General features: G+C 38.9%; 2 protein-coding genes across 6 annotated transcripts; both read right to left on the minus strand.

Moving 5' to 3' along the window:
• Nucleotides 1-42,549: 42,549 nt before the first annotated feature.
• LOC113008657 (BMP/retinoic acid-inducible neural-specific protein 3-like) lies at nt 42,550-118,440 on the minus strand. Of its 2 annotated transcripts, XM_026146233.1 has the most exons (9): nt 118,031-118,440; nt 117,822-117,918; nt 117,194-117,504; nt 92,308-92,498; nt 90,593-90,777; nt 59,367-59,472; nt 58,673-58,909; nt 52,023-52,245; nt 42,550-45,343 (listed from the first exon to the last, which is right to left on the minus strand). In XM_026146233.1, the coding sequence occupies exons 3-9, from the start codon at nt 117,445-117,447 to the stop codon at nt 44,227-44,229; spliced, it is 2,313 nt and encodes a 770-aa protein (XP_026002018.1). In that variant the 5' UTR covers nt 117,448-117,504; nt 117,822-117,918; nt 118,031-118,440; the 3' UTR covers nt 42,550-44,226. The 2 variants fall into 2 exon arrangements, with proteins under 2 accessions (XP_026002018.1, XP_026002017.1); XM_026146232.1 differs by having other exon boundaries at nt 117,822-118,440.
• LOC113008656 (sterile alpha motif domain-containing protein 3-like) lies at nt 68,534-80,131 on the minus strand. Of its 4 annotated transcripts, none has more exons than XM_026146231.1 (6): nt 79,800-80,105; nt 78,121-78,309; nt 74,194-75,233; nt 73,841-73,996; nt 72,736-72,828; nt 68,534-69,408 (listed from the first exon to the last, which is right to left on the minus strand). In XM_026146231.1, the coding sequence occupies exons 3-6, from the start codon at nt 75,223-75,225 to the stop codon at nt 69,130-69,132; spliced, it is 1,560 nt and encodes a 519-aa protein (XP_026002016.1). In that variant the 5' UTR covers nt 75,226-75,233; nt 78,121-78,309; nt 79,800-80,105; the 3' UTR covers nt 68,534-69,129. The 4 variants fall into 4 exon arrangements, with proteins under 4 accessions (XP_026002016.1, XP_026002015.1, XP_026002013.1 ...); XM_026146230.1 differs by having other exon boundaries at nt 78,107-78,309; XM_026146228.1 differs by lacking the exons at nt 68,534-69,408; nt 72,736-72,828; nt 73,841-73,996; nt 74,194-75,233 and having other exon boundaries at nt 75,240-78,309; nt 79,238-80,131.
• Nucleotides 118,441-144,179: the final 25,739 nt, after the last annotated feature.

The raw sequence follows: 144,179 nt of genomic DNA on the forward strand, positions 1-144,179 counted from the left end.
CTGTCAAACAGGGTATCAGACAAGTAAAATACCATTAGCAATACCATTTTTACAATTTGCTCTCTTGTGTCTTTTTTTCTTCTTCAAACCTATTCCCGTATTTGGTACTCTGAGTTAAACATGTACAGCACTTGAAAGTGGAAGATAAAACACAGTGTTGTGTGAAGGGGTCTCCTCTGCACCAGTTAAACATAACAGATCTATTGCTCCGGATTGTAAATAAAAGAAATACTCAGATGGGAATTTGCTCAGATACTGCAATTAGAGCAGTGTGAACTTCAAATCAGAAAATAAATGGAAAAGTGAGAGGTTTAAAACTACACATTTCAAAACACTACACTCTGTACAATAATTAGACCCCGGAGGACCAATTCTGAGGTTACACAAAGGCCTTGTTAATCTTTTTGTGCAAGGTAATCATAATAAAAATGATAAACTATTCTTACACATCACCTAATTAAAAATGTTGTACACTTTGCTTCATATGTATGTACTCTTGGTGATCAATAGCAGTATATCCATCAAGGTACAGTAGACCAGTACATCTTCTATATTACTGCTCATGCAGCACATATCCATCCATCCATCCATCCATCCATGTCAATCACCTACTCCACTCAAACCTCAGTTGTTAACAAGACCTCAAGATATTTGATCTAATCCCCATCTCCGTTCTCAGGGTGGCTACCTGGGCCTGGCCACAGTCTTTGTCCTATTCCTCCTCTTCCTTCATCTACATCCTCGCCTTTACACACAGCTGCAGACAACTCTGGTGAATGATGGAGGTCAAAAATTCACCACCCTTTGCCCCTTGGCTGCACCTAGAGAATCTGCCAATAAAAGTTGAAAACAGAATAGTGAGGGTTAGGCAAGTCACGTGTTCACCAGGAAAGAGTTATTTCTAAGTAAGCTCTCAGTATGACCTATGAACAGTGGACCTGATGCGCCATACTGCAACCCAGAAGGACAGAAGGATGTACACCCTTGAGATGATAAAGGTGGTCCAATGCTTCACAGCTAGGTGAAACACAAGACTGTTTTCTGGTCCTGCTGTTTTTAAAAAAGCAGACCAGAACCTCGGCCCCAGGGAACCTCGGCCCCAGTTTGCCAAGTCAGAAGCACTGGACGGCTGGTTGACATATCTCTGTCAATCCGGATGCTAGTTGACAGATGCACATCAACCAAAATAGCTTCACAGAGCCCTGAGGAACTCTGAGAGAATCTCATAAATTTCCTGGACCCAGTAACACAACACAAATTAGAATGAAGGGTAAATTTAACTGGGAAAGAATAAGATAAAATATATAAATTAAAGTTGAAAATAAAATAACTGTACAACAAAATACACAATATAGAACTAAATAAGAATGTATGAAGAAATATAAATAAATATATACGCAATAACAGCAGCTGTACAAGTATTAACTGGAAATGAAGAATGTAGTGACCAGTGTTGTGTAATCCACATTATGTCTTGTGCAGTGCAAATATGCTTAAAGTGATTTAAGTGATGAAGTGAAAACAATGTCCAGAATGTCCAGTGTGTGTGTAAGAACTATATGTGTGGGTCAGTACTGTGTGGTGGTGTGATTGAGAGACCGTATCGCCTGCAGGAAGAAGCTCCTCCTCAGTCTCTCTGTGTTGGTCTTCAGGGAGCGGAATCGCTTTCCTGACCTCAACAGAGAGAACAGTCTGTTGTTGGGATGGCTGAGGTCCTTCACGATCTTCCTGGCCTTGGTCCAGCACCGCCTGTTGTAGATTGAGTGCAGGTCAGGGAGCTCGGAGCGGATGGTGCGCTCAACTGACCGCACAACCCTCTGTAGAGTTCCTGAGCACCTTGGAGGGCAGTTGGAAGTCTCTCAAGCGTCTGAGGTGGTAGAGACGCTGACGGGCCTTTTTCACCACGGTGTTGATGTGACAGGACCATGACAGGTCCTGCGTGATGTGAACTCCGAGGTATTTGAAGCTGTCCACTCTCTCCACTGGGCACTCGTTGATGACAGGGGTCTGGTAGTTCCTCTCCTGCTTAGTGCTGAAGTCCACTATCAGCTCCTTTGTCTTACTGACGTTTAGAAGAAGGTTGTTCCTCTGGCACCAGTTCTCCAGATTCCTAATCTCCTTCAGGTAGGCCGTCTCGTTGTTATCAGAGATCAGGCCCACCACGACGGTGTCGTCAGCAAACTTGATGATGGTGGTGGAGCTGGTAGTGGCCACACAGTCATATGTGTACAAAGAGTACAGCAGGGGGCTCAGAACACACCCCTGGGGGGCTCCAGTGCTGAGAGTGGTGGAGGCTGAGACATGTCCGCCCATCCTTACTGCCTGTGGTCTGCCAGTTAGGAAGTTGGAGATCCACTGACACATAGATGAGCTGAGTCCCAGATGCTCCAGCTTGGTGGTGAGTGTGGAGGGAATTTTGGTATTAAATGCAGAGCTGTAGTCTATGAAGAGCATTTTAACATAATTCCCCCTTCTAGTGTCCAAGTGAGTGAGTGATGTGTGGAGGAGATGAGAGATGGCATCGTCTGTAGAACGATTTGGACGGTAAGCGAACTGTAGTGGGTCCAGTGTGTCTGGTAGTGAAGAAATGATGAAGTCTCTGACCAGGCGTTCAAAACACTTCATCACTACTGAGGTGAGGGCTACAGGGCGATAGTCATTGAGAGAAGCAGGGTGGGGTTTCTTCGGGACAGGAACAATGATGGACTCTTTGAAGCATGTGGGGCTCACCGACTGAGATAAAGAGATGTTGAATATCTCAGTGAACACAGGAGCTAGCTGGTATGCGCAGTCTCTGAGGATATGACCTGGGATGCCGTCTGGTCCTGCTGCTTTCCTGGTGTTCACTCTCTTGAAGGCTCTCCTTACTTCATGCTCGGAGATGACGAGGACGTTTCCGGTGCTGGCAGTATCTTCCTGTCTGCAGCCGTTAGCGCCGCTAGCACTAGCATTGTTGGAGTCCTTAGCTGCAGCCTCGAAGTGAGCATAGAAAGTATTCAGCTCATCTGCCAGAGTCACGGCCGCGTTTGTCATACCGGTTGTTGGTGCTTTATAGTCCGTTATTGTCCTTAGTCCCCGCCACAGGCTCCTAGAGTCACTCTGTTGGAGTTGTGACTCTAGTTTCCTCCCGTAGCGCTGCTTTGCCTCTTTCACCGCCCTCCGCACGTTATATGACGCGGCTTTGTACATGCCATGTCCCCCGTCGTGAGTCCCGTGTTGTAGGCAGCGGTGCGGGATCTCAGAGCGTCGCGGATGGTTTTATCCACCCAAGTTAAAATAAAAATAAACAAGTATGGGTATCCGAGTAAATGGAACTGTATGGGAGAATAACATTTTAAAGGCAGATTAAAAAGAGGTGTACCCATTTTAGTTATTCGACTGTGCTGCACCGTGCCCTAAGATAGCTGGGATAGGCTCCAGCAGGGGGCAGTTGTCCAAGCATTTCACTACATATCGTACTGTGTATGACTGTGTACGTGACAAATAAAAATTTGAATTTGAATTTGAATTTGAATTTTAGCCCATTTTTGGGTTTGTTCCAGCTCGCCTCTCCCCTACTCTGGCTCTAGCGCCGTTGCTGCCAGAGCGCTGGTGGCTGAGACCCAGCGGAGCGGAGGTGTTAGTGCGTGGCTTAAAACAGGACATATTAACTGCATTTAACCTTCAGTTACTCTTTATATAGTTAGGTAGGAGTCAGACCATGTTTCTTTTTAGCTGATAAACATTACACCAGGTAACCTGCAGTATTGGAAACGTGTTTTCCAACGTTTGCTACCCTACAATCCGTCCTACTCTGTAGTAAAATCAGTGACATTTGACCGTCCAGTTGCTCCCATTGAAATTTATATAGCCTATTTAAAATCTAAAACTTAAAATTGTCCGTAGCCTAAAGTTGTTACCACTGTCCTGTTTGAAATGGAATGAGAGAAGCTGGTTATTTTGTCATATGTGCCGGAGCCAGGAGCCACATTCAGGCAAAAGTGTAAGAACAAATGATCCGTCAATAAAGGATAATGTTGGATCAGTGTTTCAATATTTATATCTTTTATTAGATGTACATGTGGTTTGGTTATTTACCTTTTGGTTGAAAATAGACTGAGAGAGGATTTCTTTTTATTAGTGATCTTAATAATATTTTTCTTCATATTAATGTAATTTTTTCATCTAATTGAATACAATCTATTTGTGTATGATTGTCAGTCCAAAGAGGGAGAGAAGAAAGAAGGGAACGTAAGGAGAAAGTGTAAGGTCAGGAAGAAACAGGTAAGAAAACAGACAGGGAACAGTGACAGGCAAAACGAACTGTTAAACTGCTTGAGAGAGTTGACCACCAAAAAGTGATAGACAGATTTGCCAACTTCAAGGTGAGGCCACATAGGTTAAAATAAAAGAAATAAATCTGCAGAGCCATAGTAGTATCTGCAGTAAAGATAGTTTCATACATTGTACCACAGGCAAAGTTGCCTCCATTTTTATAATTTTATTATCAATATTTTGTACATTTCAATGACTCTCTTTTTAGAGTGTATGTTGTGTATTTTTTGTGTATTGAGTGTATTGTATTATACATACCCATTAAAAGTGAATCTCTGTCCAAAAAATGCACTCAGTTTACTTTTTACTCACTATGATCATCATTAATCATTTTCCCCCAGTAATTAAGGTTAGGATATGAATTTTTTTTTTTATTCCAATCCATTCTTCTTTTGCAGCATTTAAATAACCTTTATCTGATTTGATGGTTTTGTCAAAGACTTTTAAAAAAAGTGTTTTGCTTTTCTTTCACAAATGTGGGGATTAAATTGTGTTAAAATGTACAAAACAATGATGTCATGTTTTGTGACGAGGACCCAGGCACAGAGAGACTTGATGAATTTAAGAATCTTTTGATTTAAAATAGAAATTTGCTGACCTGCATAGAGATGGTGAAATTTTGATGACTGATAATGGAGATGAAGACTACAGACGATGAGGACAGGGAGGAACAGGGGTTTAAATGCACCAAGGAGACAGTCAGAGGGAACTTGGGACAACTGGAGACATTTAAGGATGCAGGGACTGACAGAGACAGGGAAGAAGTCTCATCGTGACGATTAAAGTTTATCTTGCCTGGCTGGGCAACTCTCTGGGTGCTCAGCACCCCCAAAGATCTGATCGCCCCTGGACTCCAGCACCCCCCGTGACTCTGAAAAGGATAAACGGAAGTGGATAGATGAATATTTAGAGAAAGTAGCAGCACACCAAGGACATGAGAAAAAAAAACCCTGAAATAAATGTTTTTAAACAGCTAAGATGTTTTTCCCACTAACTTCTTAAGATGTCACTGATCAATTGATATTATCCATCAGTTTCCATGACAACTAACAGAACATCTGCTTAAAAGAAACAACACATACAAGGTCACTCCAATTACAAATAGTTTGATCTGGCTAAGACAAATACAAATCATGTTAGATTATTATTATTATTATCAAAGTGATTTTTAGTTTTTGGTAGATGACCAGGCCCATCTGGTAAGAACTATATCTTTTGGTAAATGTTTAACAGACCCACGTTTTAACTATGCTGAAAATTATTCAAAGACAATAGCAGACAGTGTTGAAAACTTTATTTATACCTAACTCACCTCCCTCTGTCTCTTTCCGGCTCTTCTTTTATCACAGTCTAGTTTCTCTGTAACGCCGCTGGCTGTAATGTGAACTGTCAGTGAAAAATAGAAAATTGTTGAAGGCCATTACTTCCAAGTCATTAGTTAAAGGTGGGTGGGCTGTGCAGTCTTATGAAATAATATGCGCAGCTCTTCAAGTCATTCTCCTTGCCATGGAATGGGTCACTGCAGCACAATTGTGAGTGATGGCCTTACAAGACAACTGTACTCTAATCTGAATCAGTATGAATGGGAAAGAGAGAGTGCACTTGTAGTGGGTCCAAAATATTATAGTAAATTTTCATTTGTTGCATATAAAAAAAAATGAGTTTAAGTGCCTGTTATTCTTATTTTACAATAAGTTAGACCTCAGCGTGTGCCACAAAAAAAAAAGTATATGAATCTGTGCTGCTGTATTGCTAAAAAATTCCAATCTTTTTCCATTTGTTCTTACTTTACTGGAACGTGGATTGTTAGCAGTGAAACATTTAGAAATTACTGACTGTGGCGGGGCGTGGCCTGCGGTGCCGTGCAGAGGAGGCGGACGCACCTGCACGGCATCCGCAATCACGCCCCGCCGAATTAAATATTGTACTGGGTCCTGTGGTTGGGTTGTTGGTGTTATGTTGAGCTGGAAGCGGGAGAGCTGCAGCTCTGAGTGCGAATGTACAGCAACCGTGTAGGGATTAATAAAAGCATCAAAATGCCACTGGGTCTGCCGTGGTCGTTTACACTGACCAAATTATGATTATTTTTATTATTTTTTAACCAGAGCAGAAGAGCTGATTGCATCAAAAAATCTTTAGCATGCAAATTTTGCAGGTTTTTTTATTTTAAATCAAAGACCTGCATGTCGAGTTATTGTAATCTTATTGTGCTCTTGAAATGTTTATTCTCGTGGTGACTTGGCTCATTGTCCACAAGGTTGCATGCATTAGCATCAAGTTCACAGGTTTGATAACCACCAAATTAGTGTCACCTGAACTCTATTAACCCCATTCAGTGTGATAGCCTTGCTGGGTGACAGTTGGTATAGGAGTGCTGTTGATGGACCACAGTAAAACACTAAAATCTTAAATGTTTAATGTAAGCTGACCATGAAACTGTGAGGCTAAATAATATTCCTTCTGACTGTGTGCTCCTTTTCAGTTGTAGTTATTCATGCTGGAGGGCCAAGAGGTCCCATGATTGTATGAAATTATGAACCCTGAGGGTCAATTAAACTGTCATTTTGTTGATACTGTACTATAGCAGGAAACTGAACTGCAGTTTCATTTGTATAACACATCTTAATTAGTGGATAATAATAGTGGCTTTAGTTGAAGCCAGCTATAACATCTTAATGAATGGCTAATAATAATTGAAAGAAAGAACAGCATTATAACAAAAAAGCAGCATCTGGATTTATTTTGAGATTTTCTTTTTTCTTTTGTGATAAATAATTAAATAATTTTTTGTCCAATAGCTTCATGGGGCCCACTTTGCTCTAACTACCCCAAAATGTACCAAGAAAATATATTTTCAGCTAAGAGCAGGAAACTGCTCTTAGCTGCTCTGTGTGGTACCCAGCGCCTTCTGGTCTCTTTGTTGCTGTAGCCCGTTTACAAGGTTTTATATGCTGTTGACAGTGGTTACATGAGTTACTGTTTCATTCAGGTGCACATTGGTTAATTGCCCTCAGCTCGAGAAAGTTTTCTCTTTTTCGGGCCATTTTAAGGATACGCTCATTCATTTTATCCAAGTTTAATTTAATCCATTCAGAGTTTCATTTTATATATTTATGCTTTCTTTTTATGTGTTCATGTTTTACTTTATATTATACAACCTCTGCTTAAAGAAGTGTCTGCATGTTCAAGGATAGAAAAAAGCTGTGGTTATCAAATCATACAATGAGCTATTTATTAGTTAATATAGCTCTGTTGACTGTGTGAAAGTGCATGTTCATATGACCTCACAGATCAGTATGAGGTCTCTTATCAGTGCTGTTACCAGATATGTTGTCTTTTCTTTCGTTTTTTTTTTTGGTTTTTTTTTAAAGAAATCCTCTGACAGAATCCATTGGACACCACATACCAACAGCCATCAAGGTCAGCAACAGTCTTGTGAACACAGTGGGGCATTTAGTAGGGAGAAAAAGAAATATCTCCCCTAAGAGTTGAAGTAGAGCAGGGTGAACATTGGGTTATAACATTCAGGTGGAGACAAACAGGGTTTCCAGTGACTGGTAATGTTGTCCCACATCTGCTAAATGTAACAAAAGAGCGCTACCCAACGCAAGTTTTAGGTGTGATGTCTACTAGATAATAGAAACAGATGGTTAGGGGATAGGAAAAGATAATGGTTACAATGATAGATGTAGTGTTACTCTAACTGAGAAGGAGAACTTTCACACATTGTATCCCATTTATATATGTAAATTTTAAGAATGTGCTAATAGAGCCAGTCGTCATTAAAGCATAAAACATTAAACTTTTTAGCTGCAGCACAGCCAAGCTTCAGGCCAAGTCCACCAGTAGTAACATCCCACCTCAGTGTCTCCAGAAATGACATAGTCTAGTTGTTTATGAAATAGCTTAAATGTAAAATTGACTTAAAAAGCGTAAATGGTCCCAGTTCTGTAATTTCAATCATTCCTGCATTGCATTAATCTGTTTGCTATGCAAATGAAAAGCCACAGCATTTCAATAGAACAAACCTTGTCAAATTTCTTGACAAGGTTTTATTGTGAAACATTTTCAGGAACTTGAAAACCTTTGAGTTTTTTTAAAAATGATTTATCATTTTTATATTTTGTGTACTACCTGGCACATAGAATTGTTTCCATATCTATGAAGGTTAGGTTCCCTCCCTCTCTTTGTACAGTAGTTAGTTTTTTTCCCTCCATAACTCACCGGGTAGATGCTGTTAGAGGCGTATGGCACTTTCATAGACACGCAGCTGTAGTTGATTGATGTCTAATCCACTAATGAGTTGTTTAACGTGACCTGTCAAGCGTGCTTCTGCTGTTGGTGTCTTTCACAATATTTTTGGTAGAGTTCTCTGATAAATATTATCATCACCTGTGTGATACAGAGTATCCAGGAAGTTTGTGCTGCAGTTTTAGTGGGTGACGTGACATATATGTGTGTTTGTGCACTGTGCACATGCAGTTTATAGATACAACTTGTTGACCAAGCCAAGCTTGCTAGTGTCCTAAGCCCCCCCCCCCCCCCAAAACAAAAGAAAAATCTCACACCCATATGGGGACCAATCCCGTGGAGGGGAAAGCCAGGTGATCTAAAATCAGAGATGGAGATAAGGCTGGAGAAACAGATTACATTATGAGGTCCTTCTAAAATCATTCTAGTAGTTGATCACATGATCAGCTGCTGTGGTTACATAATCTCAAAGAACAAGAAGTAGCTCAGCCATGCTTACACATATGCATGCCATTTATGCACTCTGGTACTTAAAAAAAAATGCCCTCCACTCCGGTTTTCAGTATTGGGTATAACACAGCGGAATACTGCAATTATTTATTTTTTGTGGCAGGTACCATAACCTGTTTTTTTGTGAAATTCAGGTTGTTTACTAATCTTTTATTATTAAAACGTTGCAGCATTTCCTTGTTCCTGTCAGAAATTGTGATGTTTCTGTTAAGACGGAGAGTTTTTCAGAGTTCATCCGATGCTAGTGCTCCAAAACTTTAATTGCTAGCTTTTTGTGTTATCAGTCCAAGGAAATATGAAAAAAAAGAAAGTGCAACAGTATGAGACTGGACAAAATGGGAGAGTTCTAAGGTGAAAACCACTACTGACCAAAAACAACACAAAGAGTCATTTCATATTTGCCAAGACTTATTGGGGGTTACAGAAAACATGATCCCCCTAATAAATTTGAAAATACAAACAAATGTTTTGAAAGGTCCTGTTACATCTGACATAAAACTAACATGAAAAGAACATCATACCAACAGTCAAACAGAGTGATTGTCAGTGGAAGCTTTGCTCCGTCAGGATCTGGATGATTTGCTGGAATTGATGGAACCTTGAATTCTACTGTCTATCAGAAAATCCTGAAGGAGAATATCCAACTAATTTGTACCCTGAAGCTCTAACCTTCTTGTGTTATTCAGCACAACAATACCAAAAATAAATACCAACAAGTCCTCCCTGAATGCTTTAAAAAGAACCATTCAGAGTGGAGTGGTAGAGTGGAAGTACAAAGAAGAGTGGGCCAAAATTCTTCCACAGCGATGTGAAAGACTCATGGCCAGTTATCACAAATGCTTGATTGCAGTTCTGGCTGCCAAAGGTGTCACAACCAGTTATTAGGTTTCAGAGCCAGGTAGGTTTTGTCAAGCATAAAAAAAAAATTTGATGATTTGAAAATTGTATTTGTGAAAAAAATTCTAAGAAATCAAGAAGGGAGCATTTACCGTTTCACAATGGTGTGCGTGTACAGCAAGCTATACAAACTCTGGAGAAGCAGTTTCCATCCAAACTCCTGGGTGCAGATAACCAACATGCACATGCTCAATATAATGTTTTAATTTCTGGTAACACAAAACTATTTGAATGTTGTATCTCTCCAGATAACATTTAAAATGTTTTAGATAAAGTAAAACTGTATGTAATAGGTTATGTTTAAAAGTGTGTTTCCACTGTGGCACTAACTATAGTTTAATAGATAAACATTTACACATCTTCTCACAACCCCCACCTTAACAACACCATGTTACATAAAGAGAAACTTAATATGAGTGCTCATCTAATGTGAATATGATTACATAATACAGACTGCAGTCAGAAACCCTCTGAGACAGCCAAAATGCACAACTACAATCAAAGGCTACGTAGAAGTTGTATACCACATTGAGCAACAAGAGACTGAATTGTTTGGACAATCTGAAGGAATATTGCTGCCTTTTGTAGAGTTATACATTGTGTGTTCCATAAAGTTTACACGACTCAACAAATTAAGAGAAATCATAAATATTCAGTGTCATCTTGTCTGAACAAATGCTAAACAAAAACACTTTAAGTCACCACAGCAGGATGCAAATCCTCCCCTCCCCAAAGTATTCATTTAAAGATCATAAATTCAGCATTTAGTCAGACGAAAGCAGCCAGCCAGTGGCTCACGCTGTGCATTGTGGTAGGGGGGTGAAGACTGCACAGCGACAGCTTGTCGTTGTTTTTTCCTGCCTAATTGTGGTTTACTAACTGATATGTAGAACAGACATCTCTTGCTCAGCCCTGCTCTTGTTTTTCGAGGAGATAAAGCAGAGCTGTAAATGCAGCTCTATAAATCAATTGATGGTGGCAAAAAGCTGCTCAGTGTCTCTTAATGGGAAAAAGAAATAAGTGATTTTGAGGTAACGTAATATTAAGAGCCGTATGAAGAAACATGTTCACTTAAAGCAACCATTCTGTTCTCTATACAGTCATTTATAGTTTGGACAGCAGGCTGTGTGATCTGAAGACATGGCACCCAACCTCATGTGCTGTCAATATATTTCACTTGGGATTTCTGTGAAGGTTTTTATTATTATTAACAGCTAACAAGAATGCTATAAAATGTGGAAGGCTATAGAGCTCCAAGGCTTCAGATCTTCCTGGGTCCCCCTCAGGCAAAACAGAATGAAAGTCTGCATAGGCAAGCCAGTGTATGATCGCGGCAGTTTAAGGAACTGTCATCTATGTGATGATTAATCAGACAGGTTTAGCAGGTCTTTGAATATGATCGAGAAGGAGCAAAACACGGCGGTAACAAATGCCAGCCTGCCTTTCCCCATCAGGCAGTGTGTTAAACTGTTTACAGTGAAAAATGCTAAAGGTTTATTTGAGGATGTTTATCTGAGTATGAATTCAACGCTTTAATGAGGTTTATACCGAACCGTCATGTGACAGAGGAACAGAGAAGGATGCAGGCTTGGGCCCTGGGGTTTTACTTCCTTTTGTCATCTCTGTTCCTCTGATCTCTGAAGTCTGTGCCTGCAGAGCTTCCACCTTGTGTTTCGTCTTTGTGGCATTTTCAGCAAGAGGACTGATGGGTGAAGGATTGAATGTAATAATTGGAGCTTTTAGCTTATTTGCAGTAAAAACCTTCATACATGGCCCAATTCAAGACTGATTAGAATAAGTTGTTTCTAAGGCTCACACTTGAAGAAACAATTTCGTGCCTATTGTGAGGAGGTGAGGGGGGTGGGAGTGTGGGTGTGTGCGTGTGTGTGGGGGGCGGGGGTATTCTTCAAACGCTGTTGCTGAATATGTCAGTATTTGAAAGTTAGCACAGCAGTATTCACTTGGAGAGGGAAATAATTGGCTGCACTGTGCAAAAGCGTACATGTCAGTCTTCCTTGGTGCAGCCGTGGATTTGAAAATGCCTGTGAACTGTGCCTATTTCAACACGGACTTTGTTTAGATGCAGGTGTACTCAATATACAATGAATCTCTTAATGAAAATCTACAACCAGAGAGCAACTTTTCCATCGTTTTTCCTCAGTGGAACTTTCCTTTTAATCGTTACTTGATTTTGTTTATGCGTGCAACTGCTAATACTTGCCCAGCGCTGAGACTTCCATTAGTGCCATTTACATTTCTATGATGATAATTTGCCATGATTTAATGCCCATATGAGGACATTAAAGGATAATGTCAAAAGAGATGCTGATATGGGGAATGACAGGTTGCAGTATTTTGATCCCAGATGGTAAATCACCCTTTGCTGACTTGTCTCACTCACTTCCTCTGATATTTTTTCACGCTTCCTTGGTGCTTCTCACTGTAGGGGAGAAAAGAAGGGGAATAGCTGATAACATTTTTTATTTATTTTTTTTGCTTTATGCAAAAGCAGAACGAAAACTGTATGAGAGTGAATGTGGACATTCTGTGTGAGCCGCTGGCTCCTGTTTTCCTTTAGAAGAGACAAAAGACAAATGCTTTTGAAGCATACATTAGTTTTGAAAAATGAAACTTTTCTCATTCTTATTATATCAACCTGAAATATGAATTCAACCAGCCTTTTCCTTCTCAGTGGCAAACTGTCAGCGGATACCGTTTTTAATATCCACCTACACATTAATAATACAAATTACAATCACCGCGGGTATTGAAGCATAAATGAAGATATGGCCCCCATAGGTTTCACTGAAAGCAGAATTTATTATTTTTCAACATAGTTCCAATTGCTCCTCAATGGCACTTTCTCACCTAAAAGTGCACGGTGACTTTCCACAGCTTGTCATACTGTCATATAGGGAAAGTACTCACAGCAGCAGCAGCAGGACAGGAAGACACTAATAAGGTGACAAAATACAGAGCCAAGCATTTTCTAGTGTGAAAATGCTGCCACCATGATTTCTTGTGGAAAAGAAAATTAATGTGCCGCACTACTCCAATCCTGAATCTTATCTGTCCCCTCAGAATTTTTCAATAGTTATTGCAAACTAAATTGTTGGATTTCTCCGGGCTTTTTAGCGACAACAACAACAAAAAAAAGTCAATGTGATATGCTCTCTATTTGCAGCTAATGCATAATGATTGGGAAAAAATGCAAGCGCAGTAATATTCATCTTGTTTTGACCAATGGCTTTTTCAGTGGTTTATTTCTGAGAAGCGAATGCTCAGCCGTACGGAAAACTGTGTGCTCATTGTGCTAATGAACCTGTTTTCAGTGGCACCCATAACTGTCACTTTGATTCACAGCTGTCTCTAGCTTGGCACAGAAAATAAACATTCTATACAAAGAAAGGCATAAGAGAGAACTTCTCTAAAGGGCTATATGAAACACCTGTGCAGCCCACTTCACCATCCATTAGATATAAACTACTCTCAGATGGCCTATTCTCAATTGGACAAGATCATTAGTTTTGCTTGAGCCCCTATCACTACATAGACTTAACCGTTACCTCACAAGGGACTCCCACCTGCAGTCGCGTACATTGCTTCTTGTTTCCCGTAGCCTCCTTCGCTTTTTACATTTCTTCCCCCTTTCATCAAACTTTCATCCTTTACCTCTCTTTTTAAAGCATTCTCTTCATTTCCACTATATATCCTGTCATCTCTTACCAAAAACCGACTAATTTGTCTTTCAGTTTCCTCATCCTCATCTTTGTTGTCCTATTTTTTTTCTATGTACAGCTTTCTGCTCTACTCAATCCCCTTTCTCCTCCCCTCATCCTGAATTCACTCTATTTGTTCCCCGCTCCATCATCTCTGCCTCACTGTTTCCTACCTCCCCCCTGTTCCCTTTTCAACCCATCCACTATTTTCTCCTGTCCTCTCCGCCTTGCTAAACAGAGTCCCACATTATCCCCCTCCTGCTTCTATCAGGGGTAGCTAGCCTGTCAGCCCCAAGCCTTAGTTAATCACTCAGGCAGTCGGGCAGCACGCTGCTAGCTCCCTGGACACTAATAGCAAGACAAGCAGAGAGCAAAAGAAGGGAGGGGGGTTGGGCAGACTCATTAGGAATACAGGTATTTAAGGAAATGGTCCATTTCGAATCAAAAGATAATTTGTCTTTTGCTCAAGCAAAGGCTTTTTTTTTGTCATACAGACTGGAGTTATATTAGGTTAGATACAAATGTGTTGTGCTGCTGGCTATGCTGAGTCTGGCTGTTGACATTATCAATTTTAGGCTTGATAAATACTTCCTGTGTTTAGATGGCATATTTTATTCCCAAAAGAGAGGCTGGGTTTGCTACCCGAAAGCGTTTTTTTTGTGCTGACTCCATGTTGCTGCCGGACCGACGGGGCAGGACTCGATAAAGTTGAAATATGACCTCCATTTGCACAATGACATTGCTTCAAATAGAAAAAGGTTGCTGTCAGGTCTCTGAGCTGATCAATGCCTTTCAACAAATCCCTCATCGCCCATTTTGTGTTTGCATGGCCAAATCAATATGAGTACAAATAAAAAATTCATACCCACCAGGCAAATGAAACTAAGAGGTGGATGATAATACTTTAAATGAAATAAGACGAGGTCTACACGATGATATCTCGTCTCACCTTTGATAGATATGTTCCTCAGTTTCAAAGTTTGAAGCCATAACAAAGGATGCATTAAATAAAATCTCGAAGTAAAACACAGCTAGAGTCTTTCTATCAAATTTGCAAGGCCATTTATTGGTCATCTTGCATAAATCTTATTCATTTAAAACTGTAATGTGTGCATGAGCTTTATTTCCATTAACTTTTAGCCATAAATTGATGCAAAGTACTCTGTGTTGCACCATTTGCATTTTAAATCACTGTTTGCAACACATGTCAATTAAGACAAGCAAAACACAGTAAAAATGAAGAGCCCAGCATGTGATGCGGAGCAGTGGAGGAAAAGCAATGTGTCATTTGGTGGTCTTAGTTCTAAAATCATGAAAAGAATTTATTCTGTACCAAAAAAGTAACTGCTAAATTGAAAAATAACAACGCCAATCTATTCGGTAAGGCCAAAGAAAAAGCCCTTGCTGAGATTAAGAATGAGAAAAAATGAAATTGTCAAACTACAAAAGACAAGTAAAAGGAAAACTAGTTCATACAAATAAAAGCCAACCATTATTCTCAATCCCACCTATGGCAATGCCACTAACAATAACACACACACACACACTCATACACACACACACAGAAATATATATTAAAAGGTGTGCTATGAGGGAGGGAGAGGAGGAGTGGAGAGTGAAGGACAAAACTGCTGCTCTACTGCCACCCCAAATGCATAAAAAGTGAAGACGAAGGCTGTGAACTGTTCATTTCCACAGCTTTTTTATATATATACACTTGCCATACACGCTACACCTGTTCAGCTGCTCATTAACACAAATATCTAAACATCCAAGGCAACAACCTAATGTATTTAGAGATGTAGACATGGTCAAAAAGACCTGTGGAAGATAAGATAAGACAACCTTTATTAGTCCCATATGTGGAAAATTTGTGGGAAGTTCAAACTAAGCATCAGAATGGCCAGCAAAAAAAAATTGAGTGACTTTGAACCTGACGTGGTTGTTGGTGGCAGACGGTGAGGTCGGAGTATTTCAGAAACTGCTGATCTGTTGGCGTTTTCCCACACAACCATCTCTAGGGTCTATAGCAAATGGTCTGAAAAAGAGAAAATATCGAGTGAGCAGCAGTTTTGTGGGTGAAACTGCAGTGTTGATGTCAGAAGTCAGAGGAGAATGACGAGACAGCACTGAGCCCCATAGCAAGGCAACAGTAACTCAAATCACCACCTGTTACAGCCAAGATATACAGAAGAGCATCCGTGAATGTGCAACACATCAAACTCTGAAGCAGCTAAGCTGCAGTAGTAGAAGAGCAGTACTGGGTGCACCTTCTGACAGCCAAGAACAGGAAACCGAGGCTATAATTTTCACAGACTCACCAAAATTGGACAATAAAAGATTGAATAAAATATTGCCTGGTCTGATGAGTCTTAATTTCTGCTGTGACATTCAGATTGCAGTGTCAGAATTTGGTGTAAACAACATGAAAGCATGAATCCATTTCCTGCCATTTATTATCAATTCAGGCTGCTGCTGGTGGTGATGGTGCAGTAGTGTGGGGGATGTTTTCTTGGCATAATTAAGGTTTCTTATTACTGACTGACTATCACTTAAATGCCACAGCCTACCTGGATATTGCTGCTGATCATATCCATCCTTCTTCTGACGACTAATTGCGGCAGGACGACCCATCATGTCACAAAACTCTAATCATGTCACATGTGTTTATTGAATATGATAGCGAGTTCACTGTACTCGCATGACATCCACAGTCACCACATCTCAATTGATGCAAACTACTCTACATTTCACTATTTGCATTTTAAATCGCTGTTTGCAACACAAGTTATTATACATACAGCAATTAAAAGAAGCAAAAACAGCAGGAGTGAAGAACACAACATGTGATGCAGTGGAGGAAAGAAAGTCTGAGATCATGAACAGAAAGTGTATATAAATATAATGTATGCAATGCATAATTAGTGTAGTGTATATAGTATGATGTACATAACATATATAATGTTAATGTGAACCAAGCCAGTTTTGACCTCCAATTTCCTCATGACCCAAGAAAGTCAGGGTTTGTTACAATATACGCATTGTAGTAGGCCACTGGTAAGTTACTCAAAGTAAGTTTTTATATCATGACTTAATATTAAACTTTTATTTATTTTTTTAAAACTGCCATAAAAATGAAAAACACCATGCAGAGCCATACCACAATATTATGTGTGCAATGTGGAGATCAGCAAGCTCACCCAGAAAAGGACTCTTCATATGCTAGAGCCCTGAAAGCATTGATGCCTGAAGAACTTTTTAAACACAAGGGTCCAGTGCATACCTGTCAGCAGATAGAAAGCAGAGTGTTATATTGGGACATGATGTCCTGTTGTGGTCCCCACTCCACACATGCATTGGTGACCTAATGATGACATCTTTACAGTAACTGACTCAATAAAATCATTGGAGACAAAGAGAATGTTTTGGCAGTATTCTGGTGGGCGCTGTCAGGCTGTATAGTCCCGCTCTCAGCGTGTATAAATTCACACACTGAATAAAAACACTTCTCAAAAATTAAAACTATACTTGTTGCTTTGCTCAGGTGTTCTTGTTATTATGTCCAGCCTATTTACTCTTAAATAGATTAGTCCATTGCAAATTAACAAACAAAGACTTGCTTTAAAAAAAACAAACAAACAAAAAAAACCCCACTGGTACAGTGAGTGCAGAGGAAGTGGACCTGTCACTGTGCTGACATCCTTGCTATTAGAGGAACATTCTCAGGTGCAGTGGCTGGCAGTCTCAAGTGTTTACTGGGGAGCATCATTAGCCTGGCATCTCACAGCCTTAAAATGTCATATATCCACAGTAATGAACTGTGAGAGCACGCACTATTCCCAAACTTCCCCCTCTACAGCACCCACATTAATCCAAATGCTCAAACTCTGTAACTTGAGTCCCTCCACTCATTAACAGTGGCAGATATCAAGATAGGAATAATGAGGAAGTGCCCGCAAGTCAGGACATATATTAAAGAAATAGAAAGTGCAGGAGAGAGAGACAGACAGAGAGAGGGAGAGAAAGAGAAGGAGAGAAAATCCTGTCACAAATGGGAAAATACCCTGGAGAAATGGCCCAGGCTTGGATGACAAACAGCATGTATTCATATTGTTTGGTGATGGTGACAGCGTCTTCTTCCAATACCAGAAACATAATCATAAGAATGTATACAACCCATGTGTACGTCTAGCAAAATGCACAGTTTTAACAATGTTCATAACATTCAGCTGTGGATACAGCAGCATTTCTCGCCCTGGTATTATAGAGAAAAACACATTTATTAAAAACAAATCTAGAAAAAAAGCATTTCCCATTTCCCAGTATGGTGTGTTAGAATAATACTGCTTATGCTATATGTGAGAATTAAGGAGAACAGATACACACATACAATAAATAGAATTTCACCACTGCAGTACTTCTACATTTGAGCTCATTTTTATTTATTTGTATTTATTTTATAAGTGCAGTTCTATTAAGAATGTAACTGTAGTTGCCAAGGACACAAAGCCAGTGCAGCAATGTGTGCACATGAATATAATTTCTAACGTCAAGACGAGAAACTGCAAATAGGTTTTGGGTCTATACCAGAGAATGAAATGTAATGTACATTTTAGCTATTTTCTTTAAGAGCTAATTGTGCTATTATGTGTATAGTTTAAACCTAAGATTCAGTAATTACAGAAATTTTACAGAAATGCAGTTTTATGTTCCTGATCATGAACTGTTGCTATTTTTGACCATTCACGTTTAGTTTAATGGAAGTAATATGATAATTTATTTCTCTTATCTTCTATCTAATTAAGAATTTCCTGTTTTATTTCACATCACTTCTGTTTTTTTGTTTCTGTAGGGGTTTTTTGCCACTCCTGCGTTGAGCCAATTAACCTTCCAGCACTGTGCAAACCTTGCTTACATTGTCTTCACATATCCAGTTGAGCAATCCAGTTCAACTCCACTCCAGCACTCTTTTGTCAGTGACACCTGCATTAAAACAAGGATTACAGACTTTTATCCCGATTTCTGTCTGATTTCTATATGTTACGTGTTGTACAATTTCTAAATATGTATTCTGCATGTCATCATTGAAGAACGAGATTCTGAAATCAAATTTTTATTTTAGAAAATTCTGCAAATTAACAAAGAAGCTTAAACTTCTTCATGCGTAGACACCAAGTCATACAGCTATTTGTTGTAGTGTAATTTTAGCCATATTTTTCATCTATTGTATAAACATATTTTTTGTTGTCCAAGAACATCAGGACTAAGGTAAACAAAGCATGTTTTAAAATATTTATTTTTAGGATTTTAGCATAGTTCATCACCTTGTTTTACCAAAAAGTAAAAAAAAAAAACCAAAAAAGAAAAACAATTTGTCCTTTTTCATGTTCTAGATATTCCCTTTTGATAATCCGGTCTTTAAGACTGACGTCATTAGCCAAATGCCAGGCCTAAACTGCGCTGCAGGTCCTTACATCAAACGAACACTGCAGCATCACTGAGAGTTAAAAACTGTCTAAATTCTTTCATCTGTAATAAAATGATCAGCGTTGCTGCTTTACCAGGTGTAACTATTAAGTTTAACATCCAGGCATCCATGAAAAGAGAATTTATGAAATTTAACAGAGTTAGAAGTTAGCAGCAGTTAGCTCGCTAGTTCCCACGTGTTCTGACAACAAATTAACATGTACAGCTCTGCTATCACTTCTGACATAAATGAAGACAGAAAATTAAACAGTAGTGACGTTTGTAGGGTTACTGAAGTTTGGCTAGCTGTTATATAATGATGTGCTACATGATCACTAGCAACACAGCTATGTTAGCATGACATAAACAGTGAAGCTGAAGGACGAACGCTTTTTCCATTCGATAAAAGTTAGCGTGAGGGTTCCCAGTGGTTAGGGACAAATGCAATCGCATGGCAGGATGCTTTAAATGGACCAAACTTCAGTCAGGAGAACAACTGAGATAATCCATCCTCAATACAAGATTAGTCATTAATATACTGCTGCATGGGCTGGGCTGTAGTTATGGTGTAAGGTTTTGAAAACTGAGCTTTAAAATGATTAGCAGTAATAAAAACCAAGAGAGGCCGGCAGTGATCACTGACTGTTTTTAGGGGCTTGTTGAGATTAAATAGAACAAGATACAAAGCATTAAAACGTGTTAAAAACACAACAGTCTTATTAACAGTAGCACCCCCAGGCTTCTACCTTTCTACCTTTAAAACCCGGAGAGCAGCCAAATGGCTGGTAGGCTTTTAGCTAAGCTTTAGCTTCAGCCAAGTGGAAGCTAAATTGGCTAGTCATTCATATGTATATTAGGTTGTTACCTGGGAATTCTGGAGGGAGGGGAGTGGGGGTTTGAGTGGATTGAGGAATTTCCCTGCGAATCTTGCCCAAAATAGTTTGGGCCCGGAGCGGGGTTCATTACGTCGTCACTTAAAGACCAGATACTGAAAAAATATGGTACTATGGTTGGTTGGTTGTTACCTGGAAGCATTTGTTTCTGTGTAGTGTACATGTAGTTTACAGGTGTGTAAACTACAGACCTCTGCTATATTCAATAGAGATTTTTTGGTAAACCCAAGAACTAAAGAAATATATATACGATATATATTTAATAACTGTGTTGTGTGAGTGTTGTGGCTCTTTTATTAACACTGACACCACTGGAATGTTTTAGATGGTTATATTTAATGGCTCCATACGCACTATGGACACATTCAAAAACTGTATAGCGAAGCAAAAGCAAAGTGTTACCATAGTCTAACATCTTTAACTGTAGCTTAGTTTCTTCTCTCTAATTCACATGTTTTGGATCTTATATTATAAGTCTTTCTAAATAAGGTCATTACTTATACTCTAGTAGTAAACTTCTAATGTGTTCACTCTAATACTAAAATAACTGTTTGCAAAATCATTTGTGGAATGCAGCTTTCAGTCAGTTAATATATGTAGGCTGTAGTTTATACACTTCAGAGCAAGAAAACTCCCAAAACAACTTGTGAATCCTTTTCATAGCATGAATTTCAAAGAACAGGGAATATTTCAATCTTACCCAAAACACACCTTTTTGGTAGCATGATATGGTACCAATTTGAATTTTTAGGAACTTTCATGTGAAATATGAAACTCATAAATATGACTGTATTTTCTTAATCACAATCAATGTTTAATAATTTCATCATCAGCACTTTATCATAATGTTACTTAAATTATTTTTGCCAAGTTCATATTATTATTTTATTTATTACTTTGTTACATGCACTAATATTTAATTAATATTAATCAAATGAACATTACTCTGGCAGACCACTAGGGGACTCAAGTCACACCCAGAGGGAAGGGAAGTGGGAGGAGTAATGTTTTATGGGTTCTAGGAGATGTTTTGGCCTTGTGAAACCAGTTGAGTGAAGCTGAGATTAAAGTTGGAGTAAAATGTGATAAGCTCTCGTGTCGCCCTTACATACCTCCACAATACTGACTTTTTGCATTTGTTATTAATTCTTTTTTTTTTAAATCTCTTTAACCAGTTTTTGATGATTGCTGTGTTATTTTTCCAAACTGTGATGTACAGTAAACAGCTTCCAGTTTCTCATTATTCAAAAGTGACATTTCCTACTTTCCCATCTTGTAATATAAAAGACATTGATGGAAAATTAATGATAATAAAAATACATTAGAATACAAAAAGTAGTAGAAAACAAAAATATGTTGCTTTATCTACAACATTTTTTTTCTCCAAGAGTCTAAATTTGTCTAAATGTAAAGAGTCCAAAAGAATCTAGGCAGCCAGTTCGACCACACATCAATGCCGATGTATTTAATGCCTTCATGAATAATTGTCTCTGAATTTCAAAGTGTCATCAGTTCCACGGGCTAGTTCTTATTACACATCCATCCATCACCGGAGGAGATTATATCAATATGAAAACTTATGAAACCAATTAATATGCAGGTATTGACTGAATATTGTTTTTAGTTTTGCAGCTTCACAGTATATTGCAGCTCACTACAGTTATCCAGATCACATTTCGTGCTGCTCATTGTTTGACAGACATGAACGTCAAATTGCAAATTGACTCAAACAATAATAATGTATACTTCATTGATCCCCGTGGGGAAATTCCTCTCTGCATTTAACCCATTCACTTAGTGAAGCAGTGGGCAGCCATTGGGCACCAGAGGAGCAGTGTGTAGGGACGGTACTTTGAACAGGGGCACTTCAGGGTAGACGTTCAGTGGATTCGAACCTCCGACCTTCCGATCATGGAGCCACCACTCTACCTGCTGAGCTACCCCCAAATAGTCTTCCATGTGAAATAAATGTAACAATACTGAGTTAAACTTCACTTGTTTCATTGTTACCTATTACAGAACTTTCAATCCTTTTTTGACTAATAACTGTACTCTAAGTTTGCCCTGTCTAGGTGTATCAGAATCATGAGAAGAAAAAGTAGCCTTTTTGAACAATCAGTTGAAGACTCTGAATAGTTTAAAAAAAAAAAAAGATTCATTAATTTTATGCATTAAGCCATTAATTGCATGTATCTAAATGATGGGAATTTGAGAACAGATGGCAAAACTAACAACAGACTACTGATTACATGTTAAGGAAAAAAGTACTAATTGGTACATATAATTATACTGTCCAATTTTGAGTGACTGGAGGGAATAAATACAATGTATCGAGCATTACCCTGCCATCCTTACTATTACTTGCTGAAAATCATTCTCTGTTTCTGTTTAATCATCTACATTTAGAAAACTCAAAAGAACATGGCAATTTTGCTCAACTTGGAAACTTCTCTGCGCAGGTATATAAAACTATTGGGCCAGCAATATCTCATTGTGTCTTTCCATTGAATTGTTTTGCTTTTTTCCATTCAAAACATTACTTTTCTCTACTCAGTCACAAAGGGTCTCCTCCCTTATTCATTTAGTTGTTATGTGCAGAGATGTGTGCTCTGACATTTGTTTTTTTTTTAATTTTCAGTACTAAATCACAGACTTGTGTGAAACTTTGATGGTGAAACACTGTTTTGTTTATAGGAAGTGAAGTGCAAGTTATCCATGATTCAGCAGGAAATGAATGAGCTCTATTCAGGTATTACCAATGCATGAGAGAGCCCATTGTTCAGTAGAGTAACGATAAATGTAATTATACCTGTGAAATCAGTAAGTGCAACTTAGTTTGAATAGGAACAGTGGGACAAAGCAATTTGCATTATTTGGTTCATTTTGTGGGAGGTGCGTGTGTTGGGGGTGAGGGGCTAGGTCTAGTAAGTCAGGCTGGGTTTAGATCAAATAGAGGTCTGATCGTTCAGCATTTAAGTTAGAGCAGTCTTTAAATATGTGGGTTTGAGAATTGAGCTGGTACGAATCCAGGTAACTGGCACAATCCTACCCTGGGGCAAGATATTCATCCAACTGTTTCAGTGGTGATGTACTTCCAGGTTCCTGGAAATCAAGCTGGGAGGCTTGCCATCTGCTGGAAGAGTCGATGGTTGAACCTTCTTCACTGGATCTTCTCCCGTTAAAATAAAAGACCTGACCTGCATTTAAAGATATAGCCCCCATTCTGCTTTGTCTTCTATTTGATCTAATCTTTCTCTTTTGTTGTGCTGTATTATATTCAATTGTAACATTAAAATCAGTTACTGCTCAGTGTAAATACAAATGCGGTACTTTTTAACTTAGCTACTAATTCCTCAAATTCCTTTATTGCATATTACATACTTGGCATATTGACAAAATAGACATGAGACATTAAAAACGATTTTTAATGAAGCACTTAAGGACATGCAAGATCTTCATATCCATCTCTTTTTGTTAGTAAATGCAAATGTGCTTCTTTAGCTGTTTCATCAGATAAACACAATAATTTTAAAATGATTAATTTGACATTACTTGACTATATTATACAATTTTATTAAATACTGCTTCAGAAAAAAAGAATCCCATCTTTAAAATAGAAAAAGAAAACACTCCAATGCAATCTCTTTTAAATAACAAATAAAATGCCCATATTTTCTTGGCATAGTTATGAGGCAGATCAAACAAACAGATTAAACAACTGCACCGTAATTTATAAAAGCGCTTCTCTCTTTGTCTTTCACCTTTTCATATGAAAAGTAGCACGTTGTCAGTACATACACTCAACAAAAATATAAACGCAACACTTTTGTTTTTGCTCCCATTCCCCATGGGATGGACGTAGAGACCTAAAATTCATTCCAGATACACAATATAACCATCCCTCCCAAACAGTGGTCACAAATCAGTCCAAATGTGTGGTAGTGGGCACATCTGCTATATTGAGATAATCCATCCCACCTCACAGGTGTGCCACATCAGGATGCTGATCTGACATCATGAGTAGTGCACAGGTGTACCTCAGACTGCCCACAACAAAAGGCCACCCTGGAATGTGCAGTTTTGTCTCACAGCAAAATGCCACAGATGCCACAAGCAATGAGGACGCGTGCAATTGGCATGCTGACAGCAGGAATGTCAACCAGATCTGTCGCCCGTGCATTGAATGTTCATTTCTCAACCATAAGCCGTCTCCACAGGCGTTTCAGAGAATATGGCAGCACATCCAACCGGGCTCACAACCGCAGACCTCGTGTAACCACACCAGCCCAGGACCTCCACATCCAGAAGGTTCACCTCCAAGATCGTCTGAGACCAGCCACCCAGACAGCTACTGGAACAATTGGTTTGCACAACCAAACAATTTCTGCACAAACTGTCAGAAACTGTCTCAGGGACGCTCAACTGCATGCCCGTCGTCCTCATCGGGGTCTTGACCTGACTCCAGCTCGTCGCCGTAACAGACTTGTGTGGGCAAATGCTCACATTCGATGGCGTCTGGCACGTTGGAGAGGTGTGCGCTTCACGCATGAATCATGGTTCACATTGTTCAGGGCAGATGGCAGCTGAGAATGTCCCAGTTCTTGCATGGCCAGCATACTCACCGGACATGTCACCCATTGAGCATGTTCGGGATGTGCTTGACCGGCGTATACGACAGCGTGTACCAGTTCCCACGAATATCCAACAACCTCGCACAGCCATTGAAGTGGAGTGGACCAACATTCCACAGGCCACAATTGACAATCTGATAGACTCCATGCGACGATGTGTTGCACTGCATGAGGCGAATGGTGGTCACACCAGATACTGACCGGTTCTGGGTCCCCAGACCCCCAATAGCGCAAAAAACTGCACATTCCAGGGTGGCCTTTTGTTGTGGGCAGTCTGAGGTACACCTGTGCACTACTCATGATGTCAGATCAGCATCCTGATGTGGCACACCTGTGAGGTGGGATGGATTATCTCAATATAGCAGATGTGCCCACTACCACACATTTGGACTGATTTGTGACCACTGTTTGGGAGGGATGGTTATATTGTGTATCTGGAATGAATTTTAGGTCTCTACGTCCATCCCATGGGGAATGGGAGCAGTAACAAAGGTGTTGCGTTTATATTTTTGTTGAGTGTACAATGTGTATGTTGATTTTTATGGGCATTAATCTGTGAAAGGGCATCTATTCATAGTCTGGACAGACCACACAGCCTTTGCCATCAATTAGTCAGGCAAATAGTTCAATAGCTCATTTTTGAGAAGATCCGGGTTCACAATTACTTGCCCAGAAATAAGAAAACCCAAAACCTGCTCTTTTTCCCAACAATTCTCTTCCACAGAGCACCAGACCCACACTCCCACCTACTTTCCTTACTTAGCAGACTTACATAGAAACTGAATGCCCTTCATCGTGCCCAGCTGGATGAGATACTTTTTTAACCACTGTTCTCTGCTGTAATTATGTTTCTGCATTTTTAGGTTACATTCTATCCCATTTGATATAGTTTCAGACAAAGGCCCACAGTTCATCTCACAGGTATGGGAGGCTTTCACTTGGCCTTAGGGGCACAAGCAAGCTTGACATCTGATTTTCACCCTCAGCCCATTTGGGCAAACAGAATGTAACCATAAGGAGCTCTCCATCCCTGGACACGTAATGCACTGATTCATTTATCTGCCTTTGAGCCTTCTCTAGGCGATCAGCCTCCTCTTTTCCCTGAGGTGAAATAGCTGGTCCCTCCATGCAGCTACAGCACTGTAACATCTGGAGAACCACTAATGCTGTCCTCCTGAGAAAGACTGAGCAAAGTAAATGTTTGGCTGACTGTCACTGAATCCCAGCCAACCAGTTTACCTATTCTCTAAGGATGCTGCAGTAAAATCTAATCCTAAACAAATGTCCCCAAAATTATTGAGACTTTTGAGGTGGATAGTGCTGTTAACCCTATTTATGTTAATGTGAAGATCCTTAGAACTATGCAGATTCATGATACCGTCCACATGTCTCACTTCAAGCCAGTAACAAGCTTCTGCAAAAAATGTTTACATTTTTGACAGGATGACAGGATGTTTGCAGGGCACAAATATGCCATACACAGAGGCACATATTGTTAATGTAATACATCAGTAAACATAGGATAAGAATGTGGAGAACAGTATCTGCAAGACCACTGCTGTAGTTGACGACAATGGAAAATATAGGGTGTATTTCACCAACTTTCTGAGCCACTGTGGGAAGTGGGTAAATGTCAGAAGTGCATGAGGGCAAGCTTAAAAAAATGCCTTGTTTTATGCCCCCATGCTTATGCCAAGATCTTTGTCGTACACTATTGTCTGAGACAGAATTAATTTGTGGAGTGTTTTTCAAAACACCATAACTCCCATTTGTAACGAAAAAATGTGTCAGCGTGTGCAGCAGCGTGCCATGGTGATGTTTTCTTAATGATTTTTGGATAACAGTGGAGCAGAGAAATAGCTTTAATTAGACTTTAGACACAGCCAAAAGATAAATTCATTATTATCCTTTGTCTTTTCATGGGTTTTGTTGACAAATGTGAAAAAATATCCATGTTTTTTTAAAAGTGTGTGTGTATGTGTTTGTGAGGGAGATTTATCCCAGATTCATTAAAGTCAGTTTCTGATCATCATTATTGAATATGAACTAACTGCCAGTCTTAGAATATCTGTCCTTTGTGAAATCAGGATTAAAGATATTTAGAGGATAACAGATATTATTAAAATACAAAGTCAGTGGGATTTATGGAAGTTAAATCTGAAATGAACAAAATTTTAATTTGCTCGCCCAAGATAATGGTAATTATATTATTCATGCTTTAGTTAGCAAGACCTCTGGTCTGAAATGTGGCTGTCACAATTACATGTCATGCTAAAGGCCACAAGGCTTTCGTGTGTGTGTGTGTGTGTGTGTGTGTGTGTGTGTGTGTGTGTGTGTGTGTGTGTTGGGGGGGGGGGGATGGGGGACTTTTGGATCTCTGTTCATGAAGTTGAACTGATTGTAAATGACATGAGCTACTTATGCAGACCATTTTTACACCCTATCTAGACTACAATCAGTTTATCTCCCAGCCGCTCCTCACACTGACAACTTGTTCTCTTATCTCTCCAATACTCAATCTCCTGTGTCTCATGTGGCTGGAGCAAAAAAGACTAACATTAATTTACACCCAGGACATCATTCATCAGTTAACTTACTTCGATCACCAAGCGGCATTATTGTAATGAGCAACAAAACAAAATTAACAATAAGAAAAAAATCTGTGAAAGTGATTTTTTTTTTTTTTTAGAATTGCTGGCACGTGTCTTTGATGATGGAAAAGGTACATTTTGATTGTGACACATTGCTTTTTTTTCCTCATCAAAGTATTTACATTCACCATACAGTGATTAACCAGCTGATTAAACCACATGTCATAAAAACATAAATATGTTAGAAATCTGCCAAAAACTTGCTTGTTGGTCAAATAATAAACAGAATTAATATTTTTTTATATCCAAATTTGAACTGGCTCACCTTACTTCTCTGAGTAATCTAAAATTAATTATCTGTAACATTTAACCACTAAAACTAATTTTCTGTTCAGATATATAGATAAGGGTAACTTAAATTTTTAATTAAAAAAATATATGCTTTACTATTTTTCTGCTTTGGTCTTTGGTCTAATAAATTTGTACTGTATGTTGTCAGTGTAAGTTCCTCATCATCCAGCTAATGACATTCTCAAGTGCTTGAAAAGAAGACAAAAAGCATGTCCTGTGGTCTTGCATTACATCCAAGTGGCTTCATCAATTCTAAACCAACTGATAGAGAGTCAAAGGTTTTTACCCCTAATGGTGGCTGTCCCTTATGTGTTAGCGGCAGGTTTGCTGTCATCTTAAGTTTGTGTTCCATTGTTGGTGGGAGTCAAAGTGGAAGGACTCGTGTCTGGGTTTTTGGTGAAATTTAGTGCTGAGGCTTCTGTCTAGCATCACACAAATCTGATCAAGGATGAAGCCGGTGCAGCTCTATCCGCAGCTTCATGCTGTAGTCATTTTCTGACAGTCTCCACTGCAACAGTTATTCAACTCTTAATCAGTTGAGCAGAGAAGAATGGTGCACTTTTCTTTACCAGCTGGTAATAAGATGATCCTTTGGTCAATACTAAGGGACGGATTAGCGTCCTTTTCCTGAATGGTGAGGTTGGAAGTAGGTATTTTTGCACCAGAGAAGAGCATTGATACTTTCATCCTACTTTGTTATACTTCAGACTGTGCCAATTTATTCATTCTTATTGCTGTCTCTGTGCCTGTGATGAGGTACACAATGGGTTGATGATACAAAGATATAGCATAGTTGGATCATTTGGCTAGAATATCCCTATTTGATAAGTTGATAAGTACACGTATTTATCCTGGTGGTCTGTAGTGATGTGTCTGTAATGTCCTTTTGCAGTGATCCAGATGGTATGGTTATTACGCTGAATAGAAAATCCTTGCTTGTGGCATGTTGAACTTGAAGTTTCTTTGCCTTATATATGATGTGCAAACTTTGCACTCTCCATGAAGACAGAAACTTCTTGTAATGGAAGAAGGTTGTCTGTTCGAGCAGGGTTTGGTTGATCTAGTCCTGGAGTACATCTGTAGTAAAAGAGACCTGTCTTCTCCTTTTACTTTTAGAGCTGATTTTGTGCTCATCATAAGATCTGCACAGCTCTATGTCTCTTGACTGTGGACTCAAGGCACAAGCTCTTGGAAACCGGTGTGGACTGTCTGTACCTTAGTTTAAACAGAGCTGTTCCTATAGCCAGCTTTCCTGATACCTTTTCATACTTCTATGTGTTTCTCCCAAAGTACAACAGAATATGTCTGAGTAGGTTCTCAGTAATCCAGGGCGAGGTAGTCTTGAGAGCTTGAAAAATGGGCAAATTGACTTCATTTTGGTTCACAATTACATTTCATCTCTTTAAGCTGACATTATGGGATGCTCTGAGTGCACTACATACGGTACAGTAATGGTCCATTTAGAACATTCTAAATGGCAAATAAATAAATAAGATGACAAAGTGTTGAAGAATAAATAATTGAACAATTTTACTGTTGAAGTTTAAATTCATGTAACAATTTATATCTTACCTGTTCTCAATGTGACATTCAACCACATGATTTCATCATCAAACTCTGAGAATCTGAAGGAATGTGTGTACACAAGGTGCAAGGCATAAAATCTCAGATAAGTAGCAGGGTGAAGCAGCAGGTATCACAACAGTGCACGGCTTCCTTTTGTGTTGTTGCCTAGCCACATCAGGGGCGGCAATATTAGAAGCCGAGAGCTAACGGTGGGTTTCCAAGTAACAGAGTCCTCATTAGAAAGCTAGAGGAGTGACTGTGTCTTAAGTCAGTTTCTGATCTCAGGGGCTGAGTGGTTCATGTTTTTGAGTGCTTCATTTTTTCTCCCTCCTTGCTGATTAGTTTTGTTTTCACACTCTTTTTGCGTTCACTTTCACACTATGATTAGTTAGGTTTAGGCACTTAGACTACTTGCTTAGGTTGTTGCAGAAAACAGAGCTGACTTCTCAAGGACTGAGCTCATTTAAGTTGGTCTGAGGCAAAGTGGAAAACTGTCCAGTGGTCTGAGAAATCAAAGAAGCAAGCGTACATTTCAACTTCAAAAGTGCACTGCTTGGTCTCCTCAGCTCCCAAACACTTCCAGCGAGTTATTAAAAGAATAAGCGATGAAAGAAGAAAACAAAACAAAAATAATTTCATATTGGTGTCATCAAATGAAAAATTAGCATGTTTCTGAAAATGATACAATTTCTACATTTTATCGCTGAATCATTTTGGTTTTGACTTTGGAAAAGGGTTCATTTACTCAACAAGAGCTAAAAAGTTTCACCCTAGGTATGCTTTGAGTTTTACAATGTATCAAAATGATTTCCAGCTCATTGTCATTTTTTTTCTCCTAATCTTTCATCCAAGACAGTGGATGAACTGAAATTGTGTTTTTCTTTGAGCAGTTTTGAGTTTCTCAGAGTTAAGCAGTAGTAGGGCATCAGCTTTGATTGCTTCTCAGCCTGGAGTGGAGCTGCAGATCCATACTCGAGCCTGCAGTGGGCAGGTGCAGGAAAAGGCCCTGATAATTGGCTGGCTAGTGTGGCTAGGCCTCCGGTGGGGCTGGGCTGTGACTCCTGAGGAAGACACACAAAATGAGCTACTGCATCAAAAATTGAGGTTGGCAACCTCCATGCACGTCCGGGCGATTTTTCAAATGAACATTTCTCAGCCCCAGAGGAAACCATGGCGCTCCTGCTATCATAAGCAATTTGAATAAAAATGGACACAAAATACTTTTTTTCCTGACATGCATTAGTAGGTTGGGCAAGAGGGCAAGCTGTGATATTCAAAGAGTTGTGGATAAGAGAGCAGGAACAAAAAGAGACGTGTTTTATTTTCTAAAGAAATGAGGTTAGCATATTTTGGTGACTGTAGTATCTCTTTTAAGCCTCACGTTTCCTTTTCCTCTTCTTTAAAGAATGAAAAGAGATCAGAGAAATGGGCTTTGAGTCCTAATAAGAACTATAAGGGCTGCGAGGAGCATTTTGCTGGCATTGACAAGGAGCTTTGAAAGCCCAGAGCAGAAATAGCTCAGTTTTCACATCAGAGGTTCTAAACCTCTTATTAAAGTTTGATAAATGTTGCGCTAGACATGTGTGTTATCAGCTTTCTTTAATCCAAAGCAGCTATAATAACACAAAGGTCTGCATTGTTTTTCTACAGTTGCATATTTAAAAACAGAGTGAAATGGTAATTTAAGATATGAATATATTTCAGGTGGGAATTCATCACATTCTTCAGAGATTTGATTTAATACCTCAATAGGGCGTGAGTTTTAGCTGACACGGAGTCTATGGAGAAGCACACTTTCACCAACACAACAGTGACACTAAAAAAAGCAGGCCAAACAACAAATACTGTGTCTTAGAAATGATGTTTCTGTAGAACTAAATAGCAAAAGCAAAAAGGGAGAAAAAAAATAATTGTGGTCCATTTACAGTAGGGCAACTCAGAAATATATCGATGCATGAGTTATATAATCACTGTTATATGTTTGTATTCCACCAAAAAATATCTGAACTTTTAATACACTTGTATTTTGTATTGAATTGTACTGCTACTTTATTGTACTGTAGTAATGAAAGGATTATTATTCAAAATGTTGTGGCCAGCTTGTGACCTACGTTCATACAACCTGAACCTAAACCATAGATAAAAAGTCTAAATGTGAGCGCTAGCCTCTAGAACGAGAGCTTTCTGTGTCTGCAGTCTGAGTTACCCCTTGCCCACTTTGAATGTGATGCTTGTTGAGTAAACCAATATTTTGCCCACTGATGTGGCCTAACAAGTAATTCATATATTTAGACTCGGCAAGCTAGTATAGCAACCCCTCAGTGGAGTTAGCTGGATGCCACACATCCGCTTGACTTGATTGGCTTGTGTATTTCTTAAAATTTCATCTGAAATTACTGTATTACACATAGACTTCTTAGTAGACTTCTTTGCTCCATCAACTTTTATATGTCAGCTAGAAAATATTTTCCAAGCAAGCAACCCTGAGCAACCTAACAGACATTGGTGGGTGTAATGCATTCTAATGTATTGCATTGCTGTAATTACATTACATTTCTTTTCTTTCTGGAATGGAGTAATCTAAGACACAAGGGTACTTAATTCAGCAACCATACCAATTAAATTATGTATCCTTTAACCCTTGCATGGTGTTCGGGTCTGTGAGACCCGTTTTCAGTTTTTTTCAAAAGAAAAATTAAACAATTAATTCTTTTTTCAACCTGAAATTCATTGGCTTTGGCTTATTTTCTGTGAAGAACATAAATCCGGACTAATTTTCAATGACCTCATACTGTACCTCCCCCCACGCATTTACATTACATACACGGTGTTCGGGTCCACTGGACCCAGGTCTAATAAAAGTGTTGAAAGTGTAGGTCCTGTGTTCCCATACTCTGTCTTCCTCCTTTCTGGTGCTGCTGATGGTGTTTTCTTCCCCTCCTGCTGGCGCACAAAGTTGCAACATTGTTGAAAATTCAACTATCAACACCATCTGCTCTTACATTCCCACACATTTTACCCTCTTTCTTGAGGGATCCAAATTTTATTTTCTCATTCCCTGTCCCTCCTGCTAATTAGGGGCATAATACTATAAATAAGACTTTGCCAGTGTGGTTCTTTATCACAACTGATCAAGATGGCAAAAGATTATCTGCTGCGAGGGCCATGCAATTGATTTTGGAAGAGAGAGGGGCTTCGGATGATGATATTGACAAAGAAGTTTCAGAATATTTCACATTTCTGAAAATTCAGAGTCTGACAGTGACTTTGAAGAAGAGGATGAGGTTGAGCACCATTTAGTAACAAAACGAAGACGAGTACCCCATCTGCAGCCAGCTCTAGGACCAGAACAAGCCCACCAGACAGCAAGTGAAGAAATATGGATGTCAATAACTGGTGAAATTGAATGGTCTTCTTGCCCAAGAAATGAGCCACCCTGCAGAGCTGTTACTGTGATAAGCCAGGGCCAACACGGCTGACAGTTACTCATGTGCTGGACATCAAGTCTTCATTTGAGCTTTTCATCCCAGATTCCATCCAGAAAATTATTCTAGATTGCAGTAATCTAGAAGGAAGGTGTTTTTTTGGAGAGAGGTGGAAGGAGATGGACCAAATTCATCTAAGAACCCCAAAGGCCTACTTTGGGGTTCTTATCCTTGCAGGAGTTTTCAGGTCCAAAGGGGAATCGACAGAATCCCTGTGGGATTGCAGAAACCGGCAAGAACCTTTCCGTGCATCAGTGTCTCTGGAAAACTTCCACAAAATTTCCAGGATTATCTGTTTTGATAACCGAGACGACAGACCAGCTCGACGGCAGAGAGACAAGCTAGCTGGGCTAGTAACAGCTCGACGGCAGAGAGACAAGCTAGCTGCCATCAGGACAGTGTGGGATAAGTGTGTGCACCACCTCCCCCTGTTTTACAACCCTGGGCCTAATGTCACCATTGATGAGCAGCTGATCCCATTTAGTTGTGAAACATATTGCTTCACGTGTAAATGTGTTGTCTTTCCACTCACTCCACTTGATTATAACTGATTTATTTTTTTATAACATTTTATAAAAAAAAAACAAAAAAACGAGAAGCACATTAATTCATAAATGTGATCTAACAAAGGTAAAGGGAAAAAATTAACCATGTTTGCTGTTCATATGGCTTGTAATTGGGATGACGTAAACATCTGTTGAGTAATTTAACATAAAATTGTTTGATAGTGTTAATTTGGAAAGCCAAAACTCTAGCGGGTCCACCAGACCCATGAACACTGGCTGAGCAACAAAAATATGAACACCACACAAGGGTTAAAAAAATGTGCATGCTAGGTGGACAGAATAAAAAAAAAAAAACACCTAAGAAATCAAACATGAAAAAAAAGTGATGGTCAGTGGCAGGAGGTGATAAATAGTAAAATGATCTACACCTTTTGTAAAGTGGAGTTCTGAACGTTAATTTTTATTGGAAAAAAAGCACAAAAATGTGGTGGTACAGTAGAAACTGCACCTCATTCAGAAACACCTGATTTCTCCTGCTAACTCATAGCATGTGCAAACAATCAACCCAAGGTTGATTTTCATATAAACATTTCTATCTACACCCATTTTTAAAAAAGAATTTTTTTGACTACAACATTTTCTCTGTGAAGTGTTCTTTGAGCTGGTTTTCAACTGTTCTGTCGGCCTTGTGTTGACACTTAATTCAATTCAATTTCATTTCATTTATACAGCGCCAAATCACAACAACAGCCGCCTCAAGGCGCTTTATATTTTAAGGTAGACCTGACAATAATACATACAGAGAAAAATCCAACAAACATATGACCCACTATGAACAAGCACATTGGCGACAGTGGGAAGGAAAAACTCCCTTTTAACAGGAAGAAACCTCCGGCAGAACCAGGCTCAGGAAGGGGCGGGGCCATCTGCCGGGACCGGTTGGGGTGAGAGAAGGAAGACAGGATAGAAGACATGCTGTGGAAGAGAACCAGAGACTTAAACACTAAAAGAAAGATATTGTGTGTTTCCTCAAAATGACTGAGATTTATGTCAGTGAGTGGGACTGTAGCCTAAAGTTTATATTGATAAATGATAAAAGACTGATTTCAACTGGATGATTTTTTTAAAATTGGAAGACAGTGGAAACAATGCAAATGAGAGGATCCTGGCAATAAACCAAACCGAAATAGTGACTTCACCTTTTAGCTAATTTGTTGCTGGATTTATTAAGACTTGTTAGCTCTAAAACCACTAGATTGCTGATATGAAAGCTTGTGAGACAAAACACAAACAGCATCAACAATATAAAGCAATGAGCCAAAAGGGCCAAACTTTTACATAGAAGAGGTGATTAACAATGCTCCGTGTGTCCATACAAGCAAACACTTGTACACATCACATTGATGCAGCTTCTGTGAGGCAGAACAAATACAACTACAGTTTCTCAAAGCTGAAAGTTGAATTTTTCTACCTCATTATCCAAAATATTCTATTCTCCTCCAGGCTACCCTCAAATCTGATGATTTGGGGGAAAAAGTTTGCCTCAGATCGAGTTTGCATGTCACGCCTGGACAGAACTTGGCAGAGCTGATTGAGGAACACATTTGCATTTGGCCGACCAAATCAGTATTTTTATAGACCTCTTTCACAATTACATATTCTCAGTGTTAATGTTACTTTCAGATGGAATTAGTTCTTTATGTGCTCTGATGCTTGTAGTCCATTAATTTAGTTTTATTGCCGCTAAATTAGATTCACTTACTCCCTCTGGCAAGGAAGTGGAATGTGCATAAAAATAACTTATACCCCTAAACATTTGTTCTCAAAATATTCAGCTCAAGTGCAGTGTAGGTAGGCCACCTGCATGTCAATAACCTTCAAAACTCCTTCGTGTTTTTGACGTTTATTATATGAACCGCATTGCCCGCGTTCTCTTTTTTCTTCTTTTTTTCCATTTGCATCTTTAAAGCAGTCACAAGCTGTCTCTTGCCAAGCTAGGACATCATGTCTCACCACCCACTCAACTTTCCGAGGGAATGTTTCCTCTAAGGATCTGGCATCCAGATAATGATAATATTGTCACCTTCACCCACCACAGTCGGTGCAGCTGGTGCTCTTTCCTTTTCATCCTTTAACATTATGCTTTAGTGCCACTATTAAGGCATTATGAGTTTGCAGTAGTGTTTTCTTTCTGCTGGAGAAAGGTCTGTGACTCTCAGGGTCACTTTGGGAATTGTTACTGATTGCAGCTTGTGTGGTGAACTATGAAGTACATTTTCAAAGAGCAATGCAGATTGTTCTGGAGCCAGAAGTATGCCGAGGAGAAACTACATGACAGCAAGCAACAAGCAAAGGAGAACAAGCTGCTGAGAATATTTTGAGTCTCAAAATCACAGAACACCTGCCTTTGGAGAAGAGAAATGCTGCTGTTTGAAAGTTGAAAGGGCATCATGTAAAGAATTTAATGTAAACCTTTGAGTTTGAATATGCAACAAACTTCATTTGATATGACAAAGAAGCTGTGGACCACAGTTTTGGGAAACAAAGGATGATTTGAATCTTGAAAGTATAATAATGAGTAATAATGTCAGTAATAATATGTAGATACTAGGCTACACTAACGCCAGATAACATCATCTTTGCATAGTCTAAAAGGATGAAAAAATTATAAATAAAATGCATTTTCTTTGTAAACCCCAAACTAAGTGCACTAAACGATGGTAGTGCACAATATGTAATTCTGTTAATTAGACTATAAATATTAATGTTCAGGGTTTTTGCCAGAAGAGTTGTTAAGCCAGACGGCTACCCATCCACCTACTGTAACACAAACAGTGTTATGTATGTGCAACTCTTGCTACATTTGTAAAAATAAAAAGAAACTAGAGACTTCATTTTCTACTCCTGGTTTGAAAACAATGTAGTGTAGTGTATTCCAGCAAAAGCACAGTCAATCCCAATTAACCTCCTTCACATACAGCAATTAATAATCTAATTAGTGGATATGCAGTAAATGAACAGCTATCATTAGTTACCATCACTGTTATATCTATGTATAGAAAAATAAGGATAATTAGGAAGGTTCCATAACCTTATTGGCCATACAATAAAAACCTTGATCTTTACCGTCAATCCTTTTCAAACTATACCACTGAATCGGTGGCTGTTTTTCATGCCAAATCCCTGGCTATTACAGTCTGTGTGTCAAAGTATATACTGAGCCCCAAGTTGGTCCTGATGCATCTGACTGAGTGTGTGTCAAAAAGATGTTGTATGAAAGTCCCAATCCATTTACCACATACTTGGAGGTATTGTAAAGTTGCTATAAGTGGTCAGACATTTGTGTCTAAAAGGCATATCATTAATGGTCTAGCAACGTTAAATAAGTACAAGACAGACAAGACATTGAGCGTGTTTTTCACTAACAAGCATAAACTTAATTTTATATGAAAAAAAGAAAAATGAAAGTGAGTCTTACTGTATTTCGCTAAACTGTTACTCAAGAAAAAACCCCAAGTCTATTTACATGGCATTTTAAACATTCCCCACATGCAGTTGCTTTTCATGAAAAGAATGCTCAGCTCATTTTTTTTTTCCAACCTTCATTTAAGAAGGCTGGAAAGCTATTTTCTTTGAGGATCTTTACAATATAGCTTTCAGGGCTCTTAAGCTGTGAGTTCATTCAAATGGACAAATTCTGAAGAGCCTTGGAACACCATTGAGCTTCTATACTGGAACTTTTACAATTTTTTATAAAATATCACTGCAGCTCTGTTAGCCCCTCAGAGTTGAGCTGTGGTGGAGCATCAAGTTATTGCTCTCTGAGCCTAGAGGGGAGCACACCTTAATACTTCATACAGTCTGAACAGTTTTGTTCTGAAACAGTTGATTGTCTTATTTGATTATTCATTTCTTCTTTTTTTTAAGTTACAGTTTTTAAAATGATTATTCATTGTAATTGCAAGTTTTGTCATGTCAGTGCTTCCTTAAATATCTGTGGATATCCGTGATAATTGTGTTTGTTCGTGGTCCAAAACACATCACAGCAAAATCTTAATGATCATAATAAAAACATCTAAGTTTAATATAAGATACCAGAACACACTTGTTTACTGACCATCTGCCCTCAGCTCTCATGAACACTTGAAGTTCCTTAAAACTATTTTTTTCAACTGGTTTTACATTTCTCACACTTACACTGATGTGACTTTGTTTCTCTCATTTTTGATAGATTTGGAGATGTTCTGACACAGTCGTCTATCCGTCACAGTTAGGCTCTTTCAAACAAAATCCCTATACTTGCCAGTTTTTCCTGCTGCTAACACATCAACTTGAAGACAAAATCTTCTTAATACATCCCCTACTAGCAGGTGCCATGATGAAGAGATAATCAGTGTTATTCAGTTAACCTCTCAGTAGCCATTATGCCTAATCAGTGTAACTGCTTGAATTAGGTTAATTTACCAATAAAGAAGTTCAGCAAAAGTAATAATGAGTCTGGTGTGACTTATGGGTGTTCAAAGCCTGAGTTAAGGGTTTTATCCGCCTAGATTTGGATGCAGCCATAAATAAACAATAGGTTGGTTTCAGGAAGTAAGCATAACTAAATTTTAAACTGTTTACCAACAAATTAAACTTACATCAATGGTTTCTGTTATTCAAATCAAAAACTCAGTTTACAGCTTGTAAACTGTAAACCATATTTGTGAACAATTTATTTAAATGTATATCTCATTTTGGACTGATTCAATGGCCACTCATGCTACTTTAGAAAAGAAGTTAGATCTAATCATACATTCATGCAATGGTTGATTTTGAACACGTCAAACATTTTATCCGGGTCACATCTAGAGTACAGCCAGTTTAGAATCACCAGTTCATCTAAAATGCATATTTTTGAAATGCGGGAGCAAAACACATTACATTTATAATAAATGCTAAAGGCATTAAACTGTGGGCATGCAAAAGCTTTCCCTTTATTCTTTCTTAGAGATACAGTACAACATTTCCATTTCTTTTCTTTGTTTTTCTTGATAGAAGCATTATAATGATAGTCAGACGCATGAAAAAATTAGATTCATGCTTGGTTCCCTATTGTCTCTTGGAGCTGCTGTTTGTGGAAAACATCACTTTTATGTTAAATGAAATAGAAGTGGCTACATGGCGTAAGAGAACATTACACACAGGGGTTACTTTGATTACTGTAATGCATGGATAATTTCAAGCCAAATAACTATGCAGAAAAATAATGACAAAAGCAAAATACCAGACAGTCTGGTGCATGTTGTGGCTTACGCTATGTTCTATTAAATGTTGGAAAGCATAAATTCCCTGCTGCTATCGTATAATTACAGTATTAGTATGTTACAGGAGTTTAGCTCAGATATGAGAAAACAAATGAGTGAAGCATTTTCTGCTTGTGAGATTTTATCTAACTAGCAAATATGTATTCTTTCCATACAGTGTTACCTTGTGTCAGAGTGTTTTTGCAAGGTCCAATCATCTACTGATCTACTCTTTCTACCAGTGCAATCCATTATATAAGTAAAGCAATGCTAAGATTCATATATTGAGTAATTTATCACACATTATCGTTCGGTTGCATAGCTAAAAGTACTCCATTGTTAATTTTTTAAGCTGCCTTAAGCTTAAAAAGCTTTAAGTGGTGCAAAACATGTGGTTGAATAAAAGTATTTAGTTTTTATCCTTCTGCTGTTCTAGCAGAAAGAAGTAGCTGAGACTTCTAGCATAAAAGCATCACTGCCATCTAAACGTGGGGAAAACTCGTGCTTTCATCATGTGAAACACACAGAGGCATACTACAACGTGTTTGTGTGTTGGGGTCAGAGCTGCAAACTACACTAAGTACAAAGCACCTAAAGGATCTGGAGTTTGAGGCTTATATTTCAGGTTGGAGTAAGACATAAACCCTGCAAATTACAACAGACTACAAACCACGGGGAGAAACACCTGAGATATCAGGCTTTGATGCTGTGTCTTCCCCACTGCATCAAACATCAATGCATGAGAACAAATCTAAAGTCTAGAAGAGATCTTAAATCCAGAAACTTTCTTCTTATCACTACTGACTATTGCACATATTGCTGCATTTCTAAAATAAGTCAAACAATGGCTCATCCTCACAGGAAAAACAATGCTGGACACTGGTTGCTTTTTCACTTATTTTCAAACTAGTCAGTCAGTATCTGACCATTTTATTTGTTAAGCCACTTAACACTGACCTATCAATCATTTCAGCACAATAAAAGACACCTAACTCAAGGTCTTAACCAGTGTGATGTTTACACGTAACAGAAAACCCTCATATTGGCTAAATGAATATTCTGAATTCAGACTCAATACACTGAAGGAATTTTTTAAAAGGTTTAATGGGAAACAACAAGTTATTTACCGAGGACGGGAGCAGAGCTTGAGTTATGGTTAACTCAGTGATGGACTGCTGGAAGCCTCGTGGAAGGAAAGAGAGGGTAATATACAGGGAGTGCAGAATTATTAGGCAAATGAGTATTTTGTCCTCTTCATGCATGTTGTCTTACTCCAAGCTGTATAGGCTCGAAAGCCTACTACCAATTAAGCATATTAGGTGATGTGCATCTCTGTAATGAGAAGGGGTGTGGTCTAATGACATCAACACCCTATATCAGGTGTGCATAATTATTAGGCAACGTCCTTTCCTTTGGCAAAATGGGTCAAAAGAAGGACTTGACAGGCTCAGAAAAGTCAAAAGTAGTGAGATATCTTGCAGAGGGATGCAGCCGTCTCAAAATTGCAAAGCTTCTGAAGCGTGATCATCGAACAATCAAGCGTTTCATTCAAAATAGTCAACAGGGTCGCAAGAAGCGTGTGGAAAAACCAAGGAGCAAAATAACTGCCCATGAACTGAGAAAAGTCAAGCGTGCAGCTGCCAAGATGCCACTTGCCACCAGTTTGGCCATATTTCAGAGCTGCAACATCACTGGAGTGCCCGAAAGCACAAGGTGTGCAATACTCAGAGACATGGCCAAGGTAAGAAAGGCTGAAAGACGACCACCACTGAACAAGACACACAAGCTGAAACGTCAAGACTGGGCCAAGAAATATCTCAAGACTGATTTTTCTAAGGTTTTATGGACTGATGAAATGAGAGTGAGTCTTGATGGGCCAGATGGATGGGCCCGTGGCTGGATTGGTAAAGGGCAGAGAGCTCCAGTCCCACTCAGACGCCAGCAAGGTGGAGGTGGAGTACTGGTTTGGGCTGGTATCATCAAAGATGAGCTTGTGGGGCCTTTTCGGGTTGAGGATGGAGTCAAGCTCAACTCCCAGTCCTACTGCCAGTTTCTGGAAGACACCTTCTTCAAGCAGTGGTACAGGAAGAAGTCTGCATCCTTCAAGAAAAACATGATTTTCATGCAGGACAATGCTCCATCACACGCGTCCAAGTACTCCACAGCGTGGCTGGCAAGAAAGGGTATAAAAGAAGAAAAACTAATGACATGGCCACCTTGTTCACCTGATCTGAACCCCATTGAGAACCTGTGGTCCATCATCAAATGTGAGATTTACAAGGAGGGAAAACAGTACACCTCTCTGAACAGTGTCTGGGAGGCTGTGGTTGCTGCTGCACACAAGGTTGATGGGGAACAGATCAAAACACTGACAGAATCCATGGATGGCAGGCTTTTGAGTGTCCTTGCAAAGAAAGGTGGCTATATTGGTCGCTGATTTGTTTTTGTTTTGTTTTTGAATGTCAGAAATGTATATTTGTGAATGTGGAGATGTTATATTGGTTTCACTGGTAAAAATAAATAATTGAAATGGGTATATATTTGATTTTTGTTAAGTTGCCTAATAATTATGCACAGTAATAGTCACCTGCACACACAGATATCCCCCTAAAATAGCTAAAACTAAAAACAAACTAAAAACTACTTCCAAAAACATTCAGCTTTGATATTAATGAGTTTTTTGGGTTCATTGAGAACATGGTTGTTGTTCAATAATAAAATTATTCCTCAAAAATACAACTTGCCTAATAATTCTGCAATCCCTGTAAGGATGACATTAATGAGAACAATCTTACTTGTGAATGGGACTGGTTGGATCCAGGAAGGGGTTTACTGAAGGCAGGTGGAGTCCAGAGGCTAAGAGTGCCTGTGGTGAGTGTGTAGGTGGGTGAGTGTTCCAGGTGAGTCCTTCTCTTTCAGGTACCAACAGAATTGAAGCTGAAGGCAGTGCAGAAGTCCTCAGAGCAGCAAACAGAGGAGTGGAGTAGGAATCCAAATGAGGGAAGAAAACACTAAAACAGATGGAGCAACAATATTAATTCTCAGGGAATTCAAATTTTTGGTGCAGAGAACCTGATTGCTGCTGCTGAGGTGAAGACGATGTGGTGGAGATCTGCTGTCCATCCAACCTTAAAATACTGCATGGTTGATTGCATAACATAAATGTAAAAGAATGACTCAAGACTTTTGCATAGGATTGTATGTCATTATAAATCTCACAATATTGAAGTTCAGGGATGCAGTAGGTGTAAAAATGTATTTCTTACTCCTCTGATATGGAACTATTCCTGCAATGAGTGTTTCTCATCATGCAGTCATGTTAAAAATGTTGTTGTAATTTTGTTATTATATATTTGTATATATATTCATACAATAGAAATATTCCTAACTGGTAAATTGCAAACAATTTGTGTGTTTTTATTGATTATTTTTTCAATTGATTGAATATTATTATTATTACACGCCATCAAACTGTTTAACTCCTCTCTGGAGGGGAGAGGGAGGGGAAACAGGAGGACAAAGGAGGGGGGAACAACTAAGCTGTAGTGCCTCTTCACCTCACTGTACAATACCTTGTGCAATACTTTTTGTAAATAGTCAACAGTGCAATAGACTCAATACTTGAAATGTGCAATTCACTTGTATTTTTATTTTTTATTCCTATTTATTCTATTTATCCCCTTTGTATATTTTATTTATATTTGTCTCTGTATTTATATGTGTGTGTGTGTGTGTGTGTGTGTATATATATATATATATATATATATATATATATATATATATATATAACAATTCTGTAACTGTAACTTCGGTCGTTGCTGTGCTTTTGGAAGTCGAATTTCCCAGAGGAACCCACCCGAGGGATTAATAAAGTTCTATCTTATCTTATATATATATATATATATATATATATATATATATATATATATATATATATATATATATATATATATAATATTTCATATTTGATTAATTCTATGCTAAATGTTTTTCAATCCTGCGCTCACGAAGTTGTGAGGGCTTGAAAATACTGGAAAAATAACCCAATTTAATAGACTCAAAATTAATCAGAATTGTTATTAAATAAAAGTATTTGTGGGTGATTGCAGATCATTGTGAGCAGCTCAGGTGGGAGGCGTGGACTGATTTATTTCATGCAATGAAACTGTGGTTTTTGAAATTGGCAGTCAGTTCAATGGCAATAGTTTCTTCAAGTGTTCTCGCGTTATCACTATAGCTGTGTGAATTTAGTTCATTTGCCAGTAAAGAAGTGCTGCAAAAGTAGGAAGGAGACTGGTGTTGATTGTGGGTGTACCGAGTAAGGGTTTTGTCATAGGACAGATTTGGATTTAGACAAATAGATAAATTATTTAAAAAACTTCATAAAGTTAATACTGAGCAATAACTAAACAACTTACCAACAAATGAAACTAGTAATATTATGATTCTACTATTCAAATCAAAAATGTTTTCTTGATAGCAGCACCAAGAGTAGCTGTCAGCATCTTTAATGATATCACTGTCCTGTTTAGGTGACCTTTAAAATGAGTGATCATACATAAAATGAAGTAGTCATAGTGTAACAATATCTAGCTTTGTTTTGGAATGATTCTTTTAAAAAATGAATTGGAAATGTCGCATTTAAGCCCCTTTTCAACTCACCATGGTTTTCCATTAGGTCCTGATACTACCTGGTATCAGGTACTTCTTTTAGCACCTGCTTGGCTGGGATTCGGAGCAATCTGAGCAGGTAATAAAATGTGACATCGTCACACTGCATGCCACTGACTGGCTGTTCAGTCGCGTCTCTTGAGAGCATCAAAATCAAAAGTGACATTTTTGAAACGTGACAACAGAATAAATAATGTTAGTAATCCCTATCATAAATCTGATAAACTCATTATAAATTTAGAAAAGCATCTATGTACACAAGAACACCATGTACAGACCACACATAAAAATGTATTTTATTTAGTGTATTAACAAATCGTATTATACATTTTATAGACAGTGTTTTTGTAACTTTTGCTTCACAAACAACAGCATTATAAAAATAAGAGCACATGTAACATATATTGTGAACATGATACATTGTTTGTCAGCAAATCCGGAGTAATACAGCATTTATTTATTCACTTTGTTTATGGCAATGACTATTTTCTTACAAAAATGTGAAGTAGAGCTTAAAAAAATGAGTGATTTTATCATGATATGAAAAGCAAAAAGAACACAGTGCCCATAATTTTCCAGCCAAAGAAGGAGGACTGTGATATTAAAACAATTACTTATGGTGGGCTTTTTTTTAGAAAGCAAATGTAGCGAGGAACATGCTGGTGTTGAAATGAAATGAGTGAGGTGACTACATTGCTTGGGTAATATTTTATCAGCAAAAGCCTTTTCTTTACGTATGTGAGCAATTCAGATTTGTGCAATCTACAAACATCAGCACGCTGGCAAAATATCAGTGATGGCAAATATTGAAATTCATATTAATAACTATTAAAGTTATTGTTTTCATCAGGAGAGAAAAAAAAAATCAAACAATGAGGCAAGTATGGTGAAATCCTCCTTATTTCTAAGACGTAATACAAATTTATACCAAAAGCTGACATAAGAATCTCAAATGCACTCTTGAGACCCATGACAACAAATAACATGTCCCCCAAATGTCCCTTGCACTGCTCCAGAATTGCTCTTAACTATCGTCAGAGTTGTGTGGTGACTGCTCTTCCATCTGTGCGCCTGGCCACCTGCCCACTTCTTAGCTACATAATTTGGTTGTTTCGTATTCCATCGAGTTTGGCTGCTTGGCACTGAAAGTCTGCAACGCTGCCTGGATCCTGGCAACATCTGTAGTGGACAGTTTGAGCCGGTGCCGCAGCAGACAGGAGAACAGGTCCAGTGGCTGAGCTCCTGGTGGGGAAAGCCTGTTGACCCGATCCCGGATCTCCAGCAGCTGCAGCAGGGCTGAGTCCTGCGATCCCTGAGTATATGGGTAGTCCAGCTGTAAAATCAAGTCCTGGATCGCTTCCGGGTCAAAGTGCATACTATAGCCGTACACCTGGATGCTGTTGATCTTCATGTAGCCTAGATTTCGTCCCGATTCCAGGTACTCCAAGGGTTCATAATATACAGTTCCATTCCCGTTACTTGAGGTGCCCCTGATCCGGCTCCGTAGATAAAAATGCACTGTCTCAAAAAATGTTTTCCACTTGTTGCCTAAAGTCAGAGTCCAATTATAACAGTCATAAGGAAGGTCTAATTTAGTCCTCTCCCAGTCTGGATAGTTCTTCTGCTCAATGGGCATGATCCAGCTCTCTGAGTGGCTCCCGCCAAACGGATTGATATAAACAGACAGCATGGGGTCCAGAGTAATGTTCTTGGTAAGGCAGATCTGTAGAGACATCCCCAGGAGCATGTGGACATGGTTTGACTTGTATTTGTTACTTTTCAGTGTCAGCAGCATTCTCTTCCTCCACGATGGGTCAAACCAATTATTCAGCCTGACGTCATTGCTTACAAAGATGCCGTGAATGCTGATGCGGTTGTCACGTTTCTGGAGAAGATAGCGCAGCTCCATGTCCTGCAGGTCAGTCTCAAAGCCTATGTAGTGGTCAGTGGAGTCTGGCACTTCGTTGCGGCACACACCCTGGCTCAGCATGTAACCCTGGTTGCAGGTGGCGCAGCGGGAGCGATTCTCATAGGAGCATGACGCACAGGAGGTGCCCTCCCCCACTGTGCATGGAATCAAGCCCTGGCAGGGAGGATGCTCATAAGGGCAGGAGCAGCTCCGGGTTTCCTCCAGGTAAGAGCCGATGTGATTGTTTTCACTGCAGTACATGATGGAGAGGATGTAGTTCAGCCAGTAGCTAAAGGGCCTGCGACAGAGATGGAGCAGTGGGTAAGATTCATTGTTGATGCAGAGTACATAACACAAGAATCACATGGCTTCAAACATTAATCTCATTGTTTCTAAACCAAACAACAAAAAAATCTATATTTTGATGACAAACTCAATGCTCCTCTGTATGGAGAAAACCTGTGAGCCACTTAGTTTGATAGTGATCATCACGTATGCTTTTCATCAATGTGAAGTCTCACAATCCCATTTACTGTCTTCGCTCACATCTCTTTTCCCTTTCGGGTCATTATGCTTACATCAGGTGCTTTCTCTTTTGTTGGGTGTTGAGTTTCTACTTTATTGTCAAATATAATATTTATAAAATGCTCCTGATTGTTCACATTAGGTAAGCTGAGTAATTATTAGATGGTCATATAACTTTGAGTAATTTCAAATTTCATTAAGAATAAACACTGTATTTTAATTTTTAAGAATTATAGTGCATACTTTCTTTCTTTGTGGAAGCTGTTACATTGTAAAATCTATAAACAAAAACAGAGATGACTCAGCATAGAAAAAGCGTTTTTCCTCACACATACTTAAAAAATATAAACAATAAAAAAACACTTGCATGTATTTCTTTTCAGATTTTTGCCTATAAATAAGAGATGCAGTGGATATAGATGGGAAGTTGAACAATAAATATGTGGGCATGAAATGAAAATATGGCTATGGATATAGCAGTTATGCGGCACTTCACAATTATGAAGCCATGAAATGTAAATGTCAAAGTCCCTCTGTCTTCTCCTGCTCTATATGATTCGTTAATGACACATGAAAATATGTTAAATGTAATTTAGAGCAACCAACTCTTGCACTGTAAGGAGTAAAACTGAGTCATTACTTTAACTAACAGATTGAAACTATGAGTTTCATATGCATGGTTAAGTGCTTTCTGAAGAAACACAGCTAAGTTAAATTTTGCCTGCTTCCTGACTAGACCCTGTAGGGGAGGGAAGGTGCATTATGGGGGAGATCAACAGTCATTGCTTGTTCTGTATCACATCATAATCTCAAGAGACCAATGCCTGCTACGCAAGTCCCACATTTAAGCGATTCATTCAAATCCTTCAATGTTTTCATGAAATCCCTGTAGAAAAGATTTCCTGTCCACTTATCCAGTCTAAAACGCATCCTACTATAGATGGATCACTTGTCGTTTCACTACAAATATGCAAGGTCAAAAAAGATGATGAGTTAGAAATACACCCATTTTATATTTAGTGCTAAGAAAACGAGCTAATTGGGTAATTGGAAAGTCTCCCTCTGTAAAATAAGCTAATGCTAATTACGTTACAATTTTTATGTTGTTTACTTTGGGCAGAGCTGAAAATACTAAAAAGATACACTCTTGTTAAAAGCATAAACAACCAAAGCAACCACAAATGGTAATCAAAACATAGCTTCGGCTTTGGCATCACACAAAATTTCCTATAAAACAATATTAGGTTTAATAAGAGGCTGATAAAGATCACATTAGGAAAATACATCATTTATTTAAGTTGGAAACGTGCAGAGTCTAGTCTAGCCCTATGTACATGTAGAACCATACATATAGTATATGATTAGCAAAATGCTCTATTTATTCCAAGCCACAAACTATATCGGTGAAGCAATATACCGAAATTGTTTCTGAATGAAAGAGCAGATGGAATGCATGACAGGAACATAATGTGGTAAATTAGTCTGTCGCTTGCTATGTTCCACATCTGTCAGATTTTTTAATCCACTTTTGTTCTTTAGCAGAGTGGCTGTTCTGTTGCTGTAGCCGTGTGCAGCTGGTAAATTAATTTAAGGGAAACAAAAGTGCATGTATAAGTAATTTACATCTAAAAAACATAATTTTGAAGGGAAAAGTACCATTTGTTCAAACAGTTGTTAGACTAAAGAAATTAAACTGCACTGTGTGTGTGCTGGTGAGTGTGTGTATCACTGGGAATTTGATCCCATGATAAACAGTAGCGTTAGCCCTGCATCAGACTGGCCAGGGTGTAGCCCGCCTCTCGCCCTGGGATAGCTGGGATAGGCTCTAGACCCCTGCGACAATGATAAGGATAAGCAGAAGAGGATGGACAGATAGATGAATAAATGTTAGATGTAATTCTTAAATCAGGCTTTTTTACCCTTTTCCACAAATTATTTTAGCTTCTCAATGTTTAATACATTGACTGGAAAAGCATTTGATATATTCCTATATCGACACAAATACTATGAAAGTATAGTATTTGTGTCATATATTTACTGCAACAAATAAATGCAGTAAATATATGCAAAACATTTTTGAAGAACATTTTGATATTTTGGATATGAAGCAATTGATTATAAAGAAGATGCTATAATACATGTAATATTCTACTGAGTCAATTTTTAAACCAGCTATCAAACTGGATACGATCGAGTTGTGTTTGAACTTACACAACATATTTAAATGGATTTCGTCTACACAGTCCTGCGTCTCTAGATTCTAGTTGGGCTGGAAAAATACACACAAATGGTGAAGCTAAGCAAAGTGATGATAAGGGTGAAACTGTGTACTAAACAGCTGGATAAACTAACATACTGCTGCTGCAGACTTCACAGTTACAGGAAAAAAATGGAAATAAATGATTGTGAGTTCACTTGTATTGTCAGGTCTGTGCAAAAAGCAATATATTCAAATGTGTTTTTTCCACTTTAATTGAGAAAACAATTATTTAAAAAGAAACATGGCTTAGAACACCTTCCAGTGGTAAAAATAACTAAATATATAAACTTGTGATTGCGTTTTCTTTTCTTTTCCTTTCTTTTTGTTTTCCAGCTCTATAATTTGTTCCCTCCAGTGTACTGTACTTTTACTCACTAATGATGCATATCTTAGGAAAAAATAATTATCATGCAGAGCTAAAGTCTATAGAAGGCTTCTGGTGTTTCTTAGTTTCGAGACCATTTTTTTGTTCTTCTTTTATAAGTGCTTTGAACCGGCAAGCCCCCTCTAGTATTCCAGCATCACAGTGAGCGCAGTCAGTGTGATGTGGAGAAAAACAGAAAGGAGCAAAAGACTTTTTCTTTTTCCTCAAATCAAATTTTAAATCTGGTGACATTTTGTCAAAAGATAGTCGATGTAATGCGTTAACAGTGTTAACGGCACCCAGCTTGTCTGAAACTCATCAGCGAGAGTCAGTTGTGCATATCTCACCTCCAGAGTGGAGACTGTGCACAGCAAGAGAGAGGAAGCTGTCTCGCCATCATAAGCACATTTTGTCAGCAGGACATGTAAACTGTCATGGAGACGCAGTGTGCAGTATGGGCAAAAGAGAAGCCGGGTGTTCACTCTGCAATCTGTTCATTGTCTGTCAGTTCATTTCACACAGATCAATGCCACAAACGAACTTTCTCCTTCTGCCACAGCGTACATTTTGACTAGTGAAGAAAACTTCTCCTCTGCACTAGATACACTTCATTTTTTCCATTACAAGCCACATTTATTTACTTTGGAAGCACATAAAAAGCCGCCTATCAGTTGTTTTTGTGCAGCTCCATCACGGCTGCCCTGACACCTCTTGTATTCATGGAAAAAAATAAAAGGAAAAAAAATACTGTACATAGTTCCAAAGACTGCACTAGAAAGTTACAAAAGAAACTCCAAATGGATTTACAATGTAACAGCCTACATTTTTTTTTTTATGTTTGCGTTGTCTTCATCTCACAAAGACTGTGAAGCTTTGGAACATGAATAATGGCTACAGAGATGTACAAATATTCCATATGAAAAACAAATCCTCTGTGAGCTGGGCCATTATGTACAGGGCGGTATGATATGTAAGGTAAATGAGGATAAAATCTTTGTATATTCTTGCTATATATATATATATATATATATGTAACTATTCACTATTACATTGACAAAGGGCAGTACATTCTTCTGCTGTCTGAAGATTCATCTCAGCTCAAAACACTGCAAGTCGCCTATTTCATCATTGTAATTTAGCTGTTTGCAAGCTTTTATACACAGATGGGAACATTTACTAAACCTGTCACCATTTTCCATCAGGGATGAACATTTTGCATCTTTTTAATTTTTTTGCACAGCACAGATATTACTAAGAATATAGCTGTAAATGACCTCGGTCGCACCTAATTTGCATAAATTGCTACTAAGGAACATCTGATTCTGCAGCATTATGATGCTATATGAGGAAACGGTGCTTAGGACTGGAGCTGAAAGCCATTAAGAATCAAGTTAATATGATATGAGGGACCATCTGGAAACAGAAATGCAAAATCATGCGAAAAAATAACCATTTGTCGTTGTATTGAATCTTTTGTAGTATGACTAGTGCAGGACTGAGAGCTCAGCCACAATGATTTTGACCAATCTTTTAATCTGCCTTTATCGCTCTTATACATTTCCCCTTAAATATCAGAAATACACTTTTCCCTATAGCGATGGTCAATCTATAATGGTAATAACCTGAATACATTTCTATTCCCTTATAAGATCTTTGCAAATAAGTGTCAGTATAGCTCATTTGGTTGTATAGAAAACCCATATACTAAAGTGGTGCAGTACCTTGAGTTTGAGTCTGCAAATAAAAATTTGGATTCCCTAAATATACTACTTCAGGTGAACTAAACAATTTTTGTGTTCTATTTTTAGGAAATAAAACCTTTTCTTTACCTTGCTTAAAAATGTAAGCAAACACAACTGTGCTTGCAGCAACTCCGAATTTAACACTGCATATATGTACAGTGCTGTGAAAAGGTATTTGCCCTCTTCTTGATCTCTTAGTTTTTTGCATATTTGTTACACTTCAATGTAAAATAGTAATTGCCCCCTAAACCTAATAGCTGCTTGCGTCACCCTTTGTAGCAAGAACTATATCCAAGCTTTTGCAATAACTGGCAATGAGTCTTTCACATCACCACTTTGCTTTGTAGAATTGCTTTAATTCAGGCTCATTGGAGAGCTGAATTAAACAGCCTGTCTAAGGTGATGCTAAAGCAGCTCAATCTGATTTAAGCACAGACCTTAACAGGCCACTGCAAAATATTCATTTGGGGTTTTTTTAACCATCTAGGTGGAGTTGCTGGAGTCTTTCGGCTCATTGTCCATAACCCAAGTGTCCCTGAGCTTAAGGTCATGAACTGACAGACGGGCATTCTTTTTTTAGATTTTTCTAGTAGAATTCATGGTTGCATCCATTTCAGCCATCAAGCCATCCATTTCAAGTTGTCCAGCTGCTGAAACCGCAAAGCAGCCCAGACCATCATACTACCACAACCATGTTTGACTGATGGTGTGATCTTTCTATGATGCTATGTTTGTTTTGCCAGATGTAACAGGACTCAAACCTTGCAAAGTTTCACTCTTGCCTTGTCACTCCATAGAATATTGTCCTAAAACTCTTGGGGATCATTGATATGGTTTTTGACAAATGTGAGATGAGCCTTTGTGTCCTTTAAGGTCAGCAGTGGTCTTTGGAAATCTCCCATGGTTGCACTCCTGGAGTAATTTTAGTAGCCACTCCTGGGAATGTTCACCAATTTTCAGTTTTCTCCATTTTCTCAATGGCTCTCCATTGTGGTTCACTGGAATCTCAAAACCTTAGAAATGGTTTTGTAACCCTATTCGTAGATGTCAATGACTTTGTTTTTCATCTGTTCTTGAGCTTCTTCAGACGCCAGTATAACGTATTTCTACAGGTTGATTTTTTAGGGATTTCTTGATTTAGTGTGTCTGGCAGTAATCAGGTCTGCATGTGGCTAATAAAATAGAACCCAGCTTTCCAAAAAATGTGATTAATTCAGGTGGGTTTGGAACGCATTTTCTCCTTAATAAATGAAATCTCCATTTAAAAAAACTGCAAGTAAGAAATCAGGTATGAGCCAAATACATGACTTACAACACTGTATGTTCCCATAGATTTTATAGGTAAATATGTACAGTTTGAATGAACAGAGATATATTCCCTCATTATAGAGGAAATGAAGGTGGGGGCAATTGGAGATTCGAGCTCTATATTTATTTAAAAAAAAATCACATTGCAGAGGATGAATATTTGGTTTCTCACCTGAAATAGCTCCTAAAATAAACCTGGATACTTCAGCTGCACTGACATAATTACATTTCTTTTTCATAAGCTTTTGTTGCAGACTATAGCTAAACTTTGTGGAGAAAAACACAAAAATAGATGGAATGATCAACAGAAGATCCACGGCAGATTTTCTTTAGTATATGATTTCATTGCAGTCAAGTTAACCAACAGGAAAAATGGCCCAAACTTTGCATATTCCTTTGAAACACTGCAAACTTTAATTTCACAGGAGGATAACTTTGATTTCCTGAATGTAAAGGAGACCCGGACTGGGAGTGCAGCCAAGTCATCAGGTGTGACACTATAGCTCACTTCAGTGAGACCTCGGTTGAATATCAAAGTGCTAATGTATTGTGTGTATTATTAGCATAATGCCTAGTTCAGGGGATAACAAAGCACTGCGCACAGAGCGGGCTGAGGAAAATAAATGAGCACTGCCGTTTGCAACGTGCTTGAAAGGACTTGCAATGTGGCTGCAGGCTTTGGAATTTTTGCTTATTTTTTCACACTCATGCGCGCAAACACACGGCCTAACACATCTGTATCCACAGAAAGGTCAGCAGGAATACTTATATTTCTCACCTCTCTCTCAGCATAATAATTTTGGGCTGAGTTTGACACCTTTTGCTGAGGGTGAAGAGCTTGTTGATAATGCGTCGTGCTTTGCTCAGGAGCTGCTGGGTGCTGAGCTCCAGCTGTTTGTAGCGCTGGAGAATGGTCGGCTCCGTTTTCCAGAAATATTGAATGGCCGATGCGTTCATAGCATAGAATGTAGGAAGCCTTCGAACAAAGTTCTGGAACTCATCTGAAAGACAGAGGACAGGCAAGATAGTTTAGTCTGTGTTGGAAAGAAGTGGATTGTTCCTGTCTGACTTTGCCTAACTGACCTGAATGCTTTCTCACTATATTTGGCTAATTTAGTCAAGCCAAAATGAGAAAATCAGTTTGCAGAGTCCATGTAGACTGAAGAGCTGTGGGGCAAACTGGAAGTGATATTGTTTGAAGCATAGGCTAATAGAAAAAGGCAGAGTTAAATACGGTGATGGGGTAAGATTCATTAATGAATAGCATACAGATTTTCTGCAGCAAGTCTGTCAGGGGGAAATCAGGATGGGCCTGGAGCACAGAGGATAACATCTGTCAGCCCTTCAGAAATGCTGTTTGCCTCGTGTGCTAACAGATTACATTTCAATAACAATATCATCACAATCATGATTGGATGTATGGAAAATCGAAAACATGCTCACTTCTGATTAGAAAAAGACCGTGCTGTTTGTCTGGATAATAAAGCATCAATTTGGGAAACCAATTAAGCCCCAACGCCTTCCCTGCTGATTATGCAAAAAGCTTTACATGTTCCTGTGAAATTCATAAGCTGAGTGTTTTCTATGACCTGTATTTTGAAAACTAAAGAAAAATCACATGGTGCTGCCGCCACCACTATTTTTTTTCTTTCTTCTAATCACAGATTTAGCAGATTGTGTGATATATTAATTTGTCTTAACTAAAATTAGTTTAAAAGATAAGACTATTACTGGCGTCCAATGAGATGGCATAATCCAAGAACGAGTCTGTCTTTTAAAACATCCCATCCGTGTCTTCATCGTAATAACCATCACTGTGATTTACATTTTGAATAACAACAGGATTCTGCGTCAAAGAAGAATAAGAATATATCTCAGCTTATATAAATATTTTAGCATTGCGCTTAACTTATTGAAACATTAAAACATCAGTCATGCAAACCTGCAATAAAAACAAGCTTAGTAGCAAAATGCAAATCTGACAAGACAAAGCAAGTTTAAGTGACACTGGCTGTTAAAGGATATTGTCAGATCATTGTCCAGTTATAGAAAAAAAGGAGAAAAAAAACCATAATCCATAAAAGTAGCATAAGAAAATAATTTTTCATTCAGGAGAATATTGTTTGTTACATGTTTCAGTATGTGTGAAATATATACAACAGTGCTGTCAGCGTTAACGCGGCAAATCTCCGTTAGCGAGTTAACACGGATCGCCCCGTGCATGGGGCTGCACGGCACTAACGCTTTAACGAGCTAACCGCGCTAACACATTGACACATTGTGCAGCCCCACGCACAGGTCGATCCGCGTTAATTCTCTAACAGAGATTTGCTGCGTTATTGCGGTTATGGTGTTAACATCATTTTAACTAGATTAACGCTGACAGCGCTAATATATAATATTAATGTAGACTGGCTATGCACACACTGTGTAGAAGGATTACTATAAATATTATATTTCCCAATAAATTTAAATTTCCCAACTATTTTAACTAGTACGATTTATTATTCTGGAAGACAAAAGGGGTTTAAGTGGTTGACTATGAAAATTAAAAACCAGGGTAATATAAATGTGTTCAGTCTGAAAAAAATAACTGTGGGAGTGGCTCAATAGCCACGTGTTTAGCATTGATACAAATGCCTCTAGCATTGAGTGGCTGGTTCTTTAGTGCATCTGATTCCCCCTCCTCACATTTCCTGCCTCCTTCCACTGTCTAATAAAATGCCCAAAAGTGATTTTAAAAAAAGGAGCAGTAAATTTCTGATCCTTCAGCCACATTATCAAGATTACACATCGTGCAGCTGGAATCTTTTTTGTCTCTAGCATCCAACTAAAGTCTAACCTTTCCAATAAAGCGTTAATATTACTCACTTTTATTAAGGCCTACAAGTACCTGTGTTATAGATATATTGTGAGGATACAATAAGTAATCAATACTCAGACTATCATTCTTGCTTTTATTTTCTCTTCGTTACAATATTGCAATGGCATTTTATGGGAACGGAGAAAAGTGAACCTATTACTCCATTTTATAGAGTCCATGACCCTATACAGGTTGCCCATTGCCCATAGAGCTGATTTTAACATTTTACTTATTAGTTTTTAAGTCCTTCATGCCCTGGCCCCATAATAAACAGTACTATAAGTATTGAGCCATTCCTCCTTTCTCTATTTCTTGCTAGAAATGTAGTGAAATGTGCAACCATACATGAAGATACAATATATCCGGTAAAAAAATATTATTTCTTTAAGTAGTCCTCAGAGATAGCTGTAGAGGATTCTTGAAGAACATTCCAAAGCTCTTCTCTGAATGTTGGCTTCCTCCTGCTCACATGATAACAACAGTTTGAACCAAAGACTTCAAACTTGGATTCAAGTTTGAAATCTTTTTCAAGATACTCTGCAAGACTTGGCCACTGATTCTCAGTCCATGTTCTTGTGTAATCTGGGATACCTCAGACCCCTTTTCCCCATTTCCCTTCCTTCAAAATGGCTTCTTGTGAAATCATCTAAGTTGCCCAACAAGAAAACTGAAGGGGAGGCTGGAATGGCACCAAAACCTCTGAACAGGTGGATGTAATTGTCAGGTATATTGCCCTGACAGTGTGAGCAGCTGTTAGACAGCACAAAACCCAACGTGAACATCCGTTGACCCATTTGGTGCACTCTATGCAGGATTGTATTAATTGTAGATTGGGGTTTCTAGTCATTTTAACAGAGAGTTTTCCTGCATATTTTAGTTTGCAGTATTCAGTAATTTGGGGGGTTTGAGATTGAGGAATTGTACCACACTTAATGGTGTTTGTAATTTGATTTGATAAGGCTTGAATTTCTTTTTTTATTATAGATTTAATTTGTTGATATTCTAAAAATCTATTCTCGTTAATCCCATGTTGTAAAACTAATCTGTCAAATAGAATAGTCTAGTCTTTCAAATAGATGTACCAAGTATTTAATTCCTTTGAAGTTTATCATATTGTTGTTTTGTAGGATATTAGGGTTGTTCCAGATGGGTGTACATTTACATGGGATTAGTGAAGACTCATTTTTAGAAATTCTTGACAGCCATCCTTCCATTGATGGAAACAATTTATGGTACCTAATGTACCTGATGATGTAGTTTTAAAATTTGTTCTCTATCTTGTATCTATCTGTTGGCACAACATTGGTTTATCCCTTGAGTTAAATTTTTAAATGATTAATCGGTCTGTGTCATGTGAGTTAATAATTTAAAAAAACAAAATGGTCAGGTACAAGGACTAGTCTTGAAAATGAGTGAAAAAGCAGCAAATATCCAAAGAAAAACTTTGAAAGACCTTCAGAAAGCTTGAAGAACTATGTCTCACTATGTCAAAATTAAAAGAAGTCTGGCTCCTTGGAAGCAAATGATAGGCCGTGAGCTCACAGTACTACACACTGTACTACTTGCACAGTAATAGCTCAGCCTCAAATCCTCAGGCAGAAACCTGTTAAAAATTTCTATGTCAGTCTTAAACACAAAATGCAATCGAGCATTTGCTCTAAGGACTCCTTGTTAGTGGAATGGTCTGGCTCGCTTTGTCAGTGTCTTCTTTTAAATCACAGATCAAGACTCACTTCTGTTGCAGTGCTTTTTGTATTTTTTTTTTATTTTTGACATTACTAGCATACTTCCATCTTATTTCTATTCATGTTCATTCCTTACAATGGATTCACATTGTATCTTGTTCTTATTTTGACATTGAACGTTGAGTTTTGACCTGTTTCAGTGGATATGTAAATTGTTTTTGTATTTTCTTTCCAGTAAGTTTGCTGACCCTGTGTTTCTGGGAGGAGTAGCAGATTTGACTTCAAAAATGGGCAAAACAATAGGTACATTCACTTCTTCTTCTTATTATTGATTATTTTATACTGTCATTTGGCTCATTAAGTAGGAAACATATAGAATATAGGTGTACTTTCAGGCTAAAAAACAATACTGATTAATTTAATATAGTTAACATCATGGCAAAATCATAATGTTGAATAACCATGAGAAGGTGGGAATGGCAAGTAACTTCTTAACTAAACTATTATTTTATCACCTAGACAACAATACCTCATCCCTGGAAACTTGCGCTCTAATGACCATTATTATCTTGTCAGCTGCTGAACCCAGGAAGGTAACGGCATTTTCCTTTTGTACAATTTTAAAAATAGAAAACACTGTCAGATTTTCAGGAACACAAGTACAGACACAGCGTGGGTCTTATCAAAAATAACACAAGGAGGCTGAAGGGTAACGACGCGTGTAAGGAGGCTTATTTGGCAGGGTTTTCTTAAATTACTTAATTATGAGGTTATAATTAATAACTTATGCGTCTTAGTAGTCCGGCAACTTTAAGCATGTATTTGACTTAGTGCAACATATTGCAGTTTATTTAGACTAAAGCCTCTTGGATCTCTCTTGGATATGAAGTGCACTCTCTTATTTATGCTCCCCTGAGTCTAGTTTTTCACACTGTTTCAATGCTCTGTTATGACTATGGTTTGTCTTAGCCAAACACTGAGATAGGATACTGATCCAGGTATAAAAAATATGATGTCTTAATTATTAAACAGTTACCACTCAGTGGGTGGTGGGACTTAAAACAAATCATGTCCACCATCCTCTGATGGTAGGAAGCTCATTTAACAATAAGAGTTATGATTATTAATCTCTCTGCTGCTGGTGCGAGTTGTCCTCTATTAGATTGACTATACAAGTAGATCCTCAGGGGTTTCAAGGAAACTTATTTTTCATTATTTAATACAGCAGTGTAACTGCAGTTCTCTGGGCACCTTGCTGCTTAAGTCATTGCCAACTGCGCACTAATCAAGTTGCCCTTAGTACAGAAGCATGTAGCCGGTAATAACACACAGCCAGCTAGGTGCACTGAAAACAGCTTAAGGCAGAGCTGGAAATGAGTGAAACAGCAAGATGCCCTTAGAGCCTGTGGATGCAGCACAGTTTTAATAATGACAGGGGAACATGGATGCAGAGCTATGCTGCAAGATACAGTAAAATTCAAGACTGAGGAAGAAGAGTTTGACATAACGGTCAACGGGTACATTAGTGGAAAAAAATGCAAAAGCTAATGAGACATTGGTTAAAACAACTGCAACATCATTGCTAGTGCTATTACAAAGCTATTAAATTGTGTTCTGCAAACAGATTAGAGCAACTGTATTGTGTTTCAAAAGGCATGACAGCTCCTACCGCAGTGAAGAGCTTACTTCTGACTGAATCACTGTTGACCCAGTAATATTGCTGTAATTGCTCCTCTTTCATGTACTGGACTTTGTAAATCATCCATGCATTTTTTTCCTAAAGACGGGTTCAAAGGTCACAAAAGTGTTATTAATCTGAATGCTCGAAAAGTGGTTCGATTTTCACCAGAGAAATTTTATTAATTTCATTATTATTTACTTAATACCTCTTGCTGTATTAGGCCACTAAGACAAGTGTTACTGATCAATAATCAGTGCTGCTTTACGGCAGGATTGGATTTATAAGATTTTTACATCAACACAATGAAGTAAGGTACCTTCATTTCATTCATTTGTTAAGAGCCTTAACGTAGCTGATATTTAATTGTTTTAGAATACCTCCTCAAAACATCCTTTGTTTTACAGAAATCACACATCTTTTAATATTAATGATCCTCATACTTTGTAAGTCACAGAAAATTGAACATATCATTAAATCATCGAGGCCATGAAGTCAAGCTCAACCGCAATCCAGGAAGATCAGCTGCTCTAATAGAAGTCCACATCAGCTGATGAATGGATAGCTTTTACTCTTTTACACATCCATCTCGCAAATCTTATACAGTGATTGCCATTTGTGTACCCATGTTCATCCATAGAAAGGCAGGGAGGTTCCACCCATGCTGCTAGATAGATATTACTGCAGACAATAGTTATCTGCAGATAATGCAAATAATCTTCTTACTGAATGTAAATCAAAGACAATTAATGTAAGCTGTTGCATGCAAGAATTCCAAATAATACTAAATAAAAGGTGTGTGCTGATATGTACAACTGACAATTTGTTATGATCAGGAAATGGTGTAATAGTTTATTTCCCTCAAAAACCCTGAAAACAGATAAAAACAATAAAATTAAAAAATGTGCAGAACAGGGAAAAAATCTGTTGTGTCTAAGTAAGTTAAATGAACAGGGCTTCTTAGTTGTTTTCATAACCATGTGTGTTTGCAAGAAGCTGCAAACACATGGGTCCAAAAAGTATTACACTGTGTAATGTTGAATTGCTATTGCATAGATTGGATGTAATAGTCCCTTTTTCAAAGATCGTCAGTTTGATTTTTCCATCAGTGCCTCCAACAACAGGGTGCTATTTGCAGTCAGTGAGAGGGTCATTTAAAATGGCATAAATAAATAAATAAATACAAATAATAAAACACTGACCTGACTCTTCAAATTCTTGGTTAGCCATGTTCCAGGAATCTCGGATTTGCAGCAAACTAGCTTCCATAGCCCTCAGATCCACCTCGGGGCAATTACACTGTGGATAGTCGACGGCACACTGGCACCAGCAGTCGTTGTTTCGGCACACAAACTGGCCCTCCTCATTACAGCCAATGTAGCTAAGAGCTGCTTGCACAAACCTGGCCCTCAGATACTCTGGCAGAATGGCCTGGAGGCCTAAGGCAAGGACAAAAACAGGGTGCAAACATGGAAATGTCACATGGATGAATGAAGTGGGAGCTGTAAGCACTTTAGCTACTGCAAAAATTGTGTTTAGATAGCTTTTCTATGGTAGATCTGTAAATCACCGAAGACCAGCTCTCATTTTCTTTCTTTTTTTTGTCTCCCATGCTTGACATACACTTGGCGTCAGATGCAATATGCTGAGATTCACTTTAAGTTTTAGTTTTACTGTGTAGTTCTGCTACTTTTGTTCTGAATCATTACTGCCCAGGATTCACTTCAGAAGTCTGCAAGCAATGCATGGCTAAAAAAGAAAAAAAAAAAAAAGCAAAAGAGTGATTGAAGCTAAATTCATTCTGACACTCTCGTGTTGCAGTTATAGGCCTGCCAGAGAACAGACACTGTGACAATTCCATCAGAAATTGGGGGAGTTCAATTATGGATGGCCAACCTTGCAAATGAATCTTGTTTTCAGGGCTCTGAACCAAAACGGAGCTGACAGAGTCGAGGTTGTCATAGTTACTGCATCCAAGAGGACCCGTCCTTGTTTCGGTCACCTAAAGGGAGGAAAACAGAGGGGCATAACAGCAATTCATACTGTGAAAGTAACTCTCTAATGGCATTAAATATACAAACACATACAGAGAGTGAGCTATGACAAAGGAGGATGGAAGCGAACGCAGATCATGCAGAATAAGATTAACAGTCATTCCCTCTACATCTCCTCTTCTGAGAAACACTAAATATATTACAGATTATTTAGACTTCTCCATTGAGCAAATCATATTTAGGATAATGACTCTGTGAGCCAGTGAGCTGGAAATTGAGTTGTGATCGGGTCCGCAGCGTAAGGCGTAATGAGTAAGTTGGGGTGTCATCTGTCAAATTCATCTCTACATTATGTTTACCCAGTATAATACCCACTGACACCAATAACATGCTAAAATGCATTGTAAGCCCGTGTAAGCATGTCATCTTCAATTATACACCTGAGGGTTTGTGTAATTGCTTTGTTCAAACTTTTACAGGAGGCATGCAATATTGTTCCAAGACTACGTAGGTTGAAATATGATGAGAGGATTGGCAGCATACTCATCGCGGTAAACAGTGAAGCCATTTTTCAGACTCGATGATGACAGATTCATTTTTACATGTTAATGTTTTACTGCAAAATGACGGATACAAATACACATTAGATCAGATGCAGTCGGAGGAATGATTTGGTAATCCCATAAATCCTCACAACAGTTCTATTTCTGACGAAACTAAGCAGCACACCAGAGGCTCTGTGCGACTGCAGGAACACAGGAGCACTTTGAAGTGAATCAGCTTCCTCGCATGTTCGTGCTAACACGCTTGCCAGGTATAATGTTCAACCGTTTCATTTTTGCATGCTAACAGTTGCTAATTAGCGCTAAAAACAAAAGATCATTAGCTTTCCAGATATATGATTCATGGTGTAGTCACATAATAACATCCTGTGGTGTACCTCACCATAGAACAGACAGTATTTAACATAGACAAACACACAATAAATAAATATAAGCAACAGAGCATTTTTTTATACAATAAGATATGTAACAGGCAAACAATTTTAAAAAAATGTTGTAAAGTGCAGTTGTCTGCGGCATGTCCGCAGCTCTTTTAAGGCATGACTGGTGGTTTTTGTTTTTAAACTCCTTTACCTTCTTCCAGATGGCAGAGAGACAAACGGAGCCCCGCAAGAGACATGGGAGAAAAAAAAATTACAATGAACTTTTGCGACATCCCGAGTTTGTTTTGCGAGATCTCGCAAAACAAACTCGAGATCTCGCAAAACAAACTCCAGATCTCGCAAAACTAACTCGGGATCTCGCAAAACTTTTGCGAGGTCTCACAAAAGTTGAATTCCAACAATGGCGGCAGCTACTTAGTTGTAATATTACTCTTTCTGGGTCACAAAATAAACTTGTAAGATATTTTGAGGCGTGAATGTAGTGGTGTAAATGTCAAATATCTGCTCGGTTTACAAGACATCACATATTTGCAAAAGTGCTGCGACGTTTTTGGAGATCTGACACCCACCATCTCGAAGCTAACAGGAGGTCGAGACCTACTACAGGAGGAGGAACACCGCTCTCCCGGCACATCGTGCCTCGACCCCCTGGTCGGCTTCGAGCTGGCGGCCTCCGAAGAATGCGGCTAAAAGTTTTGCGAGATCCCAAGTTTGTTTTGCGAGATCTCGCAAAAGTCCGTCTTAATTTTTTTTCCTCCCATGTCCCTTCCGGGGCTCCGTAACAAACAGTTAATTTACTGGAAGGGTTAAGTCTGCAGCAATGCAGCTGGCCTTCTCCTGAACACGGTCAGCATACACCGAGTCTAGGTTTAAGAGAGAACTACCCACAATCCCATGTGCTGTTTTTCACTCCCTGGTCCAAGTCCTTCTTGTCCTATTTTGTGTAGCTGTCATTTGCTTAGTGTCATAATGGTGGTAAATTAATACATATCTGGGATCAAAATATATTTACTTTGTATGTGTATTTCATCATCAACATGAACATTAAAATGGCGTGACAAAATGATGAGGCAATTAGAACTAAGAGCAAGTGTGACTGACTGAATATAAACGCATAGTATAAAGCCATATTGGACTGGCTTCATTTTACACTGGCTCTTATGGTAGGCTCTTAGTCTAAATGATGTTCTATATGACTGTTTGTCATTATGTCCCAGAAGGTGATGGAATTATAGTTCTAAAGAAATCTCATTTGTGACAGGCACATCTGTGACATACATTTTAAAGATACAGTTAAGGAACTGACTAACTACCGTACAACCTGGGAAAAAGCACTGAATTTGTACAAAATCTGCACAATTTTGGAAAACTAACCAGGGTGAGAGCCATAATCTTTTCCAAAGATATTGCTGCTTGCTTGTTTGGCTGAACCATCTAGATTTTCCACTAATTTAGCATTTGCCTATATCTAAAATCATTAATTATTTTAGTCATTAGTGCTCAAAACCCAGTGGCATGTCACGGCAAATCCCTTGTTTTCGATGTTTTCTGTGGTGACAAACAGCTTTCGAGCTGTGTGGTGTTTCTAAATTTTCTGTCTTTGAGGCAAACAGATAACACAAAGAAGAAACAGAAACATGGAAACCGTAAACCACTGAAACGTTAATCAAACTAGTTATTCTTATTTAGGTTTCTTTTAAAATCAGTGACACACAAGACAATACTTGGTCATAGGTATATAATGTGAGATTAACACAGTGTAACAAGCTTATTTTTGGCAACTTTTAGTCCACCTGTGGAGGCGCAGAAAACATAACTATACTTCTGGCAGTGGGTGTGTTTGCTTCAATCATGAGCAATCAAGCACCCCATTTTTCAGTCGCTCGAAACAAGCGCAGTTGGCTGTGATGGTAGTCTGACAATTTGGTGACTGAGAGAAGAGAGTGGGGCAGGCTTCACAACGAAAAACTTTACCCAGAGGAAATTGATGTGGCTGTGTGGGAGGTGTAAAGTCTTGATGAAAGAATAAATTACAACTCGAGCAGGCTACTGACAGTTTGAGGAGATTACATTACTGCAGCTTGAGGGAAGTAACAGACTCGGTTTGCACAAGTTTCTCTTTCCCTGAGAGAACTCTTAGATAAGTCATGGAAACAGTTCAGTGACATGAAGCGAGACGCCAAACAAGTTGGCAGAAGTTGTTGATTTGGCACGGACAGCAGGTCATTTACCAGCTCGTTTATAGAGGAAACGGCAGCCTTACCCACATGCCATGCTTCATTATGCGATTATTATTTCTGTACATCTGACAATCTGTTATGTTATTTTCGCATATCTGACAATGTCCCACAGTTATAAAGATTACAAAAAGCTAGTGCAAGAAATTCAAGTGAAGTTAATATTAAAAAGCTACGGCAGACAAACATCACTGGAAACAAGATATGTTCATGAATTGTGAGCGTGGGAAGCGCCAGCTGGAGGAGTTTGTTTTACACACCTGCTCCAAGTCAGGTTAATTGACTCAACAGAAAAGGTCCAAGCAAGTGGGAGTAGGAAAGGAAAAAGCTATGAAAATTCACTAACATATAGACAAGTATGTGCAGGCTTTTCCTCGAAAATCGAGCGTCTATTGGAGAAGAGATGTGTGCATGACAAATGTGCTGCATGCAGTCACTATTGGTTTTCACACAATGTTAAACAGTGAGTCCTGTGTGTAAGTATTGTCCAGATTTTCTGAAATCTCCTGTTTGTTTGAATAAACAGTATGTGTTGTAATCATCACCGCATGCTTTTGTCCGAGCTGCAGACCCAACTCAAGTGATCTTACAGTTTCCTTGGTAAATTCACAAAAACAGCACCTGTTATTTGTACTCGAAGCTTTTCGCTTATCGCATCAAATCGGCGGTATAGGGGGAAAAAAAAGAAAAAGCAAAGCTGATTCTATAACAGATGTGAAACTGATGAATGTGCGATGCTAATGCAGCATTTAGGAAAACTAGAACCAAGAAATAAATGACAACAAATCTAACAGAGTGTAGAAGATTAGATAATGTTTCTTGCGCTGCATCTGTTGCTTGCTTGTATGAACAAGTCGGGTGAACCTGTCTTTGCCCTGTTTCTTCATTAATCTCCTCCTGTGTGTCAGGAGGAAATGACTCTCTGGGACAAATGAAGCTTTTGAAGTCATTTAGGCAGATAACTGATCCACAGCTCCACTCGAGCTGAATGTGTTTATTTCTATTACCGGTTGGGTGATCTATTAAAACTCTGCTTATTCTCTACTTTACAACAAATTCTCCATTTCTTTGTCACTCTAAATTAAAATGTTGTAATTTAATGAATGCTTCACTGAATATCATAAGAAAAAGAGAGCAAGACAAAAAGCAAACAATTTATACAGTGACTGCTTCAATTTTCTAGCACCATAAGGCCATTCCTTGCTGTTAATCATAAATTGATGCATTAAGGTGCGTTGAAGAGAAATTGGTTTTAAAATACAGTGACTGAGTGCAAGAATGTGTGGCAGAGTGATTACACTAATAGTATTCCTCTTTGTGCACTGAACAGGGTGACCATCCAAAGCGAGTGTAGTCACTGCTGGCTTTCTCACCGTCCATTTGAAGAAGGTTGTCTTGACATTTTGGCTTAAAACCTTTTCTGTCCTTTGGAAATAAAAGGTTATTTTTAAAAATGGGTTTTGACTCAATTAATCATTTGCACTGTAACGCACCACTCCACAGTTGGAATGTAAATCTTTTCAGAGGCTTTCTTCTTATGTGCTCAGTCCATTATAATGAAAATTGCAATACAAATTGGTGAAAACAGGGAGAAGCTGTTGCTATTCAGCGTAAAAAGCCAGAAAATGGCATAGGTCAGCATGCAGCGAAAGCAAACTTACATGACCTACAACCTTACATTTGACTCAAAAGAGTCAAGTACACAACTTAATAAATGTCTCAAGCCAGCTAAATTAAGCACAAAATCTGAACAAATTGAGAGGTGTTACAGTTCAGAGATTTTTACACAAGATGTGATCCAATGTGGAACTCTGCATAAATAGAACATCACTTCAGGCACATGTCAATGCTTTTTAAGGTTATAGTATGTCCTTTAAGGCAGTAAAATGACACATGGAAAGGTTAGGTTCTACGTCAGGGTTAGGGCATCATTCTTGGAGGTGAAATAACAACATTATAAAAATGTGCAGTAAAAAGCCACAAAACGGCTTGCAGTGTTATTCATAATACTAGGTTGTGTGGTGATAAAGACACGCTGAACTCTAAACAGATTCTTTCTCGAAAAGCCCATTTTTATGGAGTGAATGTTAAATCTGCTGAAGAAGATGTGTTAAAACTTGGGCGTGAGAAAAGTTGGGGAACGAGAGAACAACTTTTGATAGGGGTGTAAAAAAAACTATTCCAAGGAGCCTTGAAACATGCAAACTATATCCAAGTCCCTCCAAAACACCAGATTTGTGCTGACAAAACAGTCACCCATTTCTCCTGTCCTTTTGAGCTTATATAGTTTGTGAGCAATCTCAGCTCAATCATTGTTGACAAAAGCTTAATTTAGCGCATGTGTATATGCATGCAGGATCCACAGGCACCAAAGATAAGCTGACAACCTGAAGGGAAATCCATCTCTGTCGCTGTCACTCGTGAATTATTGCCAAAAACCATGACGCTGTCTTCTTTTAATAATTTCCCAAGAGTCCAATAAAAGTAACTCCATCTCCTTGCCAGATTAATGACGGCAACTGTGGTATCCAGCCAGGAGGAAAAGGAAGACTTTTGCCGCTGTGGGCAGAAAAGTTGTCTCTTTTGACATCTGCTTTTGACAACTACAAGGTCAATGAATAACACAGAGTGCAAAGAGACGTGCAGAGGAATAATGGCTGGGAGCTCTATATCTGCTGTATGCATGCACACATTGTATCAATACCCCATAAAATAAAAAACTTACTGAGCAAGTATTTTTCAATTTACAAAAAATATAGTCTATTGCTTATTTAAAAAATCACAATTTTCATTCTCCAGGACAGGGAGACAGCAGTAAAGCATTGGAGAGAGATGGACTTCCATTCTTCTTTTTGTTATGGATGCCTTAATGCTATTAATTAAAATCCAAGCAGCCTATATAGTGACATACAAATTAATTTCTAACACAGACAGATGTCCAACTTAAAGTGGAAAATTGACCAAATGCAAATCTAAAGATGGCTTTTCTATGCATAGCAATGAGGCCATCTGCAAAAGGAACCCAGTGGAGCAGAGCATGTGTGCACAGTCAGCCTTCCCTATTAGAAAGCAACCCAAAAATGAAAAAAAAAAGTTTTTTGCTAAAGGAGTCAAGACTTTTTTTTTTTAAACTGTGATCAGTAAAAGCCACGGATCCGTTGGCGGGGGAATTATTAATGCACCATAATTGTATACAAGATAACTGTGCTGACTATGTTTGAATAACTAACAGCTGCATTTAATGGAACATTTAATTGCGCTTAAAGGCTTTTGTAGAATAAGCGCTTTGTGACGCTCATACATGCTGTGGACGTGACACTTTTCACTATACCCTCCAGGCTTACCTTTTGATTAACTTATTACAAGCCTAGTACTCATTTAGAATTCACTAAACCTAAAACCATATTTAAAAAAATATTGGTTCATAAGACAAGTATTTTTAATCACAATTTTTAAAAGATCAAGTTCTAAACTTTGCTGAAACAGGCATCACCATAACACGATCATTGTAACAAAGTCCCATAGATTTCCGATAAAGATTTGATAACTGAAATGAAAGCCTTTTGTATTCTCTGGATGGCAACAATGAACAATACAAATATAATGAGCATGAAAATTAAAAAACAAACAAAAAAAACCCCACAAAAATGCCTTCTATAATAAAACCTGAAAAAATATATTGGCTAAAATAATCAACCTACTGTTAAAGCAAATATGGCACATGAAAATATTCCACTCTAGAATTAATAGATAAATCCTGTTAAAATGATCCATTAAGTTGTTATTACTGAATATTTAAATTACTGTCTCCCTCCCACATTACATTCCTCTTTCGACCGCTTTGCACATAGTACATGAACTATCAACCTTTTTTGAGCTGGTTGGTGAAAAACAATGGTCCAATTTTTGCTGAATACGAATCTACAAAAAGGGGTTTAAAAGCTAGGAATACCATGACGATAACCTCAGCATAATTTACCATGAACAATTAACTGACCTCAAGCTAAAACTCTGCCAGTGAACCTGACACTTCCCCATGCCAACGTCAAGATTGCTCTGCCTATTTCCTTTTGAGTTAACCTACAAGCAAATATAAGTGGGCTACTTAAAATACTTTAGCCAGCAGACAGTCTTGTTGCTACACACCACTCTGCAACCCTCTTCCAGTCTAAGTTTCCACCATTCATTTTTGTTTCTTTCTCCCCTTGACTTTACTGGCTTTAAAAAAAAATATTTCATGTTCTTTGACATGGAAGAGCAGGGTTGTGTTCTCCAATCATAGGCTATACAAGTGGCTGGCAGGTGTGGGAACAGAAACATTCTGGCAAATATGAATTAGTAGAGATGAAATAACAATCCTACTTTGACTAAAGAGGTTCTAAAAGAAGTGTTACTAGTACAGTGCTATGTGGCTACTATAAGCTGCATCTATGCAGAGGTGCTCTTATTTCCACCCACAGTCCAGCTGGGTATATGTTGGGTTAATTTTGGCTTCTAATTTAGCTTTAGGTGTTGATTGAACATGAACGGTTGTCTGTCTTTCTGAGTTGGTCATGTAATAGACTAGTTTAACGCTGAAACCTAGCTGGATGAGCGACTGAGAAAAATTGAGTGCTCTGGAAGTCTACTAAAAGAATGAATACCTCTTTTTCCAAAGATAATCTCATATTTAGAGTCTCTAAAATTTCCAACAGGCATTTAACAAAACTGAGATCTGAAATGCTGTTTTTAACTCATTTTATTTTTATAATTCAGTGAGCTTTTTTACCCACACATTTGTTGTGGTACCTCACTTGTTTGTTTGCGTTTTTCCTTTAATTTGTCTCTATAGTCAAGCAAAGCAGGCATTCCCCAGTGACCCCTGAAGGCATCCTCCTCAGCTTCTTCTTACACTCTTGTCTGTAAAATATGTAGGTCTGCTGCTGCCACACACATTCGTTCAGGCACTCTAATAAATAAAACATTGGTTCAAATAAAAAAAACATGTTAACGTTTTCCACTAGAATTTTTGAGTTAAGCCAACTTCTGGCAGAATAGCATTAATTCAAAGCAATATTTTTGAGTATGGTGAAGTAGCTTTTTTGGCCACAATTAAAAACATTCTTAAGTAAAATTAACTTAATAATTTTCGACTAGAACACAAAAATTTAAGTTGATCCAACGTGAATTTTATGTATAGTGAAGTTACTTTTTGGCCACAATTAAAAACATTCTTAAGTAAAATTAACTTAATAATTTTCGACTAGAACACAAAAATTTAAGTTCATCCAACGTGAATTTTATGTATAGTGAAGTTACTTTTTGGCCACAAAAAAAAACACATTCTGAGTAACATGAACTTAATAATTGTCAACAAATACACAGGAATTTAAGTTGATCCAAGATTATATTTATGTATGGTGAAGTAACTTTTTGAACAAAATAAAACACATTTATAATTAAAATGAACTTAACTGTCGGCATAAATAGTATTTATATTGGTCAAATATGATATTTTGGTTACAGTGTAGTAATGTTTTGGTCCTACAGGAGATTCTATAAGGGCATTTACCTGTTTCCCAGCAGGCTAAGTCGCTCCAAAATACAACCTTGATCAAAAGCTGTGTCTTATAACCATGACTACCGCGTGGGCAGGCTCATGCATGGTGGTGCCTGCCCACAAAGAAGTCAAGGTTCTAAGACCTTAGAAACTTGTCGATCACTTTTTTCCCCAAACGAAGGTCAGCCTTAACATGCGCTCTGTGTGCTCTTGTGTCATGACCTTCAGAAAAAGAAATGGATGTTGTGTGTATTTGTTTGAATGCGGCAGATGTGATGCCAAATACCTGGACATCAGCTAAGGGACTCGTACCTGGTGCTTAGAAAGAATAGAAATTCAGACAGATGTATTCCAATGAGTTAGACCCATTTAATTACAATAACAAACATCACAATTCTTTAACGTGTGTGCGAAGTGCAAGATTTGTGGGCTTCAGTTTCCTAGAACACAAATTGCCCGCTGAAACTTAAGGAACTGTTTATTGAAATTGTAATACAACCTACTACTTGAATCCTCTTTTTTTTTTTTTACTTTAACATGTGACAGTGAATCAAAACAAAAGATGACAGGCTGCTATACATTAAATGCACTAATTTAAACATAAAATGATCAAAGCTTCTTTCATTCAACTTTGTCAGCACTCTTACAAAGTATTCTTGATTCTCTTCTATATTTGACTTTTCACCCTCAAGATTAAGGCCAGCTAAAGAGGGTATTACACAAACTTTAAAACACACCAGTACCCTCAGAACACAGGTCATGGGAGAAATTAAACGCATTCCTTAAAAATGTGCAAATAACAGCATTTAAGACACGGCAAAACATTAACTCAGAAGACTTAAGAACAGCGCTTTAAAATTTAGTAAAACACATTCAAGTAGTGCCAGAAATGCAGGAATAATGATTTGTGAAACTCACTCACGAATGGTCTATCAAGTCTGCTCTAGAAAATACCAAACTTAAGATTCATTACTTTAGAGCTGGCTTTTTGTCCATCAAGCTCAAGGCATAGTTTTTGAAATACCTCAAAGGTAAATTTCAGCTGCTTGGGATAGGTAAGGTTCAGAGCGTAGATTACTCCCATCATCAAAGCACAGGATCTGGCAACATCAATCCTCTCCAGGATCTTGGATCCCTCAACGATGATGGTTGCAGGCCCATCACCAATGATAGCAATCTTCATGATTTGCATTGCAAGGTCTGCGTTGAGCTCCTCCTCATCCTTGTAGGAGAAATTAAATGTTAGGATGTATAAAATACATAGCTCAAGCACTTCAGGATGACGTGCATAAGGGAATGAACCACTATAGGTAGGAAAATAAGCTAAAACAGGTTGTCTTTTGTGTTTTTCAGTGATTTTACTTTGTCATTCTGTAAGTTTTAAAAGCTAAATTAAACCATAATCCACGTTTAAAATAAAAAATGTCTTGTTTTTCACAGTTTTGTTTTTCCACTTTGAAAAGAAAATCTAATAAATCATTTTTAAGGGTTATTCCACTTCTAAGTGAAATTTTATCTATTGCCATATTGTCACAGTTAGAAAGTGAGAAACATGCCTTTTGTAAACAGCACACTAATTCTCCTGATCCGGAAGCAATCCATTTGCTTTAGCAGAGCATAAACAATGTAAGTGAATAGCAGGTGCTAGCATGTTGTGTGCAAAAGTGATTAAAATGACTCAGTAATGAAAACAAATATTTCTTGGGAGCTCAGTAATCATGTTCACGGCAAATGAAAAGTGCAAAAGTAACACAGAAGATTTGCAGAAGCTGATTTAGACTTGAGACTACATTGCAGTTACGACAAACACTGCTGTAAACATCCACTGCATGGTGAATGGATATAACGCAACAGTTGAAAAAGCCTCCAGCTTCCATAAACAAACACACACAGCCACTACTATACAGGCATAGTAAGCTGCAGTAACAATGGATGGGTCTTTGATTTGTTGAAGAAATATTGCACAAATAGCATGTTGGTTTATAGACACTGGTCGGCAGTGGCTTCAACTGCTGTGTTATAACCATGTGGAGGCTTACAGCAGTGCTCTGTCGTAATGTAGTCCCAAGTCTAAATCGGCTCCTGAAAATCCTTCATGTCAATTCATACTTTTCATTTGCAGTCAGCATGATTGTTGAGCTCCCCAGGAATACTTGGTATCATTATTGAGTGATTTTAATCACTTTTGCACACAAAATGCTAGTACCTGCCATTCACTTCCATTGTTTATGCTCTGCTAAAGCTGCTGCCAGATCAGGAAAATGACTGCGCTGGCTACAAAATTTTTTATCCTGTGTGTTTATGTTGCACCTTATCACGGAAACAGGTTTCTATTCAGCAAATTATGTTCAATGACAATGGCAATAAACATCTTTGGATTGTAATTCTGAAATGCTTTTTTCTCACTTATACATGGCAATAGACATATCTTCACTTAGGGTTGGAATGTCCCTTAACTCATTCAGTGCCAGCCACTCTCAGATTTCATACCCCCCTCAGTGCCAGAGATATTTAGCATTTTCGCTGATTTTGAAGGCTCACAGAATATTTTGTTCTATGACTATGTGAATTCTGAAACCACCATGACAAAAATGAGTCTCTCTTCCCCACCCCACCTCCGAAGTGGCCCGAGTGAGCCCCAGGCTCCAGGCCCCGATAAGCAGCCGCCAACGAGTGAGCCGGTGTGTACCCGGACGCCCACCCCCAGATACAAAGAACCACCAACGCACCGACACCTGAGGGAGTCCGCCACCGGCAGGGGAAGTGGTGGTGGGTGGAGATAGGCCTCCAAACCTTGGAGGGCCCGAGATGTCCCCAGAGAGGTGGCGTCTGATACCCAACCTGACATATAGACACAAACATACAGGCACACACAGACACAAACATCCATTCCCACCCTCATGCTCTCATGTGCACTTCACACTCAATCGACGTGGAGACAGACATAAAGAGACGCTGTACACACGATCACACTCCCCAAGCGTACTCTACAAACCGGGTCTAGGTACCCCTGCCCCTGGAGGGGGGAACTGCACCCAGACCCAGGTGGTGTTACCCTTTTCCCTGCGGTGGGGAGAGGCAGACCGCCCCGACTCCGCAGCAGCAGGGAGGCCCCACACCCCAGACCGCAGTCGGACGGCCAACTCCTCCTAGCCCCCCCGCTCCAGCAGGCCGCAGAGAATGGGGGTGAGAGAAGACTCCAAACCTCCCTCCACCCGCTCATTGTAGTGTTGATGCATGTGTGTTCTAAGGTGCATTTAAAACCCAGGAGGGCATGGAGCTACCTGCCAGAGAGCAGCAGGTAAGCGCATAGTCCCTCCTGTTAGCCCTCAATGTCTACGTGTATTTAACATTGAGAGGTGGGCAACGACGCCAGGGGTGAGGTGTACACCCTGATGATAACTTGGACTCCGTGTATCGTGCCCACCCCCAAGATCCTATATGTATGTGTAATGAGGGTGTGAGTAATGTGAATGTCTAAGTTGTGGGATAAAATTGAGGCAGAGGTAGCCAGAAGGGGACGGGGGGGGGGGACGGGGTAGCCTCCTCTGCACCCTAGTGACATACCCCTACTCCGAGGCCCTGCATGTGTGGGTGGTTGTGGTGGAGTGGGAAGAGGGAGGCAGCCGGAGATGGGGAGGGAAGGAAGGGAGGGGCAGGTGACCCCTCCCTGGGGCCAGCTCCCCCGCTGACCCCAGTAGGCACCCCCATACTCCGCGACCCGCCAGGGAAAGGGGGCCCAGGCCCATCCAGACCGGGGCCCAGCGCAGCAGCGCCCCCCGGCCCCACAGAGCCCGGGACAGTCCACCCAACCCCATCACAGAGAAAACTGCACCCACCCCACCATCCACTCATCTTCCAGACTACATGAGACAATAGACGCCCAGGGTGAGATCTTCCTCCACCTCTCCTGTATCTCCCCCTCCTGCAGAGAGTTCCTGAGTGGAGGAAAGCTCCTGCAAGGTGTGGCAATCTCCCCCACCGGTTGAAGAGCCCCACAGGCGGCTCGACACACCGGCGGCACCCTGCGCCAGGGATGGGCCCCCATGCACCCACCCGCCCACAACCCCGGCAACACACAAACCAGGACCCAAGGCCCGGCCAGGGCCCCGGCCCAGAGACGGATCGCCCCCAGAACCTCACGCCTTCAGAAGTTTCTAACAGGAGATACTGGTCAGATAAATCCGGTTCATGTTCACTGGAATTGCTAGAAAAACCATGACGTCAGGCTGCAGACACCTCAAGCTCGAAATGACGAGCTGGATCAAAAATCGTGCCACAATACTCGTTCTCAGTAGAGCCGACTGTCACGCTGGTGGGATTTTATCCATGTAATCAACTCCACCACCTTCTCAATTCAATAAAAAGCTCAAGAGGCGTCTATGGCACTGAGCGTTCGGATTCATTTTGACGTCTAAAGACGTCTATGGCACTGAATGACTTAAATACTCAACCCTGAACAGAAAATCCAATGAACAAAACACAAAGACCCTACAGAGACATGCATTCAAAACTAAACAAAAAATTAAAAACCAACTCAAGTACTTACGCTGTATTGTTTGAAAAGATCCTCCTCCTTCTCTCCAAGATAGACTATGAGGCAGCGAATAGCAATTTCTCTGCGCTTTTCAACTGTGTTGTCCTGATTGATAGAAAAAAATAGATGTGTTAAAAAAAAATCAGATGTAAGTAGCTTACTTCATATACTGAAAATTATATCCATAATGATATAGCATTTTTTTAAATTAAATAATAAAAAAGTTCATTTGGAATAAGGTGGAAAAGGTGATCTGGCTATTCTCCTGAGTTTCTTATTGTTTGGGACCTGCTTACTCCGCACACAGTGGGGGCATGGCTGTCTCACTCTGCGGAGACCTGAGAAACGCTGCGCTTGTAACCTGGACATTCCTTCTTCATAAGTAAAAACACTAAAATAAAGATACATTTTGTTGTACTTGTGCTCTGAACTTGTATAATAACAATAAATATCCATTCATTCAATTACAATGTAACTGGCACAGATACAGTCTTCCTCCATGTTATGTATTGTTAACGTTCTTGCGCGTGTGAAACACTTTATGTAAATCATAGAGCTTTATTTTAAAATAATAAAAAGTGTATATTGTACAGACGACATATTTTCTTCTTTTGCCCTGCCCTAGATGCAAGTGTAACCAAAATATGAACAATTTTGGAAAAAAATAGTGTTAGTATACAATGGACCTTCTTCAAAGCAGCCATATCAACATTTGAGATGGTAAATGGTAAATGGCCTGCATTTGTATAGCGCTTTTCTAGTCCATAGGACCCCAAAGTGCTTTACACTACATTCAGTCATTCACCCATTCACACACACATTCACACACTGGCGATAGCAAGCTACATTGTAGCCACAGCTGCCCTGGGGCGCACTGACAGAGGCGAGGCTGCCGGACACAGGCGCCACCGAGCCCTCTGACCACCACCAGTAGGCAAACACGGGGTTAGTATCTTGCCCAAGGATATTTGGCATGCAGCCAGGATGCAGCCTGGGATCGAACCACCGACCTTCTGATTAGTGGCTGACCTGCTCTGCCACCTGAGCTACAGCCACCCACATGAAAAAAGTAAGGCAGATGCAAATAAAGGTCTATTCATAAAGTTATTCATTATACCTGCAGAAGCATGTCCTTAATCTGCCTCATCCTCAGACCTGCAGCTCCTCCTTTTGACAGGGTCAAGGCCATCAGTTTTGGGGTGCATTGGTCAAGCCTGGCCAGAAAGGTTGATTCAAGGCTGACTGTTGTTATCCTCTTAAATTCTTCACATATCTGCAGGGCACACCAGAATAAAATACAACAAGAGACATAAGCATAAATAATTCCAAATCCAAATGTGCATTTGTAAACATTTAAATGTATTAGGTGTAAATATATGCATTTCTAAATTTTTTATTTATCTGACTTCTAGTTGTAATTTCATCAATCCCCAACACAAAAACACTGGTTTAATAAACATTTTCTCTCACCTGTACTTCGCTAAAAAGAGCAGGCCAGCGCTTCATGAAGTCACTGATGGCAGGGGCCTCTTTCACTATTTCCTCCCGACGAAGGCTGAACGTCTTGTCCATTTTCTGAGCTACCATTCTGGAGTTGTCCCTTTTCATCACTTCACTCAGTAGCTCGATTCTCTCTTTTTCCAAACTTTCACTAGTTTCACCTTGAGCATGAGGGGGTAGGTAGTTCACCTCAGCCTTCTTTGGTTTTTTGACATTCTTTGCCGGGTATTGGTCACATGTCATTTTCCTCTTAAGTGAGTTTACTTCAACTTCAGGGCAGCCGAGACCTCTAAGCTTGCTTCTGAAATTGTTCATCTTGTACTTTAGACGCTGCGCCCACCCATAGCATCCATTGAAGGACCCTGGTTCTTTCAGGCAGGGATGCTTTAGAGTCAGGGCCTCTGCAACCTCACTGATCTGCAGACTGGATGGATAAGCAGTATACTTATAAATAGCTTCTGCTAGTTTTCTAAGTATGTCAGGAAGCAGTGGAATTAAATCTTTTGTAGGGAGAAGAGTCCCATCTTTTTGGAAGCGCTCGTTGGCTGACCGAATTTGGATCTCTGTGAGGTCAGAAAACCTGGGAATCTGAAATTGAACAGGCCAGCGCTGGTAACGGTGCCCTGGACTATCTTCAGATGTGGAAAGAATCAGAGTGTCATTAGTTGACACAGATGAGGTGTCAACAGAGTCCTCCTCAGATGGATTATCAGTCACGTTGGTCACATCACTTAAGGTCAAGGTTATTGTAGGCTCCTGGTCCTGGAGAAACACAATCTTGATTGTGTCCTTGTCCTTAAGGTCAGTTGTCGAAACAAGGGTAAAAAACTCATCACCAAAATCAGCATCTTTATAGTGAAGACAGAAGTCTCTTGTAATGGAAAAGGTATCACGGATGGCTGAATAAAGGTCATCCACCGTTTCTGGGATTCCAGATGGTAGTACAACTTTACGGACATCATGATCTGCAAGGATCACTCGAAGTTGAGACGGTTGTGACATTAGGTAACCTGTAGACCAAATTTTTGACATGTTTCTGTAATTCTTAGTAACAGCGAAATAGTGCATAATATAATAAAATTTGATCTCCATGTATGGAAACTAGGAGCCAATTAACTATATGCCATCTCTGAAAATAGTAGAAAGACTGAGATTTGGGTTTGTCTTTTTTCAGCTGAAAATCTCCACACAAAGTATGGAAATCATTTATGGAACATAAATGCTGCACTTAAGAGTCATAATGGTTGTTCCGCCACAAATGTAAGAAATCAAGGGGACCGTGTCTGATAACTCAGCTGCCTCTATGACTTTCACTGTACAAGCACATAGCTCCTTAGATGTTCAATTGACCAAGCAGTTACACCTTTCACTATGAATCCCACATTGCCTTTCAAAACCACAATCTGGATCAACTCCCCAAAATCTGGTAGACCACCAGTGGAACCATAAGCCAGGATCATTCCACTAGTGTACTTGGTGCCTCTGTAACACACACTTTTGGCTATCTGGACACATGTCTCACCAGGAAACTTAGCCTGCAGTGCTTCTTGGATATCCTCTCGCAGCACACTAACATCCATTGTAGACAGTGTTGTAGCCTGTAGTAATGGTCTGACAGCTCTGGAATCATGTTGGTTATAAGCAAGCAACAACTGATGCTTCATGGCCAGTGACAGCAGAATATTTCTAAAACTACGAGTATGTCTGACAACACGCTTGAAAAAGCTGTGCTTTGCCTCAAACCGCATTGTCCACAGTGACACCAGAGGACCATAAGCCCTGATAAGTTCTGGATAATGTTCTAGGAAATGGTGTTTTGGAATGAGGCGTTGCTCTGGAAAAACCATGAGAAACCTGTGTTTATGCTCAGATATCTTACTGTCCAGGAAGCAAATGGTCTCCTCTGTGTGCACTTGATTCACAACAAGCTCAACAATGTCTCGAAGCACAAGAAGCAATTCCCATGCTGGGTCAGCCTCAGGGATTTTTGATCCAACCATGAGTGGCAAGAGACGAAGCAAAGCCCAGTTCTCGTGGGCATTGCCCCCCACACTTTTCCGTTGGGCAAAGTTCACAGGAACAAGCTGTGGTGCATTGGTTTTGTCCGACCATTTATAGGGGAACTCTTTGATGCATTTGTTCAGCTCTTCAAGAGTGAAGTATTTGTTGTGAATGAATAGTCTTAGGCACAGTGCTATTTCTAGGGGCACTACACCTTCAAAGAGATCATGCAACACATCAGGTGGATATCCAGACAAAACATGAAAATATTTAAGTTTTGCCGTCAGTGCACACTGTCTCTTCACTCCATAAACATGCATCAAACTGTTATTTTCCTGTAAAGCCTGGACATGCAGTGTGTGTTGTTCCGCTGTTCTGGGTGGGAATGCCTTATTTCTCACTTCACCATCTTGAAATTGTGACTTTTCACCAAGACAAAACCTACAGACATATGAACTGGAAAAGCTCTCAACAAATCCCCCCATAGAATGGGCACCAAGGTTGTCTGCAACTACACTAAACACTGTGCCTTTGACTCTTCTACCCAGTGATGGAACATACAGTCCTTCCTCCTCTAAGACCACAAGATCTTTGAGCAGTGGCTCTAACACAGCGCTGTAACCAAATCTCTTTACATCCTCAGCCTTGCAAAGAATTGCTAAGAAGATTGAGTTTAGCTCAGATCTGAGCAATGAAGGGACATCAGCTAACACCCAATATACAGATGTGATTTTGTGTTTTTTCCTGGATGTACCGAGAGGATTACAAATCTCAAAGTCATCCACATAGAGATTTAGCGCAATTGTAAGGTCATTTTTTGAGAACAACTCGTTGGTTTTGTAAAAGGTGCCGTCATGAAATGAGTTGTACACAGTTCTCTGCACCTCTGCTTCACTCAAGATCAGGTCTAGTATATCTTTCCTGCTAAGAACCTGAAGTAAAGACTTTAGAATGGGAACATACTGGAAGCTACTCTCTCCAGTAAGAATATACTCAATCGGCTCCACGACAGAAAAGTGTTCATTAAAATACTTTCTTCTTTTGAAGGCAGAAGAGAGAGGACCACCATCACAAAGGGCAGCGCTAACAGGGTTAGCAACACATATGTTGTTCACCATTTCAGACACAATGGCTTCATCAACTTCACAGTTGTGTCTCTTCAAGCAGGACTGTAAAATGTCTTTCATGATGGGAGCGGAAGCTGAATGACAAATAAAATGCAATGACTCTACAAGCTCATCAATGCATTGGTTGGGAACATGAAATGAACTCTCTAATTTCAACATCAAATGAGCCAAGCTTCTTTCAATCAACTTTGGCAGTACATTCACATCATCATCTCTAAACTCCTCAATGTCAGATTGTTCACCCTCCTGATTAACTACATCGCTGCACTGATCTGTTTGTAAAGGCTTTTCAAACCTCTTTAAAACGTCTTCTTTAAACTCATCTAAAGAGTGGGGAGTGTGCTTGCGATGTTTATGTGACGCAAATGTTCCATAAATGTTAGTTTTGAAATTACAATTTTTGAAAACACAGGACACAGTTTCTTGCTTTTTCAAATGTTGACGAAGGTGTTCAAAATACTCTTTTTCAGTGGAAAATGTGCCCACATTACAGAACTGGCAACAGAAACTGAGTATTTCAGAGGTTCTCACTGTTGAGTGAGTTGAGTGTTTCCTTGATATGTGTGATTTTAGGCTACCCCATGACTTAAATGAACAAAAACAATCTAGGTAAGGACATGGCAGAGGCTGTACACTGGGGATATGGCGTAACCTATAATGTTTCATCAGCTCTTCCTTAGTGGAGGTTGCAAATTTACAGATTTTGCAAGGCCAATCCATACTTCATGATTCTGAATTACTCAATTCAAGCTTACTTGTTAAAGCTTACTTCAGAAGGTCCCTTGGTATTCGATACCAGGAGAAGATGATGGTTTGAGCCTTTGTCCTGGCAAGAAACACAGCAAAGTAACTGAATATTTTGGTGAGATTCCCACTTTCTTTAGAAGGCTGACCACGTCTTAACTGGAACCCCTAGATCTGCAACGCCAGGACAGTGTATAACACCAGAAAGTCGTGCCTGCACAAAAATACAAAAGATGGTATTTTCAACTTCACCTGTGAGTCTTCAATACAGTGAATCAGTTTCACCTGTCAAAGCTGTGTAAGCTAGAACCAAACATTCAAAACTACATAAACCTGAATACACTGGGTACTGGAAAGCCTAACGTGGCTTTCCATAGATCAAATATACATAGAGGTGACATGGACTGGGCCAGTCTGTTGGAGCGTGTATCCCCCACCGACCGCGATCTTGGAGGGGTCTCCACTCGCCCCCAGTGCATGTATTTCTACTGAGGAATATGTTAACTCAAAAAGACAAAACTACATACATACATGCATACATACATACATACATACATACATACATACATGCATACATATTTTTTTTTTTTTTTTTTTTTTTTTATCAACAAAAGCAAACATAAGGTGTGGCATGACAGGACAGAATCATTTCTGACAGTAAATACGAAAAAACCCCAAACTTTTTATACACAAGCTACAATGTCAATAATCCCACTTGATCTGTTTTCATTTCATTCTCCAAAACCAAATTAGAATCAGTGCTGAGTCAGCAGCTATGGTCATTTTTGTGCACCCTAGTGTTGCAAAAAGTGGCATACTACTGAAACCATATGTGGGATTATTGACCTTTCTTGCCTTATCTGTTTGGAAAAATATTTAAACATTTTCCTTATTTACCATGGGTGAATACATTCCTCAGTAGAAAAAAAATGCACTGGCGGCGAATGGGGACCCAACCAAGATGGTGGCCCGCTATTGATTTTTTTCTTACTTTCAAACTTTATTGAGGCATATCAATGTTACAGCCAGTGCCAATGCACGTCGCCTCTACGTCTCTACAAAACACGGAAAGTCCCCAAAAATTAGGGACAGCTAACTACCCTACCATATGCGGCACAGTGCACTTTAGTCTGGTCTTTTACCTGTGAAAATAGGCCGAGCAGCCGGTGAAGAACCGCTCTTAGCGGTCAACAGACACACCGGACTAATAGCGACGGCACTTCCTGCGCAGAAGCCAATGGGGTTCAACTTCACCCCGTAACGTTACGAAAATTTAGAAGCGTTTCTTAACAATTACTAACATAAAATGCTTCCCTTCAAAAAATAAATTTCACATTTCAAAAATAAAATCACAGTGAACACAACTTAGCTTGGCTAGCTACGTTAGCATAGTAGTTTGCGCCGGGGCTAACAACGTCCGCTAATTACAGTGGTCTGCATTAGAGTATACTCTAAAATTTAACACTGACGTTATAACATCAGTGTTAAAATTTAACACTGACATTATAACGTCAGTTTTAAATTTTCCAAAAAGAGCCCAACAATTTATGCTATCGTGGAATTAGCTGCTGTGTGTATATTAAAACACACAAACGCGGGGGCAAGCTAAGATGTATGTTATGTATGTTACGTCGTTGTTTTAAAGTAAACTAACAAAATCCAGAGCGACTGCAAATATGTGTAATTTCGCATAAAATTACTCACCGTTCGCAACGAACACAGCTCTTGATAAAACTTGAACACGTGCTGTTGAATATGTCCGCTTGAGTAGAAGAAGGGAACTGTGAGCTGTTTACACGTCATCAAGTTGTATTTTACATTGACAGAACTTAAAATTATATTGTTTTTTGATTAAAAGAAGATTTTAAATTCAGACAAATCACGATTATATATTGAGTAAAGAGGCATAATTTATGTGTCACCCGAACTCAATAAAATAAAAATTTTAATTAGGAAGTCTAACAGTATTTATGAACTTGATTTTTTATTTCACAACAACATATATATGTAAGTAATGACTAAAGGTCACATTAATTACTTTTTAGAGTGGGGGAAACACTGCTGCTTGTAAAGTTAACATTGCTCCCCTCTGAGATGGCACAGTGGCCCAACACACAAGTGCGCCATTTTGACTTTTGGAGCAGGTGAGAGCCAGAGCCAGGATTTGGCATCGTAACTGGACTAAGCACAGCACAGCTGCTTGTTTTCCTCAGTTTTCACAGTGGAAGAAGATAGATGGTGAATCTCACGTCTCCCACTGGAAAGGTTGTGTACACACAGAGTAAAGGACACCTCAATTTCTCCCTCTAGTTCAAATCTGTTTTATTTGGTAGAGCAGCAGTGAAGCTGTTTCACTGCAACCAGATAAACATGATAACAGAAAAGAAGAAAACAGAGCAAATTCAATAAGATTATTCAACAGGAAGCACATGAAATCAAACAAATCTGACCAACCTCAAAATCAGCTCTCTTTTTTGTTAACGTAAAAAAACATAAAAGTATAATCAATAAAGGCACTCAAAATGTTACCACAATAAAATGAATATAACCTTTTGTGACGCTGACCCTGCAAGCATGACAAATGGAAGCTGTTTGATTAGTGTGATACTTTCAAAGTATTATCTAAAATGTGTGAACATCAGTATTATCTCTCTATTTCACACTCTCTGACAAGTAAAATGGAAACTTATTGACTGAGAATAATGACTATAAAAGCCTGGGACTAAAATACTAATAATCAGAACACTGAAGGGCACAAATGCTTATTTCTATTATGCTCCATCACAGATATTAAACTGATGCAGTTTCCAATAATAAATATGCTCAAAATCAGTTATAGAAAACCAAATGCATAGAACAAATTTACATTTTGTTTTTTTGCAACACCTCGAGTGGAATTAAATTTTTAGCTCCAGGTATTTTTTTTGCAGCACTTTATTGATTTAAACACAAACTCACAGTCTTATGTAGATATTTGATGCACTTACATTACTTACGCTTTTATTTTAATATTCTGGAAAAACACTTTTTAACCCACCCATATGTTCATACATACGGAGCCCCGCAAGGGACATGGGAGTAAAAAAAATTAAGACGACTTAATTTTTTTAAATATTTTAATATTTTATATATATATATATATATATATATATATATAGTTAAAAAAAACAGTTCATCCTAACTGGAATGCACTTGATTTTTCACAGACTTACTAAGAAATATTTTCTTTCTGACAACTGACTGACAAGAAATCATTAGAGATACAGTTTTGTTTGATTTAATTCTAGATGAACTGAAGCTAACAAATTAAATAAAATTTAATTTGTAATTACCTTGATAAAAGGTAATTACGCCACAAGTTGGCTGTTAAGATACCTGTCTTTTCTGAATCAGATTATGAAGTGTCTTGCCAGGCAAGTAAATGGATGATAGCCTGTGTGTTACTAGTGTGAAGCCTTGGCAGGGCAAAATATCACTTAGCCCTTTAACATGTTCCACTGATACAGATGGCTCTGAGGCACATTCATTATTTAAAAATGTGGCTTTAATATTATTATAATACAAGTTAGGAGCATTTTACTGATGAACATTCATCACTGCTGCAAATCTCTCATATGAATAATTCCACAAAACAGCATAAAATGTCACTTAGTGAGCTTGTGTTGTCAGATGTTTGAGCAACAATGGACTTTGAATGGCTGCACTTTCTGCTTGCTGGAGAAAAAAAGTACAAGATGACATTAATGTTTCATGTTTAAAAAAAAATTCATCGCTCATCTCAAAATTGCCTCATTCTCTGCACCTTCAAGAATTGCTGTTCCCTTAATCACCACGGCGTAGTGGATGTGCAAATCCACATTTGCATCTGAGATACGTTTCCGCCTGTTTATTCAGTCTTTGAGGATTTCCGTGCATGTTTAAGACCACTTTGTTGCACTGGCTTACACTCTAATGTCAACCAAAGGGGGGGATAAGCTTATAAAGTATAAGCAAGAAAAAAGAGGAGGAGGAAGCAAATAGCATCAGAATGTGATTATTGTGTGGCTTTTGGAATGGGGGAAAAAGGCACGGGGGGAAAGTGCAATTTAATACTCAATGTGCTTTTATGTTCACTAGGGGAAACTAAGCTATGCTTTTTTACTGCAAGTAGTGGAAGAGGGGCGAGGGAGCAAATTTGACTGTGTTGTTTTAGCTCCTCGGGCCTCACCTCTGTTAACCTACAGCACATGAAAAAGAGGAAGCTGGGAGAAGAGATCTCCCAGCTTCTTCTTGACATCTAAAGTCAGATTTCAGCTTTGCCATAATCAGCTTCTTCGTCTACAACATATCAAGGAAGGGAACTTGTGTTAAAATTTGGTGAAGAACATGGTTAAGAGCTAAAAAGAAGAGCATTTATCTTCCTTTCTGAATAATGGCCATGAAAAAAAAGATCTGTCCATAATGAATTATTCATCCATGCTCACGATGACAAAGTACTTTGTCTTTTTTCATTTGGTTTTCTTTATCATCGCATCAAAACAGCCTCAAACTTTGGAAGCCCTGTGCTCTGAAATTGTTGCTCAGCAGCAGTTATCTGCTAATCTTCAGATGCTCAAACTTTATTTGTGCGCTCCTTAACTTGGACAAACTGAGTGTAATGGCTGAACAGCTAAGGCAGGCACAGCAGATTGGGTCAAGCAATCCTTATCACTTCTCCTTCCTGTCAGTAATATTCCCCTCACAAGCTTAGTTTAATGAATCTTCAATGTGGACGAGCTGGTGCAGCAAATAAAAGGTAAGTAGGATGACTATTGCAACTTTTCCTGTGTACTTGGATCCTGGGCTAAAAGGCCCTCTAAATAAGGCTTTTCTGTCCTCGTCTCATCTCTTCCACTCACCCGCATATGACACCTTAACTCGTACCGCAAAATGTTTGACAAATGACGGCAGCTCTCAAAGGAAATTACTGAAATGGAAGGGCTGATTCATCACACTATGTAACAGCAGAGCCATTTTTTTCTTTTTTGCACTCCTATCTCATTTTTCCCGTCTTTGATTATTTTCCAGAGCTTCTTCGCTCAGTCCTACAGGCCTTCAGGCCAAGCGTTTCCACCATTTAAATATGTTATCTCTTAAAACCAGGGGACCAATGCTCTTCTTAAAGGCAGCTTTGTTTTGGCATTCGTCTTCATTTGGGTGAGGTAAAAATCCATGTTTGAAATTAAAGGCTGGTGATGCTGTGAATATTTTACATCAGTCACCTGAAAATGCCTCACAAACAAACGTACCCTAGAGGGCTTTTTCTCTATTCATCTCAATCAGAGGGGTTTTTAGCAGCACTTTGGTTCAGTGGTGGCTGCCAAATCAGCTCAACGTCCTCTTGCCAATTCACTTTAGAGAATGTACAGTTTTATCTCTGATGGACTGCGTAGTGGGGCATCACTAAGGACAAGTCAATGAAGAATAGGCTGCATCTGAGGAAAAAAAGCAGGCAGTTTGGCTTTTTTTTTTTCTTTGTTACTGCAGCTACACAAGGAAACAGACCGGACAGTCAAGTTCTATTTTTTTTTTCCAAAGTGAACAAAGCCCTGACCATGTTTGCTCAAACCTGTTTAATATTAGTTTATAGATGCTGTTTATTTGTGATTTGGACGGTATTCAGTTTTCAATGTAGGAATTTAGATAATAATTTGATGTTTAATATGAAAAATTTCAGCAATTTCAACTGGGGCACAATACATCTTGCTCACGCTCAGCAGTGATCATTACGCTTCCGTTCACCTCATTGTTGTGCTAATTAGCAACTTTGTCTTCCAGAATTATCTCTTTCATACTCAGTGAAAAATCTATAGCTGATGTAGCTTCTGCTCTCTCTTTCTCTCTCACAGCAGCTGCACCCACACAGAGGCTGTGAACTGTTTGAGAGAACAAAGTAAGACAACTTCTGTTGCTTCTTTCTCTCTCAGTGATAACTTTCAATGTAAAGACACAGCACACCCATTAACATTTGTATATGGTGATCTTTTCAGACATGTCACAGTTCTAAAATCACCCATCCACCAAGGGTTTTTATTCACACTAACTACATGCTTATCCACTTCACCTAACATTCCTTTTATAAGAGGGTTAATAATGGTTTGGTTTTTCCTACAAACACTGTTGCCTCATTTAGCAATGCATGTGGATGACTTCGTAACTTTGTGAAGTTACAGTTAAAAAAAACAAACTTGCACACATAATTACTACTTATTTTTTCGAACAGGCCCTGTTTACCCTGTCTAGTAATTTTGGATTGTTCATGCTTGGCTTCTTCAAAAAGGGCTGTCTTTATCATAATAGATTATTTCAGTAGGTAAAAAAGTGGGCTGCAATGATTCAGATTCCACCACAATCGGTTCATAAATTTTTTTTAAAAAAGGCAGTTTAATACAAAATACTGTGAAGTGACATCGTTTTTTATATGTTGCAGTCTGGCAGTCCTTTCCATTGAAGACATGGACATAGTTAAATTACCACATAATTACCACCTGCACATTCTGTAAATCTTTTTTCCTACTGATCCCTAACATGTGTCCATGCTGTAAATGCCAATAAAGTTGTGGTCAGAGGACGTTAGTATCTAAAAAGCTCTTATGAAGGCAAACGACCACAGATAGGGTAACACTTTCTAAGATTATGAAATTCATTATTAATTACCAAACAAATAAGCTAGTACTAACTCTGGAACCTTCAGTGTGTAGGGTTGGGGAACTCCAGGCCTCAAGTGCTGGTGTCCTGCAGGTTTTAGATCTCACCCTGGGACAACCAGTGTTGGGACTAACGCGTTATTAAGTAACGCGTTACAGTAACTACGTTATTATTGTGGTAACGAGCACGGTAACTAGTTATTATGCCAAAACCGGGAACGCGTTACTCGTTACTGGGATTTAGAGAGGCTCGTTATTCGTTAATTCGTGTGGTGGCTATCGCGGAGCTTCCACAGATTCAATAACATTAGCAAGTGGTGGAAGTCAGCAGGTGGATGAAGGAAAAGGGAGGCAAGAGGAGAGACCCGAAGCGGCCGCTGGTCCGAGAGTGTCAGGTGAACTGATCTTCAGGTAAGAAGTTATAACCTGCAGTCCATCTGGGTCAGATATGAACCAAGTTTAGGTGGAGTTTATTTTTGTTATGCTGACTTTTTCGTATTTCGTGCTAGCTAGCATGACGGAGTTTCTATACAGCTGGGTGGGTGCTATGTTACTGATGTTGAACTTTATTTTGTTCATAAGGTTAATTATTAGAGTTGCCAACCGTCCCGTAAAAAACGGAATCGTCTCGTATTCAGAGAAAATATCACGCGTTTCGTATTGAGGTGAAAAGGAACACAGTTTGTCCCGGACTTCAGCTACAATGAAAAAGACACAAAGTTATTCTGTGTCTTTGCTGCACAGCTGCCTCTTCTTCTCTCATCCTCTCACCCTCCCTCTCCTGTTTCTACTTCAATCATGAAACTGATCAATGATCAGCTGATCGGCTTTTCTCTCTTGTTTATTTATCGCCCACTTTGCGCCAGAAAGAGGAAACCAGCAGATGTCACGGTAAACAACAGCAGCACGTTTACGCTTGATCAGCTGCTGTTAGAATTTATTTAATATTAATTTCTAGTATCAGCTGATGTTTGCTGGAGCCACAGCTGTAAACCTGCTGGTCATGATATGGTTTGGTTGTGTGGTGAGAGGGAAACATGAAGATGAAACCAGGAGATGTCCTTACTGAATCATCAGAGCTGTGATGGAGAAACAGGTTTACCTTTTAGGTGACATGAATGAGTTGAAGGGAAGTTATGAACTGTTTCTGAGAGACAAATAACACCAGGATCCTTTTCTAAGTAGCTGACAGCTGGTAACTGTGCAGGGGCGGATCTAGCAAAGTGTTGCCAAGGGTCCATGTAGGGCATTAAAAGGGAAAGGGGGGCTCAAGGAAATACTTTCTTATTCTCATTTAAAATGTCTCACTTTTAAAAAAAATAATTATCTGAGTCTTGCAACAAACAATTGATAGATTGATACATATATCCCATCAGAACAGTGTACATCACTGTCACAACAGTGTTTATTTTCATTCAAAGGCTTTATGATTTTTCCTATAATGGTGGGCCGGTCTCTAGTCAAAATGCCCGGGACGGTTTTTTTTGTCCCAGTCCAGCCCTGTATGCAGCTCATCTGCAGTCTGGTGTTACCTACATCTTCCTGTTCAGAAGGCAGAATTTCCGAGTTCTGAGTACAATGGAAAGCACCACGACTGCAGTTTTTGTGTTGGATGTAAAAAGCAGGCTAGGATAGAATCAGGCGTGAGATTTCTCTCGTGGAAATGTGCACATTATTTTTTCCTTTCTATTGGTAGGTGGCACAGTGCACTTGTGGCAAGTAAGCAAGTTAGAAGACTGGCAATCTTGCTGGATATCCAGTTACGGAAGCAACACATTAACAAGAGAATTCTGAGTAAAACCAAAGTTACTTTCCCTAGTAACTAGTTACTCTGAAACTAACGAGTAACTTGAAGTAACTGAGTTACTTTTGATAGAAGTATCTAGTAATGTAACTAAGTTACTAATTTAAAGTAACTTACCCAACACTGGGGACAACACACCTGAATCAAACGATTAGTTCATTACCAGGCCTCTGGAGAACTTCAAGACATATGGAAGAAGTTATTTAGCCATTTAAATCAGCTGTGTTGATTCAAAGACACATCCAAAACCTGCAAGACACCAGCTCTCACTTCGGTCTTAGACAGTAGTTACAAAGACACCAATTCGGACACATCACAACCCAATATTGTGCCAAAATGTGTAATGGACACACATGCAGAAGCTGCATTACCATAAAATATTTAAAGGCAAGTGAACAAGAAAACCTATAGGATACATTTCAGTCATTTCACATTCAGCCCTTAATCGTCAGAAATGATGTATGTAAACGTGTTAATAATGTCTGTTTAAATGCTTTTCTGCTGTTACTGCAGCTTCTGCATGTGTCTTTTCACACTTTGGAGGAGTGAAGTGTGACAGGCGTGCCTTTTACATGTTTTGTCGTGATACTGGGTTGCACATCAGGCTTGTATGTATTCTTAAATTAAACAGAATTTTTATAACAACTACATTTCCACATGTTTTTGTAAAACTGGTACTTTTTCAGTAGGTTTGTAATGCGCTCTTATATTTTATGACACCACAATCAGATCCATTTACTGATGAATATCATTTTGTAAAGTTACCTTGCAATAGTTTTTACTATTTATTTTGATTCACATATTTTACTGTGTACTAATTCTCAATTTGGCGTCGTTCCTTATATGTCCTCTGTTATCTAATGTGATCTCATTTTAAATAATATCAGGTAATTTTAGATTGCCTCCTCATTTTCAGCTCAACACATCTTCAAAACATTCAATACATGCTCTCACATAAAGCTCATTTCTTAGTCAGTGGCACTGCAGGAAAGCATCAAAGATCTATAAGCGGCAAACATTGATTTGTTAGTCAGGTCAGGTATCTCTGTTTTTTAGCAGATCCAATCTCAAAACTATCACTGCAGAAGCAGGTGTAATCACATGACAAACAGAATGAAGAAGCTGACCGTGTCTCAGACTGGTGTTTTTACACATTGTTATTGTTACCCACATTCTTAGATGCTAATCTGTGGTTTACCAAAGGTAGGCGTAAACACATTAAAGCCACGTGAAGTAACAGATTCCTCTGAAAACAGAGAATTTTAAGTGAAGGACAAACCCAGCCTATTCAATTCATTCTGCTTGATAACAACTGACAGAGTGATGTATGAACACACCCTGGAGGTATTAAGCTGTAAAAGATGTAGGTTGATAAGCCTACATAAGCCTATCTAGATATGCTCAGAATGCCGCCTCATATGTAAGCTTGTGAATACACACATTAAAGTGAGAAGGGAAGTAAACAGTATTGCTCGCTTCATGTCTTCTCTTGGTTGCTCATTGAATGTGCATGTTTACTCAAATGTCACATCAAAGCCAACACAACAATGCAATACTTGCAAGGAAACTGATATTTTTTTTCTAATTTCTCAGCTAAATAATATTAAGAAGATTATTCAGTTTGTCAGCTTTCAAACATTATAGTTTCTTTTAATAAAATAAATATTGTGTTTGATGTTTCAGAGTTATTTTTTCTACAAACAACTTTTTAAATACCAGAGACTATATATAAAAGATGTAATCACATAACACAACATTCAGTGCTACAGATGCCACATTGGCTTTGTGGAGCCCAATGTAACATGTTTGGATGAGAAGGTGGAGTGCTGAGTTCTCAGCTAGCACCACCTAGCTTAGTAAACAAGTTGCCTATAAATGCGTATGGGTGTATTACAGACTTAATTGCTAATTAGTGATAATAAGTAACATATGAAAATAGTAGAAGTTTGAAGACCAAAACTTGAGTATTAAAAATGCCTATATCCAGAAGCTACAGCTACATGCGTCAGTAATTAGCTACCATTATAAGTATGAGGCAAACTATCATTTTTTATACCAATTTTTCAATTCAATTTTATTTATATAGCGCCAAATCACAACAACAGTTGCCTCAAGGCGCTTTATATTGTAAGGTAGACCCTACAATAATACATACAGAGAAAAACCCACCAATCATATGACCCACTATGAGCAAGCACTTTGGCAACAGTGAGAAGGAAAAACTCCCTTTTAACAGGAAGAAACTTCCAGCAGAACCAGGCTCAGGGAGGGGCGGGGCCATCTGCTGTGACCAGTTGGGGTGAGAGAAGGAAGACGGGATCTCAAATTAGGGTTATAAACTTTAACAGACTGTAAACATTTTTTTCCTCTTGTAAAGCCATTTTAATATGGACGTCCACGGGGATTGACTCACTTTTGAAAGTAGCCTCAAGTGATTATTTAAGGAATTACAGTATTTGAATCTTTATAGTGGCTTCATTTTCAGCCCCAGGTCGTTGGGTTTTTAATTACATTTTTACAAGCCATTCAAGATTTAACATGTATTATCATTGGTGTGACACAGGGTTGTAGGAATAGTCTCCTACGTTACTAAATAAAAAATAAAATCATTTATAAGAATTAAAGATTATTCTTTAATTATTTAACGACGGTAAGCCAATATAATTTGTGCTTGGCTTACAATCACAAAAAATGAATACTTCAAGGAAAAAAAGGCAAATGGAAAAAAAAAGTATCTAAAATATTCTGGTACAATTGTGCCTTCTATAGAGAAGAAGAAAAATAAATATATTAAATACACTCAACCTGACATAATAGAGCACGTCTATTATGGCTTATATATAATAATTATACTTATAAGCCCTGAGGAAGCTTATGTTAGTATACAAAATAATAATTATAAAATGAATTCCATAAAATAAAATGAAAGCTTGGCAACCACTGTTATAATACACATTTTGCCCAACAGTTTTGTAAGTAAAACTATTAAGCAATAAAGAGGTTGCCTCACTAATGGCTGCCGGTGGATTTTTGGCAAGAACATTAGGTAAGGTCTTAAGTGCATTTAGTCCTAATGGTTCATTAATTAAAAATGGTAAGAAAAATAGCTGTCATTTAACACGGAGGTTCCCTGTCCTTACATAGTTCTAATTCCCTCAACTAAGGGCTTAAAAATATTTTAATATTTCTATTTTGCATTTGAAGCAGTGCACAGTTGCTCATCAAGGTCCTTTCACAGACTGTAAACTGCATAAAGTAAGTGGTAGTAAGTGGTTAGGACTTGGCAAGTACTGACTACTGGATGGGCTTTTCTTGGTTTAGTCCAATAGCTACTCTCTAAAAGGAGAGCAAGAATAATTATGCTTGCAACATCATGAGTACACACACAGCCAAATCAGTGACGCTATCTTTTAATAAGAAAGTAACGTTTGGAAATAAAAACCTTTTTTGTAATAATGTGTATTATTAAAGAAAACATATACAGCATTTGATGGGGTAGTTGGACTCCCTTTATAGTTCACCTGAATGAATAAATGTAAAAAGGTAACAATCCCACGATGACCTCTTATCAATTTGCGTACTATTCAACCAGTGGAAAGCATATCAATGGGCTCTTAATATGCAGGTACAAATATAGTTGTTGAACGTGTGCATACTAAATAAATTTGGAGAATAAAATAAAACAATAAAAAAAGCAAAAGCAATCACTGATTGTTGACACAAGCTCCACTTGTTAAAATTAGCCAAATCTGCTGATTGTATGGTTACCACTGAAATACACCATACTGGCTGTGATTGAATTAATTCTTTAGTGAGGGGGCTAATCAAGACCACTTTGCTATGTTTTGAAAAATACAATAATTATGTTTATCCAGTGAAGCAGCATCCAAGCAAATTGGAACAATGACTCAATGAATGGCTGCGTTCATAGATAGAATGCTATAACAATGGGAGCCATTTAAACGATTGGCAAATAATGTGATTCCGTTATTATGTGTGACTCAAGCCCAAAGACAAGCTGACTTTACCTTGATGGCGGTGGAGGCGATCTGGATGTGGTGCAGCTTGTGCAGGGTGCTCTCCCTGTCAATGAAGTAGGAGGCGGCCAGCTGGTGCAGAGCTTCCAGCGTCACAGCTGTGCCATTTGATTCACTCGCTTCTGATGTTCGACTCAACTTTCGCTTGTCCACAAATATCATTAATGACTCTTCCCCTGCAAAAACGCAGACGCAGTGACACATACAGATTGATTATTTATGACTCCTCCGTGCGAACATCATCATACTCTTTACATTAAACTCATAAAGATGGAAACCTGCTAAGAGAACAAACAGCCCTTGTTACTACACCCTAATTTAGTGATGACTCTATTGCTGTGTTGCACAAATTGAGATTTGTAGAAGTCTTATTAGTTATTATTTTTTCAGATAAAAGCTACATAAGTTTTCCACAATTGATCCTGCTAAAAAAATTCCCCACCATTGCGCTGATCTAAAAGTGGTGGGAATGTGCCAGGAAACAAACAAACAGGGAAATTAAGAAGACTTCGATGCAATAAAAACTGGACATAGGCACTGAAGGACGTGCAGTTCAAAAATCAGCATTGCAAATTTTTTTGTACAGAGGTTGCAAAACACAATACTTTTTGTTAGCCAGCATAACTTTATATATTACAATATTTTTACAGAGCACTACTAGCACAGGCTAAAGGTAATGCTGCGTGTTATCTTTGGCGTGCAGCTGTATTTTCTTTCCTTTTGTTTGCAACCAATAATGGGCAAGATTGTCTCTCCGATCTATTTGAATACTGTTGGTATTCAGAGTTTATGCACAAGAGACAAAAGATGAAAAGAGCCAAACAGAGCAGCTGGGAGGTGATTGAACACCAGATAGCTGGGGGCTTTGCTGCACATTACAGCACTCAGGCTAACTTAGATCTATTGTTATGGAAACAGATGATCTACTGACATTTTCAAAGACAGATTTTACATGTTGAGTCAGAAAATCTGCGTTTAAAAAACATACAAATGATTCCACATTCTTGGCCAAAATTAACTTAAATATTTAGAGTAGTTGAACGTGTGCAAAACAAAAAGCTTTTGAGCATTAAACATGTTTAACTGACAGACTCCCTGCTGCTAGAGGTTTACTCTTATTCTGAAGATTACCCTTGATGGCAATTTACTTATTTGACAGACTAAAGTCAAAAGCAACAAGAATAGGCAGACAGAGACACTGTGCCTGCATATGTACTTGGTTCTTTTCAATAGAATAGTAGTTGGAACACAAGTTACAGCAATAAAACTGTGACACTAAATAAAAAAATGAAAGTCCCTTTAGCATTTTTTATTTGGGTTTTGAAGTAGAGAAGAGAATTTTAAAGATGAAAGGGAAGTGAAAACGCTCCAAAGTCTCAACAGACAAGCAAAACATGAGGCTTTTTTCCCACTCTGTCAAATTCACTCTGGGTCTCAAGCTGAAATACTTGTAAAGATCCTGAAAAAGTTTCTTTAACTCTCTGTGGTCCAAGTCATCACCAGTGGTGACTGGGCTAAGATTAGTGTTAGGGTAGGGACAGAGTTATGGTTGACACCTGTGATGACTTTGACATCAGAGGGTTAAAATTTCTTGTTGTGTAAAAAAGGCTGTGTTCATCTGGCTTCCTAAAACATCACCTTGTTATTCACGTTTTAAGACAAGTCAGTAAAAGCAAAGATAACCACAAGCTGTGTTCTTTATTTACCTCCCAGTGTAGCAGAGAGCAGGAAGTGGGTCCCGTATTTCCTGATAATGTTGTCTGTGATGGCGCTAAGACTGGGCCTCCTGCCCAGCTGCCTAATGGTCTGGAGGAACTCGGGGTCCAGAGGCAAGGAAAAGCCATTGTTCTCTTGTCTCTCCAGGGCCAAGCTGTTCACCTTCCATCGGCCAAACTCCCTGCAATTTCACACAAACACATGCTCACTGTAAGCAAAGGAAAACAACAACATGAATGTTGCATTCAAGCTCGCTTGAAAACAGTCCAGCTGAAGCCAAATGTTATATGGACTCCTCCATAATAAGGTCTTGATTAGTCTTTCCTTTGCCTTCAATATGTGAGAAGAATCTCTGTTTTGGCTGTTTTGGGACATTTCCTCTAGACACACAATGCAAAGACTAAATCTACCACATTGATCTGAACAGTAGTTGCAAAGAAATGAAAATAGGGTCCCTTGCCGTTTTAAAGCAGGCAGGACACAGCTTACTCCTCACAATGAGGCCCATATTCAGAACTGTTCCTTGCTGGGCATAAAATGTGATGTATGCATAACCTCTAAGTGAATCATGTGTGCCACTCTTTAAAAGATGAATGATCTCATGCTGTTCCTACCTCCGGCTCACAGAATTGCTTTGCACCATGGTGTAAAAAATATTGTGTTTTTCCACCAATTTTAAATAATAGAGCAATCTTTTCACATCTCCAGTCACTGTTTGAGGAGCTGTCGCTGGACAGTCTGTAATCATGCGTGGAGTCTTGCTGCTTTTAGGACCTCTTCTGGAGAGAACAGGCTTCATCTGTAGCCGATTGATATTCAGCCTCGCCTTGGAGTATGCCAGCTGCCTTTATCTACCAAGTGCAGACTGAGTGCTGCGGCTTGATGCATAGATTAGTGCTATTCAAATACAGCTGGTAATAAATAAGGTTCTTCCCGCAAACTAGCAGGGGAGAAATCTAAGACCTTTCAGTCATATTGGGTAGTTGACTTGGCTTTTGGGAAATTTGCTCGAGGCGTTAGGGTAAAATATAACCTGTTATATCAAAGAATGGCTGCAACACAAGCATAACATGTCTCCTCAAAGATGTATTACAAAACCAAATGAACTTTAACCTTCTGAGATCTGATTTCTCCATTTGCAACAACCCCAACCTAAACCCTTGCTTTAATCGTAGGCAATCAGAATATGAATATATTGTTTTATTGAATATATCTCCAAAGTGTTAGCAATCAGGGAACAAAAACATTAAATGTTCTCACTGGAAGACATCAAAAACTATCTAAATGTTTCCAGATAGATCTTTTTTACCTTTTTCCAAAACATATGTTTAGGGATAAGTTTATTACTTACGAGGAGTTGATTAAAGTAAATCAAGTTCTGGGAAATAATTTTAAAACAATGAACCTTTATTGCTTGTCCTTCTTTTATGCATAAACTGTTACAATTGTTATTACTCATAATGTCCAAAGTTTAAAAATGTAAGTCAGCATAGGCTTTGCGAGGCAAAAGTCCACACCATCGGTTGCACACCATCGGTTACACACCATCGGTTGCACACCATCGGTTCAAAAAACTGAGCATTTTGTTTTTGTTTTCATTTTAAATTTGAACTTTTGAATTCACTGCAGAGCCTGATCAACTTTTACACCTATAAATATGTATGTATAGATATATATTACATGAAACCCAGACAGATCATCTAAGATTTAAATCGTCAACAAATATTACCAGAAATTTTGATTTTGATTTGATTTGATTTTTTATTGATTAGCATTCAAATATCTCAGTGAAAACAGAACAAAGATCTACCACAAAGCAAGAAAGCATGAGACAAGGCTAATCAAAAGGTATTGGCTGAAGCATTTGCTTATTATGCCAACCCTTTTCACAAAATATATTTTTGTATGCAGCTCCTGTACACAGGGCTCGAAGCAAATAATAAAACAAAGCAAAAACCAAACAAACAAACAAACAAACAAACAAGAAAAAAACCCAAAAAACTTTCCACCTTAGATAAGTAACTACATCAAAGCAAGAGAATCAAGAGGGGGTTTTTTTTTTTTTTTTGGGGGGGGGGGGGGGGGGGGGGGGGTTGCTCTTTTCATTCTTGATTTATATATTTTTCTAATACTCTATTTTTAAACATATTTTTAAATACCAGAATGATGAGAAAAAGCTAACTATTTATTTTCATTTGTTGCTGTTACTCAGCAGAGAATACTGAAAAACATCTCTACAGTATTTAATTGTGTCCAACATTATCCCTTTTTATAAATTGATTGTGTAATGGTTCACTGTGCAAGATGCTCTAACACAGCAGCACCTCATGTCAGTTCTTTCGCATTATATATTATTTTAAATTACAATTTCCACAAAACCTTAACCACTGAAAAGGTGCCCACCAGTTTCCATGCTTACCTTCAATTAAGTGGGGACCATAATTGCATACTATATTGCATTTTAAGTCTTTATCAATATGACAATATCTGAAAACCTAAATGCTGTAGGTCACCAGACTAATATACCACTGTCATTAAACAAACACTCATAAACTCCAGAAGATTTTTAATTAGTAAATGAACAAATAAGTATATGAATAAACAAACAAACAAATAAATGCAGTCTACCAGTGGTGACCTAACTTATAAAGCTTGATATTGTTTTACTACTATTCTGAGATGCAGAAGCCTTCTTTATTGCCCACAATATTAAAGCCAATGTTGAGATGTAGGTCATGTACTGCAGTCTTTTTTTGTTACAAACTCTACTTCATATGTTTCCCTAACTGTCATTTTCACAAATGTGTCCATGCCCTGGTTTGTGTGTTGATTAGATCCAATATTCACAAAACTGTACATGCACTTAATAACAAAATAATGTACTTCGATGTACCTGTTCACTGATCTGCACACTGTTGATTTTCACACCTTTTTAATTTTGATTTATTTTATACTTGTATCTGGTCGGAAATTGCACAGCGTTAAGCATTTCACTGCATGTTGTACTCTGTATGATTGTGTATGTGGCAAATAAAAGTTGAATTTGAGATTTGAATATTCCTGAAAACTGAAAACAATATTCCTGTATCTTTATCATTTTCTTCTTTCAGGCACATAAAACATAAACATATGGTCAGTGTAGTTATTTTTTTACTCAGCTCTGCTGGGATTAGCTGATTGTCGTCTTTGTAGCTTGCCAGTACGTGTGTTGCCAACAGGAAAGTTGTAGCGTGCCCTCTGATTGGGAAACTATGCACCACTCACATGGTTGAAGGTTGAAGGGTGTTTCTCCCATCTCTTCCTTATCTGCCTTTATAAATGTGGATACTGACAGAATGACAAATAGCTAATAATAAATGATAATACTGACCTGCTGATAAATCTGTCGGGCTCTAGTGTCTGTTCTTTGTAGGTCTCTGTTGAAGGTTAAATAGCATTCTGTTGTTATACACTGCTTTGCTAGGTATTTCTTTCAGGAAGATGTAATCTGTGTTGTAACTGAAGCTTTAGTATCTTTCAGAGGATTTCACAAGAGATAAAAGATAACAGGATAATACTGACAACTTCCACATGCCTGAGCTACCATCTTATGTGATATATATAAGAAGTAATCTATCAATCATTCAAAAAACTATTTTTGCTGTAGATTTCTTCACAGCTTGAAATGTCCTTACAAAGAACCCAGTGAAAACTGGGATTTATCACCTCCCTCTCGAGTACTCGAGTACATACTCCCTACATTCCACAGACACATGCCAGCTTCAAAATGCAAAGATAAATGCACGTGCATTCACACACCCTGCAGCTTCAAACATCTGAACAAAGCTGCCCTTGCTGCAACAACTTTGCTATCGCCCAGAACATCGCATAGTCCCCATGGGTGCGGGCTTGCTGCCAATCAATTTTCCACCAATAACAATGACCCCCTGAGAAAAATACAAAACAGAAAACAGCTCATTAAGTCCTGTTTCATGTCGGTGTTTCTCTATAACGAGCGGCCATTAGTGTTTCTTTCCATCCGCTGGGGCCATCTGAAGGAGGGAGCAATGGAGAGAGAAAGAAGGAGAGCGGTGCCGTGATAGGCACACTGCCTCGCTATCCTGCTCGCTGATGGACATTTTCGAACGGTGTCACAGCTAAGCTGCAGAATAACAGTGTCTGCACACACATGCACACGTTTGTTGACGAAGACTGCAAATCAATCTCACCGTTTTGCACGTAGACGCACAAAGAGATCTTGCATTTCATGGAAGAGTGCAAGTTTATTTCACCCCTTACTCTTCTCAGTGAGACTGGAGTTGAGTAACTGGAATACCCTATCACACACACACAAACACACACACACACACATAATAGGTAGGCTTATTTTACCCACAGCTCTGTGCAGCAGGGGCTTCCTGCGCTTCTACCTGTCACACCCCCCTCTGAGCAAGCTGGAGTGCTGTGTGAACCAATAGGTGGAGAGCGACACAGGTCATGATCAGAGCCATCACCAGATGTCTCAGATACATCACTCAGTATGGACTGCCTGAGGGCGTCTTATTGTCCAATATAACAAACCACAGAATGAATCGAGCGTGCTGATACAGTTGAAATATGGCAACAAGCAAAGCAATGCACACTTCAGTCGGTTCACTATGTCACTGAGCACACCAAGGGAGTGTCTGCTTCTTCTGATCTTCCCCCAAGGTACGTTAATGTGGGAATTACTGCAAGGAAATTAAATATTTTAAAATATTCATTAAAAAATATGCAGTTTAAAAACATGAAAGTGTACTTTGTTGTGAATCAGTTTAAAGCAGCAGTAGGATTGGAGGATTTTCCTTTTTTCGATCTCTTTGTTGTTTTTATTCAATCTGAAAATTACTGGCCCTCAAGATATCTATCTGTCCTTTTCAGGTGCCAAAAATGCTACATCTATATATGAAATGTATATGTATATATAATCACACCATCTGCTTCAGATTTTAAGCTGCAGTATCAGGAGACAGTCTATGTTTAGAAATATTTTTTAAAAATAGTAAAATGTTAATTATATTCTTAGATTTTTAAGGTTTTTCTGCTTCTTTTAAGTGAATTAAAATGCATCTAAGTCATTTTTGGCTTCAGGTTTCATTCTGTATTTGTCGTGTAAATCTCAAGCAAGGTGGTGCAATGTTAGCACAATCACCTCACAGCACGAAAGTTCTGGGTTTGAACCTGCTGATGTTCTACTTGTGCCTAGGTGCAGATGTGAGATAAGCAAAGCTCTAAGTAGCCAGTAGTAGAGTAGTAGATGAGAGAAGAACCATATTACTGCCAGGCCGTTTCTAAGTGTATGACTGAAGAAGATGTAGAAACAACAACATACACACAAGTTTTTCTTTTTATATTAAGGTACAAATTTGTTCCCAGAGATTCTGGTCTTTGTAAAAACCAGTACAGCCTGTTTAGAATAAAACTGTAGTAAAAGGCACGTCCCTAAAGACAGGTAGAAAAGACTACATCATTTAAAAATGTATTACGTTAAGGATTCAGACCTCGAGTCAAAATCCTCATACACATTTTATTTTAAAAAATGCATAAGAAATATATCATGGTGATGATACATCAGTAATCATACAAAACCAAGTCGGAATAATGCACATCAGCTGATGTTGATCAATTAGGCTGAACGTGTCTTTGGCTCATTTACAAACTGCAACACAGTCACACTTGATCAACATTGTGTGAATGCATCATGTAATTGATTAATAACACAAACCTCTGCCCTTGATCTGTATACAGTACTGAGACTAATGACACTTGAATCTGAACCACTGCCATTTACGCACATGTGCACATTTTGCAAAAACAGATTTATTATACAGGGGTTTATTTTTTCCTTTGGCTGTTTGTTTTTATAATATAATTTATTTAAAATTATTCTGTGTCTGTAAGTTAGGTTGGCATGAATAATCCTCACAGCTTCTACGGGTCTACGGCTCTTTTGGTTTCTCTTTCAAGTTAATTCTAGTGAGCTATAGTGCATTTTCATTTCCACCCACCAGAAGAACAATTAAATGTCACAAAGAAAGAAAAATAAGCTTGACTTGTCTTTGCAGGTGTTCTGCTTGTATTCGTACACTCTTTCCGGCAGCGAGGCAATTACTGTTAAAGACAGTTTTCCTCCATCTCTCATTTCTTTGCTGTTTTACTCAGATACTCTGTAATGACTTTACAGCAGTTAGGTCCTCATCATTGCGCTACGAAACTCTGGATTCAAACTGTGATTCATGAAGAAAAAAAATAAGAAAAGAAATTCCAATATTTAAACACTGGAGAAAACTTTGACCTACATGATAATTAATGCACATTTGCCAGTGGAATAAAGGGGTTGACATTAATTAAATACTTTTCTTTCCCGATTGCTTCAGAAAAGTCTAATTTCACCTTTGACATCAGGCAGTACTGTACCTTTCTTTAATGATATACTTGTCTTTCCTTTCACATATGATTTTCCTCTCATACAGCTTATGTTTACTGTTTATATGATGGTGTATTCCAAATGCCAATTAGATCCTGTTCACACTGGTAAATGAGAGCCTGTCTTGCACAATTTTGTCATTGGTTAAGTTTGTTACTTTTTTCACTCTTGCTAAAATAATCAAATTGCTGCAAGAAATGAAACTGAAATTCTTGACTGAGCTTGAGCAAATGGCCCTCACATGGCAGGTGTGTTGCAAGAGGAAGCAATAACTGATTCATTATGTAGAGCCTGTGTTCACTATTGGCATTTTATGGATGAACATGAAAATTTCGTAGATATCTTCACTTTATTTGTTATATCTGTGCAGCAGTACATTCCATTAATAAGGTAAAGCTCTGTGCAAAAGTCTTGAGCCACACCTCATTTCTTGATCTTTTGCTTCCAAAGAACCAGATTTGTATTGTTTTAAAAGTATTCTTGTGCAACAGTATTGACCTACGAATGAATCAAACATGAATAACACACCTAAATTAAGAGGTGTGTTTAATACACAACTTAGGAAAGAATCAGTTTTAAATTACTATCCTTGAGAGCTTTATTACCGGCAGCCAGTGGCAAAAACACATAATTTGTGCCCATTTCTTTAGTTGAATCTATAAAATTCCAAAAATAATGCTGTATGACAGCCATAAATATATCTATATTTGCACCAAAAGTGATTCCAAAAGAGCTATTAGCCGAAAACGCGGCATATCTCAGCATGGGGCATAGGGTGTCCTTAAAATATCAGAGGAAACTACACAACTGGAGGACAAAACAAGAAGTGACAGGTCTAAAAACTATCTACCGCGGATGAACTGTATCTGAGAGTCAAGGCCTTATGAAACATAAAAAAATCCAGTAAAGACCTCACACAGGACATGATAGATGCATCGTGGTTCATCTATTGTTCACTGTTCAGAAATTGTACCCATATCCCAAATGGTCTCAGTGGGAGAATGGTTGTTCCTGTGTTCCTTCCTTCAGGGAAACAAAGAGAAAGGGCTGAGGGAGGCCAAACTCCTCCACGACGATTGCCTGGAGAACTACTCCTGAAGGTTACTTAAAGAAATTAAAGAAAGCCTGCCTAACAGCATTCCGGATATGTTGAAGAATAAAGGGGGTCATACTAAATATTGACTTTCGAACTCGTTAGAAATGTGCAAACTCTGTTTTTACCTTATGTGCTGTATTTCTATGTACAGGATCTTTGCTGCTTTCAATAAATTGCTGCAATGAATCCCAGCAAAACCACAAATAAATAAGGAGAGGCTTAAGACTTTTGCACAGTTCTGTATTTGTGACCTGGAACATAGCCATGACAACATTAATCTGTAATTTCTTTTAAAAAAGACATAAAAAGGACCTTTAATTCATAGTGATTAAAGCCACTACAGGAATGTATTCAATTAAAAGAAAACAGGGCAAGACACAAATAGTACTGCTAATAAATTTTGATGAATAGTAAATTGAAAACACATTTTCATTTCACTATTTAAAACATTACTTAAAGAAGAAGTAAAAACTTGCTAGCAGCACTTCATCATTATTATTTTATCATGATTTACAAACACATGCATCTCATCAATAAAGGCTAAGTAAGAACATATTGTTGTGTTTTGTAGCTGGGTTACCCCAGATACCAAAATAACCCACTGTGCAAAACAGTTGCTTGATGTAGACTCAAAGTTATTTCAAGGACCTCCCTAAAGAGAATAGAGCAAAATGAGAGAAATGTCCTTCATGCTCCGTTCAGTAAGATAAACCAAATGTACATGCATTTAGAAAACCTTGCGAGCAAACCGCGGACACTCCGCCGCTTTCGATGTCACATTTTCTTTTCCTTTACTGCGGTTTGCTTCTCCCTCCTCATTTAATCTGATGTGACGTTGATCCTTCTCAATATGCACGCATCATTAGCAACAGGGAAATGGTTTTTAGAAATTAAGAATTACAAACAAAGAGGCTTTTCTTTTGAGTGACATCAAAAGAAATTCTACTCGTGCCAGTTGCGTAATGAGCATATCCCAGAAAGACACCTTCATAGCGGCTCCCATCAACTTTGTTAATTGAGCTACTTATGATGCCGTCTTTAAAAAATGAGTTGGAGAGTGAAATGAGAGTGGGAGTGGGATGGGAGAGGAGAAAACAGACTCTCACCCTCCCTGTTTCTTTTCGTCATTGACGCACCAGATAAACAAACTAGGGAAGAAAGGAAGATCAAGACGGGGAAAGTGAGTGTAATGATGTAGTTAATAGCTGCTGGTTGTGAACGCTTTGCAGAATTGCCACCAACAGTTTGTCCAACAACATCAAACAAACATTAGACCATTAATTTGTGAGAATCCTATTAAACCCGCTGAGAGGTCCTATAAACAAGGCAACATACTGCTTCCTGTTCATTCGGATTTTTCATGCCTTTGATATAACTAAGTGATACTCGAGTACACGTTCCCAACACTCGACTACCACCTAAGAGTGTGACCTGTGTCGGTGGGAATCTAAAACTCCTGTAGAGCAAATATATGAATTGTGAATGCAAAATTATGCAGTGTAAGCTATAATAATACTGCATGTATAATACTTTAATACTGTTTTGTCTAATTATGGAATAATGATGAAACATTTTATACACAAACACTAAATACTAAAAACAATTAGAATAAAATTATGACAAACTTAAAAAGATGAATGACATTAAAAAAACAAGGAAATTATTTCCCTGTTGTTTTTCTTCCCACCTTCGGATTGTCTAAAAAAGGCAAAATACCCAGGCAGTAATAAAAGAAATGAGCTGCCGTGCTGATGTGTATCATTACTGTGTTATTAAAATTATTGCTAGTGACACTGCACCAGCTGCTGGACGCTAGTAGGGATATTTTCCAATATTGTGCACCCTTGAAATCGAGAGTTCTCATTACATACTTTTAAAGGCATTTAGCTGTATAATGTATTCAGTTAGGTAGACTTGTTCAAGTTGGATACCCTTTAGTCAAAACATGGCTTTAAATATAATGTTAACCAAAGTGAGTTCAGATTTTTGCACCAGTTTTACTCTTCTCTTTCTTTTCTCTTTTTTCCAGGACCATCAACAAAGGACCAAGTGAGGGCACATCTTCCCCTCCATCAGTTAGGCTTTAAAAATCCTATCATTCCACTGAGTTAACTAATGATGTGGCGTGACATGAAAACATTCTCTTGGTTATACCAAAAAACCACACTTTCTAATGAGGAGGACAAATGATTCACCAGAGGAAAGAGCAGAAGGAGAAAATAAACCCCTCACAAAAATCATGTAAGTCGACTGCAATGAGTTGACAGTTTTTTCTGATTTTAGACAATTTCTACAATAGTTTTCAAAAAAAAACCTTGCAGAATCCATGCAAAGCTGTGCATATAGCATCTCAGCTCGTTACCAAGACACTTTCTGTTGTTATTTCCTTTAATTTGACGCTTGTCTGTACTTTTGTTTTGTGGCTTCTCAGAGACAGCTGTCACTTCTAGCACACAAACAGGCCTAAAAGCAGAGCTGTAACCCATACTGGCAATCCTCATTTTCGCAGCCTTCATCAGAAAACAACCAATTGCTGTCTTTTTTTTTTCTCGGTTTTCTTCTAAAAGAATGTGTTATGGCCTTAGTGCCGAATGTTGTGCTTTGTTTCGCTCGTTCTGTCTCCTGTGTCTCAGGTACCGCCTTTCCCCCGTGGAGCAGGTAATTGCGCACGGCTGTCTCCATTCGGCCGTCGGGGACAGAGTACAAAGGCTGGGAGAAAAGGTGCAGCGTGGTGCCTGTGGACTCATTCTGTGGAATCGTGTTGCGCTTACACCTTAGGAGAGTCTTTAGCTTACTTTTTTGTTCAGCTTTTATCCCAGTTCATTGCTTGTTTTGGTGGAAGCTACTTTTCTTTTCCCTTTTAAAAATTAGTAACTTGTGATGAATGGTTAATTTCATCACTCACGTTTCAACTTCCCTGATTATTTATGCCCAGAAAACTTTTAAACTTTTAAAATTTGTCAGAAAACCTGACAGCAGAATGAAACAAATATTTGTATAGCTTTAAAAGAGCGGCCTACCTTTTTGTTTGAAAATCAAAGCATTTATTAACGGCAGTAATAAAACATTGTGTTAGAACAGTTTGGGCAGAGCATGAAAAAATTACCTTCGGCTCATTTTAAAGTTTCACAGCAAACAGCTGAATAGTAATAACCGGTGTTGGTCAAGTTACTTGAAAAAAGTAATCAGTAACTAATTACTGATTACTTCCCCCCACCTTCCCCCCACCTGGTGCAGGTGTGCTGAAGCGGTCAGTGGAAGAATCCGCGGGTTTCTCTGTGAATTTCCCATTACGTCGTAGCGCACTCGGTGCTTGCTTGGAAGTTTAGGGGGTTTACCGTTAATTACCATTTTTGCAATAGTAATCCCTTACTCCCTTACTCGTTACTTGAAAAAAGTAATCAGATTACAGTAACGCGTTACTGCCCATCTCTGGTAATAACCAACAGTGAATCCCACTCAGGGCGGCTGCATCGTAATGGATTGCACCCACTCAAGCAATTGCTTATCGTTCCTCCACAGCACGTTTCAGAAGAATCCCATAGGATGCTCAAAATTATGCACTGAGTCTATTTTTGTAGGAAGTCATTTGAAGCTGCACAGAGCTTGTGAGGAGGTCAGGAAGTCAAGCACGGGAATGGCATAAAGCATCCGATCAAATTCTAAAATAGCAGATGCTGAGCAGAGAAAAAGCTCCACTTCTTAAAAGCTGTTAGTTTGATTTGAAGCCACGTAGGACAGAAAAGACACAGTAACGCAAATGTGCACCTTGTGTACTTCTGGAGTCACTAATACATTGATGCCATGTCAGTTTGCATTTACAGTCCACAAATGTGCATATGTGTGCATGCATGCGCGTGAAGGTGTGTCTGTGTGTTCTTGTTGCTCTGATTCCTTGAGAAGTCCCTAAAAGAACCAGAGAACAATATTTGAAAAAATGGTCACGTCCTTGACGTAAATGTATCTGACTAAACTTATTACTTGCTTTTATTACCAAAGAAAAACCATTTTTACAGCTCTACACAATTTTAAATGAACAATTTGGATAAAATAGGCACTGTCAGTTTCATTTTTCATGTTCCCTTTTTAGCAAGGCTTTAACACTTAAAGTTTTCTTGGAAGAAAGAGGAAGCATTCATTTTAACTTTTAATTTTTTAAAGACCAGTTTTGAGAAACTGTGAAATACTGCATATTGTAAGAAGCAAAAGCTTTCCCAAATAGGCAGCTGCCATTAATGATTTGTGGCTTCCATGAATACAACTACACCTCTGATAATAGAAAGCAAGGGCAGCTCGAGAGAGCAAGATCATGACTGGCAGCAGGGTTTGCTGATATGGAAGCTGCTTATCCCTTTTGTGCTGCAGTTTGTCATAACATTGTTGACAAGGGACTACATGTCTCTCTCTCTCTCTCCCTCTCGCTCTCTCTCTCACACACAAAGACACACACACACAAAATGCGGACTCACACAGGAATGTCTGGACTCACACTGTCTACATAATGAGGTATGCACATACTGTTAATAGGCCAATACACTGTGTATACACACTTAACCTCACAAATTCATACACAAATAAATCAAAGAGCTCGTTGAAGAGCGACCAGCTACAGTAAATCCTGCTCTTTGTGACAGTTTTGTCCACAGCATGCACGCAGCAGCTTTTACAAAGTATGACATACTGTAGCTCTGCACAATACATCTTCAGAACACAAGATTCAAACCCAAAACAAGTTGCACATTCTGTTTTCTGGTCCCTTCTTTACTGTGCAAGTAAAAACCTTTTTTAACAGCTAATTCTGTTACAGCACGAACATCAGCCCGCTTGACAGGCAAGCTGGAAGCAATCGAAGCTGGGGACTACAAACAATTAACAGTAACAGCCTGATTAAAAACATCATCAATTTTAAATATATTATCAAAGTCTTTCCATGTGGCACTGTCAACCCAACAGTTATTTCTGGGTTTCCATGACAATCGTGTAGATCAGACAAGATTCAAAGCCAGTCAAGCCATCAAAGTCAGTATTTATAACAGGCAGCAAAGACATTTTTTCCCTTCTTGTAACTGCTCATAACCATAATTTTCTTACAGTTTTAAAGGTTTATTAGTCACATTCTTACAGTGACAGGTCCATATTTAGAACTTAAGAGAGGACACGTAAAATTCTGCAAAATCACAAATTAAATGTCATTTTTTATTCTAAATAGCATCCGACTGAGTTTTAATGTCACTGACTGCAATCATTACATCTGAATCTTACAATACAGTGCCCTGAAAAAGTTTGATTTTTGGCGTATTTATCACATTTACATCATCAAAAAAATAAATAAAAATACGCAAAGACAACCAAATAAATACAAAATGCAATAATTTATTAAGGTGAAAAAGCTATCCAATCCAAAAAGTAACTGCCCCCCAAACCTAATAACTGGTTATGGCATCCTTGGTAGCAAGAAGTGCAATCAAGCGTTTTTGAGACCTGAGAATGAGCCTTTCACATCAGTGTGGAGGAATTTTGGCCCACTGCTTTGCAGAGTCATATACAGTCATATTGGAGGGGTTTTGACCATGAACGGCCTGTTAAAGGTCATGCAAAATAATCTTAATCTGATAAGTCTTTGTCTAAGTCATTGTCCTGCTGCATAACCCTGACATACTGACACAAACTGATGACCAAAAATTCTCTTTTTTTGGTAGGGAGCAGAATTAATGAATCTATTACAATACTGCCACCATTTTTGACTGTTGGTATGATGTATTTTTTATGTAACACTGTATTAGTTTTAAGCCAGATATAATGGTCCTTAAACCTTCCAAAAAACTTGTCAATTGTATTATGTCAGTCCACGGAATATTTTCCCAAAATTCATCAAATGTGAGACAAGCCTTTGTGTTCTTTTGATCAGCAGTGGTTTTCACCTTCAAGCTCTGCATATATGCCCACTCTCTTTCTAAATCATGAACACTGACCTTACCCAACCATGATGTCTTGCTTTTTAAAATCTTTTAATCTTTTTCACTTTGTCACACAGGTTCAATCTAAGTGATTTGTTAATTCAAGGTGTCTGGCAGTATTCATCTGAAGAACATGAACACCCATGCTCTTTCCAAAAATGTGGTTAATTCGTGATGTAACAAGGGGGAAAATTGCTTTTTCACATAGATCTGGTAGGTTTGGAAAGATCTTATAACTTAAATGAAATTGTCTTTTCAAACTGCAGTGTGAGTTTGGTTCTTACTTGGGTCATTTTTGTCTAAAATTTGTGTGACGATTTGAAACCTAAGTGTGACAAATATGCTAACAAATTAACAAATCACGAAGGGGAAAATACTTTTTCACACCACTGTACGTCACCCAGGAGACCCTTGGGTAATTTTGCCATGATGACTGTCTGTCAGATTCCCCTTTTTCTAATTTAAAAAAATATCCAAGATGGCTGAGGAGACTGAAAACCGTAAATAGCTACAGATACTTGTGTATTCACCTGAATGACAGAAAGGACTGGAGGACTGACATTGATGCTGTGTAGGAGAAGGAGATGAGGAGTGTTTGTAAAGCTCAGATACTGCACTGTGTAAAGTAAGATCTTAGAAATCTTCGACAAAACAGTGTTAATGAGTAGCAGCAGCAATGCCAGATATGTCAGCTAGATCAGCAAACTAGCTGGAACCATTCTGGGCCAAAATCTGGAGGCGCGTGAGTCAGTGAGGGACATGAGGTCACTTAACAAAACTGCTCTCCATCACGGACAATCCATCACACTTCCTTCCTTCCACTCTACAGGGCCAGCAGGGATCATTCTCCCTTAGACTTAAACCAAATTAATCAATTACCATAAAGAATGGTTCAGGAAATCATTCCTATAATTCTCTATGAAACTGTACAATAGGTCTCCTTTTTTATGGCAGGTGAACAAACCTGTCAGGAGAAGATTAGAACTTTTTCTTCACATTTTTTGATTAATTAATTTATTATTTATGTATTGCTCTATCTCCACAGTACAGTGGTCCCTCGCTATAACGCGGCTCACCCTTCAAGGCTTCACTGTTTTGCAGATTTTTTGTGCAATTTTGCATGCTTTTTTTTTTCTTACAGCGCATTGTGTTCTGCGTCCTGATTGGCTGTAGACCACTGTCAATCAATCTGCCATGTCTCCTGTCAGATTTACGTAAATCTTCGATCGATAGCAATGTGACTCTGAAGTGCTGTACTCTATGTAAGTTTTCTCCCCGACAAACACAACAATGTCAACGAAAAGTTTTACGCCGTCAAAGGCAACCGTGGGTTCCTTTGGTTTTATTCTGTAATACTGGACGTATTTTTCTACGCAGGTTTGAACTTTGAGAGTGTTTAAACAAGAGAGAAAAGTGTGAAAATGTTCATGCCTCTCTGAGAAAAGTGTATAAAGTGTGTAGTGAGGTGTTTTACAGCCTTAAAACATCTATAATAATTGTAAAAAATAACATTGGCTACTTTACGGATTTCACCTATTGCGGGTTATTTTTAGAATATAACTCCCGCGATAAACGAGGAACCACTGTATATGAGATTTTGCTGCCTTCACGGCCATATAACACTTTTACTATTGCTAATATTACAATTCTATCTATTGAGTTATCTGTGCAACTTAGCATAAGGATGGTGTGTGCATCCTGACAGCAACTTCAGCAACTGTTTTCTTCTACACCGGTCAGCTGATATACATGAATTCCAAGTGTATGCAGTGGACTTCCCTGATCTTGGCAGATCAATGAACTGAAGTGAAATGAATTGACTGTGTTGGTGCTTTTAAGTACTTTAATCACAAAATGAAAATCATTTACCCTGCTTACTAAATCTGTAGTTCATAGTTTGTATCTAAGCACACGAGGAGAGAGACATGGCTTTAGTTTAAAATTCTAACTTTGAATATTAAAAAAAATATTTTAAAAAAGTTTAGGTTTAATTAACTAAAACTAATCTTTAAAATTAAATTTAGGAGTGAAAAAAGTCTAAAACTAGGCTTAAGCCACATCTGGAAACGTTGTGCATGTGCTGAGGTATGACATTAGTTGGACATTTAGGAAAACTGACTTTTCTGCTTTCAATCTAATAGTTTGTTTTTCCTAATACGAAAGTCTAGCTCACTGTTAGGAGGCCCAATAGTGCCTACGGTATGTTCAAGCAGGTTTATAAATCGTAAATTAGTGTTCAAAGCAATTCATAAGTTTTGGCCTCAAATACTAATACAGAGACATTTTCATAAAACCTGTTTCCATAGACTTCTAACCAATAAATCTCTGTTCTGTCCTTTATAACTCCCCAATCCCACACTTGTCAGAAGCCATAAGCTCTAGTTGAAGGAAGTACTTGTCACTATCATTGCCACTGGTGATTAAGAAGGGGGTGCTCCACCTCTTTCCTGAGGATGTATTCGAAACTGAAGGATAATGAACATACTTCAATTCACCGGAATGAATAGAGGAAAAATGGAAGGAAATTTGAAGAACATGAACACCCGTTATCTCCCTGGATATGTCCTGTAATGGTTTTAAAATAAAGAAAGAAAAATAAAATGCAATGAAGTCAAATAAAATATACAAAAAAGAAACTACTCCATACAATAATATATTGATTATAAACAAACAAGACCCTTGCAGTTAGGAGCCTCTGCGCGTAAATGCATTCTGCGCTCACCAGCACAAGGTCAGATTTGATTAGGCTGTGTATGTCAGGCAAGCGGAGAGGCAGAAGAGAAGCACAGGAATGTGTTCTGAATTTAAAGAAATGGCAACATAAATGAAGCATGAAATGAACCAACTGTATTCATTCAGTTTTTGTTTTTTTTATATCTAGAAGACATAACAGGCAAAAGCTTGGATTTTTTAATGTCCTGAAATTGCTCGAAATTATCTGTCGCTGTGATTTCATGACATCGAATGTCTTTGTTAGCAAAGTGCAATGATAGAGTATTGGTTTGGGTGTATGAAACACATTACATCAAACCTGAGTGCTTCTAATTTTGGTCGGTCCTGCAATCCTAAAGGACAAAAATAGGTTATAGAAAAATGACGCATTTGAACACTTTCTCACTTCGCACCAGTTTTTAACATGATACTGCAACTACTAATCATTTCTTTCTGATCTGCATGATGGCCCTGATCCCCCTAAAAAGGGAACTGGGCTCATGCTGTAAAGAAACCAAGGCTGAACTTCCACCTTTGACCTACACATCAGGGTTATCATTTTGCATGGCTAATAGGGATACGTGGAAAATACACTTTTTCTGTTTAGAATAATATTTAACAGTCCACTCTTTTGTTGGGGAGAAAAATACATATTACCACATAAACTTACTCAATGTCCTCCAATCTGTAAACAAAGACAGTGGTTATATTGCCCCAAGCATCAGTAACTAAGTACAGCACATTATTTTATACCTGTCAAAGCATCAAGTTCAACTTTTGACATTTATTTTTTTTACACAGTAACGTTCAATTCTAATTTGCAAACAATAAGTTTTAAATTTATACATCTAACTGAAAAACTGAATAAAAAGTTCTATAATTATCAAAATTGAAAACGTAGTTTAAAGCAGGTTAATTCATTGTGGATGCTCTATGAAATGTAAAAGCGAGTAAACATGCTTAAATGTAGAAATGAATCAACAGCATCAGTAAACAAGCTGACTACATTCCACAGACGATGGGTTTTATATGGTTATTGAAATGAAGTGTTGGCTTCTGATGGCTGACAAGCTGACACAACTGAGCCAAGAGTGCAAACTTCCACCAAGGCAGCTCACTCTCTGGGCTAGTGGGAGTATCCCCCCACAGAGGGACAAAAGGACCCCCTGATGATCCTCTAATCGCCTGAGCCAAGGTGTGAAACTGGGTGTGGGTCCCAATCAGCCAGAGTTTCGGGTGAGCTCATTGTGAAACCTGGCCCCACCTTATCAAGCGAATTCCTGAGGTCAGATGGCCCAGGATGTGAGTGGGCGTTAAGGCGTCTGGGAAGGGATCTCAAAACTGGATTATAGATGGCAGAGAGTTGGTGTCGTAAACCACCGCCTCTGTTCAAAGATGGTCGCTCACAGTGGACATAGATGGCTTCTTTCACTCCTCTTGCAAACCATCTGTCCTCTCTGTCCAAAATGTGAACATTGGCATCCTCGAAAGAGTGTCCTTTATCCTTAAGATGCAGATGGACTGCTGAGTTTTGTCCTGTGGAGGTGGCTCTTCTGTGTTGTGCCATGCGCTTGTGAAGTGGCTGTTTGGTCTCTCCAATGTAGAGGTCTGGGCATTCCTCGCTGCACTGTACAGCATACACCACATTGTTAAGTCTGTGTTTTGGCGTTTTGTCTTTTGGGTGAACCAGTTTTTGTCTGAGCGTGTTGCTGGGTCTGAAGTGCACTGGGATGTCGTGCTTGGAGAAAACCCTCCTGAGTTTTTCTAATACACCGGCTACATAGGGGATGACAATGTTGTTGCGTCTGTCCTTCTTATCCTCCCTCGCTGGTGTCTGATCTTCTTTTCTGTGCCTCTTTGCTGACTTTAAGAACGCCCATTTAGGATAGCCGCACGTTTTGAGTGCTTCCTTTACATGTGTGTGTTCCTTCTTTTTTCCTTCAGGGTTAGAGGGAACATGTTCTGCCCGGTGGTGTAGGGTCCTAATTACTCCAAGTTTGTGTTCCAAAGGGTGATGGGAGTCAAAGAGGAGGTACTGGTCCGTGTGTGTGGGCTTCCAGTAAACTTCGATGTTGAGGTTGCCGTTCTCTTCAATGTGCACAGCGCAGTCCAGGAAAGGCAAACAGTTGTCCTTTGTGTCTTCCCTGGTGAACTTGATGTTTTTATCCACAGCGCTAATGTGCGCAGTGAAGGATTCCACTTCTTGTGTTTCGATATTGACCCAGGTGTCGTCTACATATCTGTACCAGTGGCTGGGTACTCTTCTTTTGAAAGAGCCAAGAGCCTCCCTTTCCACTTCCTCCATGTGAAGGTTGGCTACAATAGGTGACATGGGGGAGCCCATGGCACAGCCATGTTTTTGTCTGTAGAAGCCTTCGTTGTATTTGAAATATGTAGTGGTGAGGCAGAGGTCTAACAGTGTGCAGATCTGATCGGGTGTGAAGTTGGCCCTGTCCTCCAAGGACAAGATATGCTCAGAGGTTCTTACTCTGGCAGATTCTAAATCTTGATGCCGTTTCGTTTCATAGCAGATTCCACCATGCAGAGTATGAAGCCCACAAAAGGGGAAGCATTTTAATGCCTTATCACTGATCAGGGGAAAATGACCAGACTCAAATAACCACTCAATACAACTACGGTATATAGAAGAGAATCTGTGAACATACAACACACCCAACCTTTAAATAGGATAACAGCAGCAGAAGACTCTGGGTGCCACCCTTCTCAGCTAAGAACAAGAAACTGAGGCTACAATTCACACAAGCTCACCAAAACTGGACAACAGCAGAATGAAAAGACATGGTTTGGGCTGAAGAATCTCGATTTCTACTGCAAAACTGGAATGGGTGTGCATAGAGATATTAGTTTCTGGAAAAGTTATTGCGCTTTCTATGATTATAGGATATTTGGTTCTATGGATGAGTCATTAAACATTATTAAGATTTCTAACTGATTGCAGAACATACAGACTGATAGATCAATCAAAAGAGCAAATATGATTAAAAGACATAGTGCTTGGATATGGACTGCCGTATGAGTCAGTAACAGAAAAGAAAGCAGTAATAGATTCATAACAGTCCTTTTGTCCTCTGTAAGAGCTTTTTTATTTCCTCCAGTCTTTTTGGAGATGTCCCCAATAAGCACCTACATTCCAGGCAAAGGGAAATTGTTTATGCTTCCTTTTAATTCTTAAGGTCGAACTTCTTCAAGATGATGGATTAGAAATGGGTTTTGTTAAAGTGGGCATTATGGAGAGTCCCTTAAAATGCAGTTCTGACATTATGCATCCCGGTTCTTCATAGATTTTTAGTCCTGATATACGACCTGTGGAATGTAAGTTGCCCTAATGCACATTTTGATACTTTTATATTAACGTGTGATGCAATTTAAAGCTACATGTGTCACTGTTCTGACAACTGATCTGTGTTTTACCTTTCAAAAGGAATCCAGGGTCACATCTGACATCTTGTCTTTATAAAAGAGAAGGTCTTAAGTTTGAAGACCTGGGTGACAGCTGATCAAAGGGTGCTCTGGAGCTGGCTGTCTCACTTTTGGTTGTAATTTGCATGTTCACTGTTTCTGATGTGCAACAGTGAACATAAATCATATAGCAGCTGGTCTATATTTTCTTCATAGAATTCCAGAGTCTGTGCAGTGTTGTGTGTGTGTGAGGGGGTAAAAATTTTTGAAGCATTGGCATCTAACCCTCAAAAATTAAAAAACAAAAAACAAAAACGGTTTGATAAATGGACAGCAGATACCTTGCAATAAATCATTATAGAAATGTTACAGCGTGTCTGAAAAACTGTCTTGTTTATTTATTGAGTTGATTAAGTCCTAAAACTACTTGTTGAATTATTTTGCATTTAAATGTACTTTGAACATTGCACACAACCATCTAGACTTTTAATGTATCTCCATTTTGAAGTGTATTGAGGTGACTGTGCATGTTCTTGATATGACATTTACAGTATTTGTGACTGTCATGCTAGCTGTTGTGAACATTTCTCTTACAAAGTTTAACAGTATAACTTAAACAAACACATAACAGCACCAGAACAGATGCATATGTCTGATTTTGCCTGAAATGGTAAAAAGAAAACCCAAAAACCAAACATCTGAGACCGTTAGCAAGATAGCTAGCTACAAAGCCACTTTCTATCCTTTTTCTACTGGCAGAAAAAATTGTGATGGTCTCTTTTCCATTGCAGAGTCAAGATGGTTACCACTGAGGGTTCGAGGGGTACAGAATTTAATATTTAAGTTTCTCACTGCCATCTGGTTCCTTGCAGCAGACTTCATCCGGCTGTATTTGACAGTGTGAAAACACTTACATACTAAAAATAGAAAGGGTAATTATCAAAGTATATGGAGACACAGCATTTACTACGGTACACTCTTCCACATCTTTGTTATAAAGTTAAATTGGTTACTTCCTGAATGCAAGCATAAAAAACTGTTAATTTGACTAATTAAATAGTAATTCTTGCCATCTAACGTGCCCTCACATTGTATGGAAACAAGATTTTCTTAAAAAAATGGCAACTTGACAATTTAGTCTTTATCAGAGGCTTTAGGAGAGTTTTTGTTTGTTTGTTTGTTTTTTTGTTTGTTTTAAATTAGATAATCTTCTCAGGAGCACTGATAGTATTTAATGGCATTGTTTACTATGTATCATGATGCATTGCACTGTGATATTACATTGCTTTGCTCTTTCTTCCTTTTGTTCTTCTGTTTTGTTCTCTTCTGTTCATTGCTTTTCCATTGCAGTTGTAAACCCATTTATTCCGTCCCATTTCATAATCTCTTTTAAATGTGCTTTCCCATCTAAAACATTCAGAACACAATAGCAAAGTCATAAACACGACAATAGGCTAAGTCAAATGACAGGTATTGTGAACATCATGCCTTGGCAGCCTATCCTCTCCACAAACATGTCTGCATATAATTGAAACACTAATCACTCCATAATTACAAGAGACGACTCCTTATATCAAATGAAGTCAGTGTAATAGCTACTAGGCTGACAGGAGAAAAGAGAGGAGAAAACACAGGAGATGAGGCGTGATATAAAAGTTATGGCCCATGAAGAAGAAGAAGGGAGGAGGTGACATTTTGACTAATATGCTACTGTCTGTGGATATGGCTCGACTGCACTCAAGAAATCATGGCGCAAGAGCTTCTCACATGTGCAGAGATGATTTCTCAACACCGAGAGCTGCTCAATAATTAATCTGAAGCATACTTTTGTTAATTTTACAGCCTCCCCTCCAGCAATGATGCACATGTATTCAGCAACTGCACAGAAATATCTTAAAATCTCATCTCGCACTATCAGTGTGAACAAGGAGCAGTGAAAAGAAATGCTGTTTATTGCTTCACTTGCTTTTCAAATAAACCAAGATGTACAAGCCGGACAAGGAAAGTTGGAATCATCCAACTACCATCAGTAATAAAATAAAAGCCACAAAGCTGTTGCGAGATTTGCGACGCACGCCGGGAGAAGAGAAAGAGCGAGTGAATAAACGGGCATTTTAAAACCCCCATTATGCCTGACATAACAGGTGTATTTTTTTCTCCAATCACATTGCAAGTAATATCGTTAAGTGCCTCTATGCCTGTTTTTCACTGCTTTTGAATTCACTGAATCCATTATATTATTGCGTTTGATCAGACCTTGAAAAGAGAGAACTTCTTTCTTTCACTCAGAGGATTTGCAGTCTGAAAATCACATTTGTTACAATGTTTCACATTTACACTGCTGCGACATAAAGCTGTAAATCTCCAAGCTTTTTAATCTGCTTTTTAATGCACTCCTGGCAGGCGATGGGGAAAAAAGGAAAAGAAAAACCTTACAACTTTTACTCGGAATAATACTCAACTAAATTGTTCATTTTTGGAGGAAAAACAAAAAAAGGATATAATTGGAAAAGACTACAAGCTGTTCTGGTGCAATGACCTGCCGGCAGGGGGGGATAAAGCTGTGTTTCCTCTCTTCTCTCTCTCTTACTCTCGCTCTCTCCTTTTGTACTCCATCTCCTACAGCCCTCTCCCTCATTCCCTGACTCCCTCTCCCCTGCCCCCTGACGGGAAAGGCCAACTGAGCTCTGGAGAATATTTATGAGCAAGGGAGAGCAATTGGTTTGAGATCATTCGACAAGGGAGGAAGAAAAGGAGTAAGGGAGGTAGGGAGAGGGGGCAGGAAAAAAAAAAGAACTTGACAGAGACATGGAGATAAAGGAAGAGACGGGGTTTACATTTTAATGTTTAAATTTAACCTCCCTCATACCCGGTGAATACTGAGACTGAGTTCATATTGCTATGTCTCATCTGTCTTTAGGTGTGCATGCCAGTATTGTACATATACTTTATACTTAGGAGGTGTGGAATCCACACAAGCACTAAGGAAAGCTCTCCAAATTGAGGCCAGCTTCAGTTTGGGACTGACACACAGTGTTGGTGCTTCAAGAGGCAATAAAGGGACTTTTACTGACCCATAATAGTGTCTGCAAGGAGCGGGACGCTGTTGTCGGTCAATACGAAAGATTATTTTTGCCTAGATTTTTCTTTTTTTAAATAAAAAAGATTTAAAATTCACGAGTCTTTTATGAGCCACGCAACCCAAACAAACAGCACATCCCACTGCAGTTTGAAGGCACTTCTGATCTCTTCATTCCTCAGCATCCTCAGCTGCTCAGTGAAGGATGACAGTGCCAGGAGTGCAAGATATTTAAAGCTTCGAAAGAGTTGTGCTTTTTTCTTTTTCAGCTCAGGAAACTAAATGACAATGCAGGAACTCTATTCAACATGGTGATATTTCACCTTTTTCACTTGAGTTTCTATTAGATTTCTGCTCTAATTAGGTATCGTACTGTTCTAGAGCAAAACTGAAAAGGCCATTGTAGCCTGAGGGGAAAAGACGGTTATAGACCTGTCAAGTTTGCATTATCAGATATTCAATTGATGGTCAAAAAAAAGTCATACTGTCTGTAAGAAAATGTTGTTTAGAAGTTGGCCAAAAATCTGAGCGCATGTTTTAGCTGTGTGCAAATGTTAGATTTGCAGCACTTGGGTTGGGTGCAGAAAGGGCAGGAGGGCACAAGAGCAAGCAAGGAGAAAAGCAGATATGAAGACGTCCTGAGAAATGGAAAGACGATGCCAACAGAGAGGCAGTGAAGGAGGAAATGATGGATGTTGGGGAGCCAGCAGCGCTACATTCTCTGTCTTTGCCTGGCATTGTCGCCCCTGTCAGCTGCTAAATGCCAGTGTCAGTCAAACCTCTGTTCAGCTGGCAACAGCTCCTCTGCCACACGGCTGAGGACAGCCCGGCATTACTCTCATCTATGACTATCAAAGCACTTACCTGGCACACACCGGCGCAAATACAGACACTCAAGTAAGCACACCTAGTTGCACTCTCACATATCGTGGAGCATCTTCAGCCATTGTTGTTGGAACATCAGTTTTTCACAAAAGATGTGTAGTCAAGAATGCGCTTTAAAAAAAAATTGTTTACGTTTACGTACATCAAAAACAAGGATTTTTTTTATTCCAACCTCCAGAGGACATTCACACCCTGAAGTCAAAACAGGAATGCTCACACAGTCTACTTTGGATGGTGATTTATAGACTGCATAAGATGATACAGCCATCAAACAAACATACACCAGACTTTGCCCTTTCAGTCTGTGCTAAGTCACGCTGACTGAACCCACAGCCTAACAGAATTTCATCAGTCTCGGTTTCAGTGCACACTCTGAATGTTGGAGGTACGTTTCTATTCCGAAGACAGCAAAGCTTAGGGAAATATGACAGCTCGTACACTCACTTGTGTAAAAGACTTTTAAAAAAATCTGCTAAATGTGTTAACTCTGGTGACAGTGGCAAAATCGCCTTCCTTTCCTTTGTAACGCAAGCTGTGGAAATGGAGAAAAAAAAACCCAATGGGTGTTGTACACCATTTTATGCCATATATCCAAACCAAGAGACCGCTGAGTAATATTTTTAGTTTTCATCTCTGAAATTCTCAGTGTTTTCTACTCCTGTCGGGAAATAAAATAAAAACAACTAAAGAAAAATTACATCACAGCAAGCTTTCAAACAATACCCCGCTGCTTCGAAAGCACACACCCACTACACTTCACACCGCACACTTTTTGAATCCATCCTGTCACACATCAGCGAGCTCAGCCAGATATCTCTTATGTCCCACTGCTTTGCCCAAACCCCCCTGCAGTATCTTCACTTCGAGTTCCCACTGATATGCAGCATTTTGAGAGTTTGTATCATACTCAAACCATATGTCGTTGCTACCATCAAAAAAGGCAAACAGTCGCACCCAAAGATGCTTGCATGTGTGCAAACTGCACGCAGTGCTTTTATTTGTATGCAAAGTAATCTTTTCAATACATCATCCCCCAGTTCACCACCCACTAAATCTGCATCTTTTATAGACTAAAGAAAAGTATACCCTAATCTCTTGTTTTGTATACCCTTAGGCTTAGTATACTCTTTTCTAAAGAAGAAGGAGAAAGGGGGAAACTCCAAGCAAGACCACATGAATCAGAATAATTACATTTAGCCTATTTGACTTGACAAAAACAGCCTTGATTTCAGGTATGTAAGCTCTGCAGCAGTCAGCTGGCACAACCACTGCCGTCTCTCACCTGTATATCTTGTACTTGGTGGTGAATCCCTGCTGGTAGCGCTCTGTGAAATCAACAAACTCCTGCGAGTTGTGAAAAGGACCTTTGTCTGAAAGGAGCCAGCCCAGGGGCCCAGTGGAGCCGCTGAAGCCTGACCCGGCAGGGTCCGCAGCACTGGCCCCTGCTACCAACCAGCTCTGGAGCAGGCTTAGTGATAACCACTTCCATAGAAACATGAGGGCCGTCAGTCTAATGGAGATGCACGGGCCACTCATGCTGTTTCCCCCGGCCCCGGTGACTCCTCATTCTCCCTGCACTGCTGACGAGTCCCGCTGGAAGGAGGAGAAAGAGGCAGACGGAGAGCAATTGAGACAACGTGGACACAGAGGGCACTAATTAGTAATTTTGGTTTGGGATGAGGGGAACAAAGGTGAACTGAGAGGGCTCATTTGTCAAGTAGCGCCAGACCAGAACAAATATTTTAGAGGTTGCATTGTGGAAAGTAAAGCTAATGAAAAAGGTGAGTTTAGAATTTATTTTGGACGACGTAACCTACAAAAAAAAATCTAAATATTTCATTTCTCTACCTTAGGTCGGTTATTATTAAAAGGTTTAATGTTGTTGTTTTATTTGTTTGTTTGTTTTTTACCTGATTCTGCAAGTACTGGAGTCCGTGACTGGTTGGAATTAGTCTCCGCAAAATCCCCTGATAGGACCGTGAAGTTGGGCTCAGCTGGGCGTGCAGACTGGGCGGCATTTGAAAAAAATAAATACGATTTTTGTTGTTTTTGTTGTTGTAGAAAAAATTTCGCTCACAAATTCAAACTCGCGAACAATCTGGGGAACAAAACATCCAACCTCCTCAGAGCGCGCTCCTCTCTCTCTCTCACAGCGGTATCTCCAGCGGTGTGCGCTCCGCACTGTAGGTCCACTCCAGCGACCGCAACGCGTTTAAGATGACGGGGTCAAAAAACTCACAGACAGACTGGTCACTTCAACACACCGCTGTGACTTGGATTCGGTGAATGCGCGGGTGGGAGAAGCGTGGCGAGCCTCCGTCCTCTTAACTCATTTCTGCTCTCTGCTAGAGGGGCGCGCTCGGGGCGCATGCAGGGCGCAGGGACAGCTGATGATGATGCTGACAGTGCCTGGACTCCCAGCGAACGGAATGTGTGAATGGCATTAGGGGTGCTCTCGCTCTCCTCTCTCTCTCTCTCTCCCTCCCTCCTGTACCATAGCGTCGCAATGTAATTTATTCCAGCATCTAGCACACACCCGGTTGGTTGGGACGTAACTGGAGGAAGTGAAAGTAGGAGGTGTTCAGGAGGGGTAGGGGGTGGAGGGGGAGGCTGGATGAGGGGATGGTCAGAGAAGGCTAGTGTGCTTGAGACAGATGCCTCATTTCAGAAAAAGCGATAGAAGTCACCTGCAGTTCGGATCAATACAAATTAGAGTGGAGGCGAAAAGAACAAAACAGGAGGAAATCCGGATAAAATGCCAGCTTTAAAAAGTCGAGTGGCCTCACGTTTATGGTCTGATTCTGGCTGATGTATGGCAGGAGCAGTTTTTCAGTCAAAACTGGGAAAATAATAACAACAGCTACGTTTCAGAAAAGTTGGGTTATGAAAGTGAAATTAGCTCAGTTTGAACTAAGATTTCATGAGTATTTTAGAGTAAAACAGAGCCAATACACTAAATGTAAAATGCTCAAATAGGTATAATCATCACACTCCGGAAGCGAATGGAGGGGATGGATGGTATTATTTTAGTAGCAAATGACTCCCGAAAATATTTGAATTATTTGAATAATGTCTTTAATGATGGTGTCGGTGATCATCATCATGACGAAGAGGAAGGGGGAGATGAGGAGGAGAAGCGGGGAGGGTGTATTCACCCCCCAACGCCACCCCTCAGTTATTCTCGTTATCTTCTCTGCCCTCTTCCTCACTCTCCCCCCTTTTTTCCTGCAGAGTAATCATCACTTTCACCATCAGCAAACTTAATTAGATCTGCTCTATCCCCGCTCTATCCAAGCGCTTGTGCGTCGGACACTGAGCGCGGATCAGAGAGCGGGCGAAAGGAGGGAGGGATATGTGCTGCCTTTCAGATTTTCTGTAGACGTTCAAAGGGAGGTTTTATGCAGGGATTGGATTAGAGAAATGAACACCATTGAGTCGCGAGATTCGCTGGCTCCTAAACTCAAAGGGAAACTGAAATCCCGTGGCACAGAGACTCGCAGAATCTGGAGTGGAAGAATGAGTTGATTTGTCACAGTTTCATCATCATGTCTCGGGATTGGGTGCCTTTTCTTCTGACCCTGCCTTGCAGCCACGAAGACTTGTGAAGGACAACTACCTAATAGGAACAGACAGTCTTTTTGGTGTTTCTGGAAAGAGGGATTTTTCTGCTTGCCTGTTATAAGCAGCATTGTAGCTAACCATTTAAAGTTTGTGTGGAAGCACAGATTCAACTTTTCCTTTTATGCAAGTTTTGAATAAAAGATGATATTTTTTTTTAGTGGAGAGTGTCATTGCTTATTACCTCCGTGGGTTCAAACAGCATTTTAGGTTGTTTTTAGAACACGTGTTTCAATGCTCCAAAACTCACAGGCAGAGTGGAGTGTAAGTCCCCAAAGCTTATATTTACAATTTCAAATAAATCATTCATCAATCTGAGTACAGTTCTCTACAAGAGCAGGTGTGGCTATGAGTACTGCGGCGTGTACAATAAGTTAGTTTGCAACACATGTTTGTTGCTTTTTAGAAGACATGTGAAAGAAACAGAATTGATTGCCAATTGATGCAGTGTAAAGACGTCCATGTGGACCAGATCTAAACCAGGCACACAAAGGAGGGGGGGGGGGGGGGGGGGATCAAAGACAATGTCACAGTAAAGTGCTCATTAAAGCTAAAGGAAGATACATCAAATGTGTAGGTCACAGAGGCAGAGCACTGACCTGTATCAAGAAGTGATCCTTATGCTTTTCAAGGCTACAGTAACCAAAGACGGTAAAAGCAGAACCGTAGCAAGTGCACACAGCCAGACACCCTTGAGTGTTAGTTTTGAAATGTGGAAATTATGATAAAATTACTTGAAAATCTTCAGTTTGTCCTGCAAGAAGTGTTCTATTCAAAGCAAACACACTGCAGCTAGAGATGGGATGAAAAAGAAACATCATAAACATGGATTTTAATTGAAATGCATCACAAAGAAATCCACAAGGTGGAGAGTAACCATCTGCTCAAACATAATACTTAAACATTCATTATGATATTTAAAAAAAAAAAATCCAAAACAATCAATTCTCTGCTAAGTATTTTGATCTCTTGCAGCTCATTAATTTGGTTTAACATCCCACAACCTTACTGAGATATTTCCCTGGTGGAGACCAGACCCAAAACAGTTCCACGGTGGTTCCTGAAACAATTCCGCATTGTGACGCTTATTTTGTGTTGCCGTAAGTGTAATGAACCAACAAGTAATTTGCCCCAACACAACATGTAAATTTTTGAATCTTCACTTTGTTTTCACTGTTTTAATTTACATGAAATAGAGCTTTTAAATCGCATCGTGAATGGCAGGGTCATGTTTCAGTTGTTAACAAATACTCTTAATCAGTAGGACTAATATTACTACTAATACTAATAATCCCTGCCTTGGAGGTGATTGATCGATTGACATGTTTGGGGGAGTTTTCAAAATTTTAAGCAAGACATCAGCAAAACATTCTGTAATAATACTCTAAACTATGTTATATTACCCAAAGTATTCACTTATCTGCCTTCACACACATATGAACTTGAGCAACATCCCATTCTTAATCAATCAGGTTTAATATGATGTTGCCCCACCCTTTGCAGCTGCAAGAGCCTCAACACCTAAAGACTTCCATAAGGTGTGTTTATGGGACTTTTTAACCATTCTTCCAGAAGTGCATTTATGAGGTCAGACACTTATGTTGCTCTGGCTCGCAGTTTCTGCTGTAATCCATTCCCAAGATGTTCTATTGGGTTGAGTGCAGGATTTTGTGCTAGGCACAAAAAAACTAAGAAAATCTGTCTGGATTGGAACTCGGAATTGTGGTTCCCCACTTTGATAAGGAGGACCAGAGAGTTTGTTAATTTTATTTTAGGGTGCGTGGGAATTTGTTCAACCAGGCAGAACCAAAGTATCTGATTCAGTAGCCATACAGCACCTCAACAAGTCCAAGGTCAGAGTCCTTAGTTGGTAAAGGATAGAGTGACTACTTAGAGTCAGGAATGAGTTACTGCCCCAAGTAAATGAATCCCTGGGGTCTTATCCACGAGAGAAGGAAGAGTTGAGCGGGAGACTATCAGATAGATTGGTGCAGCGTCAGCAGTGATACAGACTCTCGTGGTCTCTTGTGACGAAGAAAGAGCTGAGCATGAAAGCAAAGCTGTCGATTTACTGGTTGATCTTTGTTGCATGAGCTCTGGGTAGTGACAGAATGAACAAGATTGCAGATAAAAGTGGCAAAAATGAGTTTTCTCCCAAGGGTGGATCGCAAATGAGGAGACTGGCCATTTGTCTCAGAGTGACAATGCTTCTCCTTCACATTGAAACAATCTAGTTGAGGTGGTTTGGACAGCTGACAATGATGCCTCCTTGGTGAAATGTTCTGGGCATGTCCCAACAGGAGGAGGGCCCTGGGGCCGAACCAGGACATGTTGGAGAGACACCTCAGTTTCCTGCATGAGGTGGACAGAGAGAGTGGGTTTGGGTGACCTACTGATCTTGCAACCTGAACCTAGATAAGCAGCACAAAATGGATGGATGGATATTCATTTTAATTGAGTACTAATGTCAAACGTTCGACTATGCTGTTATGCCCGAATAACAATTTCACTTGTAAACAATTTTTAAATAATATTTTGGGTGAATGTAGCCCATTGAAGCATGGTCTAAGTTAGTAAACGAGAATAGACACTAAGCAGGAAAATCACAGTGCAATCAGAAAAGAGACATCTGCTTTTACATTCTCAAACTCTTGTAGTTGAGATTCCTACATCCATCTGAATTGACTTTTTTTATGTTGGAAATAACATGCAACTCAAAATAGAAAAAGGAGAAATGTGAAGCCCTAATATATTTATTCCTTGCGAACAATGTGCTACTGAGCCTTCATCGTGTCCAGCAAATCATTACACACAGCAAAATAATAACAACCTGCAAATAGTCTTGTGTCGTCAAACAGCCGGTACACAGACCTGGAGATGAGGTCTCATCTCTGCATGACTCAGTGTAACCCCAACGAGTTGTGGAAAGAACTGAGGCAGTTGTGGTGGAAAGAACTGAGGCAGTCGCATTTACTCAGCACTGAGACAGATAGTCATTAGGGGAGGTAAACATTCACTTAAGCCTGAACGTGCTCATTGATGCCACTCAAGGGTCTTTGTGAGGAGTGATCAGGGAACAGAGTGAAACTGAGGTTTTAATCAGCCTGAGAACCTGACAGCTTTTGTCAGTGCTTTGTCTGAGCACTGTTGGCTTTAGCTTCATTTCAATTTTGGGCAATATAGGGTAGGAAAAGTAATACAGGCACGTCCTTACACCTGACATGTCTAGAACATCTTCAATGCCTCTATGTCTCTATTAGGTCTAGTTTGTAACTTGGTGCTGTATACAAAACATAACTTAGTTGGATCACAGACACACAAATGTGGTCATTAAAGATTCAAACAGTCTGACAAAGCTTTAATCAGAGTCTGGATTACTTATTGGTCATTTGGACCTCGATTTCACAATTAATCAAGAAAATCTCCCTCCTGCCTGCTCTACTGGCTTTATCATGATCATCATGGTTTTGTTACTCTGGAGTTTTCAAGCTTGACTGCAGTATTCAGGATTTTCCTCTTTTTTTTGTGCTTGAGTGCAATATACACACTGTTTCTAATTAAGCGCCTGGTTCACAGTGAGGTCTTGTGGTGTCTGCTCACTGTGTGAAAAACATTGTGCTATTGTGTACAAAAAGGAGAGCAGTAGAAGACAGTGGAAGTAGATAGTAGCTATGGCTTTGGTGCATTTTTGAAGTCTTTTCTAGACTCATCTAAAAAACTTTCTTTAATAAGTCTTCATCAAACCCAATCATCCAGTATTCTTATCCATTTTATATTTTAGCATTTAGACTTATTATTCTCTTTGTATGTTTTTTTTAAATTATTTTTTAAAGACTTCTGGTTTTCACATATTTTTATAATAGTGTTTGGCCAAGTTGTTTCTTTCAGGCTACAGCATGTGCATACTACTCTGATGTAGTTCATTAAGGAAAAGCTTCTGTCAATTAAATTGTTAAGAATAAGCTACTTCCTGCTGTGTGAAAATACATAAAAATATCACCAGATGCCATCCTCACCTGCCATCAGCTCAGAGAAAAAGCATTTAACAGTTTGATAAGATAATGCAAACCCACTGTGCAGAATACAACTGTACAACAGGTATGAACGTGTCTGCAGTCACATTACACATTAAATATATATGCATCGTTGTGTGATTCATTTCCAACACGAAGACAGATTTTATGTTGTTAGAACTGTTTTGCTTTGCTATATAATGAATACTGTGCATATGTCTGTACTGTATATCAACCACCTGACACCATCTTCAACATATGGGTGCTATAAGGGTGTTAAAGGGTGCAAATTACTTCGACATATGAAACCATTTATAGGGCGATTGCTCAGAGATAAAGCATATCTAATATTATTGTAGATTGTAAAAAGCATTTAAGAATGCATTAATAGTATATTTATAGTTTTTATTCAAATAAATTATTTATATATTTTTTATTTATATAATATATTAATAAATGGAAATTTGTGTATTAATTATACAGTATTTAATGAATGTGATAAAATGTTTACGCTGACCTTGCAAGTAGATTTATTATGTAAGTATCATGTGTTCTTTTTTTAATTATTATTTTCTAATTTGCTACCTTAAAATTGCCTCATGCTAATGCACTTTTTTTTTGTAGCAAGAGAGAGGCAGACAGAAAGAAACAGGCAGAGAAATAATAAACTGTGTCAGTCTAGCCAATGAAGGAGAAGCTCTTACCTCTCCTTACAGCCTCCCCAGATGCTCAGCATCTCCCTGTTGTTGCTTCTCTCATTGAACGATTCTGACATTCACATATTCAGTCATGAGTGCAGTGACAGCCGGTGTGTTTATGTGTGCTTGTGTTGGAGTGTGTATAAGATATGATAAGGAGCCTGTGCAAAATCATTCCCTACTGTCAAGGCTGGTAGACTTTTCACCTCATCAGGGAGTTGAGTTCATTTGCAGGAGCAAAATTGTTATTTGCAAATGTGGCCACTTCACTTGAAAAACCATTAACTCGAGAGATTGAAATATATACTGTGTTGAATAGCAAAGAGTAAACATTGTTGTATTTTTATTGAGTGGCAAAACACAGGCCTAACAAGCAGATGGTGAACTCCAGTATATGCAGCCCTCAAGATGTTGTGCTTCCAGCAATTATACCATATTTCGGCTTTCTTGTCAGTGAAACTTGGTATAATGGAGACACATGTATGTACACAGTCAGCCAAATTGTTGAAATGATGTTGTGCAGCCAGCTAACAATTCACAAAGCAAAGGGGACTTAGGTGCGTGTCCACCATGAGCATGCCATAACAAATACAGTACACATGCAGAAAAATGCCGACATCATCCTACAGAAGGTCAAGTTCATGTATATATAAAACCTCAAAACAGTGAGCTAAAGATCTATTAACTAATGCTGCTTTACAGAAATGTAAAAGACAAAAAATATTCCCAAATCATTCCTATCACAGACTGCAAGAATATATAGCAGCAAGTGATTGATTAATTAAAAGTCTGTCTTGTGCATTTTGTTGGTTGTTAATAAATAACTCTTTTTTTTTTTTTTTTTTTTAGCTTAAAATAGAGTCGTGGCTTTAAAATGTCTTCTTATGCTGAATCTCATCATGGCAGTCTTTCTACTTAATGACCATGAAGAATTTAGACTGTAATTGTATTTAGTCATGGTGTAATTATTGCCATGGGAATTGTCATTAATATTATTACATAGACAGGAGCTGGCGGTGGGAGTGGAAGGTGCTTTTATTAATACAAATACAAAAAGATGATGTAATCGAAATATATCAGTTACTTCACATTCACCTGGGTAAATGCTGATACATTTATATCTTTTTACATGTGCATAAAAACACATAATGCGTATACATATTTATGAATATACATATACGTAGGATATATATATATATATATATATGTACTGGGACATTAGCTCTCCTTACCAACTATTTCCATTCTGTTCTGTTCAGCTGGGTTTAACGTGTTTAAGGATCGCATAAAAAATGGTAAGAATGCTTATCTGACCAAACAGATTTCTTGGCTTGCACTACCTATTGTATAAACCTTGTTAGCATTATGTTTTCCTCTTTCTGTTTTTACATCTTTAGAGTTATTTCTCCTTGGTGCTGGTCTGAATTTGCAGGCTGGCCAAGGACAATTCATTCCCTCCAGGGAAAGAAAAGCAAACAATTCAGCAGTGATAGAGAGACTTTTTTTAGTGGAATAAAACCCAGCGTTAGTAGGACATTGTCTCAGTTTATAGAGAACATAGGTCAGGGATAGAAAGTGCCCAGCCTCCGCTTGTGGTAACTGGCTGCTGATAAATGACCTCAGCTAACAGTCCTCTGGCTGCAGCGTCCAGCTGAAATACCAAGAGCTCAGCTATAATCATGCAGTTCACACACGTAAAAGAAGTCAGATTCTTACACTTTGTTTGTAATTGTCATCACAATATGCAAATCCCCCAAATAATAAGGACTATGCCTCTGTTTTGACTGAACTTCCTATTACAAATGAGACTGAATGAAACAAATGTACAATACAGTGACAAAGATTTATGCTTTTGCACACATCCCAGAATGACCTTGCATTAGTCACCGGCTTACAAATTGCAGCAACAGTAATCAGCCATTTGTAAGTCAGTTATCAAATAAAGCAAGAACACTATGAATCTACAAATATACCTCAAAAGGAGGTAAACTGTTTCTGCTAACAGAAAATATTTGGACTCTTTTGTCTTGGTGTTTGGTCAAGAGGTGGCAGTTTAAGTGAATGTTTACCTCTCCTAATGACATGGATACTAAAAGTGAAAGCCTCAGCACAACATTTATTCTATTATTAGACTCAATTGGCTTCTCTTGTTCTAACATATGGTAACAGTATTCCCCATTAATCCCCTATTGTCATCATTCTTATCATTATTTCCTAATAGCACTTACATTTTAAATTTACAGTTATGGATTACACAGAAATGGGAATACATTTTATTACAGTAGATGTATTTCTGAAAGTGCTGTAACTAAGTTATAGTTATAGATATAATTCCTCCACTGTTATTATCTTCAATGCCATGTCCCAACACAGTGCATAGAAGCTACCTGAACTTTAATCCCACAGATGTCTCTGATCTTCTTAATACTTTTGCACCTTCTTATGACTCTGAATACTGTAGCTCCAATTAGAAGTACTTGACTCCCTGGTATAATTCTCAAATGTGCACCTTAAATCAGATGACTTGTAAGCTGGAAAGGAAATGACACCTCACAAATTTTTATCACCATTTAGAAATAACTAAAAAGTAACTAGCTGAATTTAAAAAAAAAAGCCCTCTGTAAAGCTACAACATCTTACTATTAATTGAAGAACAACCCTAGTGTTCTCTCCTGCACTGTAGCCAGGCTGACTAAAGTTCAGAGATCTGTTGAGCCAAGTATTCCTTTAACCTTAATTAGTAATGACTTCATTCATTTCTTTACAAATAGCATTTTTAACCATTAGAGAAGAAATATGCATAATCATCTCAATGGCATTACATTATCTACCGCTACTTTCAATACCACTGATATTTATTTAGACTCTTTTTGTCGAATTGATCTTTCTGAGTTAACTTCCTTTATTTCCTACAAACCATCAGTGTGTCTTTTAGAACCCACTCCTATAAGACTGCTCAAAGACGTCCTAGTAATTAATGCCTCATTCTTAAATATGACTAACCAATAATAATTGAGTCTATAACACAGGCCTTCAAACTGACGGTAGGTTAACTATCCTGTCTCAGAGTGATTCTGAAAAACCAGTTAATGCATTTATTACTTAGGCTGGACTAGTGTAAGTCATTATTATCAGGATGGCTAAAAACTCCCTGAAAAGTTTTGTCTTCCCACTGTCGCTTCCTCATATATAGGGGGTTATCTGATTTTTGGAGTTTCTCTGTTCTATCTGTATTTTGGTCTTTTCCTTACAATATACAGCGCGGTGAAGCAATTGTTCTTGTGATTTTCATGCTACATAAAAAGAAAAATTAGTGGAATTGAATTAGTTTTATTACTATTGTTATTTAGTGCCACAAGCATGTCAGATTTTTTCAGTGATTTAAAGAAAATGCTGATTTCTGTGGAACAGAAAACTCCAAAAAGATTTGTTCTTTCCAAAGGATGCTGATGATCCTCACAGGTTTTCCTCAAACCCCATCATCAAGGCCACAGTTTACTTTGTTCTGGATTTAGGTTTAAGACCACGTCTAATAAAACAATGTTATTCAATCCGGATCTACTGTAAACGTTAAGTCTTAATTAGCAAATTATAGAATTCTTGGCTCAAACTGATGACAGTTGCAGGCTGGTGTTCAGATAGTGGACCACAACATACTTTTCTAGATATTACTCATTGGGGGATGGGGAGGGTGGTCTCAATATGTTACCTGGTTTCACGAAATAGTGCATGGATAAGGCACCTGTTTTATTTTATTATGTTCTACATCATGATACTTTGTTTACTTTGGAAATGTGGACTGGACTAACAACTAGCTGTGTAAAGTTAAAATTGATAATTGTTTATAATACTTTTTTCAGAGAGCATACAAGTAGGCAGGTGGGGTGGCAGTGATGTAAGTCACTAGGCTGTGAACATGGATACATGGTTTGTATCCTATGTCACCCGTTATTTATTTTTACTTTTACTGGTCGTTTGGTTAGGTTTAGACCCCTAAAGCGTGTGACATCGTTTTGTGGTGGTTTTGATTAAGATGCAAAGAGTTGGTAGCTTAGGACCAACACTGAATGGCACCTTGTGTGCTTGCTGAAGGTCAGTGAGTCTTGTGCATCTGGGATGTTGGGTGGAGAACTGGCCAGGTGTTAGGGTTGGGGTCAGGGTTAGGTTGTGGGTGGTTGGCTTGGGATTAGGACACACTGGGCCATGTAGATAGTCCATGTTAGCTGCAAGCACAACTGTCTCACAGGAAGAAGGTCCTGGGTTCGAATCTGACAGGGGCCTCTCTGTGGAGTTTGCATGTTCTCACCGTGTTTGTGTGGGCAATTAGTGGGGTTAGCTAATTCTAAATTGCCCATAGGTGTGGATGTGAGTGCAAATGGTTGTCTGTCTGTCTGTGTTAGACAGATAGATGATCATTTTAGAGCATCTATAAACAAAACAATTATTAAATCATTTCCAATTATAATTACAGCTATAATTATAGCTCCTATTTTTATTCCAATGAGCATTTAATGCTGTTTGAATGAAATGGGGCTCACTGATCAGTAATAACACCTTTCATTATGTATTTTTTTAATAATGACTAAATGAGCCAGTTTAGAGTGTTAAGCACTGCATTGGTAACGTGTGCCGCCTCAGTTTGGAATACTGGAAGGACTCCCATACTCCTACGTTCAAAATGTGGAAACAACGAATGATTGGGAACATTGCTTGCAAAGAGATGTTGGGAAGGTTACATCACATAACTGACTCTTCGGTGGAACAATGGGACAGTTTTTCCACCTACATGTTGACCTGACTTGGATATTCGAGCTTAATGCAACAGACATTAAAACCTCACTGTTTTATGTTCTTGTTGTTTTTTTGTTTGTTTTCTTCTTTTCTTTTTTTGTTCCTTGGGTTGTTGTATTTTTGTATTTGTTGTTATAAAATGTAAAATATAATAAATACTTGAATTTTAAAAAATGACTAAATAACACTGTGATTTCCCAATGTAGTATATTCTGTAAAATATTGCTGTTTTAACAGAATATATAACTCGTGAGCAATACTTAGGTTTTATAACAGAAAAAAAATGCACTTCATTTGCAACATGACAGCTGCACACTAGAGCAATGACACTATACTTTCATCTGAACTGTCCCATAATGATGGATTTGTCAAAATCACTGGGCAAATTAAAGTGAAGGAATTTTATTGATTTATTATTATTATTATTATTATGATTTATTTTCTGTGGTTCATAGAATCAAATTTCTGATGTGTGTTGTGTTAGCTGTAATACCAGCACAGGCTGACTTACTTTTGCCTTAGGGTTTCATTATTTTGTAATAATGAGAATTTTGTGTTTATGACCCTGAAATTGTGGAAATATATGCCTAGAAAGGAGGGATGAAGACAGCAGCAGCACTTTTTTGTGTTCAGCAGGGCCATGAGAGCACAGCGAGTGCAGAAAATCTACGATATAATTAGGTAAATATTGGACTTTTGAATAGTTGGATTGTGCAGCACAAGATGTTTGCAGTAATTTTATGGTCATTGTTTGCCCACAATAGATCTCAAATAACCTTGTTAAGGGTCACCGCTATTTTGTGGGAGAAAAGGCACCAGCAAACTTGTTAGGTTATAATGATATGCAGACTTCTTCTGTGTTGAAAAGAGGATTTTTATTTGTGGATAAACTGATAACTTCACAGCTTTTAACCTTCTCTTCTCTTCTCGTTTCTTCGCTCACTAGTAAGATAAATTAAATAACAACATGAAATAATAATTTAAAAATTCCAGAGACTATTAACTTAATAAATTGTGGGTATAGCTCAGCCATTTGCTGCAGGCTGTATTTGAGGTAATATGGTAGCTGAGGTAGAGAATCCATTAGCATCTCTACAGAATGGAAACTTGGGCTTAAAAGCTGAGTGCTGCACAAAAATCTCATCACAAATCTTGCATTCTGCTCCAGCTTGTCTCATGCAGTGCTAATCGTTTGCAGTTCTGTATATTTCACTGTTCTCATGTTGTGTGTATCTCTTTAGAAAGACAAATTCTTCACCGAGCGATATTTATGAATTGGTTTGGATTCCCCCTCTTGTGTGGCACAACATAATATCGTTTTATCAGAGACCATATGTCCCCGCAATACTGAAATTACACGGCAGTGAGATTTTAAGCAGCAGACAACAGACTGCAGTGAAATTTAATGGAATGACTGCAGATGGATGAAGACTTGGAGCAAATGCTGCAGTGAGAAGAACTGAACTTAAATATGGTATATTCGGCGTGCATGTGGCAGTTTGTGTGACAGACTGTGAGTGTGTGTGTGCGTGTGTGTTTGGCTGTGAGGCATGGCCAGATGCTGTTTTGGGACATGATCTCAGGAGAATAAAAGGCTTGGCTCTCTAAGACCTCATCAGCTGCCATCAACACTGGGACAGTGCAGAGAAAACCAAATTACATGTGATCACAAACACTTACCGAATAAATGGAATGTTGTGATCTGAGGGTGTTTCTGGAAAATGACTGACATGCAGGGGGGACTGCAGGGACCTGAGCTGTCACAACTCAGGGCTGCGAGACATGAAAAAAAGAGAGAGAGAAAGTCTCAAGAACTATGAGAAGTCAGAAAACGGGTTTGGGTATTTGGAAAAACACACACTTTGATTTAGAGGATTATGAATGCACCTCAAGCCATTTTTATGAAATGGAATCTAATTTAAGGTTAATTCAAAGTATTCATCATTTTAAATGGTATCGTGTTGACGTGCAAAGGGTATTTTAAGAAGAAAAGCAATGCTTTTCTTAAAATGGAATGCTTTTTTCTCACTGGTGTTTGTTTACCTTATGATATTCACTGACTCAAGGTCAGAATTTCTACACCTTTTTTTGAATTTTATTCTGCATCATTACCCAGAGAGCAAGGCAATGGCCATATCCTTGCACTGGGTGATTATTCATGTTTTAAAAAGCATAACAAATGTGCACTTTAAATATTTTGGGATTAACCACATTCACCTTCCCAGCGTTAGGCTTTATTGCAGTAAGAAATTTTATTTATGAATACTAAAAGTGCCCAAATCTCTTATTAATGTAATTAATATTTTCTTTACTTTTCCTTTATACGAATATCTAAAAGTTTTTGTTTGACCCACATTAATCAATAATCAACAAGGCCAATTCATGCATGCACAGCATTTGAGATTCAACTGTTGTTCCTCAAGTAGGAAACGTGTTTAATCACTAAAATGACAAAGTGAAAGCAGAAAAAAAACACTATATCTACTGCTACTAGATGCCCATAAACTAACATTTTCTGTTTTTGAATATTCCTCTGAAGTGTACCAAGCAGATGTTTTGACACCCTTCAAACTCCTTCCTCTGCCTGCATATTCTCACTTGGGTCCTCTCCTGGTTTTATTTTTAACTGTCTTGAATAAATTAATTACTTCAGAAGGAGCAACAAATGAAGCTCTTCTGTGAAAATAATGGCATCTCACACACACTGTACTATGTTACCCAGGAGTAGCACACGCACACGCACACACACACACACACCTGCTCACAAATCTCTGTCCCAGAGGGATCTACTGTTTCTAATTGCGGTCATGTAAGTGTGTGTAGCTATGTTGTTTAGCCTGAAAATAATCTTTGCAAATCATGCAACAATGTCAAGAGTACTGCTTTCACACTTAAGATCCAGAGGCATCTACTACTTCAACATTTGAACTTAGTTTAAGGGCTAGCCCATCTGACACAGTTCAGTCAGTTCAGTCTACAACCTTGGTAACTCCTCCTCTTCCTTATATCAAAATGCTGTATGCTTTCTGTTTATGCAAATCATTTCTGAAAAAATAATAAAATGCTTTGTATCATTTATATGCTGATGACATTGTCTTTTGTTCTCGACATTGATTATATGGCCACTACATTTTCTGTATTTTTTTTTTACTTAGTTGCTTTTCATTCCATGGTCAGATAAATCAACAGTAAAACTATTCCCCAGAAGGCTACAGAGAGAGATTGTTTGGAGCGACAGGCTCTTTTCTAGCAGCAGTCCACCAACTGGAATTTTCAGATTTGAACAAGTTGTACATAACCACACAAAAGGCAGTATAAGTCACAAAGAACAAATGTACATCAAAAACAAACGATATATTTTGCATTTTGTGGCCTTTAATTTATGAATCAAAAAACTTTTTTTGTGCTGTTTCATGTATCCTGACATCTTCCTACAGTTTGCTGCAATCTTCCAGGGTGTTTTTACCTAAGTGGCTGAATGTCTTCCTAGCTCAAGAACTGTAAAATATTATTACTTCCATAGTGAATAAATAACTACAGAAGTCATTATAATTCATTATTTTCCACTTATTCTCTTATCTTAAAATGAGGGGTCCTAGAGGAATTTTTTTTAGAAGCAGTTCCTTTGCAAAAGTTATGATCAACTGCTATGAAAACACCTCACTACAAATAAAACTGTACTACTGACAAATTGTACATAGACTGTCAAAAGTAGAAACTGAAGAGATAACATATAATGGCTTTATTTTGCCATTTGAACACAAACAATAATCTGGGAAATCCTTATGCTGAGTTCAGTCAGAGATAAATAAATGTGCACATGTACCATTTAAATGTTTTTTTTCTTTTTTAAAAAAAACAGTTAAACAAAAGGAAAAGACTCATTTACTAATAAATAACAAAAATAAACCTAATAATAAAATGTACGTGTGCTCACAATAAGTCTGCTCTCCATCATCAACACTTTCTTTGCCAACATGCTAAAAGAGTGTAATGAATTTCTTTCATCAAGCATGTTTTCCTGGGTGGTTAGTAATAGGAATCTGCTCTGTTAAGAAGATAAACCACAGAACTATGTTTACTGAGCTAATGCTAAAGACAGTAACTGATCTTAGAGAAGTGAACGTAGAGCCACTGGCATCTTGTCTCATGGGAGACTCAGGTTTCACTACAATGCCGATGTGCTAACAACCAGAAAAAAGTGGATGGCCTTTCAGCTTGACAAGCTCAATCTACTGTTACAGCTATATGCCCATGAAATCAAGATGAACTGCAAATTTTAGTGGAGTCAAAACCAAGCAGAGTTAAACCGGCTTCCAGAGACTGTGACCACAAGATGCAATTTGCAAAAAAGATGCAAACAGGCATGACGGTTTATGACACGATGAAGTTTGAGATGAAAGTAGATTACTTTCATTTTCTTACATTTTAACTGATGTCTTTTCTTGTCTAATTTTAAGCTTTCACTAGATAAGCACCACTTTCCTTGGTCCTCCTGATGGAACACTGCTGGTTAGGTAATTTCTTAAGGTTTCCATCCAAAATTGATCTTTGCACTTCATTGTTTAGAGTTTCATCAGTGCAAAAGCATCTATACTATTGTGTGCAAACGAAACGGAGAAAAAAGACATTCGCTTAATCTTACCATAGCCTTAATCTAAACTGCTCGAAACCATTCCCCTGACTTTCAACACAGAAACTGCATGGATCTATCATCATATCCACACAGGCTTTACTGCACTGATAAGATGTAAAGCGAGACATCTGTAAAAGCTGTTTTCTTTGTCTCTTTGTATTTCTTTAAACCCTTGCTGTTTTATTCTTAAAGGTGCTCTCCGGTCTATCACTTCCCCCCATATCAGTACAGTACTTATTGGTCCTATTTCAAAAGCACAATACTAACAATTGCTATTGATTTCTAAATAGATATCTGGTGCTTGGCATCTGTGCGACAATCCACATCTCCCAATAATTTGTGGCGATCTGTTATTTATGCTTTTCCAGCTACCAATCTGTTATATTTATTGTAGCAGAAAATGTTTGTAAATGCTTTACCTCTGAGGTTACTCTGAAATTACACATCAGCCATTTTCTCGGTCTCATTTCTACCCAACAATGAAATACAATACATACCAAGCTGCTCCAGCATTTATCTGTTCCCTGATCAGTTCAGCAGGTGAATGATTTGTTGAGATGAGAAATCATTTATATGTATGGGTAAGGATAGCTTGTGTTAGTGTAAAGACAAACATTTGTCTTTGCAGTTCATTCATGTCTTTGTATTCGCTTCATTGACTATACTGTATAGCTGTTCATACATATGCACAAAGCTTTAACGTCTGAAAAGGATTGACTCTCATGTAGTCCAGAAAACGTAATAAGCTGGTTATCAGAGATGGTACGTTGAAACAAACCTATTTCAGAAGCTTGTTTATAATGTTACCGAGTAATGTATTTTGCCTTTTGAGATTTTTAAAAACTCATTTGTATACTCAAGATTGGTGTACTCGCTTACGGCATTTTGTGTAGTTTATGTCATACTGTATACCTGTACTGTTGATGTGACGTTATTCAAAAGGGTTAACAATTTTTCAGCAGCCTTGGCCTAATTTCTCTTGTGAAATATAGTTTAACCTCAAGTAGACTTTGAGAAATGAAAATAAAATGTACAATAGGATTTTATATCATTTTGAGCCATTGTATCAGAAGTTCTCATGAAGTCAGAATAGGATGAAGTATGAACTGAGCACATTGGACTCATTTTTTTTAAAGCATACACAGTGCAAGGCATTGCTGTTTGAAGCCACAGCTAATGCTTTAAAGCAAGATAAGATATGCCTCTGTCAGCACCATCTTCTACAGTGCAAAAACACTTTTAAGCAGATTTGATTGTGTTTCATTATTAAGGAGTGCATTGCGAATTCATCCTCTATCACTCAAAGGCACTTAGTCACCCTTGACATAAAAATCTAAGACACAGTCCATTCACTGAAGGATTGTTCAGTAAATTAACCAAATCCCCCACTGCAGAAGTGTCAGGTAATGATTTCCCTAATTACACTTTAATTCAATTTTGTACTATATTGACACCCTTCAGTGCATCTCTGATTCTCAGCCTGTCTCCCAGCATTGCTCACTACTCCCTAAAGAGGCAGGAAGCAGCTCCGTACTGATGTCTTCCATTCACTCTTGCTTTGTGACTGCTGCAGTCAGCTTTGGTTTTGAATGAGAACTCCCTTAAAGGAATTGATTTTTGAAGCATTGTAAGATTGTATGCAGCAACTGTGTCCCAGCTCAATTTGTCTCTTTAGTACTCCACCCAAAACACTAAAAACATTTATTACCACAACTTCCACCTTTGTTCCAAGCCTGGAGCTTATGCGGTTGTCGCAGCTTGTAAATGCTGATTCTTTTTCTCTTTTTTGTCATTACTTGTTATTATTGAACATGTTGGCAATTGCTGAAGTTACATGCACACGCATTTTCAAAGTCTGCTTGAAATTTTCATACTAGTTTTTTTACATATAATATGATTTAACATTGTCTGGCTGTTACACGAATGTAATCATGACAGTGCAAAAGTTATCCTGTCCTCTTCATTAGGAATTTTCATCAAAAAATCCTCCAAAATGTTTTGAAAGGTTAGAAATTTACATCTTTATGGATATATGCCAACATGGCAGGTATGCACTAAAAGAAAGCAAGGCACTGAACATGTACAACCACCAGTGATGGGAATAATGGCGTTACAAGTAACGGTGTTACTTTTTTCAGTAACGAGTAATCTAACTAATTACTATTTCTATTGTTACAACGCCGTTACAGTTAATAACAAGAAAATACTATTTTTCAACAAACAGACGGTTGAAGCCGTGTTCAGCTTACCGCATCTTATATCAGTTGCACGCAAATAGCTGTAAGTAATCTGGGCGCTACAGCTTTAAGCAGCTGCACTTTTTGGCACAACACCTGTAGCTCGGGGGCAATTGCGTGAGTGCTGATATTTGACTGAGGAAGAATAAAGTAGCCATGGTAAGCCAATCATATGACCACTTCAAGGTGACAAAGCAACAAGGTGATATATACCAGTTTTTAAATTGTGTTGATAGGCAGTGTTGGTCAAGTTACTTGAAAAAAGTAATCACCCCCGTTCTCTGCGACCTGCTGGAGCGGGGGGGCTAGGAGGAGGAGTTGGCCGTCCGACTGCGGTCTGGAGTGTGGGGCCTCCCTGCTGCTGCGGAGCCGGGGCGGTCTGCCTCCCCCCACCGCAGGGAAAAGGGTAACACCACCTGGGTCTGGGTGCAGTGCCCCCCTCCAGGGGCAAGGGTACCTAGACCCGGGGCTTAGAGTACGCTTGGGGAGTGTGATCGTGTGTACAGCGTCTCTTTATGTCTGTCTCCACGTTGGTTGAGTGTGGAGTAAGTGCATATGAGAGCATGAGGGTGGGAATGGATGTTTGTATATGTGTGTGCCTGTATTTCTGTGTCTATATGTCAGGTTGGGTGTCAGGCGCCACCTCTCTGGGGACATCTTAGGCCCTCCAAGGTTTGGAGGCCTATCTCCCCCTACCACCACTTCCCCTGCCAGTGGCGGACTCCCTCAGACATCGGTGCGTTGGTGGTTCTTTGTGTCCGGGGATGGGCGTCCAGGTACACACCGGCTCACTCCTTGGCGGCCGCTTATCGGGGCCTGGAGCCTGGGGCTCGCTCGGGCCACTTCGGAGGTGGGGTGCCCCCGGCCTCTCGGCCTGGGGCTCGGTCACTCAGGCACGGCTGGCTGCCGGCGGAGCTCACGGGCGCGTCACTGCAACTCCCCCTGGCTTCTGCTCCACGGCTGCTGAGTGAGCCCTCATCTGGGACTCTCCTCAGCTCTTACTGGGACAGTGGCGCGGCTGCCCCTCTGTTGGTCTTCCTTGGTCTCTTGTGTTCTGGGGCCCTCTGGATGTCTGGAGTTTTGATCTCCTCCATACCTGCTTCATGCCCTGGAGGACGGGGCTGTGCCCCCCCCCCACACCCTCTAGCAGATCATTACATGAAGGAACCTTTAAAAAAAAACAAAAAAACAAGCGCGTCCATGCTCACAGGTGTACACATGGGTGATCACACCCACAAACTACACCCTTTTTGGCTCCTACCTCAAAGCACACTGTGTTGTGTTGATCTTATGTGCTGCACAATAATGTTTAATATTTAGTATTTACTGTCATATTCCCATATATCATTGTGATGTTGTTTATTCTATTACTCTTGTTCTCTTCTGCTTGTTTTCTTTTTTCTTTCTCAGCAGGTGACCCAGGTGATCGATATATGCATTTTTTTTTCTTATTTTTTTTTTCTGCTCATTCTGTTGGTTTTTGTCTTTTGCCCTTCTCCCCCATCCCTCTTCTCAGCTGTTTCTCTTTCCCTCTTTCTTTCTCCCCTTCTTTCCCCAGTCAAGTCTGTCCCGTATTCAGCAAGTGAAAATAAAATAAACAATAAAAGGTGAATCAAATGGACCATTACGGCAAGGCTGGGATGGTCAATTTGGTAAAGTAAATCCGTTGGGCATCTTTGTTTGCCTTTAGACAACAATTCTGATGGCAAAAGAGCCAAACGGGACAGGCAAAAAAAATAAATAAATAAATAAAAAAATAAAAAAGTAATCAGTAACTAATTACCGATTACTTCCCCAAAAAAGTAATCCCGTTACTTTACTGGTTACTTATTTTCAAAAGTAATTAATTACTTAGTTACTTAGTTACTTTTTAAAAACACGATTTACAACCTGAATAGGTGATAAAGCAATAGATCTTTCAGCCCAATTCTACTTTTTCTGCATAATCCATCATACAAAATGTAATCAAATAGAAAAGTATCTTTTTAAAACTTGTTTTATTAGTTTTATTTATTAGTTTTAATCTTTTAACTTTAACTTTATCAAGCAAAAATTTAATTATATGCAACATTCTCTGACTTGAATAAATTAGTTTAACATTTAAACCTTTTTTCTGCACATTCCAGCACATAAAATATATATTTTTTGTGTTTACACTCACTCTTTCAAATAGATGCAAGTAAAACACAGCAGAAAATAAATAAAGTCAAAGACTAGCAGTCCTTTGGCTCTATTTTCACCTGTAAAGCAGGAGCGGGGTAGGCGGAGGTTTACCCTGGTGCAGGTGTGCCGCAGCGGTCAGTTGAAGAATCCGCGAGTTTCTCTGTGAATTTCCCATTACGTCGTAGCGCACTCGGTGCTTGCTTGGAAGTTTAGGGGGGTTTTTTTTCGCTGTAAAAAGAAGTTTTCTTCCCACGCACAACGGACACTAATGTTTTTGTCACTTTTTATGGAATCAAACTTAAAATAAGGTCAGTACTTCCACGCTTTAAACGCTGCACGCTCATACTCTCTCCCGCACTCGATATATGATCCACTGTTGATCTGCACACAGCTGTTGTCACGAACGTCGCACTTGCTTACGTCACTGTCGTGAGACATTCTCGCAAAAAAATCACGGTTTTAGTAACGCAGCGTTCCTACGGGAAAGTAACGGTAATCTAATTACCGTTTTTGCAATAGTAATCCCTTACTTTACTCGTTACTTGAAAAAAGTAATCAGATTACAGTAACGCGTTACTTGTAACTCTGTTGATAGGCCACGTAAAACCAGAGTCATAATAAACAATATATACGCTGCGTTTTTTCCTCAATAGTTTCATCACGTTTACTGTCTAAGGACAGCGCTAGCAAGCACTCTCTGCTTATGAGCAAAAAATAAAAAAAACTAAACAAAAAACAGCCAGTTCATGTTGGTGTAAAAATGCATTTGGATGTTTAGAAAGGGGGGGGGGGGGGTTTTAGGAGTGACGGCGAGAGAGAGAGAGAGAGAGAGAGAGCAGAAAAAGGGAGAGAGCGAGTTTTGAGATGTGAGAGATTTGTGACGTTTAGCGTGTTTGGAGTGTGTAGTTACTGTGTTGTCTTGTGTAGTTAGTGTGTAGTGTTGTGTATAGTTTTGTGTTGTGTGTCAGAACAATGAGGCGACTGCTGTCTCCAGGTAAAAAAACAGGAGGAGTGATACACCTGCTGCTGTCAGACCTGCAGGTTTCAGGCTGTGATGTTCTCCTTTATAGTGGACAGAAATTTTTGGAGTGGCATAAATAATTTGTGTGGCATCTTATTGAATGCAGAACAGCTGATTGTTATGTTTGAAATGGTTATTAAGATGGCGCCGGTGTGCATGGCTGACCGTCCTCGACCCCATCTGCGCCTCGGCGTAGTACTCCTTGTTGTTTTATCTTTGGTTTTATGTTCTCTAGGTGATTGTACGCTAATAACTTATGATAGAGACACTCTCCTGAATCTTCGGTTCTCCTGTTCTCAACGACTGGACAGCCTTGGGACCGCGGGTGCTGCTATCCCCCTGATGCCTGTCTCCCCCACCAATGTGACCCACTTACCCCTTCCCATGCTCCGCAGGAAACGTTTCAGGAAACGGGGTAGAAGGAGTGGTGTCCGTGTCCGCTTCAAGGCTTATATCAGAGCCATGGCTACGGATTACCCTTCTACAAGCCGTGAGCTATCTCGTTTCATCCACTATCTCAGTAGCCGCTTTGCGGCTAGATTGCTAACCCACCGTTGGATATGCTCCGTCGGCCTTCAAACCTACTCTGCCTGCCCAGTGGCTTACCACTCTGCTCGATCTTGGATAACACCGCCTGGCCGTGGTGTTCAACATAACAACCTTAGCACCTTGCGACGGGCTACTACTAAGGACTTGGCTCCTCGGACTCGGATGGCCTTATTTAATGTTAGGTCTCTTTCAAATAAGGCCTTCCTCCTAAATGACTTTTTTCTCACCACGGGACTGGATGTTCTATTCCTGACGGAGACATGGACTTCTCCGGGTGAGTTCATCCCCTTCTCTGAGCTTCTCCCTCCTGACTGTGCCTTCTTTAGCTCACCTAGGCTAAATGGTAGAGGTGGTGGCTTAGCCTCGGTTTTTAAAAATAAACATGAAGCACGGCTGCTACCCTCCCCAGCCTATTCCAGCTTTGAAGCTCAGCTATTGGAATTGACTGGCTCTCGGACTACTCTGTGTGTTGTGGCTTATCGTCCGCCTAAATATCATAAGATGTTTATCTCTGAATTTGCTGACTTTTTGGGATCCATTCTTTTTAAATATGGTTCTGTTATTATTTCTGGTGATTTTAACATTCATGTCTGCTGTATGGATGACCAATTGGCTAAAGATTTTCTTGCACTGACTGACTCTTTTAACCTTATTCAGTGGGTGAATGAGCCTACCCATGTTAAAGGCCACACCCTTGATTTGGTTTTTTCATTTAATGTGGATATTTGCATTAAGGAAATTAGAAATACTGGACTTTCTGATCATTCCCCGGTTATCTTCGATGTTGACCTGGGCAACACTGGACAATACTTAGAGGCTCCTCTTTACCCTACGCGTACTATTAATGCTGATACTGTGGTCAACTTTTCTACGTCTTTTGTGAACTCCCCATTTATTATGCTGGATTGTTTTACTCCACACACGCTTGAGAATTTTACTAATACTCTTTTAACTACCTGTTCCTCGATTCTTAGCATTGTTGCACCTATCAAAATGAAACGCCCCAGAACTTACTCACAATGTTGGTTAAATGATTCTGTTCGTGCTTTACGACGTATTTGTCGGCGGGATGAGAGGAAGTGGAGGAATGATAGACTCCAGTCATCATATGACATTTTACGTATTAGCCGCTCGAAGTTCCAAACTGCTGCCAGAATAGCTAAAGCAGCTTTTCTCTCTAAAATTATTACCACTAATGGTGATAACCCTCGAATTCTATTTAAAATTTTTAACTCTGTGGTGAACCCCTGCCCCTCTATGCCACTGCCGTGCTCCCTGGGTCTTTGTGAAAAATTTTCAAACTACTTTTTATATAAAGTTTTATCTCTTAAATCTACTCTTCCTTTGGTGACTGATAGTATGTCTATTCCTGATTGTTCTGCTACCCTTTATCAATTTGAACCCGTTTCACTCTCTACCCTGAAGCGTCTAATTTATAAACTGAACAATACTAATTCTGTACATGATGCTCTTCCATCCCGTATAGTCAAGGATTGTTTTAATGCAATTGGACCTTGTTTATTGTCCATATTGAACTTTTCCTTGCTTTCTGGCTATGTACCTGCAGCTCTCAAACATGCTATAATTCAACCTGTTCTAAAAAAAAGGAACCTTGATCATAGTGATTTTGCCAACTATAGACCGATTTCTAAGCTTCCCTTCCTGGCTAAAATTCTTGAGAAGGTGGTTCTGCTTCAATTGCAGACCTTCCTGGATGAGAATAATATAAATGATAAATTTCAATCGGCCTTCAAACAACATCACAGCACTGAATCAGCGCTGCTTCGTGTTTTCAATGATCTTTTACTAATGGCTGACAATGGACGCCCCTCTGTCCTAGTGCTATTGGATCTTTCGTCGGCATTTGACATGGTTGACCACAACATCCTATTGGCGAGACTAGAGCACACTGTAGGCATTAAGGGCACTGCCTTGGATTGGTTTAAATCTTACCTCTCCAATCGGCTCTCTTCGGTACATTTGGCCACATCCTCTTCTTCGGCTGTACCTGTTTGCTGTGGTGTCCCCCACGGATCTGTGTTAGGCCCTACCCTTTTCTCATTGTACATGCTTCCCTTAAGTGCTATCTTTGAGAAATACCACATTGTTTTTCACTATTATGCGGATGATATCCAGATCTATTTTGAGTTAAACGATGATCTTGCTCTGTCTTTGAATAGCTTTCGAGAATGCATGTGTGAGGTCAAGAAATGGCTTTTGGCAAATACTCTTATCCTCAATGATAAGAAAACTGAAATTATGATTTTTGGTAGTAATGCCCTTCGTGCCAAACTTCGGGATGCCCTTGGTTTTCTCACTAGTTCTTTCTCTGACACTGTTAGGAATCTGGGTGTCTTATTTGACAGCTCATTTAAACTTGATAAACAAGTGTCTGCTGTTGTCAGATCCAGTTTTTACCAGCTTCGCCTTATTTCTAAGGCCAGGCACTATATCCCGTATAAAGACCTAGAAAAGCTCATCCACGCCTTTGTAACGTCAAGGCTTGATTACTGCAATTCACTTTATTGTGGTCTCCACTCTTCCCTTTTACATAGATTACAGACAGTTCAGAATGCTGCAGCACGCATTCTAACTAAAACCAAGAAGTTTGCCCACATTACTCCTGTCCTTGCTGATCTGCACTGGTTGCCTGTCAAATATCGTATTCAATTTAAAATTTTGTTGTTTACTTTTAAAATTACCAATAACACTGCACCAAGCTATCTTAAGGAACTTTTAAACCCATATGCTCCTGCTAGGGCTTTAAGGTCATCCTCACAGTTACTGCTGGTTCAGCCCAGATCTCGACTGAAATCTAGAGGTGATCGATCGTTTGCTCTAGTTGCACCGGAGCTGTGGAACAATCTCCCGATTGGCATCCGGGCGTCTGATTCTATTCATTCTTTTAAATCACGGCTAAAAACATATCTTTTTAAACTTGCCTTTTCTACCAGTTAAATGCTGGCTTGCTTGCAGTGACCTATTGACCTATTGTATTGTATTGTATTAAATTCTCTGCTATCTTTCCATTATTGGTGTCTTTTATCATGGTGGTACTCTCTTACCTTGCTATAACCTATGTGCTGCAGTTTACTCTTATTGGTGGCTTTTATCTGTGAACATAATCCGTTACTTTTATGTATTTGATGTTAATGTGTGAACTTTTTTTATTGTTCTATGTAAAGCACTTTGGTATGCCCAAGGCTTTTAAATGTGCTCTATAATTAAAGATTGTTGTTGTTGTTGTATTAAAAAAAGGTAAAGGTAAAACTTGTGCGTATGACTTTTAAGTTGACAATTTGTATTTGCATTTAAAGTTATGAAATATGATTCATTAAACATGTTTGTGGTTGTTACAGTAAAAAATATAACTTTTTCCACTCGGATTTTATATTTTTTGTCTGATTTTAGATCAATTGTGTTAATACAGTATATCAAAATGAAAACATAACTGTAAATTTAGACACGTGAGGTTGTGCTGAAAAGAATGATACCAAACAAGGCAAAGTAAATAGTTTTTAAAGGTGAAATGTGGAGGGAAAATCAAAAGTAGTGAAAAATGGCCAATTATAACCTAGACCCCAGAGGGTTAAACATTTTTTTTAAAGTAACACAATAGTTACTTTTCAAGTAATTAATTAGTTTTAGAATCTTGTAACTCAGCTACTAACTCAGTTACTTTTTTTGAAGAAGTAACTAGTAATTAATTACTTTTTCAAAGTAACTTGCCCAACACTGACAACCACATGTACTATAATCAAGTGAAAATGTTTAAAAGGTAGAACTTTTACTAATTTGTTTAATTTTGACTTGTTTAAAATGCAGGTGTTTATATGGAGCACCTGAATTTTGCTCCACCTCCTTCTTCCTGTGGTTTGTTGCTGTGCGGTCATGTGACTCAGCTGCATTGAAAAAACGATTGGGCTACAGAGAGTGAGAAATTGGTGAGTAGAAGTTTTATGGCTGTAAATGAAAAACAACTCTGCAAACAGCAATGTTAGTAGGGTGGAAGTTCTCTAGTGTGGCAACACCACCAATTTATAAAGGCATGAAAAACAAAACTTTTTTTCCCCTCAGAAACAACAGCAAAAGAAATAAGGTAAGGAGGAGGGAAATCCCTCAGACAGACTCAGACCCCTACACAGAGGTCAGAGGTCACTGAGCCCTTTCAGAGAGGAAAGCAATATCCAGGTAGCTTATTAAGTGATGAAAATGATATTTCAGTCATGACTTCCATTGGATCTTCCGCATTATTAATTTTAATTTTCAGTAAGATGTACTACTATTTTGTTTCTTCTCATCACAAGTTGTCATATAAGCTGACCTGTAAACTATATGCTGACATTCCAACAATATATTGAAACACGTTAAATGAATTATTTTATTGGAATTGACAAAAAATACCTCAAACATAATGCATGAAACTGTCTTAGTATAATAAATCCTTTGCCCTGACTGTCAAGTCATTCTTATTTATGCAGCAGTTTAAAACAATGGAAGTTGATCCAAAGTGGTTTTAAGGCAAACACATTTACGTTACAG

This window comes from Astatotilapia calliptera, chromosome 17 (genome assembly GCF_900246225.1).
Source record: "Astatotilapia calliptera chromosome 17, fAstCal1.2, whole genome shotgun sequence".
In the NCBI taxonomy this organism is placed as follows: Eukaryota; Metazoa; Chordata; class Actinopteri; order Cichliformes; family Cichlidae; genus Astatotilapia; species Astatotilapia calliptera.

Excerpts from the sequence above, each read along its gene's own strand:
- LOC113008656 (XM_026146228.1), bottom strand. The coding sequence starts at position 78,071 with ATGGATTGGCCTTGCAAAATCTGTAAATTTGCAACCTCCACTAAGGAA.
- LOC113008657 (XM_026146233.1), bottom strand. The coding sequence starts at position 117,447 with ATGAGTGGCCCGTGCATCTCCATTAGACTGACGGCCCTCATGTTTCTA. Across the intron at positions 59,473-90,592 it reads TCGCCTCCACCGCCATCAAG|GTGACCGAAACAAGGACGGG; the intron begins GTAAAGTCAGCT and ends TCCTCCCTTTAG. Across the intron at positions 58,910-59,366 it reads AAACAAGATTCATTTGCAAG|GCCTCCAGGCCATTCTGCCA; the intron begins GTTGGCCATCCA and ends TCCTTGCCTTAG.